The sequence below is a fragment of the Lampris incognitus genome, chromosome 17, assembly GCF_029633865.1.
Source record: "Lampris incognitus isolate fLamInc1 chromosome 17, fLamInc1.hap2, whole genome shotgun sequence".
NCBI classification, from domain to species: Eukaryota; Metazoa; Chordata; class Actinopteri; order Lampriformes; family Lampridae; genus Lampris; species Lampris incognitus.
In genome coordinates, this window is record NC_079227.1 from 15,722,250 (window position 1) to 15,854,933 (window position 132,684).

Below are 132,684 nucleotides of genomic sequence, written 5' to 3' on the forward strand. Positions count from 1 at the left end.
GCCGCCCAATGACTGCTGGGGTAGGCTCCAGCATCCCCGCGACCCTGAGAGCAGGGTAAGCGGTTCGGATAATGGATGGACGGATGGATGTATTGCTTGCTTTTGATTTGTTGCGGTAATTGATATCGATGAACGATTTGGATGGCTCGAGCAACACTTCAAATTACCACATATCACAGCGGATATCGATAAAAAAAATAAAGCAAAAACGACGATCTTCAGGATTATGGTTTTTAAAAAGGCCTCGTCACATTCCCAGCACTGTATGTCAGTGTCCTCTAGGTGTCGCCGTTGTTTGCCCGGTTAAAAAAAAGTCTCGAGACGAGAGAGTTTTGGGTGGTCGATCTCAGAACGACTCATCTGCCCTTGCGATTACACACACACAATCTGCTTTTTTCCTACCCCACCACTTACTGCCAATTTATTACTCATACACAGGACATCGTGCTACGACGATGCGGTACATCAGTGAGTTTTCACGCAGACGCCCCATTCAGACAACCATGTAATGCGTGTCCCATGCGACGTGTCTCCGTCAAAGCTTTAAAGCGTCTGACTTACAATGACTTAATGATTAAATGTTAGTCTGTGATCCGATCTGATGTTTGTGGCAAAGTCCTTGTGTAACAGATACACAGAACAGAACACCAGAGAGCCAATGGCACCATTCTATAACAAATCACAAAGCTCCGACGCGACTCCGGTTGTGGTTGTTAAAAGTGAAGTCGTCTCGTCTCGTCTCGTCTCGTCTCGTCGATATGTTTGCCCTTTCAGTAAATTAGTTTATGTGAGTGAGGTCGTCACCAGCACCCCGTGTACTAAAGCATATCTGTGGATCGGGCCCAAGCATCTGTAAACAGTGAGCAGCGCGCTGTAGTCTGCCACACTGCTCTGCACAACAACAGGCCAGGTTTTGGCGACTATAGGTAAAATGTTTTGAGTCTTTTCTCAAGCCTGATAGTTGTAAATTGCATGGTAGCCATAACAAACAATGGCGTGTTTGCGTGTGGGTGATTGAAAGAAATAACGAAAAGACAAAGAAAGACATGGCAGACAGAACGGCATTTTGTGAATGCGTAAAACGAAATTAAAAAAAAAACAAAACAGTCTAACCACAGAAATCATGCTAAGAGTGGGTCTGGGAAACACCTTGCAGAGAGCCGCTACTCAATTTGTAATCCGTACAATTTGTACCCAGTTGGCGTGGCATTAAGCCACTTACTTTCCGAGATATTGTTTTGATAAGGGGAATAGTGGACGGTAACCCTGTCATGATTGGATTAAGCCTTCTTTACACTGGCAACTGCTTAACCAGTGATGCGCTCGCTGTTACAGCGTGTACTGGACTGGTTCATCAGCGCTTGTTTCTCTCATGCAAACGCCTTTGGCACTTGGCCTGTTCATTAACTTCAGTATAGTTTAAATGTTGGTGGTGGCTGAAGTGTTACCCCCTTCAACGTGAAGCGCTTTGGGTGTCTAGAAAAGCGCTATATAAATGTTATTGTTATTATTATTATTATTATCACGAGTCTTGGATCGGCATACTTTCTTATCACAGTGTCTTCTTACAATTTAATTACGCATTTCTCAAATATTCTCCCACATAAAACGTGCTTAGCTCGCGCAAAAAAAAAACAATAACAACCCAGAACAGATACGTTGTTATAATAACGACACTATATTTGGACAATCGGCAAAATAATAAACGATGAGCAGAACTGCTGGTGAGCTTTCCAGAGAGCTCTCTCTCTCTCTCGCTCTCTCTCTCTCTCTCTCTCGCGCTCTCTCTCTCCTCTCTCCTCTCTCTCTCTCTCTCTCTCTCCTCTCCTCTCTCTCTCCGTCTCTCTCTCTCTCTCTCCTCTCTCTCGCTCTCTCTCCTCTCTCTCCCTCTCTCCTCTCTCTCTCTCTCTCTCTCACTCTCTCTCTCTCTCTCTCTCTCTCTCTCTCTCTCTCTCTCTCTCCTCTCTCTCGCTCTCTCTCTCTCTCTCCTCTCTCGCTCTCGCCCCCCCCACACACCAGTTGAGGAGCATTGTCAAACACGTGCGGGGTGGATTACCCAATCTAAACAACAACAGGCTGCCATGTGAGTGGCTCGTACACGTCAGTGATTGGCCCATGCTCGACCAATCAAAAAAATCTCAAACGGTCTTCAGATTAGTGGGCGTGACTAACTCCGCTGTGGGAGCCGGGGGCCTACTGGAAACCTACTATGGACAAAACTGCTTTTGCCCCCCCTTCCCCCCTTCCATTTCGCTTTCTCCTTCTCCAATCTGTCCATATATGCCAGACTGAACACGTCAAGTAAGACGAAGGTGTGTAACTCCTTCCTGCTGTGTAGTCATTTCAGTGTTGATTTAATAACTGTAAGGGAATGACTCACCGTGCTTATTCTCTCCTCTCTAAGGGGAAAAACAGCCATGGGGATTTGCAAATACTTTGACTATCCTGGATGCGTCCTACATAGAATAAAGGGGGAAGGGGGACACCCAGTTCCCTACATAGAGCTGCGAAAGCATTGCAGAGTAGCTCTGAATATGGCAATGGGTGGTATAAATAAAACTGTGAATACACCTATTTCCCATTTCTGATGTTACGGAGCCCGATCAGAGATATCATTTAATCTGCACCATTTGTAGTGTGGTATGTTATGACTTCTACACCATTTCAGCGTCCAGTTCCTAATAAAGTTGTAAAAGCCTGCACTTCTTCTGATACATTTCAGGCAAATTGCGTTTCGTAGTTGGAACGTAGAACAGTAACAATTTAGAATAGAAAACGCAACCAAACGTTAAATCTCTCTCTCTATCTCAGATTATGGTCCTTGCTGCCAGTATAAGGGAACATATTTCAAAGATTGCTTGCTGTATGTTGCATAATATGGTTATTTCTTTATTCTGGTGTACACTGTTGTGAAAATTCTCAGTCTTGTTTATTTTCGTTTTCCAGGTGTTAGAATGATTTGTTCACCACGTTTGCTTTAAACACAACAATCATGTTGTGAATGTCTTGTCGCATAGCCTTCTTTCAGATACAGATAATGGGGACTCGGACATTTTCCCCCCAATAATGCATTGTAGCAACTTAAATGAATGTCATTGCTCTACTTGTAATCTATACTGAGGCTAATTTTGGCATGAAATAAAACCACTTAACCTTTAATCGTCGTACGTTCAGTAAGAACATACTTGACAGTTGAAAAACTCATTCTGCATTTCTCCTTCCCTGAGTTGCCTTTAGTTGCTAGGGGAAGTGACGTCAGCAGCCGTATGACAGCTCTCGCAGTAGAGCGAAATCCTCTAGTCCGGTAGCTGAAGATTTCGTGGCTAAATCCACCAGCAAAATCCGTCTCAATCCTTCTTCGTTTTGGGAGTAATGACATCCAAGACAGCGAGAACATAAACTGCACACTCTAAGCTTTCGGATAATATCGATATTGTTGCCTTTCGCCGATCAGAAAGGTGTAAAAGGGATGGTGAAAACTGGATTATTACAGAAGGAGCTGAATCTGTTTGGATTCTGGGGGCAAGGGGGAGTGTGTGAATAAAGCGGTTGTAAACCATTGAGGAAGGTGAACTGTTCACTAAGGTAACGTTAGCGAAGACGATACAAGCGCGGCCATTGAACTTTTTGTAAAGACAGCATAGCGTTCACGAGAAGAAGTTAGACGCCAGTAAACAGCGAAATGGAGCTGAGAGTGGGAAACCGATACAGACTGGGCAGAAAAATCGGAAGTGGATCTTTTGGAGACATTTATTTGGGTGAGTAAAAACCTTTAACACACCACTGATTAACACAACACTGATTAATACACAAGTCGCCCCTTTCTGCCGTTCTCCAGTCGATTAGCCTGACAGCGAGAACACTTGAATCCCAGTTTGTTAATGTCATCTTTCATCTGTTAGCTACTCTGCTAACCGCTAGTTAGCAGGGTAAGCGAGTTACTGTAGCTGTCTCTTTGAAAGATGACTGAAGTAATTGTTTGACTGATGCTAAATAGTCGTTTTATTTCAGTATGCTGTGTAAAAAAAAAGATGTAGGTAAGTCACCAAATGTCATGTGGAATATGTTGAGGTGATTGGCCCTTCCATTTAAGGAGAAAGGCGACTTGAACTACCCCCACTGGGTTCTACCTTCACGGACCGAAAATGCAAATAAAGCTGTCATAATGTGAACCCTGTAGTTAACCTAGATGCCTAATCTGACGTTAACCAACCGTAAAGTCATTATTTAGAAGACGGTATTTTTTTTGTTGTTTTTTTTTTTTAATTTGTACTATCTCATTTATGGTGTGGGAGATCTAACTCCAGTCTATACGGGCTCTTGGCTGGCTGATCTGAATGCTCCAGAAATAGGCTTACTCTAGGCAGACTTAGTAACCCGAAATTGCAGTTGTTTGCCAGTGGCTAAGCTAGCTCGGTCCTTGCCATCTGTCAGCTAAATCCAGTACTGAAGGGCAGCCGATAACATTAGTCAGCCAGTAAGGCAGTTTCGTCCTGACCTCCTGGTTATTCTAGCCATCCATATTTTAGAATGAGACTCGATGAGCCGGTTGCCCCTAAATCTTGTAGCTCTTCTTCATCAGTTTACATTAGCTTTTTTTTTTAGCCTCCATCTTGGCCTTGGTGGGTCCCCTGTTGAGTGGCTGTGTTTCTAAACAAAGGCGAGACACACCAGTATTTCCAGTTTATTGAGTCATCTGTTTTAATATGCACTCACCTATTAGGCAAATCCTGGCGAACTCTTATTTCAATGGACCGTTTTCTTGTTATGTCAGTTATAACTAGGTGTTGGAAAAGGTCCAGACTTGATCCATACCCTGTTTTCTTATCAGCCTTGTCATTAAACCTATTATTTGGTGGCTGCTTGTTTACAATTTATCTCTCGTTGTCTTAAGTCTGTATTTGTACTGGATCTGTTCTGGATCTGCACTGTAACTAAGCCTGTAACTGAGTGTCTGCCACACAACCTACCAGGCTTGGCAGACCACATGCACACGATAGTTACAAGTGTATAAAACCAGAAAGAACATATTGTTTTCCTTGGATGACATCACTTGTGATACAAACATCTTGTTGCACTAGAAACTTTGTGTGTGTGTGTGTGTGTGTGTGTGTGTGTGTGTGTGTGTGTGTGTGTGTGTGTGTGTGAAAGTCAATGTGGAAAATGCAAAATGGATGTGTTTCACAAGGATAAAGTATTTTTAATTTTCTTTCCTTACACAATGCTTACCATATTGCACCTGCCTGTGTTTCGTAGTGTACTCTGTTGACCGAAATTGCTTGTTTTGAATGGCCATGGAAGGCTAAGTGGTTGTCATTTTGCACAATGTTGTGTCTGAACACAACTTTGGGTATTTATATAGACCAGCTGACACAACATATAAGGGTAGACCTACATTGGAAGACCCCCAGTTGACAAAGCAGCCCTGTGGATTTGTGTATGCCATTGGACAAGTCATTTTTCCTTATCTGTGAAATGTATTGCAATTCTAGAAATCCCATCCAAAGGGCAGACAAGTTTGGTGGAGACAAATTTTAAAGCCCTTCACCCCCAACCAACCCCAGCTGTATAGGGTATCTGGGGGGATGTTTCTGAGCACTTGTCAATAGCAGACACGTGGTTTTGATAAGGTCAGTCACCCCACCCTGATCCTTTGGGTTTCGTCCTTGTCCAGAAACGGTCCTCAAACAGGCAACACATTCTTAGCTTTGTAGAGATCCATGACTGAAATGCAACATGTTGCATAACTGGGCCTGAAACATGTCTGGAACATTGTTGGCCTATCCCTCTAAGGCTATGAAAAACTACCTTACTTTGGGTAGCTATTAGATCGGCTTCCTAAAGAAATTTTACTGGAGTAGAAGTCTCTGTACTCTCTCAACTGCAAAAGAGTAAAGGGGTTTTGTTCCCTTGCATTGTTTCCATGTTCTTTGGTAGCATTGGAGGCAAGAGCTGAAGTTGCACACAGGTGTTTTTTATGGGTGTTCATCATCCCACACACAGACCCAAAGCGGAAAGGAAGCTCCAGTGGGCCATAATTCCCCTGCTCTGCTTAAGTGTGGATTAATTCTGTTGGTTTTATGTAACCACACACACTCTTGTGAATCATCTGACACGTTAAATGTTTGCGTATGGAGGTGTTCTGTGCCTTTTCGGAATATAGAGGCATAGAAATTGCCCCCAGAAAGTCAACGTTCTTCTGCATAGCAGGTTGACCCTGTTTCCTTTAGCCAGTTTATCTGTTTTGTACTGGTCATTGAGTTAGCCTTTGTATTCTCCCTTTTTTATTCTGTTTAAATATTTTTTATATCATGTTACAAGATGTGCCCAAATCTAATCCTCATTTTTAGCAGCCACTAACAAATGTGAACCATGCGTTTACAAAGGTCTTGGTTAGTATTACACCCATTTCCTATTTTGTTTGTATTCTGTTTAGATTTGTCTGTTAATTTTGCAGGCTGTATCTGCCCAGCCCTAGCTCTATAGTAATGGACACAGATATGCCTGTTTACATATACTGAAGCTTCAAATTTGGTCTTATGTAACATCTTGGCCTGTTCCAAGGGTGTGAAACCTGGCTGTGTGGTTCCTTTCCGTTGTCCCTTTGTGATTGGTAGTCAGGATAGGGTTGGCTTCCTGCTCTGTTTTTAAAAATTTTTTTTATTGCTGTTTGGTAGGGATAGGCCTGGACTCGTACAGTCACTTCACATTGTTCCATCTCAGTTTCACAACAATTTAGAGGAGATTGGTCTTTATTTTTCTGCTCTCCTCCCTATGTTATTCATGTTAGCAGATTTCTTTTTAGAAACCAAATTAGAACATCATTGAATCAGTTTTGTTTTTCTTTATCTTAGCAAAGTCTTGATTGTTTGAATTAGGATCTGGTTTGGTTTTTAGGCCAGCAAACTCAAAAAATGTCATGAAAACCTATGACGCCTATATTAGAAAAGAAAAATTTGTCTTCTCAAATGACTGAATTAATAGTTTTGTTTCATTTGAAAATTTTGACTGGCTTTGGTTTTTGGTTCCAGTAATTATGAGTGTAACGGTACACAAAAATCACGGTTCGGTTGGTACCTCAGTTTTGAAGTCACAATTCGGTAAGTTTTCAATACAATACAATAATAGTGGTTTACTGAAAAAACTATGGCTCTGTCTTTCTTAAATAAATAATAAATAAAAAAAAGCTGCTGCAACCGGCCGCAACCTACTAATAAAGTAAAATTTACTTAAAGTAAATCAAAATAGATTTTCTCTCAATAAATAAAATATAATAAAATAAACATAATTAAGGTGCAGCATTTAGAAAATTAACTGTACTTGAATTGTACTGTACTTGTATTCATATTAGCAGCTTTCAGCTTCACATTAGAGGACTGCAACAGTCCCAGCTGGTACTGAGATTCATTGTATTTTCATGTTTTGTTTTGGGGTTTTTTCTGTTCCAGAAAAAATTGTCTACGTTGTTTGCAGAAAGGGCAGATCTGCTGGCACTAAGCTCCTGTTTATCTGCATTTGCCATAACTATGAGGCTGCGCTGTGCTAAATTACCGACATCTCTCTGTGACGTGCGCACGTGCTTAGTGGGTGGTTGAACATACAACATCCGGCCCTTTGGGAAAGTTCATAGGGGGGAGTTTTAAATTAAACTCTGTACACACAAAAGTTCCGCATGTTCAGTGGTAAAAACAACTCTGCATTCATTTGGTACACGTGTGCTGAAAAAAAAGACCCATACCAAAAATTTCAGTACGAATTCGTGTACCATTACACCCTAGCAAGTAACATGGTGGATTTATTTGTGGGTAGGACCCATTTGTTAAAAATGGCGGGAAATACCTTGACAGATTTTCTGTCCATTCAGATTTTTGTTGTTGTCTTCATTCCTTCTTATTTCTGTCTCCACCAGGCACGGATATTTCAGTCGGTGAAGAGGTGGCCATAAAGGTGGAATGTGTAAAGACCAAGCATCCTCAACTGCACATAGAGAGCAAGATCTACAAGATGATGCAAGGAGGAGGTGAGGCTTTGGATCACATTTTGGAATCCTTTTCCCTTGCATTTTATCTCCTACCTTTCTCTTCTGGGCCTTGAACTAGCTCGTATATCGCTGCTTTAAAATAGCCCTCAGCTTTTCATTTTCATGTCCTTTTTTGTCTCCATTCCCTCGCCTTCTTTCCACCACATTTATTTACTCCATGACAAGTTTGTTTGTTTTTTGTTTGTTGTTTTTTTTTTTTTTTTGCTGGCCATCACACTAGCCCCCTCATACCCATCAATTGCCCCATCCAAGTCTCCTTCCTCACTTTCACCCTTACCCCTATCCCTTCTCCATGTAAATGGGATATACAAATGGCTTTAGTAGCCAGTGATCCACATGAGTCATCCAGCAGGCTGAGAGATGCTGACTGGAACATTGAAGCAGCTCACAAGCCTGAGACTCACTAGGAGCCTGAGTCGAAACTCACGTGGGACAACCCACTCACTCAACTGGAAATCATGTTCTCTTGAAGAGACTAGGTCAAAATTGTTTCGCCTCAAATGATTTTGTTGGCCTTGATCGGAATGTAAATAGTTGGTTGTTTGTGAAAAGGCTGGAAAGGCTTGCTGTTAATGCATCACCTAATTATAGTGCGTAGTGCACATAACCCACTTCTGCACTTTACTGACTTGGTAAATTTTACTTAGTGAAGAGTGTTTATATCATTTGTGATGTGTTTCTATTTCAAGCTTTAGATGGCCAATTTACAGTGTTATCCCCATATGTCTTTGCAGTGGGCATTCCAACAATAAAATGGTGTGGAGCAGAGGGGGACTACAACGTGATGGTGATGGAGCTGCTGGGGCCCAGTCTGGAGGATCTGTTCAACTTCTGTTCCCGCAAGTTTAGTCTGAAGACTGTACTGCTGCTGGCTGACCAGATGGTGAGACTGACTGCAGGCACTGGATGACCACCACATTTTCCTTTTTTTATTTTTTTAAACTTCATCACACAGGCCTCATGCTAGAACATTCTCCTAAGTCTCTCTTACATTCATCTTAAATGTATTCTTTCAAGAAGAGCAAAAGAGGTATTGTTTTTGGATTTATGAAAAATTCTTTAAGCTGCATTAAGCAGTATTGTTGATATTAACAGTGAATCAAATGACCACCTGTAAAGTTAAAGGATTGCTGATGGCACTGAGAATCAACACACCATGGCTGCAGTTTTCCTTTACTTTCAGCTCTTTGTCTAGTTTTGCCAGTCCAGCAAAGAGCACTCCCCGCCCCTCCCATAAAACCGTGGATACTCAACTCACAATTTGAGAATGTGGTCTATGGTGAAGCTCGCAGAGGGGAGAGGAAGTAAGCGTGATAACGTAAATGTGTATCAAGTTAGCAAGGTCGTTAGCGTACATGTTAGCAAATATCCATCCATCCATTATCCAAACTGCTTATCCTGCTCTCAGGGTCGCGGGGATGCTGGAGCCTATCCCAGCAGTCATTGGGCGGCAGGTGGGGAGACATCCTGGACAGGCCGCCAGGCCATCACAGGGCATCTTAAAATATAAAAATATGTTAGCAAATAATTACTTACTTACACATCCAGGTGCAATAGAACAATGTTGGGATCATTTTTGAGGCTTCTGTGAACACTATGCAGCTGAATAATGAGCATGTTGCTTGTTATACTTGGGCTGCCATAGAGACAGAAAGGGAGTGGTGGGGAGCAGCTTAGCTGTGAGTGTCTGTTTTGGAATTTTGGTAGCACTACCATCTACCCGAGAGCAGTTAGAAATCACTTAATACAGCTTTAATTGTCCAAATTATTTTTTTTTTTATTATTTCTGATTTTTCCCCCTTTTCTCCCAATTTAGTGGCCAATCGATCCCTATTTTAGTTCAAACGCCCACCCTTGTACTGCATGCGTTCACCAACTGCATCTCTCCGGCCCGCAGTCTCGAAAGAGTCGCCTCCCCACTTCTGTGTCAAGGTGAATCCAGGCCGAATCACTGCTTTTCCCAACACACCCAGAGACGCATTCATCTGACAAACACAAGCCGACTCCGCCCCCCTCCCGAAGACAGCGTTGCCAATTATTGCTGCTTCATCGAGTCCGGCCGTAGTCGGATCTGACGAGACCGGTGCGCGAACCCCGGTCCCCAGTGGGCAACTGCATCGACACAAAGCCGATGCTTAGACCGCTACACCACCGCGGACCCTTCCAAATTTATTTTTACACATGAGCTTTGACTGTTGAATACCAGTTGTTCGTAAGTTCTAGATGATGCTGCTGCATGGGGAGCTTGTGCTTCTACATACAGTGCTGTCCCATTACACTTTTTTTTTCTTTAATTATTTTGCTGTCAATAAGTGCAGTCTTCAAGTGCTTTCATTTGCAATTAGTTTTATATAATGGGGGGTGTTAATGTCATTTACTGTATCTGTTCATTTCTGTGTGGGAATGTAAAGTCTTACAGAACTGTAAACTCTACTGTTGGCTTCATAAATGAACTTGGCTGTCTGATGTAGTCGCACTAGCTAGAATCAGCTAATTGTATCTTTCAAAGAATTTCCTGCTAGTACACCAGAGACAGGCATGTGGGAGTGTATTGGAAGATTTGGCCAGTTAGGTATACCATCAATTTTAATAGTAAATGGTGGCATCATTGTTTCTGTCAGCACATTGTATTGTTAATGTTAACTATGGTAGAAATGATACCATCATACCACCCACCACTAGGAGGGCTGTTATATTTGTTCTTTTTTACGCCCTAAATGTAGTTTTCAATGTTCTCCAATATTAAAACTGGTCTGTGCTAGACAAATGATTTATGGACTTTCATCCCTTGAAAGGTGAGGTTCACCAACATAACTGTTGTGTATAGGGGTGTCACAATTCTCCAAATCCACGATTCAATTTAACTTTTGATGTTAAAGTCATGATTTGATTTAATTTTTTTTTTTTTCACAGACAGCCTTGCCATTGTTAGACTATAAAGTCTTGAGTTGTAAAGATCAACATATCGTCGGTTTTATCCCCTGACGACTGTCATTTACATTTTCAAATTCTTCTTTGAAAAGATATGCTACATGGTATCAGGTGTTACACCCGTCAATTTTTTCTTCTTTTCTTTTTTTTTTGTGTGGATTTTTCCCCCCAATTGTTCTTGGCCAATTACCCCACTCTTCCGAGTCATCCCAGTCGCTGCTCCACCCCCTTTGCTGATCCGGGGAGGGCTGCAGACTACCACATGCCTCCTCTGATACATGAGGAGTCCCCAGCCGCTTCTTTTCACCTGACAGTGAGGAGTTTCGCCAGGGGGACGTAGCACATTGGAGGATCACGCTATTCCCCCCAATTCCCCCTCCCCCCTGAACAAGTGCCCTGACCGACCAGAAGAGGTGCTAGTGCAGCGACCAGGACACATAACCCACATCCGGCTTCCCACCCGCAGACATGGCCAATTGTGTCTGTAGGGACGCCTGACCAACTCGGAGGTAACACAGGGATTTTATCCGGTGAGCTCCGTGTTGGTGGGCAATGGAATAGACAGCTACGCTACCCGGATGCCCCTTTTTTTTTTAATTGCCACACTAAGATCATATGGTCAAATTCAAATAATTTATTTCCCCAGTCGACATATATTCTGTTGCCTGAGTTTGCTATGGTACCTGAATGTAGCATAGCCTTCAAACTAGTTTTTCCGTCAAGGCAAAATGTTGTCACACCAGTGACTTCAGGGAAGCAGGAGGATTTTCCAGGTCTGTTGTTTCTCCGTCATCTGAATCCGGCAGTGGCCATGGTGTCTCAAAGTGCAGCTGCAGGCTACCTATAAGCTGAAATGTGTTGTCTCTGAATATTTTTTTTTTCTTTCGTACATATTGGACGTGTGCTAGTAGGCAGGGGTAGAGAGAGAAAAAAAACTGAGCGCATCACCAATCCTGCTTTTGATTTCTAAGTGCGAAAGCTTATTTCAATCGAGCTTTGATTTAGAATTGAAATCATGACACCCCTAATTGTGTATTTGCTAAAAAAGTTAGTTACACTGCCAGCAGATGAATCCAAGTTGATCAATGCCACGGGATTTCTTAAATAGTTCTTTCACACTTTTTTAATAACATATCTGTGCTTACAAATGGGTTGCGTAAGGCTTGTTGACTTCTGCCCACTGCTCAGCCTCACCTGAATCCTCTCCCCCAACAAACCTGACACTTGTGTCAGATTCTTAAGAACACTTAATAGGATTCATGACTGTTTTGGTTATTGGAATCAGGATGGTTTTGCTAAGCGCCAACTGTTGTCTCAAATTCTTGAATCTTGTTTTTGATTGTTTAAATTTCTTTTCACTTCTGATTATATTTAATTAAGGATAATTGTGCTTCTCTGACTTCCGTCAGTACACAAGTGAGATGAGATGAACTTTTTACATTGAGGTATTCACAGAGACAATTATTCACTAGCTTTCAAATTAACTTCATTTAGAGACATTTTATCATCTTACTTTATTCTGTTCTGTTTCTCCATACCACAGATCAGCAGGATTGAGTACATCCACTCCAAGAACTTCATCCACAGAGATGTGAAGCCTGACAACTTCCTGATGGGGCTGGGCAAGAAGGGTAATCTGGTCTATATCATTGACTTTGGGCTGGCTAAGAAGTACCGTGATGCTCGCACACACCAGCACATTCCCTACCGCGAGAACAAGAATCTGACTGGCACCGCCCGCTATGCTTCAATCAACACACATCTTGGAATCGGTACGACAATGCTCACACATTCTTAGGACTTCTTTACATCCGTTGCCCTTTATGCCCACAAGTGATCAAGCTGATTTTGTTGTGGATTGGCCAGTGATGTTTTTTGTCATTTGCATTCTGCAATGTCCTCCTTTTCTTTCTCCCGGTAATGCCCACAGAGCAATCCAGACGGGATGATCTGGAGTCCCTGGGCTACGTGTTGATGTACTTTAACCTGGGTTCGCTGCCATGGCAGGGTCTCAAGGCTGCCACCAAGAGGCAGAAATATGAACGCATCAGTGAAAAGAAAATGTCTACCCCCATTGAGGTGCTCTGCAAGGGATACCCTTGTGAGTACTGATTTATGTGCTTGACAGTTTTTTTTTCTTCCAGACAAACAAGATTCATTGGTGCCTAAATTATCATTTTAAAAAATTCTCTCTCTTCTCATGCCTTTTCATAGCTGAGTTTGCCACCTACCTAAACTTTTGTCGCTCCCTACGGTTTGATGACAAGCCGGATTACTCGTATCTAAGACAACTGTTCAGGAATCTGTTCCACAGACAGGGCTTCTCTTACGACTACGTCTTTGACTGGAACATGCTCAAGTTTGTAAGTATAGATATAAATGTAATGATTATGAAATCCATGGTTTTTGTTGATGTGATTGTTTCAAATTCTGGGGAGATAAGCATTCATTGAATTGGATGTGGAGTCATGTAGCTTTCCAAGAATTTTGTCATTAGTTTCAAAGGAGGCTATATTTTTTTGTTTCTTCTTGTGCTAACTGCTTTTTCTCATGATCAGGGAGCCAATCGTGCAGCAGAGGAGGCTGAGAGGGAGCGCAGGGACAGAGAGGACAGGCTGAGACATGGAAGGAATCCCGGTGCAAGAGGAATCCCAGCTGCATCAGGAAGACCACGGGGAGCACAGGATGGAGCACCACCCACCCCCCTCACACCCACCTCACACACAGGTCAGTTCAGGCTTACATATAGTAGTGGGTTACATACATCAATAACTCTAGATTTTTCAGCCATGCATTGTGAATGGTTGTCAGCGCTATTCATCCACAGATTATATTTCTCTTTACATCATACCCCACGACAGTACTCACAACTAGATAAAACACATCTGTAACAAGGGTAAATCAACCAACCCTTTCCCTTTGAAAACACTTCAGACAGATGAATCTCCTTCATCCCGTAGACAAGCAATGCATCCAGAAGCTCTTTTTTTACCAATTGGCTAGTAAAGATAACAGTCTAATTGCTGAGTTGTTGACTTCTCTCTCTCTCTCTCTCTGTATCTCTGTGTCCCCTAGCAAACACATCCCCACGGCAAGTATCCGGTATGGAGCGGGAGCGAAAAGTCAGCATGAGGCTTCACCGGGGTGCTCCTGTTAACGTATCATCCTCAGATTTGACTGGACGGCAGGATACCTCCCGCATGTCCACCTCACAGGTACAAGCCTGTTCCTCATTCATAAGTCCTTGAACTTGAGCTTGAACTTGTCATTGTGTCGTAATGACACATCAGCTGGCCTTAGATATAGTGTCACAGCTCAGAGAACTTGGCATAAAGACATGAATAAACACTGGACCTAAAATAGTCAATTCTTACTCAGATCAAGCTATTTGAGTTTTCTGTACAATTTGTTTTGGTGACACCTATGCAAAAGCTGGGGTAATTGAGTGGAAACTTGAAGCTTTATGGTATTCCACATAGAGAAGATAGTGGTTCAAAAACTTGTTTCAGTCCTAGTTCTTCAGACTACCACTGTGTAGTGTGCTATCCAAAACTGACAAATGTACTTATAAGGAGAGGAAAATTGAGTATCTACATGCTTTTCAAAAGATTCTTGTAAAGCATGTTTGCATGCATGTCTTTAGGCTAGTGATTCACACAGGACTAAGATCCAAAAAATGGAAGAAATGGAGCTAATACACCAATTTGACAGCATGAGTGGTTTTTTTTTTTACATTAGGGAGTATGTCAGCATTTGAGCAGCATCCCTTTTCATTGCACCTAATTAAGAAATGGAACCTGGTCCCTTTTAGTATATGGAACTTGCTGTATGCCACAGTATTTTGGTGAAACCTCACCACAGCCAAAGAATACATCCATTATGTTGGTATGCTAGTGTTAAGCGTTCCATTCCTAAATTGGGTGTATTTTTGAAAAAGAAAAAAAAAGGACGTGTTTGAGCATGCATATACAGGTTGCCCTCTCCAGTTGTCTGGTTGGCGCAGGTGTGGGTTCTGACTTGACATATACAGCCTTCTTTCTCCCTCCCCCCAACCTCAGAATAGCATTCCATACGAGCATCATGCCAAGTAGACGCTCGCCACGTCCTTGTGTGACGTCGGCCACACCGGGTGAGTCCCGTCCCTGAAGCACATGGGATGCACTGCTTCAGGCTCCAGTTCTATACAGGGTTCATTGTCTCAGAGAGGCGGTAGTTAAAAGGCTCTCACTGCCTCAGAGTCACACGTTGCAGTGGTCAGTCTTCAGTCCTGGTTGCTGTGCATTTCTTTGCCAGATGAGTCAATTTTGTACAATGCACATCCCTTGAATGAAATCAGCTATTGTTACTCTGAGACCTCTTGCTTCTTGATCTAAAATAAAGTAATGGAGAAGGAGGTTAGAACAAGAATGGAATACAGGAAGTACTTGAGATTGGATCTAGCAGCAGTTGGAACAGGTTAGTATCATTTAGCATCGGAGTAGCATGGGAGGGTAATATACAGTACTTCTGTCCCCTCCCCTCTGGAATTAGGGATGATGGATACTCGAGGTTTAGTTGGTTGTTAAACTATTTCCTTTATATTTCTGAATGACTGGGCAGCTGTTGAGTCGTAGAGTTCTTTAAACCATCTCAAAGATCACTGATATTTATCTTGATGTCGGTTTGTAAAATACCATACTTCCTGGGATGTGTATGTCATCTCTTTTATCATATCCTGCTTTGTTTCACTGAGCCACTCTGACTTAGTGAGATGCTGACCATTTCTCAGCAGGAGTTTGGAACCCTTGAGAACTGGAGCGGGCAATGCATCGTAGTGTATCAAAGCCTAAGTTGTAACTCCTTCATTGTCACTCCCTCCCAGTGTGGAAGCAATGCCCCTTCAATCAATTCTGTGCCTGTGGCTTGTTGCTTGCACCATTGGTTTAATGCCTGCATGAGGCTACATCTCTCAGCATGCAGGCCTAGCCCTAAAGCAAAAAAAAGCACTCACCCCCAGCCTTGCCTCAGTGAGTGGACGTGCAATCAAGTGTTTTTATTCCCCCTGCAATTCTCCTCTGCCCTGGCTTTTTGCTCTCAACACTTGCATGACTTTAAGCTAATCTTTTTGAAGTCAGCATTCGGCTTTCTCAAGGCTGTGGCTGAAAGCATGACATGCAAAATCGTAAAGGAAACGTATGTATAAAAAAAAGTTTGTAAGTTTTGTCAACAATTTGAAATGAGTGTCTATGGCTCCCTTGTCACTTTCCCAAGCCTACTTTTTGCATAGTTTTTTATTTTATGGCTGTTTTACAATGTATTAGAATGGTATACTCGATTGTCACCTGTTGTTAGATTGCTACAACCACAGAACTGTGTTTCACTCCTGTTTGTGAAGTTTAGTTTGTTGATAGTGCAGCCTATGGGTGAAACGTCCACTGTGTACAAAACTGTACAGTGACCTTATGATATAGTGATATGAATACAGTGTATAGAAATATATGTAGAATAGTGTCATTAAGAAACAATTCAGGGACTAATATAGGGGAGAAGGCACGGAATGTGCCAGATGAACAGTTGAAGTAACATAAAACAGAATATTTTCCTGTCTTTGACCCTCCTTCTTCTGTGTGTTCCCTGTAGATGGTGTCTGGCGTGACCCCTGGTGGTCTCCACTCTGTAGCTCCACGATGAGCCCCACCCTGCACCTGGCAGATCAAGCCCTGCTCACTCAGCAGCAATCAGCTCTCTGACGACAATAATACTACCACTACTACTGCTACAGCTACCATTGGACGCCAGCTTTTGACTCTGCACAAAGTCTGTCTATGACTGGCTTTTGCTCTTCCTCTCAATATTGTTGCATCAGTCTTTTTTTTTTCTCTCTTTATCTCTTTCAGTGAGTCTCAGTCTCTCTACCCTCCCCAAACAATGTCAAACATTTTGATTAAAAAACAAAAACTAGGACCTTGAGACCCCCCCCCCCCCGTCCACTTTTATCAGGACACATTTGCATTACCATTCACACTACCCTACCCCAACATCCATTTCTAAACTTGAGAAATTATGAATGGACAGTAGTATGCAATCAGCAACAATGGCTACTCAGAGTTCTTCTGTAGGACAGTTTGCGACCAACTACACAACTGTTATGGCCATGGCGATGGCTCCTCCTCCCTCGGTGGAACACACTGTTTATACTCCCACCATATGCTACTACATAACTTGTTCAGTTTTCTTTTAAATAAGATGAATTAAGCAAAAGCCACAGCTCCTCATTTTATATATATATATATATATATTATATATATATATATATATATATATATATATATATATAGTTTGGGGGTCATTTGTATTTTTGCAGATCTTTTGACCACCAGCCGGTTTCCTGTTTTGCTGTTTTGTTTTTGGATTGATAACGACCGTTGATGTCTCTCTCTTCAATAACTCTGTAGCCATTTGTATGAAAAGGAACTACTTGTTTGCATGTTTTAGGACTCTGCCCCCTGGTTTGACCAGGGTCAGGTGTGAGCCTATCCTTAGCACACCAATTCTCGACATTGGTATCTTGGGTTCAGGAGGCTTCATAAGAACCCTTGTTTCCCTTCTTAGTGTTCTGCATAAAAGAAGTGCACTTTATACAGGGAGCAAGGGTGTCATTTGAGACCTTTATCAGATATGTCCATTCACTGTTGTACAGAACTACATTTTTCATTCCCTTGTTATTTGTATTATTTCTAAGCTGTGAAATACCTGTAATATAGATGTGTAAATGTTTTCACCCCCCTCTTTTTTTTTCTTTTTTTTTTTAAGTCTATTTGGATGGGGTCTAAAATTGTGACCTATTTTGGTCTTGGAATTGAACTCCAATTACTTGGTCAAAGTATGGGTTGCCATACATAGTGATTTCCCATATTCTTCACCATTGTCTGCTTTCAGACATGGCCACAATAGATGAATTGCAGGATTGTTGTAAGAAAGATATTTGCTCTAACAACAGACAGAAATTCAGGCTTAAAGCTTTTAAACAGTTTTTTGAGCAAAGCTGTACTGAATGTGAAAGACTGTGAAAGGTGGACAATTCCATGTTGTCCTAGCTACTAATGTCTTGTCTCTCTGTGGGAGATCGAATGGTCCTGCATGGATGTGGCTAACTGAGATGTGGGTACTGAATGAGCATTATTTGTGAATATTCAAATTAGTCTTGAAAGAAACTTTCACTGAGGGAATATTATGGGCTTGCTCAACTTAATCACTTCACAAGCTCTATTGGCAACAGTGTTTTGGCAAGGAGTTTTGATGTTTAACTTGACTCACATTTGTCATCAGCCAGTCCTCTGAAAATTTTTATGGCTGTAATGAGTAACAATGCCAGGTCTCTAATTATGAAATGTCTGTTTGTAATTCAGCCTTGCTACTACTCTCCTCTCTCATGGGTTTTATTTTGACCAGTGGCCTGTTTGGTCAGCCACTCAGTACCTATGTAATCTAAGCTACCAGCTCAGTAAGATTTACTTTCTTTCATTTGTATTTGCCTCTGTATTTGTGTACTTTAAAAACTGTAAATAAATGAGGTACTTGTACCTTCTGTCATTTTTTCCTAATAGATTTGAATACAACAGTAGTTGATTGGTCTTTCAACACATCATTGTCCTCTGGAGGGTGCTCTAGTAGAGCTTTAAATTAAAGTAAAGCAATACAAACCTTAGACCCCATTGTGTTACTTTTGTGTATATCTTGACAGCAGCTCTTTATCTTTGTAAGCAAAATGGACAAGTCTGGATTCTGAAATTCCTGTCAACTGAAATAATTGATATTAATAAATTAGGCAATATGACAGGGGAACTTAAGTGTGAACACTAGGTGTAACTAAAAGATGCTGCGTGCTTTCTTGATGTTGCTGAACTACAGATGTAAGAATAAAGCAGTTACACAAGGTATCTTTTTTAAACAATTACATTTTGCAGTGCAGTTAATATATGGGCTATCTAAGAGGCAGCTTAAACTGGTTGTATCAGCCTTAAAATAATTGTTATTACATAGCAGGATGGCCTGTATTTAAGTGTAATCGAAGGACCACAGTTTGATTCCCAATCAGGATACATAACCCTGCCTGATTCAGGGGCACTACCCAAATTTAGTATATACAAAAAAAAACGAAAAAAGAAGTGATATGTATTTCTAAATATTAATTTGGCCGGCAGATGTCGCTATTGGCTTTGCCATGTGATAAAATAGTATAAAATCGTAATCTAAATACTCTGAAATATCAAATCAAATCAAATCAATTTTATTTGTGTAGCCCAATATCACAAATTACAAATTTGCCTCAGCGGGCTTAACAGCAACACAACATCCTGTCCTTAGACCCTCTCATCGGATAAGGAACAACTCCCTAAAAAACCCCTTTAACAGGGAGAAAAAATAGGAAGAAACCTCAGGGAGAGCAACAGAGGAGGGATCTCTCTCCCAAGACGGACACCGTGCAATGGATGTTGTGTTCACGCAATTGACATAATATAACACTGAAAGAGGGTAACAGAATTATAATGGACATAAAATTTATGAAGAACATGATGCACAGGATGCCAAGCAGTGTCCACATGCCAACGGAGCAGTCCAGGACCCAAGCCACACGACCAGCATCATCATGTAATAAAATAAAAATTTATGTGAGGAGTGGAAGGGCAGGCAGCATTCAAATGGCGACCACCATCACCACGGAGACCTGGGAGGAGAACCTACTGCACATGCATGCAAGAGAGACTCACAGGACACCATTCAAACACAGAAAAAGAGAAAGGAGAAGACATCATTCAGAGAGAGAGAAAAGACATGTTAGAGAAGAGAACAGTTTGCAATAGTCATTAGCCATAATCAATTAAGTCATCAATTCGTCATAATCTATACTCTGTAATCTATGCTCGATAATCTCGTCGGCAGAAGAGTGGTTGGTAAATTCATTGAGACAGAAAACCAACCCGCCATCCAGTACAGGTTGTGAAGCATTCAACTTAAAGGCAACTAATTGTAAACTAAGGCAAAAAGATGAGTTTTAAGTTTGGATTTAAAGGACTCAACAGACTCTGATTGTCTGATGGCAGCAGACAGGTTATTCCACAACAATGGAGCCCGATAGGAAAAGGCCCTGCCACCAGCAGACTTCTTTTTAACGTTGGGTACACACAGGAGCCCTGTATTTTGAGAACGAAGTGCTCGAGATGGCATGTAAGGTTTAAGGAGATCAGACAGGTAGGATGGGGCAAGCCCATTTAGGATTTTATAAGTCAGCAGAAGCACCTTGTACTCTGATCTAACATGGATAGGAAGCCAATGAAGGGAGGCAAGAATTGGTGTAATATGGTCAAATTTCCTAGTTTTGGTTAGGGTTCTAGCAGCAGCATTCTGAACCATCTGAAGACTTTTAGTACTAGAATGTGGCAGACCTGAGAACAGAAAATTACAATAATCAAGTCTGGATGAAACAAATGCATGTATTAGAGTCTCTGCGTCAGCCATGGAGAGAAAAGACCAAATTTTAGCTATGTTACGTAAGTAAAAAAAGGCAGTCTTGGTGACTTCTTTAATGTGCTTATCAAAGGAAAGGCTGGGATCAAACGTAACACCAAGATCTTTGGCTGCCACACTTTGTGAAACCACAGAGTTGTCGATTGTTATCGTTACTTGATCAAATTGGTGTCTGTCTAGCAGGGCCAATGACCAGCATCTCGGTTTTATCTGAATTTAAAAGCAGAAAGTTAAGTGACATCCAGTTTTTCACAGTAGCCAAGCAGGCCTCTAAGTTAGTGATTTGAGTATGATCATCAGCCCTTATAGGCACATACAGCTGAGTATCATCAGCATAACAATGGAAATTTATTCCATAACTGCGTATAATTTGGCCAAGAGGTGTAATGTAAAGAGAGAAAAGTAGAGGGCCAAGTACTGAGCCCTGAGGCAAACCATATTTAATGTCAGAAAATTTTGATGTAATATTATTATAGCAGACACAATGTGTTCTTCCAGATAAGTACGACTTAAGCCAAGAGAGAGCTAAGCCAGAGACACCAAAATTATAATTTAATCTATCTAAAAGTATACAGTGATCAATGGTGTCAAAGGCTGCACTGAGGTCCAGTAGTAGAAGCACAGAAGTGGAATCAGAGTCGATAGCCAGTACAAGATCATTTACCACTCTGGTCAGAGCAGTTTCAGTGGAGTGACAGGGCCTGAAAGCCGACTGGAAAGGTTAATATAGATCGTTTTCTTTTATATGGGTCAAAAGTTGTTGATATACAACTCTCTCTAGTACTTTAGAGCAGAATGGAAGATTAGAGACTGGCCGATAGTTATTAATAGACCCTGGATCAAGGTGCGTTTTTTTTAAGTAGAGGTTTAACCACAGCTGTTTTAAAACTGCTCGGAACAATGCCAGTAGTAAGAGATAAATTGACGATGTCTAGCATTGCAGGTCCAAGAAAAGGCCAGAGGTCTTTAAAAAGTTTTGCTGGTAAGGGATCAAGTAGGCAAGCAGTTGGTTTAGAAGCTGACACGAACTTAGTCAAAGTATCAAGTGAGATAGTCTCAAAAGCTGTAATAACTGGAACTGTCAGTGACTCACTGTGTAGATATGAATTTAGTGTGACAGGATCTGCAGGAGTAGATGGAGTTGAAGAACTAATTTTGTTTAAGATCTGATCAACCTTATTGCAGAAAAAATCTAGAAATTCATGGGCTGTGAATGGTAAGCAGCTAATAGACGACTGCTTTTTAGTAAGTTTAGATACAGTGTCAAAGAGAAATCTGGGGTTATGTTTATTAATATTTATTAAGTGAGAGAGATACGATGTTTTTGCAGTAGATAAAGCACGCTTGTATTTCAATAAACACTCGTGCCACGATAGGTAAAAAGCTTCCAATTTTGATTTTCGCCATTTACATTCCAGTCTCCTGCAGGTCCGCTTAAGAGCACGTGTCTCATCATTAAACCAGGGTGTAGGCCTCTTTAGTCGCCTAGCTCTGGTAGTGAGAGGTGCAACTGAATTGAGGAGACTAGAGAGGGCCACATTTAAGTCACTAGTGAAATTTTCAACAGAGTCATTTACCACAGTGAAAGGAGCCAAGACTTCAGGCAGCTGCTGGCTAAATGCAGCTACAGTGGAGAGACCAATATGGCGAGTGGCAATTACATCTGTGCTGACATTAACTGGACAGGCCAATAATGCTTCAAATTTGGTGAGAAAATGATCCGACACAGCAGATGTGGTTGGTAAGACATTCAGATCAGAAACAGCTATTCCTTTAGATAAAACCAAATCAAGGGTGTTACCACTGCAATGAGTCGACTCTTGAACAAACTGAGTGAACCCAAAAGTATCAACTAGTGCCAGAAAGGCTTTACTTAGAGGATCAGCAGCCTTATTCAGATGAATATTGAAATCACCAAGAATTAGAATCTCATCAGAGAGAGTAACAAGGCCTGAGACAAATTCTCCAAATTCTTCAAGAAATAACGAGTAACAGCCAGGAGGCCAATAGAGTATCACAATTTGGACCGAGCCGAGTCTATTCATGGCTGAGGGAGATGGACCAAGAATAAGAGACTCAAAAGACTGGAATTTAGATTCAAGTCTAGAAGTCAGATTGAAAATAGATTTATATATTAAGGCAAAATCCCCGCCTTGTTTATTTGCCTGAGCTACATGGGTTTCATTTAAGGGAAGGAAAACATTTGGTTTCAGCCATGTTTCACATAACCCAATCATATCAAAACTATGTTCAAGAATCAGATCATTTATTAGTAAGGCTTTGGTAGACAGTGATCTGATATTTATGAAACCAAATTTAAGCGTCTGTGGAAGTGATCAGTAGTAGGCAGAGCTTTAGAGCTACCAATAGGTGAAAGATTAATTGGAATTAGACACCTTGTTGAGAGTTTTGGCCACCAACGCTTTGGACGATATGTGGTCACATTCTTGATAACATTAGCTGTTTGGTTTTGTAGATTATTAGGTACTTTGTCGCACATCTCACCACTACCAGTGGTAGGAATAATTACTAGATTATTGTGATTCACACATTTAGGAGAGGAGAGCTTGGGAGCAATACAGCAGGGTAGGGAGACAGTCTCAATGATGTAGACCAAGCTGTAAGGCTGATAATCTACACTATGAGAAATTCCCTGACTAACATTAATTAAACTACTTGACTCCACATCCGCACTAGATTTAAACCTATCAGGCTCTCTAATCACCTGCAACCTGCTGAATAAGTCCCTAGTGTCATACATGAAAGGTTGAATACAAGATTATACACTAAATACTATGACATTAGAAGAATAAATCCTCATACTCTCCCCCAAATCCCTGAACAATTTTAAAGCTGGAACAGAGTCATTAAACATTAGTTGAAGGTGTTCCGAATCACATATTCTATTAATGATAACAGTAATAATTATAAGCATGTAATGCAATGTGCGTTTGGGTTTAAACCTCGGTATGGAGATTAAATGTTCACCCCCCCTGACGTTTCCACTCTGACGTTACTTATTTCCGGTTTGTTTTACCACACATCCGACGCAGACCGGGTTGGACCGCTCGAGGTGCGGATGGCAGAATAACACGCATGCCGGTGTTCCCCTCACCGTGGGTCTGAGTTGACGACACTGCGCATGTCAGCGTGTGGTGCAACTTCCCGTATGAAACTAGCAAGAGAGGAGTAAGTACTCTGTCATGAAAAGTGCGGTGGGAAAGATGACAGCCCAAATTTACTACGTGTCCCTTCTTTTTTTGATTCTTTTAACCCATTAGGGGTCATTAGGCGTTCGAATACCCATTAGAATAGGCGTTAGAATGGACAACGCGTCACCACCTCTCCTCTGCCTGTTCTTTACATTGCGATGGTCGAATATCTGATGTTGTTGGCCACATAATTCTCCAGTGTGTGTATATTTCCTTGTGAAGTAAAATGTTACTTGTTTTTTTGTGTGTTTTACTGGAAGACCTCGTTATTTAGTTTTGTGTTTCATCGCGTGTTGTCACGTGATTTATTGCCCCCACCCCTTCTGTCTTTTAGTTTTATATCTATTTGAATACTGTTTGAGGATGTGGTTTGTGTGGGCGTATCCGAAGGTGTTTGCGCCACACCGTCCACTTTCAATTTCAACGTTCATTTCCTTTTGGTTGTATTTTTGCTTCGTTTTAAAATGTAATTTCCATCCATCCATCCATTACCCAAACCGCTTATCCTGCTCTCAGGGATGCTGGAGCCTATCCCAGCAGAGTGTGTGTATGTGTGTGTGTGTGTGTGTGTGTGTGTGTGTGTGTGTGTGTGTGTGTGTGTGTGTGTGTGTGTGTGTGTGTGTGTGTGTGTGTGTGTATATATATATATATATATATATTTGCATATTGTCTGTGTGGGTTTCTGCTTGGGTTTGCATATTGTCCCACGCAGACACAAGGAGAACATGCATATGCATTTGCATGTTCTCCCCGTGTCTGTGTGGGTTTCCTCCAGGTGCTCCGGTTTCCTCCCACAGTCCAAAGACATGCAGGTCAGGTGAATCGTCTGTACTAAATTGTCCCTAGGTGTGAATGTGTGCGTGTGTGTGTCTCAGCCCTGTGATGGCCTGGCGGCCTTTCCAGGGTGTCTCCCCGCCTGCCACCCAATGACTGCTGGGATAGGCTTCAGCATCCCTGTGACCCTGGCTAAGGATAAGCGGTTTGGATGAATAACGGATGAATGTATGTGTGTGTGTGTATATATATATATATATATATATATATATATATATATATATATATATATACAGTGCATCCGGAAAGTATTCACACCCCTTCACTTTCCCCACATTTTGTTATGTTACAGCCTTATTTCTAAATGGATTAAATTCCTTTTTTTTTCTCATCAATCTACACACAATACCCCATAATGACAAAGTGAAAAAGGTTTTGTAGAAATTTTTGCTAATTTATTAAAAATAAAAAACTGAAATATTGCATGTACATAAGTATTCACACCCTTTGCTATGACACTTAAAATTGATCTTAGGTTCATCCTGTTTCCACTGATCATCCTTGAGATGTTTCTATATCTTGATTGGAGTCCACCCGTAGTAAATTCAATTGATTGGACATGATTTGGAAAGGCACACACCTGTCTATATTAGGTCCCACTGTTGACAGTGCATGTCAGAGCAGAAACCAAGTCATGAAGTCAAAGGAATTGTCTTTGGACCTCCGAGATAGGATTGTATCGAGACACAGATCTGAGGAAGGGTGCAAAATAATTTCTATAGCTTTGAAGGTCCCGAAGAGCACAGTGGTCTCCATCATTCGTAAATGGAAGAAGTTTGGATCCACCAGGACTCTTCCTAGAGCTGGCTGCCCAGCCAAACTGAGCAATCGGGGGAGAAGGGCCTTGGTCAGGGAGGTGACCAAGAACCCGATGGTCACTCTGACAGAGCTCCAGCGTTCCTCTGTGGAGATGGGAGAACCTTCCAGAAGGACAACCATCTCTGCAGCACTTCACCAATCCGGCCTTTATGGTAGAGTGGCCAGACGGAAGCCTCTGCTCAGTAAAAGGCACATGACAGCCCGCTTGGAGTTTGCCAGAAAGCACCTAAAGGACTCTCAGACCATGAGAAACAAGATTCTCTGGTCTGATGAAACCAAGACTGAACTCTTTGGCATGATTGCCAAACGTCACGTCTGGAGGAAACCAGGCACCTCTCATCACCTTGCTATTACCATCCCTACAGTGAAGCATGGTGGTGGCAGCATCATGCTGTGGGGATGTTCTTCAGTGGCAGGAACTGGGAGACCAGTCAGGATCGGGGGAAAGATGAATGGAGCAAAGTACAGAGAGATCCTTGATGAAAACCTGCTCCAGAGCGCTCAGGACCTCAGACTGGGGCGAAGGTTCACCTTTCAACACGACAACGACCCTAAGCTCACAGCCAAGACAACGAAGGAGTGGCTTCGGGACAAGTCTGTGAATGTCCTTGAGTGGCCCAGTCATAGCCCAGACTTGAACCCCATTGAACATCTCTGGAAAGACCTGAAAATAGCTGTGCAGCGACGCTCTCCATCTAACCTTACAGAGCTCGAGAGGATCTGCAGAGAAGAATGGGAGAAATACCCCAAATATAGGTGTGCCAAGCTTGTAGTTTCATACCCAAGAAGACTTGAGGCTGTAATCGCTGCCAAGGGTGCCTCAACCAAGTACTGAGTAAAGGGTGTGAATACTTATGTACATGCAATATTTCAGTTTTTTTTACTTTTAATAAATTTGCAAAAATTTCTACAAAACCTTTTTCACTTTATCATTATGTTGTATTGTATGTAGATTGATGAGAAAAAAAGGAATTTAATTAAATTTTGAATAAGGCTGTAACATAACAAAATGTGGGGAAAGTGAAGGGGTGTGAATACTTTCCGGATGCACTGTATATATATATATATATATATATATATATATATATATATATATATATATATACGTATATACTGTTAAACACGCATAAAATGTGTTTGCTATTATAATCTTATAAAATGTGCCTAATTGACAACAGGAAGGCATCTGACTGGGAGTTTCACAAGGGTCAATAACAGCATTCTGTGCTGTCTGAGGGAGAATACAGGTCACATAAAGGTCACGTAATATAAACATGAAAGACAAAAGAATGGATCTAAAAAAAGAAAAAGAAAAAGAGAATTGTGAATCCGCCATCAAGACCTGCATTACAATCGTATAGGGATGAATGGGTGTGTGGATGATTGCGTCTTCCTGTCGAAGGTGTCCCCAAGCCCAGGCTCCCAGCGTCTCATGAACCTTTAAAAGAGTATAAGTGATAAGAAAGGATGGATAAATAAACAGACATGTTCTCTCAGCACTGAGCTGTGTTGGTGTGTCAAAAGCATGCCAGTGACTGAAGAAGAATCACTCACACGTAATACACAGAAAATATAATTATCTTAAAACGTAGACATCAAAAATACCTAATGAAGTGCAGCATGTGTGCATTGCACTTTTTTTTTCAAGAATACTACATTGCTGGCAGATATTGTTCTCTATTGCTTTTTAAACAAAATCAGACATCGATACAAAGAGGACAAAGAGCCCACATACCATACATATCACCACCTGACGTACTACCTGTACAATACAAACATGGACCAACACGGACTGACGAAAAAATAAAGATACCAAGCAGGCCTTTACAGGGCACAGACCAACAACAAGGTAAATCCAAGTTGAGCTGATTATGTAGCAAGTTTTGAAATACTAAGACAGACAAAGTCCAACTCAGGCTTACTCATACAATTACACTGGGTGCAAAATGGGTAATGCCACTCATAAAGTGGTCGCATGACAATCACATAACTTAATAAACAGTGTTTTTGAAATTGCAATGTCCAGAATACTGAATTTAAAAATCGAGAGCGGTATAAGTATACGGCTGTCTGGTTTCCAATAACAGGCCACAGATTTTCTATATTTATTACTCACACTAATTGTTATGTATAGATGCACAAAGTGTGCTTACATTAAAAAGTCAACAAAAATAAAAGCAATAAATAAAGTAAAAGAATGGATGAAACAAATAAATATATGTATATATATTTTTTTAATTTCACTGAACATTAAGAGGAAATGTGTGTAGACCGAAGACCCATGTGGAAGAGACAGGATGTGTCTGACAGTACAACACAAGGTGCTGCAAACACTACAACATGTACACGACAACAGCAATCCATCCCGCGCCTTCCAGTGACATTAAAATACAGCATTAAAGCACGCAGAGCCACAGCAACGGCAACAATGGATTTTTGGGTTTAGTTGATTTATATCGCGCTCTTCCTTCCTCCAGTGTTTGTTCGCTGAAACCATCTTGATGAGGTAACAATAGACTTGGGTTTGTCAGGCTACGGCGTGTGCATGTGTGTATTTTGTGTTGGTGTGATTTTGTGATTACGAGTTTGGTGCAGAGTGCAGATCAAGAAAAAAACCACCTGTGTTTGTGATGGCAGTCCCACTGTGATACAATAAAGTGTACAACAGCACATCATCTAATCGTCTCTCTCTCTCTCACTCTCTCTCTATTTTGCTCTACATTCTTCTCCATCCTTTGCAACAGAGTACTCTTGTGTGCATCCCTTCGGCAGGGCGCCCGGCTCGTTTCCAGTCTCTGTTGTGACACACCGCCGCTTGCTGTCTTCATAGAGATGTGTTGGGGCACTCCTCCTCAATCGCCTCCGCTGCGTCCTTTGCTGTGTTCGCCGGCTCTTCCAGCCTTTCTTTCAGGGCCCCATTCTCCGTGTGTTTTCCCTCGTCGTTTCCCTCTCCCTTTGGCTCCTCTTCACTTTCCAGGAGCTCCTCGCCCTGCTGTCCGCAGTTCAGCCCTTCCCTTTCAGCAGAGTTTATCGCCATCTCCAGACCGGCCTCAGGCTCATGCTGTTTCTTTTTCATGCATAGCAAGTTGCCAAGGGTGATGACAATGGCTGACAGCACGACTTCACTTCCTGCCAGCAGGAACACGTACATGTAGTTATGGGTGGCGTCCAACAGACGACCTGGTAGGGAAACAAACGCATTATTGCCGTGAGTCGGTGAACGTGAACGTTAGCGCAACTTTGCTGTAGAATATTTTACGACTTGTTTAAAATGTATCGACAAGGAACATATGGAACGAAATGAGTGATAAAAACAAAAGCCACTTATAGGCATTTTCAGTGTTCTGACCTGCTCCTGGAGGTCCCACTAGTACAGCCATGGCCTCCATCAGCAGTACAAGTCCAATGGCGCTGGAGAACTTCTCTGTTCCTACGATAGCCATTAGTACCTCAAACTGCAGCGCTCCCACCATGCCATAGGAGATACCAAAGAAGATACAGAACACTACTAACCCTGTGTAGTCGGTCGCCTGTAAGGAATAAAGGTGAAAGATTAATGAAAAATAGGTGTGATGCAGTATATCTATAAGCAAGGATATGTTATTAAATTCAGCAAGGAAGGGAAGGTTCTTGTTTGTTTGCTCACACTATTCAATTTATAAAATTAGGAAGTTTCCAATCTCCAGTTATCTGTTTCCCTCTATGAATAGAGATTTGTAATAGACAAGCTATAACATCAGGGTTACCTGGGAGCCTATGAGGTCAGTGCATCCATTGAAGAGCATGGAAAAGCTGAACAGATAGACGCAGTGAGGCCGCACCCACTTCAACCCTGCTATCAAACCACACGTGGGCCGAGCAAAGATGTCTATGAATCCCAGGATGGTCAGCAACAACGCTGACTTAGTGTCCTCATAACCCAGCTCCTTTGCATAGCTCACCACAAACACAGGTGGCACAAACAACCCCAGCACCATGATAGATGCTGCAATGGTGTAAACGAGAAACCCTCTGTCTCTGAATACGGTGAAATCCAGCAACTTCTTCTTGGGTTGGGGCTTTTTCTCCTCCACAGCTCTGACAGCGTTCACCTCTGGTTCCAGGAGCTTTTTGGGGGGCAACAGGGGCCTCATGAGGGCCCCGCAGACACAGCAGTTGAGCAGAATGCCCCCCAAGATGAGGAAGCCTCCCCTCCAGCCAAAGTGGTACTGGAGAACCTGGCCTAGTGGGGAGAGGCAACACAAGGCTACAGGGCTGCCTGCAGCTGCCAGGCCATTAGCCAGCGGACGCTTCTCACTGAAGTATCGGTTTAGCATTATTAGAGAGGGCTGGAAGTTCAGCGCCAGACCCAGACCTAAGGACAAACACAAGGGAAATGGTACAGATGGACAGACAGGCACACGATCATGCACAGAGACAGGAAGTTAAGAAGCCATTAGGAACAAAATTTAATATTGATTATTATACATCTCCACAAAAGAATTGGGTGCAGGTAAAATTTTGCGTATTTGATAGTGTTTGTGCATTTATGTTTATGTGTGTATTTTTGTAACTATACCTGTAATAACTCCAGTGGATAAGTAGATGTGTATAATACTGGTGGCAAAGGAAGCCAGAATCATTCCCAGGGAAGCAAACAGGCCTCCGACCATCATTACCGGCCGACAGCCAAACCTGTTCACCATCACGCTGCACAGGGGACCTGAGCACACACCAAATACCATATATATATATATGTACGCCATATCTCAATCCTGTGACATTTGTTGCCGTGTTGCATGTGTGGAGTGAACTATGAAATGTTTCTAGGTCGTGAGGCTTTGGCAGCATGTGTTGCATCCCTCTACCTGTGCCATACAGCATAGCGAGCAGTATTGATGAGATCCAGGCAGTGTCACTGTAGCCCACACCAAACTCTCTGATCAGCTCCTTAAAGAAGACGCTGACAGCCTTGGGAAAGGCGTAGGAGAAGCCTGTGATGACGAAACCGCCTGCCAACACCGCCCAGCCCCACCCTCCGTCCGGGGCTTTCACCCCAGTAGGCCCATCGTCCACAGCCACTCCTCCCATGATCTCTCTGGCTGCCCGGTTGAGTTCAGGGGTTGTCAACACTGTGGTACAGAGGGCAGAAAATAAATTTAAAAAAAAATGTTCCCCCCTTTTTCTCCCCAGTTCTATCTGGCCAATTACCCCACTTTTACAAGCCGCCCCAGTCACTGCTCCATCCCCTCTGCTGATCCAGGGAGGGCTGCGGACTACCACATGCCTCCTCCGAAACATGTGGAGTCGCCAGCCTCATCTTTTCACCTGAGAGTGAGGAGTTTCGCCAGGGGGATGAAGCGCATGGGAGGATCATGCTATTCCCCCCAGTTCCCGCTCCCCCCTCCCCGAACAGGCGCCCCAACCGACCAGAGGAGGCGCTAGTGCAGCAACCAGGACACATACCCACATCCGGCTTCCCACCCACAGACACGGCCAATTGTGTCTGAAGGGACACCCGACCAAGCCGGAGGTAACACGGGGATTCGAACAGGCGATCTCTGGATAGCCTGTACGCTACCCAGAGAAAAGTGTTTTTTTTTATAGTAATACCGGTATAATAACGTTTTGGTGGCAGACATTTAATGGCATGGAAATTACTTAATGAAATGTTGTTTGTGTTCATGCACACGTGCGTGTTCGCGTCAGTGTTTAAATCACGTGGTTTGTTGTAAAATATTGTTGGCCCTCTCTTAGCAGACAACCCGTCCTCAGAAAGAACACCAGGCTGTTCTCATTCCCTGGTCGTAGGAAAACGTACGAAAAGTAACGCACAAAAATTCGTATGTAACCACGTAGCTAACCCTCACCCCGGGGGGGGGGGTGGAGAGAACCGCCCCCCCTCCCGCAGAACAGCCTCACCGCCTCCCTGCCGGCTCCCCAGCCCCCACGGCGCCGGCTGGGGGCGCCTCCCGCCGGGGCGGCGACGCAACAGCCCCCCCCCCCCCCCAGAGGATTGCGCAGGCGCTCCGCCTGGCGCAGGCTGTTGCGCCGCCGCCTCGCGCAGGCGCACTGAATCGCGCCACGAAAAATTGTGCTTAACTTTTCGTACGATATCACACGAACCGTTCATGAGAATACGCTGAGCGAACACACAACCCGTGCACCAAAAAAAAGGAAAGCCTTCGCAAAGAAGTCTGCATGACATTTCTATAGCCTCTGTGTAATTTTGCCACTGTTTAGTACAGCACAGCCTCCCAACCGTTGTGCGTTGCATGTTTGTTGTGCCAAATGCGCAGGTAGTGACAAGTGCACCGAGGCCGCAAGCAAATACAAAGCTAACATTACGCTATTCGCTATGATCTGGATCTCTTCTAGCTGGGCTTTAATACTCACAAGGGATTGAATGCTACCGACCGTGAGCTGAGATTTCTCTTAATAACATATGACAGTCTTTAAATAAAACTACATCACAACCCATGACTCGACACAGATCTTGTTACAGTGAAACTCGACTGGGCGTCTTAGTTTCCTATTTCCTGTTTGAGAGCAACGTGCTGAGAAGAGTATATAGCTGCACAGAAGCACAAACGCAGACTCAAGCGCTGTAAATACGTTTGTTGGGCTGCATATTACCGTTCATGTGTTAAGGTTTAAGACATTTATTGATGTCCCAAGAGGTATTTCCTCATCCCTCCTTACTTGACCTTCTGTCTAAGGAAGACCACTGAGCCTTTCGATTTGACATACGTGCAAATGAGACAAATTCCGGGGAAGCTGTCAAATGGAGGACCAGGATTGCTGGTAGCTAAGACCAGACATAAGCATGGAAAATATTTCATAAAACAGAACAAATAATATTAAGTTTGGGATGGGGGGGGGTTCTAAAGTTATAATCATTACCTCAAACGAAATGAAATACAAAAAAAAACTTCTAGAAAAATTAAAAAGTTAAATCAGATTTGAGACAAGCTGACGTGCAGCAAAGGTGATTTCAAATAGTGATGGATGGATGGTTTGCATCGCTTCTTTGTTAATATGTCTATTAACAAGGAGTACTAGTTTAGAAAAAGTACGTATGAACCAAATAGTAGCTTGGCTTTAAGAGTGGCCTCTCACTGAAATGTGCCATCTAGAAATGATGCTCTTTTAAGTGTGTGTGTGTGTGCGTGTGTGCGTGCTTGTGTTGCCTTAGCCATTTGAGCGCACTGCTCAAAATAAGTTTCTCAAGTGTTGCATACCTCTGGACTTTAAACTAAAGCGCAAACTCACAGTGCATACGTGCATGTAAGCATACAAACACATTCTTATAGTCGAGTCTTCTGCCTCCTTCAACTTCCCCTTTCCATGACCCCTGTGTAACTCATGCAGCATTCAGCCAGGAGCCCCACAATAAGCAGCACTCCTAAAATAAGACCCCACCCCCCTCACATTCCCAATGCCTATGTAGCTGGACAGACTTGAGTTATGTTCGCCACCCACGCACGCGCACGCCGAAGTGGAACTGAGATCCTTTTCTCATCACTGATATGGAGATGAAAGGCATTTGGACGTCGTCCTATATTGTGTTTGTGGGGTTGTGCGCTCTTGCCTGTGTGTGTAAACACACACACACACACACAGTTACAGACGAAGCATAAAGTATAATCATATTACGGAGCACCTTCTATTTGTCTTCCTTCCTTTACTAACGCCATCATTTCAGTTCCGCGGAAATAACGAATTACGTCTGATTGCATCATGTCAGCCGAATGTGGCGTAGGGCTGCCAACTCCTTGAAATGGAAATAAAGAACAGGGGACGGGGGTTGGATGGAGGGGGCGGCGGCGCGGGCACAACAAATATAATGTGCCTTACACTACACACACACACACACACCTATATATATATATATATATATATATATAGCCTATATTCTATATAATAAGGAACGATTCCTTATTTTAAGGAACGGTTGGCAACCCTAAATGTGGGTCCACTGAACTACTGACCGCGGTCATTCTGTCCGAGCAGAATTCCTGAATTCAGATAGAGACTGTTGGGCTTTTTCTTATTTCAAGTCGACGGCAGACCAATTCGTGGAAGGGCAAGAAAGAAATGTATCGAACTCCTCTTTTGCGGCGGTATGAATGAGCATACGCAATTAACATTTCCAGGACCCATCCGAGAAGATGCTCGGCGCCGAGTCCGGTGGCCTACGTGAGGAACGTGGCGTAACACAGAGGCCGCGTGCACCGCTGCATCCCGCAGCCCACGTCAGCCCGACGACAAACCTGACGACCAACACGTCCATCAGGCGATGCCACGCCGAAATAATCCCCGTACCTTCCTCGTAAAACCTCTTTCCAGGCCGAGACCCGAGGTGGTCGTCAAATTGTGTTATGCCCCCCCCCCCCCCGTTCGCATGAATAGCAGCATCTCTGCCGCTCGTTCTTCTTCTTTTCTTATTTCGCGTCACGACGCCAACCTGTTACTCAAAACTAGATGCGCGCACACACACACACACACACACACACACACACACACACACACACACACACACACACACACAGCCCCATTTCCTACCGGGAAATGAGCTGTCCAGAAATAAATAAATAAATCTATAAATAAATTTTTTTTGTCCAGTGTGAGACAGTTTAAAGAATTTTTGTCTTTTCTCTTCCTGCTATCGAATGAGGAGGGAAAACAAGTCGACACGGTACCTGGCAGTAAAGCTTTGCTGTCTGTCTCAGTTAGATGTGGTCTCCGCAGGACCGCATGTGAGGGCTTCTTCCTCCAGCACGTCGCGGCTGTAGTGAAAGCGTGTCAAACGTCGCCCAGTGAAGAAACTCCAGGGGTGGGATCCTAATGGTTTGTCCTCCTACTCCCCATGGTGCAGCTGACTCACCTGTCGTATGACGGGGATGACGTGAGCTACAACAGGAACCTCATCGTGTCCCCGAATACTTCTTTTTCTTTCTTTGCCCCCTCCCCCCCTCTCTCTCCCTCTTCATTGTCTGGATTTGTTTGGGTCTGGATTGTCTGTTTGTTTATTCGTTTGGAGAAGGACCTTGGATTGGGCGGGGGGAGGCAAGAGTATGTCGGAATTAGTAGGGGAGAAATTAAAAAGCCAGAATTATTTGATTCCTTCCTCACCTCCTGAGGCCACGATTCTACTTTTTGGACAGCACGAGTTTAAGCCAACAGCCAACATCTCCCCCTCTCTGTCTCTCTCTGTCTCTCTCTCTGTCTCTCTCTGTCTCTCTCTCTGTCTCTCTCTCTCTCTCCCCCAGATACGCGCTCACACACAGACCCGTATATAGGCGTACTTTTTGACTCTTCTCATTTTTCATTCATTTTATAAAGCATGTTGTTTACAGTTCAGTTCATTTTATTTATTTATTTTTCACACAATAGTGATATATGAAATAGCCTGCTTTCTGACTCTTCTCGTTTTTAATTCATTTTATAAAACATACCGTAGACACGCGATTGTGCAGGGGAGCCCCGGTACCATTTTAGGTAAAAGGGTGAAAGACGGACAATTTATGTGGACGGACGATTTCCATGGCAATAGCTGCTCTCACGGAGCAGTGGTAGAAGAAGTATCAAACTTGAAACGAAACCGCATTTTTTTCACTGTTAAAAAGAAACGGCGGTATTTTAAAAGGCTGTGCTGGGAAGTTGATAAAGAAAAGTGGCGGATTTGTGACCATGCTCAATTAGCCAAAATACGTTGGAGACAAGGTAACGTCATTATAATTTGTCTAACTAACTAGGGCGAGCCCAATGACATGTCTGGAGACTCATTGTAACGTTTGTGTCTGTTCGGTGTGTGCTCGCTTGCGTCTTCGTGTCAGTGTTTATTAGTTTCGCTGCCTGACCGTCACAGTGCCAGTCAAACTTCTGTAAGCACATTACGCCTCTGCTTGTCTGCTGTTAAAGAAATCTAAGGAAACCTAGCTAGCTTACGTCAGTGTGTAAATTTAACGCAGGTGTATCCCAGCTCCATCATGCAACCAGTCGTGGACAACGTTCCAGGAGACCTGCAGACTCAGCTGGCCATCAAGGAGAGAGAATGGAAGGAGCTCCAATCGCTGAGAGTCCAGCAGCTGGAGAGCTCACTCAAAGAAGCCCAAGACCAGCTGTCCTCCCTCAGGTACCATATTTCTCATTCTTGATATATTAGCTATTATTCTAATACGCCGGCTACTTCCCATGTTGCACAAACTTGGCTGCATGTTGTGGGAAGTTGTGAATTTCCTACACCAAAGTGTTAATTGAGTAGAATGATGCTGTGCTCCTCAGGCAGCGCTTCTGGCAACTGAGGGAGGACTTCCAATTCAACTTGACTGTGCTAGAGGAGAGAGACAGAGAGCTAGAGAGATACGACACCATGGCTGCCAAGGCTCAGACTGAAGGGAGGGCCAGGTAGTTTAATTCATTCATTCCAGTGCCCTGCTCCTCCTTTTTTTTACTTCATTAACTTCTATTGCTTAAACATATCTTTGTTCTTGTATATTTTGAGCTAAAAGTTAGAGGCTATTATTTCAGTTGCCTTTTTTTTTCCTTATCATCAATTTTCTAGCTTTTTCTTGTCAAACACATGCATGTGGTTTGAAGAATTTCATTTGAGATGAGCAGGATGACTTTGTGGAGGCAAATGTCACCTTGTTATTGCAAACTATAACTCTAGTGTCCAGACACAGGCGAAAAAGCAAAGGCTGGCACTGTGACAGTCCTGTTCAAGTACCACAGAATTACCACCCGCATTTGCAGACAGGAGGAGCTGTGCCAGTTGCGTATCATGGTTGCAAAGTTGGAGGAGCAGAGGGACAGAGAGGCCAAGGAGAGAGAGGAGGAGTTAAGGTGCTGCCAGCAAAGAGCTGCTGAACACAGAATGCAATTGGAGACGCTGCAGAGGTGAGTGTAGAAAATTTTGAGAGTATAAAAATGAGGGTGCCTGGCAGGAATGCAGAAATAAATTAAAGGATGTGTAAGAACTTGGAGAGACCCACATAAGTGTGACAAGAAGTATCAACTGGCTGACTGATTCTGTTTAATTGACCGATTCATTTTGTGTAGACAATCAATGAATCTTTTGTGCTGTTTTTATTTATTTACACTTTTTGTATAGCAATAGATTTGCCACTCACCAGATGTGCTAGTGCTCGATTTTTGAACTCTCCTATCTGCCAAACCACTAAAATGGTAGATGGACTGCATTTTATATGGCACTTTTCTTGCAGCAAGAGCCACTCAAAGTGCTTTACAATCACTAGTGCCTCACATTCACCTACACACATGCCATTGGTGGTGTCAACTATGTAAGGTAACAACCAGCTTATTGGGAGCAGTTAGGTGTCTTGCTTAGGGAACCTCAACATTTTTGCACAAAGGAGCTGAGGCTTGAACTGGTAACCCTCCAGATACCAGATGACCTGCTCTACCTATAAGCCCCTGTCTCGCCCACTATCTCTGGATGAGTTTAATTTCCAGCCTTGGTTGTAACTCCTCCATCATTATCACATATATCATTGATTGATATAAAGCAGACACTATGAAACACCCAGATTGCCATGCTTGAGATAACCATAACCAGATATGTTATGGTTTTCAGTGGATATTAAAGAGGCTCTACTGTTGCCTGCATAACCCAAACTGCCCCAGGCTTCCAGTCTGGGCACTGTAGGCAGCAAAATAAATTTCCACTGTAATAAATGTACTAATATAGTTGAGCTAATTTAACATTTATGGATTTGAGTTGTGTGTGTACTTTTTGATGTGAATGAGGCTATAGTAAAGTAGAATCCAGGCCTAGCCATACTACCTTTTAATGGCTGACTGAACTTTCTTACTTAACTAATTTATCTTTTATTATCTTGATAACTCTATGGTGTGTGTGATGATGATATGTCTGTATACATGTGTGTATGCATTAGCTCTATGACTGGTGACATTCAGAAGCAAAGGGAGGAGTATGAGCAGATAAAACAGGATCTGCAGCGCCGGATACGAGAGGTCGAAGAAGAACTGGCCCTACAGAGACAGGTACACAAGCAACCCCACACTTAAAATCTCCTGACAGATTGGACCATTGCAGGTACAGAGGTCATTGTCTACAGCCCGTATAAATTATCTTATATGTACAAGTATGTGAGCATGAATGGCCCAGGTTTAACAGTTAAATGCTGTTCCAAATCCTCTGTCATACAATCTCTCTTATCTGAACAGTCAAATGCCATTCAGTCTTCTGGGACTGAAATAACTTGAAGACCGGTCAGACATTTTGGGGGGATCACCAGAAGACCTTTTAAAATGAAGTCAGACAAAAGGCCACTGAATCTGGCCTGGTTGAATGACCATTATTATGTTCAGTGTGGCCACAAGTATTTGTGCATACGTACATGTGTTTATGTGCATGAGCGAATATGTGTGTGTCCAGTCCCCAGATTCTTCTCTGAGGTAAGGGGAGAAGGTGCTAATGCCAAGTGATGATTGCCATGTTGTGAATAGGAGGGGATGAAGTTTCCCTGCTAGGGTTGCCTTGTAGACTAGAATCTGGTTTTTGTCCAAGAGAAAATGTGGTCACACAACCAAAACTAACTCTTGATCCTTTTTTTATCTTTCATGTACCCTCAAGTGCACAAGTGCCCCTTTAATTTTTAACACCTTCTTGCTGTTCGCTCCTTTTGGCTGGACTAGACTAGCAGACCAGTCCTACAAATGCGAATGTCCCTGACTGACTGACTGAGCGACTACGTTAGAGTGACTGACTGAGTGGTCAGTTTGACATGATTGGGCCGCTGGATCAGGTGACCAAACATGGAATGAGAGTTTCCCTATTGGCCATTGCTCTTTCAGAATGAATCGGTGCAGCACGCTAACAAATGGAATATTATATTGGTGCTCATAGGTACTACTGAAACGCTAAGAATGTACATTTTTTTTGCTCTTTCCACATCTGGTTACGCACTGTAACAGTCCAGCATAGAGCAGAGTTGAAGAGAAAATGGCTCTCAATGTGTTGAGAGGCATGAGGGAGAGTGCACAGTTAAAGCACCCCAAATAACAATCACTCTGACAAAACACTCACTGGCAAATTCTCGAATGGATTGCAGCCACTGATACCTCAATGAATTACACATCACTTGCAACTGCAACCTGCCCCGTCTCAAGGTCCGATCCCCAAAAAATATTGGTGCATATGATATTACAGCACAAACAGACCCATAAAGTTTTGCAACTGAGTGAAATTTACCCTTTTGCGTCTGATTGCAATTATCCATGTGGCAAAGTACAAATGGTGGCTTTGCACCAAAAACACAGTAGGCAGGTTTAATGTCATTCTTTATGTCACCAAGTATAGCAAGAATTGTTAGACCTGGGGGCACTCCAGTGGCTCACCTGGTAGAGCACGTACTGCATAAGGCTGAGTCCTTACTGCAGTGGTCTGGGTTTGAATCCAGCCTGGGCCCTTTGCTGCATGACATCCCCTCTCTCTCCCCTGCCTTTACTGTCTCTCTCTACTATTGCTATAAAAAAAAAGGCGGAAAAAGGCGAACAATGCCTTCACCTGACTACAATCACTGCTGCCATGATCACTGGAAAATCTGGGCATTAGTTACCACCAATCTCTGAAGACGCTAATAATTTTCACTCCATCTGCATGTGGCTGTTAGTGCTGGTGTTTGTGAATTTTACTTTGTTTTTGCAATGAGGCTCATTTGCATAGAAAAGGGCCAATTTACGCCAAATATATGCATATTACCTAATGTAAATACGTGCAAATAGCACGGGAGCACGGAGAGACGATTTGCTTGGCAGCACAGTTAGAGGTGCATTTCACCCTTTGCGGGTGCTTTAAGAATTACACGGTTTCTTTTTCTCTTATTTGTGCAGGTTTAGCAGCTGCAAAAGCTGTGCAATCCTTTTGTGAATTCGCCCGTCAATAGGGTGAGAGACATCTGCAGATAGAAAAAGATAGGGGGAATTAACAGATCATTAGAATAGTTATTATTACAATTAAATTAATTTATCTTTCAAATCAAACATCCCATCTCAAGATATGAGTGGAAAGTATTGTTCTTGCAACTGCATTAGTAGCCTTTTTATTATTATTATTATTATTTTTTTACCTGAACGTAGCTTAACTGTGTCATGTGATATGCTCCTTCAGTACACTTTAACAGCAAATATTACTGGGACCACTACAGAAAATTGCAGATGAACCAGAGATATCCAGGAATTCACACTAAAGATTCTACCACTGACTATCCCTGTAACAAATTGGCCACAATTTCGAACATTGACCAAATACAGTTCAGACATAAACTAGATTTTGACCTAGTCTCGTTTTATTACTGTGCAAATGACCATTAAAATGATTTTGAGGTTCATGGCTTGCACTCCTTGCTCAGATTGCTGGTTTAAGTACATTAACTACCTCAAATATTCATGCAGATATCAGGGAACGATACGTACATTAAGGTAAACAGCTTTGACAGCAGATGATGTGTGTCAGAATTGAAGCCCATCCTGTCATAGATAATGTGATTAAAAACGGGCAAACTCATTATATTCCTGAATGTGTTAGTTGGCAAATCTAATCTCAAATCCCCTTTCTCTCACTTTTGTCACCAGGAGATGACGGCAGATTTTGAAAATGAGCTCAGACTGAGAGAACATGAGTTTAACCTGAGAATGGATGAGATGCACACTGTGGTGCTGTCTCATGAATTGAAGGTGTGTGTGTGTTGTCTCCTGTGTCTGTGTGAGCATGCACACAACTGTTTGTGCCCATGTGTACCTGACTGCCATTAAGTGTCTGCTGTGTGTCTCAAATGGAATACGGTGTGTTGGGAAATATTGGAATTTTTGTCTTGTTCAATGTTATTGACAGTCAAAACAATCCTATAAACTCAATTACATGGATAGTCCAAAAATGTCAAAATAGTCGTAGTAATAATAATAGTAATAATAATAACAATGATATTACAGACACTTCAGCAACGATCTCTTTACTTAGCCATCCTGCCACAAGCTTACAAAATGTCAAGAGGACCAGAGTCATGGTTTAGATAAGCGATTACCAAAATAATCTACAATAGTTTATTTTTGTTTTGTTAAACTGTTTGACTTCTGACACCTCATGTCCCCATGGTCTTTCAAATGCCATTACCAGGTATGACTTGGGACCAGCTCTGGCACGTAACCGACGATGCGTGTTTGTGCATGTGAACGTGTGTATGTGCGTGTGCTGTCCTAGGTAAAGCTGCTATCTAAAGAGACAGAAGTCCACTCCCAGGTCCACCTCCAGGCTGTAGAGGCCCTTAAGGCTTCAGAGGACCTCTGTCAACAGGCCCAAACACAGCTACAGCACAAGGACTGGGAGGTCAAAGACATCACTGCTGTCAAGGACAACAGGTAGTCTTTCTGGATGTTTGATTGTGTGTGCATGTATAAATGTGTGTGAGCACATGTGTCTGCACATTTGCATGTTGAACTTTTCGGGACTACAGTACTCTTTATTTCTTAGGATAATGGAGCTTGAAGATGAGCTGAAAAGAATGGAGACCAAATTGAAGAAAGAGGAGGAAAATCACATTAAAAAGTGAGGGATTAAAAAAAAGCTTTTTCAAAACTCCCAGTAGTGGATCAGAAGCTTGATCGAACACAGGCTTGGCAGCCACCTGGCAGAATGGACTAAAAGTTAAAATCTTCTCTTCCATTGGTGGGCTTAATTTCCATGTCAGTTAGCAGCTGGCCTGCAACAAGTGTCCTTGAGCAAGCTGCTAAATCCTGTCAGCTCGGGGGTTGCTTTTTGCCATTGACCCTGAATTTTGACCTCTGTGAAAAAGGGGTCAAGCAAGTATTTCTGTCCTAATGTCAGTTAATGTTATTGAATGGTATTATTCATAGGCTCAGGATTCCCAAGGCAGCATCTTTAATTTTTTGTGATATTGTTGTCTAGACATGAGGACCTGGACCGGGCTCTGAGGCAGCGCGACGCTCAGCTGATGGCTCAACGACAGGCTAAAACCAAGCAGCTGCAGAAGGCAGAGAAAGACATGGCTAAACTGCAGGAATGTGCAGACTTAATGGCCGCACAGACACGCAAGATCCAGAAAGACCACCAAGAAGAACTGACACACAGAGATGAAAGGATAGAGAGGTGAGGACAGAAATACCTTTTGGGGGCGTTCGGGTAGCGTAGCGGTCTATTCCGTTGCCTACCAACACAGGGATCCTGGTTCGAATCCCCGTGTTGCCTTCGGCTTGGCCGGGCATCCCTACTGACAAAATTGGGCGTGTCTGCGGGTGAGAAGCCGGATGTGGGTATGTCCCCTGGTCGCTGCACTAGCGCCTCCTCTGGTCAGTCAGAGCGCCTGTTCAGGGGGGAGGGGGAACTGGGGGGAATAACTTAATCCTCCCACGCGCTACGTCCCCCTGGCAAAACTCCTCACTGTCAGGTGAAAAGAAGCGGCTGACAACTCCACATGTGTCGGAGGAGGCATGTGTTAGTCTGCAGCCCTCCCCGGATCGGTAGAGGGGATGGAGCAGCGAGTGAGGTAATTGGCTGGATACAATTGGGGAGAAAAGGGTGAGGAGGTCAAGAAAAAAGAAAAAGAAACACCTTTTGGACAAATAAGAGAGAGAAAAGTATATATCTATTTCAGTGAGTATGTGTATTTTTGCTGTGAATGATCAGGGCACTGCTCTAAGAAATTGTCTACGGTGCGCGTGTGTGTGTGTGTTTGTGTGTGAGAGAGAGAGAGAGAGAGAGAGAGAGAGAGAGAGAGAGAGAGAGAGAAAGAGAGAGAGAGAGGGAGAGAGAGAGAGAGAGAGAGATCACTGATTGATCAGCTGTACTGGCAGGCACCAGCAGCTGTGATTTTGTAAGCGAGTGAATGGAGAACCTGCAATTTGTGTGAATCTGATGTGTGTATACATCTGTGTGGGGTTATTTTGTTCTTGGTTTTTTTTTTTTTGAAAGACTTTGCAGAGAGGTGGAGACAACTCGCAGTGGCTGGGACAAGTACATCAATCAGACCTCCAAGGAGACTGTTGCCAAAGATACTGAACTGCTGGCCCTGCAGGAGAGAGAGGCCAAGCTCCGGACTGAGCTGGAGAAAAGCAGGGGTGAGACAGAGAGGTGAGGGTGGAGAGAAGTGTATGAAATAAATTGATCTATACAGTCTTAGAAAATGTTTGTGTAGTTGAGGTAATGAGAGTCTTAAAACTTTAACATTAGTTTTATTTGAAAATTATATGAAATGATATGATATTATATGCAGGCTTTTAATTGCAACAGACATGTCTTTGTGTGTGTGCGTGCATGTGTTGTGTGTGTACTTGGGGGGGGGGTGCAGACACAAGCAGCAGGTGTGTACAGGATTGGAGCGAGAGAAGGCCCTCGACCAAAGGTGTGTCCAAATAGCCCTGGAGTGGCAGAGGCGCTGTGAGGATGCCAAGGCTGAGCATTACCTAGCCAGTGAGAAGTTAATACAGGGCCTCACGCAGGCCAGGGACCAGGTCAGCCTTTAATAGACGACACATACAAAACACTGCCAATTGTACACTTAATCTGTATTGAAAGGGACATAATCATATGCATCTGTATTGCTATACTCTTTTAAAGGCTTGGCGTGACAGTACAGTTTTCACTCTTACAGTTTTCCTTTTCTCCCATAATATAAAGGGAGTAGTTTTCTTCTTTTATCCTTCCCTACATTTTTTAATCTACACTTTCATTTGATATGAATCACAGGGCATTGCATTTTAAATGAGCCATTTATGCTGTGTAGATAAAGTCTGATTGATATTGATTGATTGACTTGGAGGTCATTGTTGACTAGCAGATGTTAATGATAGTATACTGTTGCTCTCTGTTTTCAGGCTCAAGCAGAACTGAAGGAGCGAGACAGAGAGGTGAACGACTTGACTGTTTTACTGCGTACCATTACCCCAGAGAGGGACCAGGCATTGCAGGTGATATTGGATTTTAAGTTGACAATAACAATATCAGTAATCTACTACTACTACTACTTTTGGCTGCTCCTGTTAGGAGTCGCCACAGTGAATCATCCGTTTCCATCTCTTCCTGTCCTCTGCATCTTCCTCTGTCACACCAGCCACCTGCATGTCCTCCGTCCATAAACCTCCTCTTTGGCCTTCCTCTTGACTGTTGTTATTTGTAGTATAAACCACTTTTACAAAGTGCTTTCTCAAACACAACAAAACAGAATAAATTAAAATGAAAGAACAGGGACATAATTTTTTTTTTGTAAGGTTACAGACCACACTTCTTTTACCTCAAAGGTTTGAATTGATCTCACAAGACTTGTCTACACATGAGAGACAGTACATCGGTGAGTCCTTTTTTTTGTGTTTTTTTTTGGATTCTTCTGACTTTTTTCTCCCCAATTGTACTTGGCCAATTACCCTATTTTCCGAGCCGTCCCAGGGGAGGGCTGCAGACTACCACATGCCTCCTCTGATACATGTGGAGTTGTCAGCCGCTTCTTTTCACCTGACAGTGAGGAGTTTCGCCAAGGGGACGTAGCGCGTTGGAGGATTAAGTTATTCCCCCCAGTTCCCCCTCCCCCCTGAACAGGCGCTCCGACCGAACAGAGGAGGTGCTAGTGCTGCAACCAGGACACATACCCACATCCGGCTTCCCACCCGCAGACACGGCCAATTGTGTCTGTAGGGACGCCCGACCAAGCCGGAGGTAACACAGAGATTCAAACCGGCGATCCCCGTTTTTGGTAGGCAACGGAATAGATCGCCACGCTACCCAGACGCCTCTACATCAGTGAGTCTTGACAGTCTGTGAAACTGAATCACTAACAAACGAATAATTTCAGACCATCTGTTTACAAAGGGAAAAAGCATGGTGTGTCGCATGACGTCATTAAAGACCATCAGTTACACAGATGTGTTGACCTCATCAACCCTGCAACGACTGCTGTTAACTCTCAGAACCTGCTGGAACTCCCACCCATGGCAGTTGAGGGGTGAAGCAGAAAGTAAGGGTGCTATACTGATACTGAATCCCCTTCTTTGCTGGTCATTAATCCTCAACATTTGGAAGGTCTTTAAATAGAGACTCAGTGGAGCCTGTGGACCACTGTTAGACATGCATGCTGTTTCTCACACAAACTGTGTATGACCTTTTACTAACCCTGATCTGCGTAAGCAACCTTCCCACCACAGGATGACAGCGGGTTTGGGGGGGTGGGGGTGTCTGCATGTCTGTGTCTGTTTCTCGTTGATACTGGAGTTTTCTGTCTGGACTTCCTTCCTAATTACATTACTTCTCTGGTAATGGTTTGTCCAGCTTGGAAGAGAAAGCCAACCTTTGGCAAAGGGGTTGCTCTCAACTGTTGTCATTTTAATAGCGTATGCCTGTAAAATACACCCATACGACCTGTGTAGTGAAAAGAGGAGCACAGGTTCAACAATTCCAGTTTCAGTGGGCATTCTCGATTATCAGAGATCCCTTCCCTAAATGTGTCTTGTTAATGCACACACAGGCTGCTTGAGAAAAATGTGCAAGCCTATACTGTGTCACCCTGCAGTTCCTGCTCCACATAGTATGATGAGAGAGAGCGAGAGAGAACGCACTGTCATGGAAACATTGTGTGGGCATAATATAAATATTATCCATCATCCTCCTCCTCCTCCTCATCATCATCTTAAAGGGGTACAACAGTAAATCCAGGGCCCCTCTGCTTTTTGTTATGTAGATCACCTCCCCACAACTATACTCCCTCACTCCCTGGTACAGTTAGACCCAGTTTGCATAGTTGGTCAAGATAAAAGTTCATCTGATATCTTAGTTCATATTTTCAGCAAATAGCAGTTAGCTAACATTGCCACACATTGCCCATTATTTTGTTTTATCTTTGTGTCAACTATGTGTTGAATGGGCATACATTCACCCATGCACGCCAGAGTTTGTTATAGGTCTTTCTTTCATTACGATTTCGTAATGTTATGAGGTTTTCTTGACATAATAGGGTTTTATATATTAAAAAAAGTAAGGTACCGTGAAGATAATCATGTCTTAATCCATAATATTACAATTTAAATTAAACATCTTGTTCGTAAGGGGAAGTGGAAACAGACAGCGACATGGCTCAGGAGGTAGAGCGGGTCGTCTACTAATCGGAAGGTCGCTGGTTCAATCCCCGACTCCTCCAGAGAGAGTATCGAAGTGTCCTTGAGCAAGACACTGAAACCCTTAACTGCTTCTGATGGGCAGGTTGGCGCCTTGCATGACAGCCTCCACCATCAATGTATGAATGTGTGTGAATGGATGAATATGAGGCATACACTGTAAAGCACTTTGAGTGGTCAGTAGACTAGAAAAGCACTATATAAATGCAGTCAGTTTACCATTTAACAGTTTTCAAAGTCGAGAGAAGATTTTAGTCCAGTGAGAGAGCAGTGACCTGTATATGACACAGGGATGTTAATCTTATCAAGCCATTGTGACGTCTCTTTAGCAGATATGCCAGTTGTGCTTTCTGCGGTTCTTAGAAATTCACATTACACACGTTTTCATTTTCAAGACCCGTTCCCTGGACAGGTTTTCCACAGGGAATATTCATGAAAGGCACAGCACTGAAATTGATGGCAAGAACATCTGTTTAAATCTCAAAATTGACTTTATTCCCCTTCTCACCTCCCCATTTTACCCCATCCCAAGGTCTGGTTGTATGGTCCACAGAATATTTACACCAAAATAAAGCTTCAGACACCATAATTTGTTTTCCTTAAAAGTGGAAAATCCAACTTGAGATTGAATTCCCTTAGCTACCGCTTTGACACATTTGAGAGTAATGCACACATGTACACACACACACACACACACACACACACACACACACACACACACACACACACACACACACACACACACACACACACACACACACACACACATGTGCACACACGAGGCTCAAGACAAAAATACACATATCACATAACACCATGAGTTAATGCAAATACAAATATAGGATATGCAGACACTCTACCACATGAAAGTGTAACGTTTCCTCTACCAGCTGGTCCTCCTTAGGTCTTCCAGAGGGCATATGGTCCGATGCCGAGGCTCCCTTGGGTGTTAACATTTCCTTGAGCATCCACAGTGGTATGATGGCCTTTCTGTTTGGCCTTGGGCCCAGCTAATGTGTCTGCATCTGCCCCAAAGCACCAAGATGGGGATAGATGTACACTACCGTTCAAAAGTTTGGGATCACCCAAACAATTTCGTGTTTTCCATGAAAAGTCACACTTATTCACCACCATATGTTGTGAAATGAATAGAAAATAGAGTCAAGACATTGACAAGGTTAGAAGTAATGATTTGTATTTGAAATAAGATTTTTTTTACATCAAACTTTGCTTTCGTCAAAGAATCCTCCATTTGCAGCAATTACAGCATTGCAGACCTTTGGCATTCTAGCTGTTAATTTGTTGAGGTAATCTGGAGAAATTGCACCCCACGCTTCCAGAAGCAGCTCCCACAAGTTGGATTGGTTGGATGGGCACTTCTTTGAGCAGATTGAGTTTCTGGAGCATCACATTTGTGGGGTCAATTAAACGCTCAAAATGGCCAGAAAAAGAGAACTTTCATCTGAAACTCGACAGTCTATTCTTGTTCTTAGAAATGAAGGCTATTCCATGCGAGAAATTGCTAAGAAATTGAAGATTTCCTACACCGGTGTGTACTACTCCCTTCAGAGGACAGCACAAACAGGCTCTAACAGGTACTATTTAATGAAGATGCCAGTTGGGGACCTGTGAGGCGTCTGTTTCTCAAACTAGAGACTCTAATGTACTTATCTTCTTGCTCAGTTGTGCAACGCGGCCTCCCACTTCTTTTTCTACTCTGGTTAGAGCCTGTTTGTGCTGTCCTCTGAAGGGAGTAGTACACACCGGTGTAGGAAATCTTCAATTTCTTAGCAATTTCTCGCATGGAATAGCCTTCATTTCTAAGAACAAGAATAGACTGTCGAGTTTCAGATGAAAGTTCTCTTTTTCTGGCCATTTTGAGCGTTTAATTGACCCCACAAATGTGATGCTCCAGAAACTCAATCTGCTCAAAGAAGTGCCCATCCAACCAATCCAACTTGTGGGAGCTGCTTCTGGAAGCGTGGGGTGCAATTTCTCCAGATTACCTCAACAAATTAACAGCTAGAATGCCAAAGGTCTGCAATGCTGTAATTGCTGCAAATGGAGGATTCTTTGACGAAAGCAAAGTTTGATGTAAAAAAAAAATTATTTCAAATACAAATCATTATTTCTAACCTTGTCAATGTCTTGACTCTATTTTCTATTCATTTCACAACATATGGTGGTGAATAAGTATGACTTTTCATGGAAAACACAAAATTGTTTGGGTGATCCCAAACTTTTGAACGGTAGTGTACATGCCAAACCCTAAAAACTGTTTTCATCTGGTTACTTTCAAAAAGGGGGGATTGAACACAAAGTTAAAAACACTCCAAAGTTACTCTCGACTCCAATCACTCCTGAGTAGAATGTCATGGTCCTTTTGTACAATTTGACGCTGGTTCTCACCTTTAGCCTTTCTATGTGTGAGCATTAGAGGGTGTGTGTGTGTGTATAAGAGAGAGCGAGAGTGTGTGTGAGAGGCTTAGGCTGTTTTTATTTGGGAGGTGTGGCTGGATGAAGCCTTAATGAAAATGTTATTGACTACATGGGAGTCTTCATACAGGTACACTGTGTTTAATTGTAAATTTTTATGTGTGTGTATGCAAGCTTTAATATAGAGATCCATCCAACAGGTACACACCCCAGATATGACCAAGAAGACGGCTCCATTTTCTCAAACTGTGTTGAGTTTTCCTCAGCCCGTAAAATCTCTGCAGAGGATTTCTCACAGTAAACCATTTCCTCAAACTGTAAAAGAACAAAATAGAAATGGAAGTTTGTTAAGGGTTGGGCTAAGGGTCTCAAACCATACATCCCCCTGGTTTGTCAGAGGGTTAAACATCAAATGTTTACAACTTGCTTAAAAGGTTACGGTCTCCTATGCTGTTACTGTGGGAGGCTGAGAGACAAGAATATGTGTATACATTTTTTTTTCAGTCCACCAACAGATATTGAGATTTATGTGATCTTTAAAGCAATAGGGAAATGATTTATTCTCATCATTTTTTACTTACTACAACGGATGTGAACTCCTTAAGGGTCTATTTACAGCTTTGAAAATACACTGTACATGATGTTCTCATGTTAGTACACGTCAGACGCTGAACTCCACTCAGTGGTGAAAAGAGGAACTGCAACTACATGCACCATATCTTGAGTTTTTGCCCATGGTAATTTATGCGATTCTGTGTAGCTCAGCTGGTGGAGTACGGCACTAAAACTGCAAGAGATAGGGATTGGATCCTCACTGGGGGCATCCATGCTGAAAATATATGCAGTCATAGTTCTGCAAGAGACTTGTGGGTAAAACCGTCTACGTAATAGCTGCTGTCTCAATCAATCATCCATCCACAGGACCTCAGACCAAGCGCAAGTAATCTGGCATCTGAGGAGATAAGTCGCCTGCAGCAGCAGAACAGCAGTCTGAGGGCGGTCGTGTCCCAGATGAGAAAGAATATGGAGGACCTCAGCCAGCTCCAGAAGCAAGCCCAACCCCAGGTTTCATCTACCCAGCTTCTTCAGCCTTCAGCAACCCCTGCCGCTCGAACCCCCCTGCAGATGGCCACTGTGACTCCAGCCCAGCCCACTTATGATTTCTCCAAAACCAGCCCTGCAGGTGCCGACATCATTTCCTCAACACAAACAGTATTACTGCATCCTGTAGTGTAATATTTCTTTGTGTGGGCATGTTGTGAATTTAAACAAATGTGTGCTTATAGACAGACATTGGTACAGACTACCCCGAAACCATCACCCCAACCCCAATCCACAAAGACACACAAATATATTTTCCACAAATGCTTTGCTTTTTGATGGGCTCTCTTTAGTGATCATGTCAACAAATACAGATCCTGTACAGCTCAGCAGCTGATGGAGTTGTCTTTTAGTATTTTAGGATTTGTTTTCCGTCCATATTCCTGTCAGTGCAGGACTTGTTTTTGAGCATTATTCCTATCAATGCATTTATAGAGGGTAGTAGGTTGTCCTCCTGCACATGTTGTAGATAGATGTAGGAGTGTTTCTCTAGCACATGGCCAACCCCAGTAATAGCCTTGTAACCTTTCAGTGTAGCTTTACTTTTAAATGGTAAATGTCACACCACTGTCAGTTAAGTCCCTGTGGGGTTGACAGCTTGTTTGGAGAATGTGAACTCTGTAATGTGAAGAACTCTGACTGGGACACTACAGCGCTCACCTTTCACTGTTTTAGCTTCAGGTGGCTTGTAAACATGACAATAACTGCTTACGATGTTTGCTGTCAAAATTTTTTGCAAAACTGGCAATAACTAGAACTATTTCACCCGCACATTTCGTTGTGTTCAAGGTAAATTTCTAATTTCACATTAGCAGAAATAGCCTGATATTGTAATGACAGTTTTGCTGTTACTTGTTGGCTGTGTTTCTACAGGTACTCCAGAATATACCCAGGCCCTGGTGCAGGAAGTCTCTGAGCTTAAGGCTCAGTGCAGGCACCTGAACGAGCAGCTAGAGGGAGCAAGATCCCTCAACACAGCTACATCTACAGATAAAGTGGCGGTTGCACTGGCCCCTGTAGCGCCAGACAATGCATATCTGCAAAACCATATCCGCTCACTCAATGAGACCATTGGTAAGAAAGACTATATATATATATATATATATATATATACACACACACACACACACACACACACACAAGCGGCTGAAATTAGTTTCCTCTATAGGGTGTCTGGGCTCAGCCTTAGAGATAGGGTGAGGAGCTCGAACATCCAGAGGGAGCTCGGAGTAGAGTTGAGGTGGTTCGGGCATCTGATTAGGATGCCTCCTGGGCGCCTTCTTTGGAGGTTTTCTGGGAATGTCCAACTGGGGGGAGACCCTGGGGTATACCCAGAACTCGCTGGAGGGACTACATGTCCAATCTGACCTGGGAACGCCTTGGAATCCCCCAGGAGGAGCTGGAGGGTGTTGCTGGGGAGAGGGACGTCTGGAGTGCCCTACTTTTTTTTAAACAATGTCTTTATTGGTTTTTCATTGTACATATGTCAGCATTATTATACAACAAATTACACTGCAAATTTTAACTTTCACAAACAAACAAAACATGCACCCCCACCCCCACCCCAACACTCACTTGTTCTCTCTTAACATCTCTATTGTATTTAGAGCCAAAATTAATATAAAACATATGACAAAATCAATCATACAACTCAATAGTACCTATAACAAAATAAAGATATACATAGACAAAAAAATTACGTCATTGCAACAAAATTTCAAAACATGCCTCCATCACCTTCTGGAGTCTACCCTTTACCTTTGTACCCTACATTCTTTAAGAACCCTGTCCTATGGAGTGCCCTACTTAGCTTGCTGCCACTGCGACCCGATTCCGGAGAAGCAGCTGATGATGAGATTATATATATATATATATATATATATATATATATACACACACACATACACTTGCAAATACAGTGTTGGGTTTTGCTCTCATGGAGCACTTGGGACATGAATTCCTGTGTATATACAATTGGTGTAAATATTAACAAAAATCAAACAAGTCAGTGATCGATCAACAGTCAAAAATCAACAAAGTCTATTTGGTTAAAAAGATAGTATTATGAGTTTATTTATAGCAAAATAAAGTACTTTAGTGTGTATTAATTATTCAGTATTCACACTATACAGTGTTGAACTGAAAAATAATATTAACAAGAATATTAACATCTAAATGCTAGCTGTACTGCTGGTGTGAGGTTGAATAGATAAACCAATAGGCTTATAGTAGTGTGAATTGGTACTAGGTAAGAAGTAATGCCCGTATTATTACAATCAGGTGAGGGAGATCGAGAAAGTGGGAGAGTGTTTTGGATGTGTACAATGGGATAGGGGTCATATGGGGAGGGTGAGGTAGGTTTAGGGGAGCAGTTCAGTTTTTGATTAGGGCAAATAGGAGAAATATGTTTGTGTCTTGCTGTTTTAGTTTCTGTTGTCTGGTACCTAGTATTCCCAGAGGGGAGAGGTTGAAATTATGTGGTGGCTATGGTTAGCAGAGTTGATAAGGATCTTGGCTGCACTTTCCAGACCTGGAGTCATGAGGGTTCTGGAGGGTTGCTGTGTTGCAGCAGCTGACTAGATGACACATCATAGTCAAAGTATATGTATCATCCCTTGCAGGGAAATTAGTTTGCAGCCAGTATAAAAACTCTCACACAAAGACAAAACATACAACAGAACTGACAACAGAACATAGTGGGCAAGGAGAACCAAAGTGGGTCAAATATAAAATATAAAAAATATAAATATAAAATAAACAGACCAATGAAACAAGCGAACTGCAAACAACCGATGCATACTATCTACTATTTAACAATTGGCAGTGGGGACAAGGGAAGCCCTGTATCTCTTAGTCCTAATACAGGGCATCCTCAACCGACGACCAGAAGGTAACAGCTCAAACTCTGGCCGAAGGGGGTGACCTTGGCACTCCAGAAGGGAAGTAGCCTTCCTGAACACCCTCCTATTATAAAGGCCAGTAAGCTGGGCTTGGCTTCTCCCTGAAATCTTGCTAGCCCATTTGATAAGTCTATCAAGCCATTTTTTATTGGCCAGAGTCAAGTTACCAAACCAAGCCACAATACAGTACGTTAAAACTGTCAATAAAACTTGTACAAAAGAGAGTCACCATCTGGGAGGAGACATTAAATGTCCACTTTTTCCTCAGGAAAAAAAGTCTTTCATGGACCTTCTGTGATGTGGAAGCAACAGGAGTTTAAAAACAATTTTTTGTCGAGAACAACCCCCAGATATTTGTAGCTGTCCACAAGCTCAGTGTCAGCACCTTTAATGCTGGTTGGTACAGGACTAGGAGGAGTCTTTCTAAAACTGATTATCATGTCTTTAGTTTTATACATATTTAAGTGGAGAAAGGACTCATCACACCAAGACACAAAGTCATCGACGTCAGACGTTCTCCCGTTGGTTGTCACACGCAAGCCAGACAAACTGTTGAGGTACTTTAAATAAAGTTTAGACTCACGTTAAGCTTATCCTTATAGAACTGTTGTCTCTGTAGGCAAATAGCAGGAGGTTGAGCAGGGGGTCCGTTGTTTTGTGATGGGGCAGCACTGGTCTGTCAAAGGTCTTCATGACAACAAAGGTAATGGCAATGACTCTGTTGTCATTTTGCTCTGTAATACCAGGCTTTTTTTGGGAGGGGGGGTTTCCCCTCAATTGTACCCGGCCAATTACCCCGCTCTTCCAAGCTGTCCCGGTCGCTGCTCCACCCCTCTGCCAATTTGGGGAGGGCTGCAGACTACCACATGCCTCCTCTGATACATGTGGAGTCGCCCGCCGCTTCCTTTCACCTGACAGGAGTTTCACCAGGGGCACGTAACGCATGGGAGGATCACGCTATTCCCCCCAGTTCCCTCTCTCCCCGAACAGGCGCCCCGACCAACCAGAGGAGGTGCTAGTGCAGTGACCAGGACATATACCCACATCCGGCTTCCCACCCGCAGACACAGCCAGTTGTGTCTGTAGGGACACCTGACCAAGCCGGAGGTAACACGGGGATTCGAACTGGCGATCCCTGTGTTGGTAGGCAACGGAATAGACCACCACGCTACCCAGATGCCCCAATATCAGGCTTTTTGAGGACTGGTAACTGGTATTGCGGTGTAGTTTTGAAATCAGGCAGGGACAGCGCAGAGGTTCAGTGACTGATTGAGATAATATACATATGCAGCCATTTATTGTTTTTACCTCCTTTGTGCTCATGTCCTTTGGGCTTATTCTCATTTTTGCCTTGTCTGGTTTTATTTCTATTGTAAAGCGCTTTGTAACATTATTAAGAGAAGTGCTATATAAATAGTTTTTATTATTATTTTAGTTACTAAAAGATACTGAAAGATATGAACTGTGATTTTTTTAAAATATTCTTTTTCTTACTTCAATTCATTGTTATTCACTTCACTCCAGTCTAACTTCATTGTCATTGCACAACGCTCGAGTGCAAGTAAACCGAGGTGTATGTGTGTGTGTGTGCGTGCGTGTGTGCGAATATACATCAGGTGGTCTGCGTGTAGTGAAGGTGGCTAACACGGCTGCTCTAAAGAAGCAGGAGGTGAGAGTGGCACACCTCGAGTCTGCCGTCGCTGCCCTCACACAGCAGGTACGGCAAATGGCCAAGCTGGGCCATGTTAAAGGCCCTTTGAGTCTCACTGTAATCTCATATAGTAAGATATACTTGAATGATGTGTAGACATCAGTTTTAGTAAGGGATAAATGTCTCCTTTTGGAGGGAAACTCTTCAGTTACTTGCTCTGAATGTGCTCTCCATTCACTCTTGTATTGTTATTTCCTCTCTCACTCCACCTCTGCACACCTTATCTTACCATCCCACTCGACCGCCATCCCACCCAGTGCCATGCAAAGCAGGTTGAGGCAGAGGAGCTACGTTTGGAGCTGGCGAATCAGAAGAGGATGTGCACATCTGAGAAGGCAGGTCTTCGCCAGCGACTAACTGCAGTGGAGATGGAGCTGGAGGAAGTGAGGAGGGAAAAGGAGGAGTATCAGAAAGGAAACATTCTTAATAACTTGGAAACTGTTGCCCTGGGAAACCAGGTAATTAATTCCCTCTCCCCCTCTCATATAATCTTTCAAACACTGTTAAGGGCATGTCGTTCAAAACATGGCAGTTACTGTAGTGTAGTGGCCTCATTTTGCTAACATGGAGGAGCCATTTACATCCATCTCTGGCACAGTGCAGTCTTTGGCACCATCCATAACCACTTACAGTGCATCCGGAAAGTATTCACACCCCTTCACTTTCCCCACATTTTGTTATGTTACAGCCTTATTCCCAAATGGATTAAATTCCTTTTTTTTCTCATCAATATACACACAATACCCCATAGTGACAAAATGAGAAAGGTTTTGTAGAAATTTTTGCTAATTTATTAAAAATAAAAAACTGAAATATTGCATGTACATAAGTATTCACACCCTTTACTCAGTACTTGGTTGAGGCACCCTTGGCAGGGATTACAGCCTCAAGTCTTCTTGGGTATGAAGTTACAAGCTTGGCACACCTATATTTGGGGTATTTCTCCCATTCTTCTCTGCAGATCCTCTCGAGCTCTGTAAGGTTAGATGGGGAGTGTCGCTGCACAGCTATTTTCAGGTCTTTCCAGAGATGTTCAATGGGGTTCAAGTCTGGGCTCTGGCTGGGCCACTCAAGGACATTCACAGACTTGTCCTGGAGCCACTCCTTCGTTGTCTTGGCTGTGTGCTTAGGGTCGTTGTCATGTTGAAAGGTAAACCTTCGCCCCAGTCTGAGGTCCTGAGTGCTCTGGAGCAGGTTTTCATCAAGGATCTCTCTGTACTTTGCTCCATTCATCTTTCCCTCGATCCTGACTAGTCTCCCAGTTCCTGCCGCTGAAGAACATCCCCACAGCATGATGCTGCCACCACCATGCTTCACTGTAGGGATGGTATTAGCAAGGCGATGAGAGGTGCCTGGTTTCCTCCAGATGTGACGTTTGGCATTCAGGCCAAAGAGTTCAATCTTGGTTTCATCAGACCAGAGAATCTTGTTTCTCATGGTCTGAGAGTCCTTTAGGTGCTTTCTGGCAAACTCCAAGCAGGCTGTCATGTGCCTTTTACTGAGCAGAGGCTTCCGTCTGGCCACTCTACCATAAAGGCCTGATTGGTGGAGTGCTGCAGAGATGGTTGTCCTTCTGGAAGGCTCTCCCTCTGTCAGAGTGACCATCGGGCTCTTGGTCACCTCCCTGACCAAGGCCCTTCTCCCCCAATTGCGCAGTTTGGCTGGGCGGCCAGCTCTAGGAAGAGTCCTGGTGGATCAAACGTCTTCCATTTACGAATGATGGAGACCACTGTGCTCTTCAGGACCTTCAAAGCTGTAGAAATTAATTTGTACCCTTCCCCAGATCTGTGCCTCGATACAATCCTGTCTCGGAGGTCCACAGACAATTGCTTTGACATGGGGTGACATGGGCTTGGTTTCTGCTCTGACATGCACTGTCAACAGTGGGACCTTATATAGACAGGTGTGTGCCTTTCCAAATCATGTCCAATCAATTGAATTTACAACAGGTGGACTCCAATCAAGATGTAGAAATATCTCAAGGATGATCAGTGGAAACAGGATGAACCTGAGCTCAATTTTGAGTGTCATAGCAAAAGGTGTGAATACTTATGTACATGCAATATTTCAGTTTTTTATTTTTAATAAATTTGCAAAAATTTCTACAAAACCTTTTTCACTTTGTGATTATGGGGTATTGTGTGTAGATTGATGAGAAAAAAAGGAATTTAATCCATTTTGGAATAAGGCTGTAACATAACAAAATGTGGGGAAAGTGAAGGGGTGTGAATACTTTCCGGATGCACTGTATGTGTAAGTGAGCTGAAGAGACATGTTAGGTGACTGACAGTGAGTGACTTCTTCCTTATTCTCAGATCAGATCAGATAAGATCACATCAAATTAAACTCGTAATTATTTCTGTGGAGAAGTTGGCCCATGGCAACAGCAGAGATTTATAATCTCAATCAATGTTAAGACATATAGGGTACACGGAAGAAAATATCATAAGTAATTGCACCATCCCAATGTAAGGAAGCGAATACACCATGGTTACAAACAGAAACAGCATCTCCACTTACAATTTAAGTGTTAGTATTCAGTTATTTGTTATTACAGATGAAAGCAGATTATACACAGACATACACATATTGATATGTACCAGCTCATATGTAAAGATTTGTACAGGAAGGATTTGTTCAAGGCATGGGCATTGAAACTCTTCTGACCAAGCATTCCAGAGAATTAAAACAGTCCAGAGCAAATTGTAGATGCAATGCAATCATGCATCAACAAACTCCTTGCTGCCAGGAGCTGGGGCTATTGTGGCAGGGAGCATTATGCGGCTGGTTGGCCCATGGTACAAGTCAGTTGTTGAAACGCTCATTAGTACACCACAAAGAAATCAGCTGCAGGCATAAGGTACTTCGTAGCTGAGTCAGCTCATCAATGGAATGGGCGAAAATGTCTAAAATGGAGCTCAGATTTGATTTAACCCCACCCCTACCCCCTTTCCAGCTGCCACATTTCCTGTCTGTCCATGTTTAGGCCTACAACAGAATAGGCATTTTTGGGTCTTGACATTTGCTAATCCTGGAAACAACAGAAAAGAACAATGTGTTGGCCACTAGTAACTTTAAGATTATAGGGAATAGCGTGCTGCATACTTTTAATGACACAACAACATGTCCTGTCTTGGAGAGCATATGTGTAGAAGACCAGTACAATTTTTCTAGAGTTGTATCCGGCCAATTACCCCACTCTTCCGCGCTGTCCCAGTCGCTGCTCCACCCTATCTGCCGATCCGGGGAGGGCTGCAGACTACCACACGTCTCCTCTGATACATGTGGAGTCGCCAGCCGCTTCTTTTCACCTGACAGTGAGGAGTTTTGCCAGGGGGACATAGCACATGGGAGGATTACGTTATCCCCCTCCCCCCCGAACAGGTGCCCCAAGTGACCAGAGGAGGTGCTAGTGTAGCGACCAGGACACATACCCACATCTGGCTTGGGCTTCCCACCCGCAGACATGGCGAATTGTGTCTGTAGGGACACCTGACCAAGCCGGAGGTAACACGTGAATTTGAACTGGTGATCCCCGTGTTGGTAGGCAACGGAATAGACTGCTACACTACCTGGACGCCCCAGGCACGCAAACTTGTCACCTTTCAGCGAAATTTTCCCTTTTGAATCTAAAATCGGTCACCTACGTGACAGTAAAGCGTTTTGCTAGGACAAAGCGCGTGGGAGGATAACACTATTCTCCCTAGTTCCCCCTCTCCCCCCGAACAGGCGCCCCAACCAACCAGAGGAGGCGCTAATGCAGCGACAAGGATACATACGCACATCCGACTTCCCACCCACAGAAATGGCCAATTGTGTCTGTAGGGACACCTGACCAAGCTGGAGGTAACACGGGGATTTGATCCGGCGGTCCCCGTGTTGGTAGGCAATGGAATAGACCACCACACTACCTGGACGCCCGACCAGTACAGTTTTTTGTTCATGTACATCCCCGGAAGTTTTAAGAACACCCTCCCCCCATCATCACATCCTCACCTTGGACATTGACAGGTGGATTTCTTGGATTTTTCCTGCTTCAGAAGTCAACTAGAAGTTCTTTCGTATTACTGATTAAGGTGTCTCTCAGCTCATGTGGTGCAAGAGGAGCCATTTGAAAACAAAACATGCAAGACATGCTATGTACAATCATCAACATTATTAAAATTATGTCCCCAGGTGTCTGCACTGAAGCTGGACATTGCTAGCAGGCGGGAGCCCATTGTGTGTGAGCAGGTAACCTCTAAAACATTTCATTGGTGTCTCTGTTGATGTGAAGTTTGTGTTAATATCTTTTTCTTTTCATTAAACTGTTCATCCTCCGTGCAATACATATAAAAAGTGTGCACAGCCTGAAACATTGTTTTAGTTTGACTTCTCTTCACTTTCATTTGGATATAACACAGCACACACTTCACTTTGTTTAGTCCATTGCTCCAAATTTCTTGTCATGCTGAAAAATTAGATTCCTCTTTAACCTGATCTGAGATAAGGGTATTTATATTCCTGTCTATAAGATGGGCAGGGAGTAGCTCACTGGTTTACTCCTCTGGAAGAGTCTTTTCTCATTACAAAGACTCAATATTTGCAATAGATACATTTCTCAGGATTTATTGGTCCGTAAAGACTGACAGGAAAGACTGGTTGTGGAGGGGATGACATGTAAGACAGATCATGAGCCAGATTTTTTTCCCCCGTTTTTCCTCCCCAATTGTACTTGGCCAATTACCCCACTCTTTCGAGCCGTCCCAGTCGCTGCTCCATCCCTTCTGTTGATCCGGGGAGGGCTGCCGACTACCACAACTCCTCCCATACATGTAGAGTCGCCAGCCACTTCTTTTTACCTGACAGTGAGAAGTTTTACCAGGGAGACGTAGCACGTGGGAGGATCATGCTATTCCTCCCTGTCCCCCCCCCCCCCGCCCTGACCGACCAGAGGAGGCGCTAGTGCAGTGACCAGGACACATACCCACATCTAGCTTCCCAACCGCAGATACAGCCAATTGTGTCTGTAAGGACACCTGGCCAAGCCGGAGGTAACACGGGGATTCAAACCACAGATCCCCGTGTTGGTAGACAACGGAATAGACTGCTATGCTACCCGGATGCCATGAGCCAGATTTGAACTGAGAACAAATTAGCTCAATCTAGGAAACCATTTAGCAGCACACAGCATTTTAGCTGGTGATGCTGTATGGCTCCCAGTGGGACAGGAAAGTGAAAAGTCTGGTTCAATTCCTTTTCATTTCAGGCTTCTTGACAATAAAAACACGTTAATTTTATAAGATGGTGTAAACTATTGCTATCCACTGTAGATAAACCACACTCCTCCCCTCCACTTTGCCCATCTTGCTCTTGCCTCTGCCCTAGAGTGAGATGGTCCGACAGCTCCAGGAGGAGAACCTGTATCTACGGCAACAGCAGCTAGCCATGAACCTAAAGTCTGGCAGTTGGTCTGGGGGGGTTCAGGCTGGTAAATCCAGCACACCTCTCACTGCTCCTCTCCTACAAGCCAAGCTGAAGCTGGCTGCTCGCTGTATCACTCGTCTGACCAGGGACAAGCAGCAGCTGATAGAGCTGGGCAATCGCCTCCGTGCCCAGTTGGCTGCTACTGGACTAGACGGTACAATGACCAACACACTTGACACCAAACAAACTCGTATCAGACACTACTATTTACATATTTGTTCGTAAACGCTGAACCTTTTTGTTTGTTGTGAAATATACCTTTGTCATGTCATAACTCTTCTGGCTTCAAGATTGAGATTTTTATGGAAAAAAAGATGATTAAGCATATGTTAGCTGCTAAGCTGACAGTGTGTGGGTTTTGGAAGATGATTCCATGATCTGATTCTGATCATGCAACAAGACAGTTTTGCAGTCTATTTAAGTTATTCAGATCATTAGATTTTTGAGTGCTTGATTTCACAAAATAATTCAACATAATTGAAATAGAAATAGGGAGTAACTATCATAAAATAATGATGGGGTAAAAAAATAACTGCAAACATGTTATAAATAAAAACGTCTTTCCAGCTCCAAATATTCATCCAGCTATACCAATCCACAGCAGCTTTAAGATCCAGTATTTGTCCTAAACTTATGATGCGTCTGCAACAATTTCTGTCCCATTAGGGTTTGGCAGGAGCCTCTGTAGTGAAAGAAGAAATGTTAATCATACAGTTTATGCAATCATATTGCTGTCATATACCTTTTAAAATGGAAGAGTGAACAGTGGAAACAGGAAGCATAGCTGTATTGTGATTGGCTGAGCATTGTTGACAGAAAGGAAATATAAAATCCTCTCTTGTTTGTGTTAGTAGTCCACTCTGCTGCCCTGATGCTGAGCTTCACTATACTAGATGATTAAAAAAAAATAGTATTGCGTTTATACATTGCCCTAAGGAATTGCAGAAATGAGAAAATAAGAGTAACCTCACTTTATAAACTATTTTCCCCCCTTTAATCACGTATAAACCCACAGAAATATACAAAATAATGTGTGTGCATAAACAAACGTCCAACCTCTACATTTATCACCCTATAATAACTTGTGTTTTCCCCCAGTCCTCCAGCCCTCGGTTAAACCAGGCGAGTCATTGGAACCAGAGAAAGATAAAGCTGGGGACCAGCATGGCCATCTCTCTTTTCTTGAACAACTACAATACCAGCTCACTACTCAGGTTATGTCTCTTAAATAATTTTTTCCTATGTCCTCGAAATTCCTCCCCACTAAAGTCTTCCCTCCTAGATCAACAATAGTTCACACACCTGTGTCACTGAATCCTCGGACAAGCTACGGAAACATAATGTCCAAATGACCAAGGCGAAATCATTTGCGTGTTATTTCTTTGTCTACCCAACAGAGGGAGCAGTAGTTTGAGTAATGTCTGTCTGTCTGCCATTAGGAGCTGCAATTCGCTCAGAGGGAGCGGAGGCAGGGGGCTCCCAGCGAGGTGCGGACCTTCCCTTCCAAAACCAATGGCGGAGATAGGAACAAGGACAGGGCTGCCAACCCTTGGGCCCAGGCGCACAAAGACACTGCCAGACATGAAGTAAAAGCTTTGACCTAAATAATACATAATCTGAAAACATTTTCAATGCTGCTACGGCTAAACTTCCAAATGTACTCCTCATATTGAACAGAAAATCTTATAATGTATAAATGAAAATTATTGTTAGTCAATACATCCCACTGAACTGCAAGAGTAATACCAAATAAATCAATATTCCTGAGCTCTGTGTCAATAAAATGGGTTAAAAACGTTAATGAAATGAGTAGAGTACACAAAAGGGAATTTCTCCAACTCTCAGCCTGCTCTTGCTCTTTTCCTTCTCCTCAGCACTTAAGGATCAAAGAGAACATACCTCCTTTGCTTAGCAAATCACAGAGCTCTCTGCATTTGGACAAAGACTCACAACCACCACCAACTGCATCCGGCTCTTTACTATCATCCGTGGTAACGGATGGGTCGCTAAGGGAGGTGTGGCAGATTCTGGACCGAGGCCTTAGCCCCTCACTACTCACTGAAGGTGATGAAAGAATTGCCTTTACGGAGATAGTTACATTCTTTTTCTAACCAGAAGCATGTGAAAGAGTTTCAAGATTTACTTTGCTTGACTTTATTGTTTAGGGAATTTGAAAGTTATGTCATCTTAATTTTGAGAGATATCTCTGACATGTCTCGGTTCCAAAGCCTCGCTGATTTCGATATTTTTTTCCCCCTCAGTTGGTTCATTTCCAAGCTATATAGAAGAGAACCTGTCAGGTTGGCTCTCTCAACTTGTTAGCATAAATTTTAATCCTATTAAAACAAGGATTTTATGGTGATAGGTTGACAGACGAGATCAGGCAGGAGTCTCCGGGGACTATGACGTTCGCCGATGACATTGTGATCTGTAGTGAGAGTAGGGAGCAGGTCGAGGAGAGCCTGGAGAGGTGGAGGTATGCACTAGAGAGAAGAGGAATGAAAGTCAGTATGAGCAAGATGGAATACCTATGCGTGAACGAGAGGGAGGACAGCAAAATGGCGAGGATGCAAGGAGTAGAGGTGGCGAAGGTAGATGAGATTAAATACTCGGGGTCAACTGTTCAAAGTAACAGGGAGTGCAGAAGAGAGGTGAAGAAGAGAGTGCAGGCAGGGTGGAGTGGGTGGAGAAGAGTGTCAGGAGTGATTGCATCAGAAGGGTACCAGCAAGAGTTAAAGGGAAGGTTTACAAGATGTTTGTGTGACCAGCTATGTTGTATAGTTTGGAGACAGCGGCACTCATGAAAAGACGGGAGGTGGAGCTGGAGGCGGCAGAGTTGAAGATGCTAAGATTTGCTAGGACGCTAAGATAATTGGGAGTGATGAAGAAGGACAGGATTAGGAGCGAGTATATTAGAGGGACAGCTCAGGTTGGATGGTTTGAAGACAAAGCAAGAGAGGTGAGACTGAGATGGTTTGGACATGTGTGGAGGAGAGATGCTGGGTACATTGGGAGAAGGATGCTGAGGATGGAGCTGCCAGGCAAGAGGAAAAGAGGAAGGCCAAAGAGGAGTTTTATAGATGTAGTGAGAGAGGACATAGAGGTAGCTTGCATGACAGAGGATGACGCAGAGGACAGGAAGAGATGGAAACAGATGATCCAATGTGGCAACCCCTAACGGGAGCAGCCAACAGTAGTAGTAGTAATAAAACGAGGAATTTTGTCCCTCATTTCACCACATTAGCAGGGTGGTCACAATTAAACAATAATTTGGCAACAATATAAATGCCATATAAAATTTATAAACTGTTGGGGTTTTTTTTATTTCCTTTGGGAGCTTAAGTGAATGTGTCAGCAGTTTTTGGGTCATCATACTTTTGGACTCAGTCTGCCATATCAGGGATTTCCAGTGTCACCCTGTCATAATATAGCCCAACCTCAACTACACAATTGTAAATGGTAGACAGCCATAGTTTTTCAGTTAGTGATAAAAAGAACAGAGAGAGAGAGGGAGGTTACCCAACACATGGCCTTGCTCGTATGACAGACTGAAGTCTCTGTCAACTGTCAAGGCAACAGTTTCTCAACCATCCCAACCAGCTGCCAGATCAGGCATAGCATTAGTGATCACCATCATGTCACTTAATTGTGAAACCAAGCGGCCCTGGCACAAGACTTTACTTTGGCACACTTAAAATCATTCGATTCAGAAAATGTTTTTTAGCAGCTATTACAAAATTTGCCTGAGTAAATATAATTTTGCTAAGATGATTCTAAACAAGGAGCATTTATGCAGCCAAATTACAACACTAGTTGAGATATGTGGTTTGGTTTAATGGCAGATTGTCTGTGAAGCTCTAGTTTGGCAAGCAACAGAAATAGTAAATTCCCGACATCCTTCTTGTTGGGAGCATAAAGAAAGTACTGGCTATTTATCTGTGTTTTTATATATGCACATGCTTATGTGTGACTAGATGTCTTGCTGACTCATTAGTTATAGTGACCCTGTAGACAGGCAATGAGGTCATCAAGCACCGTCCCCGTTAATTTGATGAGGCTGACACAGACACCACTGCCAAGCATTCCCAAACGCTGGTCAGAATTAGTATAGAAAAGATCCACTTTATGATCTCATCTTGAATTTAAGATGTTATCGGGATGTTTAAACATGGCAGACACTTCATTGGCATATAATGTCCCAGTGATTAGGAGAGAAACATCATGAATATCAATTAAATTAAGAGCAAAAACTGAGTTACATTTCTGCAATAAGAGCGAACAATAATCCCAGAATCAACATGTCAGTAAAATTTTGATTGACTGGTATACATAGATTATTCATCATGCTTGTCTGCACCTGCAGGTGAAGTGGAGCTGAGCAGGCAGCATGTGGCTGAGCCTAGAGGACTGAGTGTCCAGAAAGGTGTGCAGGGTGTCAAGATCTGTATGCAGTCCAAGAGTCCGCTTCAGGAGAGGGGGAGATTGACTAACATCTGCCCACAACCTGCTAAGAGCCAAAAACCACAAGCACTCAGAAGGGTCAGCAAGATCAGAAACTACAACATCAAGGACTGAGGGAAGAATGGATGGACTGGTGGACTGATGGGATGTCAATGTGTGTGTGTGCTTTATATGTTTACTGAAGGGAAGATAAGGAAGGATCCAAAAGATGAAATGTTGTCCCTCCGTTGCATTTAGCCAGATTTTTTTTTTAGACTAGGGTAATTTTGCCATAGAAAAATTATAGCCTTGAACAGAGTCTTTCACACTGGCTAGGTGATGGTTTTTGTTAAGTATACTGCAAATTTGAGCGTACTATTGTCTATGTTCATACCGAAATGATTGGGCAAAAAAATCTCTTCAGTGTTTTAAAAATGCACAGAATCATAGGCTGTAAGAATGACCTCAATTAAACAAATGGTGGATTTTTACACTGTAGCACGTTTACTATACATGTTTTGTTGTGTGGGCCAAATAATAGGCAAGTCAAGAGCGCTTAGATTTAAAACTTGTTCTGTTACTTTCACTGTGCTTTGAATAGCTGGCGTTCTTCCAGGGCAAATTATTTCTGATTGCATTTCCAGGTCAAGGGAATAACCCAGAATCTTTTTTGTCGGTACATTTTGTTGTCTTTTCGTTGACCTGCAGTAAACCGGATCGTCAGACGAGCCTTCCTGATGACGTCACCAGCCCTCACCATCCTTCCAACAAGCCCCGCCTTTTAATCACCCTATCTCCTAGCAACACCCTCCTATGTGTTTCAATTCGAAAATCACGCACACCCCCGCTCTGTGATTGGCCACTTGTCACGTCAGTTAGAATATCCGGGCAAGCGTAGCCACGTGTGTGGACGCCGGCTGTACGTTCTCGCACAAACTTCCGAGTTACGCAGTATCTCTGGCGTTGGGCGAGCTAGTCTCGCCGCACAACTACAAAGTGGTTGTACAATGTAATTTGAATCTGAATATAAATGGAAAGGTATAAATCTGCAAGTTCACGATGTATAATGTCTCAATCATGTCTCCATGATTGAGACAGATATCAGTAGTATATGGGGACAATGTATTCAAATACGTATACACGATGGGTGAAAAAAAAGAAGAATGCATCAGTGTTGACTATTGTTTAGGGAAGGGAGGCATCGGAAATGTACCGGATACAGTGAAGTTTGCAATTAAATCTACCACTATACTCGGTTTATATTTAACAGTTTACCATACACGGTGGATAAGGAATTTTATTTTAAGAATTCCGAAAGTTCCAAAATTATTATTTATGACCTAAAAATCGAAACCATCGACTGGTTTACTCAGCCAGGCAAGACGGGTAAGTCAGATAAGACGGAGCGCCGTGCATCTCGCTGTTGCTAAAGCAGCACTGCCGTTTCCCGTACACTTTCGAAAGGCTAGCTCGACTTGAACGTTGCTCAGCTCTGTGATGCTGCACGACCTGAATTCGACCGCCTGACGTCTATTTTCTCTCTTTCTTTTTTTTCCCTTCTTCTTTCACGTTGTCTTTTTATTCACCCCCTCGTAGCAAAAAGGGGTAAGAATGAACTCCAGTAACCTCACCCTATGATTTTCAAGTTTCCCCTCTGCAGCCACAGGGGCGTTCAGCGAAATACCCCGTCACTGGCTGGATCCGGCAATGCTGCCTCTTCTCTCATTGGACTGAGCGGCCAAGCCAAGCTGTCAGCCCATGTGGCGTGGCCAGGGGAGAATGTGAGACATTTAAATTCATCAGAGGAAAAAAAAAGGGGGGGATTCAATCGAACCGAGAGGAATCGGAAGGGCCAGGGCGAGGGAGAGACTTGTAGGGATAGGAAACGGCAGCCGAACAAACCCGGTACTCGTTGCGAACTTCCGAGGATCAAGGGATTACCGAGAGAATAATAGATGTCATTCAGCTGCTGACGTGTATTCTCATCGATTCGTGATTCCGAGGAACGTCGAAACGTCGTCTTGAGCCAGGACAGGTAAGTTTGCTATCGGTCGTTGAGAGCCATAACGTTACCTCGCAAAAAAAATAAAATAAAAAAATCGTTACATATGAACGTTACGACTGAAAAAAGACCGTAATTGTAAGTTAAGTAAGCAAGTGTTTTTGGGACGGTTAACAATGAGCCACGTGCCTGCTAAAAAAAGCGAAAATATTGTTTCGCCTCTCTGGGAGCTCGCTGCCCTATAACGCCAGTCAACCAGCAAATCGTTAAGCTAGCCAACTCCTCGAGCGCACTTCCAAGTTCGTGTTATGATCGGCCCCATAGCAAGGCAAAATGGGATGCTTGCTGTACTAGGATTTAGCCGTATATCTAACGGCTGTTGATCTGAATGCCCCCCCCCCCTGTTGATAATTGAATGGTCGGTGAGTTGCTCCTTGGCCTTTTTGCTCGCTTGAATATGGATGCTGCGCTGCAAACCAAACTGCGCGGAGGAGAGCGTGCACACCAGGCCTCGTGCTAAGAGGTGCCGTTGTGTGCGTGATGCGGGTTTTAGTACAGCAACCAAATGGCACGAAGCTGCCGTGACAGTCGGCGGGTTATCCGCGATGCTCTGCAAAGTCCCGTTTTTGCTGAGTTTAATTTTCTTTCAGACATTCAGCATAGCGATGATGTTGAAAATCAAGACTCAGGTTTCTGTTGAAGGCTTACTCATCAAACAGGTCTGTGATGCCACCAGCCAGGCTCCTGATGCTTCACCCAGCCCGCCCTGAAAAATGCATATTAGTTACACAAGGGTGTGGTGGTTTTGTTACGGGCTTTTAAGATGCTTTGTAGTCACTGGCCCACACTATTATTGCACGGGTATCACACCTGAGCCTAACTAAGACATAAGAATAATATGTAGTGGGGATCAAGTCTTCTCTCGTAACTCCTTGGATCGCTACCCCTTGACATTAAAAGTGGAGAGTTAAAACAACGGGGAAATTATTAAATGACCACTGTTATATTGGAAACGCAATGCGTTGGTTGTGTAGGACTTGGGAGACAATTTGATGATGGAAGGCCTACAGTGTCGTCAGTGAGGGCCATCCCTTAGTTAAGGATTTAGATTGTGTTAAAGAGACAGAGACCAAGCCCACTTAAAGCATGGTCGAGGAATTTGCCATGCAACGAAGAGGAGAGTAAACCAGGCGGTACACACGTGACCTGTGTGGGCAAATCAAGACACCCTCGCGCCATCTTTACTGCCCAGCCAAGATGGTAAGAAGGGGGAGGGTTTAGGTGGCTTTCAAGGGGCCCTTTCAAACCCCTTTCAAAGAGAACTGCTGGCAGTCTGCCTCTCATTTATTTTCACCCTCTTTGCCAGTTTACCTATTTCTCGCTACGAAGCACATTTTCATCTTTTTAGTGATCTGACTTATTGCAATGAATAATATGAAAGGCATGGCAAGGTGGTGAAAAATTAAAGTGCCCACTTCTAACGTGTATATATAAAATTAGAGCTTTAGACTGGACTTGCATCTCTAAACTGAATTAAAGTAGACCAGTTGCACATTAGAGCACTGCTGCATTAAAGCTAATTCTATTTCAGTACAGTTTATGTGCTTGTATTCTGTACACTGTCATAATAAACATGTTGGTGTTTCTGAATGTACCTTTCTTAGGTCAGAAATACAGGAACAAGTTCTGGATCCCTCAGTCAAGATATGTGGAACATTTCATTGTAGGCTGCTGTAATAATGGAATATGCAATACATTGCAGATTCTGCCCACTATTTACCTGCGGGTGCTTTTCAGTAGAAAGCCAGATGTGACAAGTCAAGTCTTGTTCTGGAGTTTTCTTTGGAGAGCCAGATGAACTGATGTATGTAAGGTTTTAACTGTATGCAATTTCCTCAATAATCTTGCCAGATGCTGTCAAAGACAGTTCAGAAATTGTTGATCTTAATTTGGTATGATATCCCGTCATTCAGCAATCATTTTTCAACAGTGCTGCTTAAGGCCTAACACAGTAGGATTGAGAAAGAGATGCAAGGTTTAGAATAAACATTGGAAATGTCGTGCATGCGTGTGTGTATTCACACTGTCGAATGAGTTTCTTCCATGTCTGCAGTTGTCTTGTTATCCAGTCTCTTATCCCTCCAATCACGCAGAGGTTGTTAATGTGTGATCAGGGTCAAGTAAAGCTAGATACTGTACTGAAGATGGTACAACAAGACTAATCCCAAACAACAGCATCCTGGAGGCCAAATCCCTTTATACTTCTTTACACAGCCCCAAGCTACACAGATTTCCAGCACAACCCAACTATTGAGAGCTATGCTAGCCTTGCCTTCAGCTGGAGGTCACAGAAGACATTTTAAAGGCTAGGTGTTTTCCTCCTAAATGCGTCCTATCGCTAAGATGGGGTTTTTTTTCCTCATTGAGATGTATATACATATAGTTGTGGAGATGGCAGTGCTGGGATGCCTTTGGGAACTCTAAATTGCAGGGCTAAACTTCCCATATGCAATCACACTGATGATGTGAATCACATATTGAAATGTGAATTCCAGTGTTCTGCATATTATGCTACTTTTGATTTATATCTGTATCTTGATTTGGTTGTTTTTTGTGATGGCTCTATCACTGTTGCCAGCTTAGCTTATTCCCTTTGGTGAGTGAAATATATGTGCATGAAGAATGGAGGCTTCCTTTTATAGGTTGGAGCTTAGGCTTTGCAATGTCAGTTACCAACTGGCAGAGTGCATTATGGGATCTTGGCAGTAGACGCCGTTGACTCATTCTCTCACGCACTTCCTGGAATGATGGCAGTGGTATGTATGTGTGGCGTGATGCTTGTGTGTTTGGTGGTGTGACAGAAGGTGTGGATTTATTGTATTTTATTTACCCAGTGCCTGGGTCTGACATTGTAGCGACAACCACGTGCAGGGGCAGATGAATGAAGTAGAAACTGAGAATGCTTTACTTAGCCTTTTGCGGAAGTTTCCAAATTCTACCTGCATCTAGAATTGCTATAATCTTAACATATGCTTTTTTTTTGCGTTAACCTTCTCAGTAACCATTCATTCAAACTTCTTTTTGCATTATAGGAATCAAGCTGATTTATCAAATGCATGCATCACAGACCACATGCATCCTTTAGTTTTCTATCCTGCACACTCAACCACAGTTCTGTGGAGCAGTTTGGGACACAGTGACTTGGCAGTTCTGGCAGAGGTTCAGCATGGTGTCTCTCAGCCTGGGATTTTTGGTTTCAACTGATGTACTGTTTCACAGCCCACCCTGAGGATTTTAAACAAGATGAGATTTTTTTTAAAAACGACGATGTCTTTACAACAAAAAGTGGCATAATCTGGCCAATCTAAATCAGTACTCATCACCATGGTGATGTGTACACTTGCATTAGGTCAGAAACACACACACACTCATACACACACACACGGGTTGTTTTTTTTGATGCTGAGAACTGCAACAAGATTTAAAGCTACACCAACAACACTGTCTTAGTCTTGCAACACTGATGTCTCAAACTGGTATTACTCCTCTCAGGCTGTTTGACCTGCTCTGCTCTAATCTGCAAATAGGAATAATAATAATAATAATAATAATAATAAAAAAAGGCATTATGGAGACTTTAAAGTGTCGTTCATCGGTTTATTATAAAGCCACTTTTTGGTTCCGATGAGACAGGTTTACCTCATGCTATAGATTATGTTACGTTGCTTTGTGTGCCAAGGAGCCATAGGCTGATCACAGGACTACTGTGTGGCGTTGAGGCTGCAATATCTGTGGCTTCACTGCATCTAGTGTTCGCTAGCGCCGCCCCCTCTGCGTCGCTATTGGCTGATGGAGGTAGCCGGTTTACCAGACACGGAATGGCCTGGCCCAGAAACTGGAGACAAAGATTCAAGCTGGACACCAGCACCCCCCCCCCCAACGCAATACAACACAAACATGGATGTGTTCACTCATGTGTGCGCACAGACAGTAGCCTAAAACTAGACAACACTGTCTGCTTTTGGTGCTCTTCCATGCGTGTACAGTGGAACCTAAGTAATCTGACTCATCCCGAAACGCACCAGTTACCAGAATAGCGCAGGATAAAATGCATTGCTGAAATATATTTATTGAGGGTAATAGTTTGAATTTCTGCCTCCCAAGTAGATTCAATTTAAAGCATTTTAACTGCAAACAAGTCGAAGAAGTCATTGGAGGATTAACATCTAATATTTTGGGTGATATTTTAACACATTTCAGTGTTTATAAATGTTTAATTCCCTTGAATGTTTTCCATCCCTCGTGCATCCGTCATGTCTGCCGGAAATTATTCAATGTCTCGCGCTTCCACCAGCCATATGCAGACACAACCCACCCATGCCTGAAAACGTGGTCAGAGGCCATTGTTTTGAACGTGAGATGAGGCCATAGGGCTGGGGTTTGTCTCTTCTGTATGGGAGGTCGACGGCCCCAGCTTTGTTTGACTAGTCTTCCGCTTTTCTGCTCCCACTTTCTCTTTCTACTCTGCACCTCTCGTGTCTGAAGCAATAAAAGGCGTTTGTATCAGACAAAAAAAAGGAAAGATGAGCAGATAGTGGGTTTAGGTGAAATAAAAAAAAAACGTTTAAAATATAGCTTAGGTATTAAAATAGGTAAATTAGCTAAAGAACTGGGCCAAAACCTATAATAGATTTTGAATATTAACAACATTCAACAGCTTCTTCTTCTTCTATCCTCTGTTTTTATGTCTCTTTCTCGCTCATGGTTGCCCTTTCATTTTATGATTGTTTGAATGACTCTATTTGCAATGCTGTTCATCACACACCTTAAAAATGTTAAATCTTTTTTTTCCTCATGGGATTCTCATAGTATATCTTTGTTTTGGGTTTATTGGGCTACGACTCTCAATCCTAACTTACGTTCCTTCTTTTTCTCGCAATCAAATGAAAAGTAGCATGGATTTGCCCTTAGTCACGGTTACGATATCTACTTGTCTACCTTTTTTATTTTCAACATGCATGCTTTCTCTCCCTTTTGTGCCTGCAGTGATCCAACATGGATGAGATAGTCATAGCAGGGATATCCGGTCGTCTGCCTGAGTCAGACAACCTGGAGGAATTCTGGGACAACCTCTTCAATGGCGTCGATATGGTGACAGAGGATGACAGGCGGTGGAAGCCAGGTAAGGACCCGCATCAAACTTTATTCCAACAGTTCAGGGTTGAGTTTTCAGTTTGAAAACTGCTGTTAGGAAAGAGAGCTATAAGCTTTAGCCGGGGTCACATGAAGATAGTTAGAAGTTTAATTTGCCGTCGAGCTCAGTTCTACCATTAATATTTAGAGCTTGGGTTGACTTGCCTGAGGTGACACTTGTAAGACCCCCTGTTTTTCTGTGACTTTATAATAAACTAGAGGAGGTTATCTATGTCATTAGATAAAGTCTCAATGATCCTTTATCATTCACAAAGATTGGATAAAACAGAATACGATATAGCTAATTTGAAAATGATATAGCCAAGGCCTTTCACTGCCCAAGATACGTAGATACCCATCTCAACAAGTTATAAACATTTATTTCTATTGATTTGTTTTATTTCGAACATGTTAAAATTGCAAAATAAGATATATAGGCAGGAATACAAAACAAATGGAAATAACAGTGAACATATTTTGCAGACTCTCTGTAATAACACAAGTTAAAATAACAAAATAAGATATATAGGCAGGAATACAAAACAAATGGAAATAACAGTGAACATATTTTGCAGACTCTCTGTAATAACACAAGTAATAACTACTCCATGTTCGAAAAGGGCGTAGGATGAAGTAAAGAACTTACGGTGTGTGATTTTAACATCCTGGGGTTACGAGAGTGTAGTAGGTGTAAGAGATTAAAGAGACAGTCATGTTATTGCTAGTCCATAACATCTTTTCTGGGGTTAGTAGGCTTCATTTTGGGTGAGGACATTTCCATTTGCAGTAAATTGAGTTGTGAAATATGAAATTGTTTTCTATGAAACTGCAAACATGGCAAATTTAAGGGTGCTTTCACACCTGAGTTTTTTGGTCTGGTTTTTTTTTTTTTGGGAGGGGGGATGGTGGTTCCGCTTCGCCACCCAGACGCCCGTCTGTTTGGTCTGTTTTAATTGAACCCTGGAGTGTTTACCCCTTGGTGCGGTTCGTTTGGGCAGGTGTGAACACAGCAATCGCACTCGGGTGCGGACCAAAACAACCAGACTGAGACCTTGTTGAAGAGGTGGTATTGGTCCGGTTACAAACGAACTCTGGTGCGGTTTATTTGTGGTATGAACGTGACCCGACCCAACTGCAGGGAGCATTGTGCATTTTTTGGATTAAACCAGCTCCCGTCGCCAGCTGCGCTGTGCATTATGGGCTGAGGATGAGCTTTGTCAACACAGAATTGCTGACTGAAGGCAGCTCTTCTTCTTTGCGTAACGTGAAGCAACACATCATTCTCTAAATGTTACCTTGAAGTATGTTCAAATGTGCCATTCTGCTCACATATTTTGGCTTGGCATATGGCCCGAACGATGACCGCAATTATGAACAAATGCCAATTCTGCCGATGGTCCATTTTGGATAGCTGTCCCGGAAGAAAAACAAATTCTCCTTTCTTTGCCCGCCAACCCCACAAGATTTCTGACCAATGAAAGGTGTGATCGCTCGCACATGGCTTTTGTTGGTACATTTTGGTTCGCTTGTACTTTTGCCATATGAAACCAAACCAAACCAAAGGGAAAATGCAACAACGCAGCAACTCCATCCACTGATTCAAACCTAAGAAGATGGACTATAGGTGTGAAAACGCCCTAAAAGTTCAAAATAGTCTATTGTAATGTGGAGATCCACCGTCTACAAATTGTCTGTTGTGCAGATGTTCTACATTTATATTATTAACATTTGTATTGGTATGTTTTATTTTGCAGTCCTAGATATGCAGGTACTCCTAGATCCTTGGATTCTCCTGAAAAACACTCTTGGCACACATTTTAAGTGTGACATTATCCTTTGTTTTTAATGTTAACGTCAAACAAAGTCAGATTTCTTATACTTTCAAATTTAGTTGGCAAATGGTTAACTGCTAAGCGTTTCCTCTTTGTTTCTGATCCAAACCATAACAACAGTATTCCAGTCGGCTAGTCAGCCGTTCGATATTTCAAATAGATGGCACAGCTGTGACTGTACTTGAACCGTTGAAGCTTTTAGCTGTCTATAAGGCTGTTTGTTGAGCTAGCCAGTGTGAGAGCTGCTTGGTAGTCTGCTGAACATTTAGTCTGTTGCTTTTGAATTTGACCACCTGGCTGTGAAGGATTGGCACTGTTTTTTTCTGGCATTGCTCTATCTTTTTCACCAGTTACTCTCTTTCTCTTCCTCTTTCTCTTTCCCATTCACTCTGTCACTTTCTCCTTTTGCTCTGCATTTGCATTTTTACCCACTCACGATTACTTTGCATCTACTCCCCACATGCAGCTCTGCTGCCTTAGCCCTAACCAGTGCACTCTCTCCCCTTCATTCCCTGGCTCTCTGTCTCTGTCTCTCTGTCTCTCTCTCTGTCTCTCTCTCTCTCTCTCTCTCTCTCTCTCTCTCTGTCTCTCTCTCTCTCTCTCTCTCTCTCTCTCTCTCTCTCTCTCTCTCTCTCTCTCTCTCACTCTCTCACTATTGTTCCCTGTGAATAGTACCTCTCATAGTACATCTCATCGGCGCCTGGCATGCATCAAAATCTCACATTCATGAACTCAAAAGGGCTTGCTCGGCCAGGCCAGCCAACACCCTGAGACCACACACACCAGGCTAGTGGAGGCAGAGAGGGGGGTAGGAAAGGGGAGGCATCACAGCCTGGGACTGCCCTTGCATAATGATAGAGAACCCTCCTATTGCCTTGATACTGTCATATAATCACCTAAAAGTGATGTTAAGATGAGTTTTTAGTTAAGAATTTTGGATCCAGTGGCTTTCACTCATCATCTACACCTTCGGATCTTTTCTGTCAATCATTTCTAAACCCGTTCTCTATTTTCAGTGCCTGTACACAAGCAGTCAGTTCATTTCCAGGGCAAAATACTTTTAAATAACCCCCCCCCCCCCCCTCTGTTGTTCATTCCCAGGTTTGTATGGACTGCCCAAGAGGAACGGCAAGCTTAAGGACATCAGCCACTTTGATGCAGCATTCTTTGGGGTGCACCCCAAACAGGCCCACACCATGGACCCCCAGCTCCGGCTCATGCTGGAGATCTCCTATGAGGCCATTGTAGATGGAGGTAATAGGGAGTGGCTTTTTAAAAAAAAATGTTTTTAATACATTTATTTCTGATTTTTCCCTTTTTTCTCCCAATTTAGTGGCCAATCGATCCCTATTTTAGTTCAAACACCCACCCTCGTACTGCATGCGTTCTTCAACTGCATCTCTCCGGCCGGCAGTCTCGAAGGAGACGCCTCGCCATTTTTGTGACAAGGCAAATCCAGGCCGAACCACTGCTTTTTCCGACACACACAGAAACACATTCATGTGACGAACACACGCCGACTCCGCCCCCTCCCAAAGACAGCATTGCCAATTATTGCTGCTTCGTCGAGTCCGGCCTATTTGGATCTGACGAGACCGGGGCGCAAACCCCGGTCCCCAGTGGGCAACTGCATCGACACAAAGCCGATGCTTAGACCGCTACACCACCGCGGACCCTCAGGGAGTGGCTTTTGATGGGGTTGGGATAAAAAGTGTGAGGGTGAATGGAGGAGGGTAGGTGAGGAAATGGGTGAGGTACTAGATAAAATCACAATAGGAATTCAACTGAAGAAAAACTTGGTACAGGGGGAAAAAAAACCCTCAGTATGTAGCAAACATGTTGCTATTCTGATTGCAGTATTGGGTTATTTTCTGGCACAGGCCTGAACCCTGTGGCACTCCGTGGCAGTAAAACGGGGGTCTACATTGGTGTGAGTGGCTCCGAGGCTGGCGAGGCATTCAGCAGAGACCCTGAGGAGTTACTAGGGTACAGCATGACGGGATGCCAGCGAGCCATGTTTGCTAACCGACTCTCATATTTCTTTGACTTTAACGGTAAGCCCCCAACCTGTTTCAACCTTAAGTTTAGCTTGTTTGTCTTTTTTTTTTTTTTAGAAATATTAAAATGTACAATACTGGGGTGTAAAATTCTGACTTGGCGATTTGTCACACATTGCGCCACCTGCATCATTTTCATGAGCAAGTTTCCTTAATGTCATCTACTCCCCTTTTCCTCTCCAGGTCCTAGCACAGCCATTGACACAGCCTGCTCCTCCAGCCTATTGGCTCTGGAGAATGCTTTCCATGCCATTCGCCACGGCCACTGTGATGCGGCGCTGGTGGGAGGAGTCAACCTTCTGCTCAAGCCAAACACCTCCGTGCAGTTCATGAAACTGGGCATGCTCAGCCCAGAAGGCACCTGCAAGTCCTTTGACTCCTCAGGTGAAAAGAAAGAGACTGTAAATGTAGAGGGTTGATTTCAGTGACTACCACTGTATTGAGAATCTTTTTTTTTTGCAGTCAGCAAACATGAGATTAATAATGTTTTGTTTTTTTTGTTTTTGTTTTTTTTGGTCCATTTGCCTTTTCTTCTCCCCAGGAAATGGTTACTGTCGTTCTGAGGCTGCGGTAGCCGTGCTGCTGACTAAGCGTTCATTGGCTAAGAGGGTCTACGCTACAGTGCTGAATGCCGGCAACAACACAGATGGATATAAAGAGCAGGGTGAGAAGGGCACTCCTCCTTCTTGGCCTAGGGGGTCCTAGTGCAGTTAATCCTGCACTGATCAATGATAATTGATATTAATTTCAGCAACCATCTAGATATAAACCCTGTAGTCTCTTTACAGAAATCGCTCTGCAGGAGAAACGCCCCTTTTAAACTTCTTTGTATTTGTTATTAAAACAGTTCCGGTAAGCTTTATAAACCCATTATGACCTCCTATGTAGGAAATGGATACTTTTTTTTTCTTTTTTTTAAAGCTCCTTTTGATATTTGGGTTTAATTTCCTTGGCTAATAGCTACGCAACCTTCTGAAATTCATGTTAATATGGATTATTCAGAGGAAGGTAATAAAGTGTGTTGGCTTAAGCTGCAGTTTTCACACAGTCTCGCATAAGGGCTTGCACCCACACCAACCTTTCCTCTAGTCACTCTTGGCACACTTGGCCGCTGCTGCAGCACCTTTTTAATAGACATAGGCCGTCAGTGAGGGTCAGTTTCTGGAGTGTTTTATTGACAAGCGCACATATACACGAGCAACACATGCATTCCTACGGGACAGGTCTTTTAGATGATGGACGCGTAACAGACTGTCACATGGCTTGCTTTGCCAAGAGGGTTGTTGAGTTATTGAAGGCTACAAAAGTTGTTTGGCTTCATCATTCCAGAGTGTGTTACATTTAAATTGCACTCATGGTTTTGACATCTCACTCCCACAAGTATATTGCCAACTACAATTGCACCTGCCATGTGGCCACAACGCTATCTTTCTGTCAAGTTTGTCCTGGTTTGCACATGGCCCATATCCACTGACAGCATGGGGTTATAGGTTAGTGGGTGAAACGGTTAAAATTGTTTGCCAAAGCAGTCGACCCTTTCCTATGCGGGACATTGGCAGGTGCTATGAGGAGCTGTGTCAGTGTGCATTACCTCATAGTATAAATATCAGCTCTAACATTACTGACAGCCTCTTTCCCCCTGGTGTTGAAAGGTTATCAATGTTTTGCTGCTCTTTCGTGTCCTCATGTCAACAATCAAAATCTAGGGCCTCACATTAATTTCATGTATTGTGTCAAAATTACCTTACAGTGTACAGGCACGCAAACTTTTTTATTTTTTGGACCCGCCCCCCCTTTCTCCCCAATTGTATCTGGCCAATTACCCCACTCTTCCGAGCCGTCCGGGTGATTGCTCCACCCCCTCTGCCGATGCGGGGAGGGCTGCAGACTACCACATGCTTCCTCTGATACATGTGGAGTTGCCAGCCGCTTCTTTTCACCTGACAGTGAGGAGTTTTGCCAGGGGGACATAGCGCGTGGGAGGATTACGTTATTCCTCCCCCCCGAACAGGTGCCCCAAGTGACCAGAGGAGGTGCTAGTGTAGCAACCAGGACACATACCCACATCTGGCTTCCCACCTGCAGACACAGCCAATTGTGTCTGTAGGGACTCCTGACCAAGCCGGAGGTAACACAGGGATTCGAACTGGTGATCCCCGTGTTGGTAGGCAACGGAATAGACCGCTACACTACCTGGATGTCCCAAGCACGCAAACTTTTGTCACCTTTCAGCAAAATTTTCCCTTTGGAATCTAAAATCGGTCACCTACATGATTTGTGCAGATCCACCTACTCAAAGCGACTTCCATAGTAAGAGAAAGGAGGGCGAACATCTGATGCTGTGGATGCACGTTGGGATGCGCGTGCATCGACTGTCAACAAAAGGCAGCAGCCAGCAGTGCAAGCCCAGACCATTGGTCTGTGACCTGCTATGTGGAAAAAGCCGAAACGAAGTTGCCAGTTGCGCATGGCAGCCATGAAACTGCAGAGAAGGTGTCAGCTGAAAACCGAAAAACACCTGTCAGTTGGAAAGAGATCAGATTGGACGGAACAAGAATTGTTAGCAAGCTAGCTAACATTAAGGGAGGATGTCAGGTACGGGGAGGTGGACTACACACTCTGTGAGAACATCCGGTCAACAGGAACCACTGACAAACGCCAATGGCAACAGAGTCTACTAGAAAAGCAGCAGAGCAAGTAATGCTGCCAACCACCTGGCAGTGCTCAGGAGAGCAAAAAGCAGACAGCCGAAGAGGAGAAAGAGAGCAAGGCTGAAGCATATGGCAGAACAGCGAAAGTGGGCCCAAAAGTGGGCCTGGACCAGAAGATTTTTTTCCTCTTGGTCCAGGCCAAGAAGAAAAATTAAGGACAGAACCCTTTAGCGCCCCCCACCCCCACCCCCACCAACAGTCCTAAAGCATAGGATACTCATATTCATACTTGCAATTTTTCTTTTCACACTTAAACATGGTTTATGGAGAGTAATAATTTTGAAAATAATTGTAATTGTGTACCTGGTGGGGCTGCCCTTTGTTAATTTTCTTTGTAAATGGGAGCATGTCATGGCAATTATTTAATTCCACTATGACATTACACGAGGAACGAGACAAATATCTCTTACAGTATTGTGACATGATTTTAATATATATTCATGAACAGACACATCCAAACCCAGGTGCTTGAATGCACACCGATCAATACAGTACAGTCTCTTTTATAGGGCAGTTGTCTGTTCTTCCCCTCCTTATCTCATGTTTTCCAGCTCTCATCCATCAAGGCCACTTCTGAGATTAGGGTATACACACTTGCTACACTCAGTGAGTCTCCCATATAGCCAACAATTAACAATAGGCCTTTATGTGTGCACCTGGAGAAGACACTTTAGAAGATTACCTTTGTTCTATTACACATGGACTTCAAGCATCTATCTAAGCAATGTAAGGTCATGGTGAAAGATTAAAAGTAAGCAAACATCAAATATGAATTGCCCTCACAGAGCATATCATATGTAAAGGTACATTTTCGCTTAATAAATTAATACTTTTTACTTTTTTGCTCAATCTTGTAATTCTGTTAGCTTGTGACCAGCACAGAGTAATCCTACAACACTTAAGAAATTAGCATTTAAAAGCTTATTTTTCAAAAAAAGAAAAAAAATCTCAGAGGGAGCATACCCCCCTAGCGGGTCTATGTTTTTCTCTGCTCACGCATCCTCCTCACCTTTTTCACCCCTAGCCATTTTGCCCATCGTCCTGTCATTGCTGTTGCAGCCCAGTCTGGTGCAAATGCCTATCCACAGTGTGTCTCCCTCTGTCCGCTAATGTAAATCTGTCTCATGGACTCCTCTCCCCCTCCCCCAGGTGTGACATTCCCATCAGGTGAGATGCAGCAGAGGCTGGTGCGTGCTCTCTACCAGGAAGCCAACATCTCAACTGAGCAGGTGGAATACATTGAAGCCCACGGTACTGGAACTAAGGTAAGCAAACACATCAGTTTGGGTTTTTTCAACCTTATAATGATGTCACCTGAACATGCACCCAGTTCCATTAACACTCTACAATGTGTGTCACCCACTATGCTGCTTTTTCTACTTTCAGGTCGGTGACCCACAGGAAGTCAATGGCATTGTCAGTGTGTTCTGTCAGTCGAAGCGGGAGCCACTGCTCATTGGCTCCACCAAGTCCAACATGGGTCACCCTGAGCCCGCCTCTGGTCTGGCTGCTCTCGCCAAGGTAAGAAAGGAGAACAATCAATGTCTTCACCTCACTGTGATCCACTCTCTTTTGAGACTTGAGGTTTGTGGGTGCCCATTATTAGCTTCTAATTTCTCATTCATCTTTTATTTATCCTTCTGTCTATTTCTCCTCCAGGTGGTGCTTTCTCTGGAACGAGGTGTGTGGGCTCCCAACCTGCATTTCAAGAGCCCCAACCTGGATATCCCCGCCTTGACCGATGGGCGTGTTCGTGTTGTTGACCGTCCCATCCCAGTACACGGAGGCATCGTAGGCATTAACTCCTTCGGTTTTGGGGGATCCAATGTTCACGTGATCCTTCGCCCTGCTGGTGAATACGCGCAGAAATCCCCCGAGACGAATTCCACAGCCAAGACGGTTCCCAGAGTCCTCCAAGCCTGTGGCCGCACAGAGAATGCAGTTAATGCTGTGCTTAACAAAGGGAAGGAACTCTCTGGAGATGATAACTTTCTTTCCCTTCTGAATGAGGTTTCGGGTGTACCCGCGACTAGCATGCCCTACAGAGGTTACACTCTGATCGGCTCCCAGAGTGACGTCACAGAGGTGCAGCAGGTACAGCCCAATCCTAGGCCTCTCTGGTACATCTGCTCAGGTGAGAAGTTTTTTTTTTATTGTTCTCTATATTTTTATTTATCTATTAATTATTCAGTTTTAGACAAATTACTTTAACCCCTTTAGGTAATATAAATATATTTTGCTAGCTGTTTTCTCTGATCCTCACCTCCTCAGTGGATCGGAGAGACGGATATGTTGAAGTACTAAACTGATTGATCCTGAATTTCCGTAATTAATCAGGCATGGGTACACAGTGGGCTGGTATGGGCCGCAGCCTGATGCAGCTGCCTGAATTCAGAGAGTCCATCCTTCGTTCGGACACGGCCCTCAAGGACACAGGCCTATGCATATCCCGCATGCTCATGGAGGCTGATGAAACCACCTTTGAGGACACTGTCCACGCTTTCGTTGGTCTCGCTGCCATACAGGTAGAGTGGAGATAGAGATGTCATGCTTGATAAGGGAACTTTGACATTTTAAACAATGGCCGGCTTGGTCACTAATTTTAGCATGGACTTCAGTGGTCAGCCATTTAGGATGGATATTTTTGTGTTTTTTACATACAAAACACATTACTAGATTACAAGAAGGTTCACTTTTCCAAGACTCAAGATTTACAAACAACCTCCATAAGTCCCATGTCTTGCAAACCTAAATGGGTACAGTGTGCGCGCACACACTCACACCCCAACTAATTTTAGATGATAACTCAATGAAAAGTCACTTAAGCCATTTCCTGTGCGTCGCCATCCCAGATTGCCCAGATTGACCTGCTGACTAAGCTGGGCCTGCAGCCTGACGGTATTGTGGGCCACTCGGTAGGAGAGCTGGCTTGTGGTTATGCAGATGGCTCCCTCAGCCACAGCGAGGCTGTCCTGGCTGCTTACTGGAGAGGCCGCTGTATCAAGGAGGCCAACCTCCCTCCTGGAGGCATGGCTGCTGTCGGTAAGGGGTTTCAAGTGTGTAAGGAGAATATGTGTGTCTGTACATGTGATGCTGATTAACAGGGGCTAAATGCTATTCATATTAATATAACTGACATAGAATTTCTCTTTTTTTTCTATGTTCCTCCTGTCTCACAGGGCTGACGTGGGAGGAGTGTAAGGCCCAGTGTCCTGAGGGTGTGGTCCCAGCTTGTCATAATGCTGAAGACACTGTCACCATCTCTGGCCCTAAGGTAAACATTCACATTAAAGATTCCAATTGTCAAACTGCACAAAATTTGCATGGTTTGAAAGGTATTTTGTTGGTAAAGGTAAGCTGACAGGTAATTATGGTATTTTGCTTTACACACATTAATGTCGGAAATGTTTACATGTCGACAATTTTTTTTTTAACCGATCTGGGCCCACATAAAAAATGTTAACATGAGAGTATGTTCACTAGGATGCTTGATACAGTGGTACAGAAATGAGAAGTCTTTGGTGTGATTGCTGTGATACAGGACTATATGTTAAAGCAAACTGAGTTGGTACTGTCTTTCTTGCAGGACGCTGTGAGTACGTTTGTGGCCAAACTGAAAGAGAGTGGAGTGTTTGCCAAGGAAGTCCGTAGTGCTGGCGTGGCCTTTCATTCATACTACATGGCCTCCATTGCCCCGAACCTCCTGGCTGCTCTCAAAAGGGTACGTCAGAACTAGAGGATGGTGTAACATCTGTGGTTAGAGTGACCCCTACTGGTCTCTGGTAGGACCTCCTGTGTCTGAGCTAATGCAGGAAAACCTGTTTACTCTTCTATAACCTCTGAATTCCCGAACATATTTTGCGATTAAACATTTTAAGTTCATGTGGGGGTTTTTTTTTTAATCCATTTATCTGACTTATCTGTCTTTGTCTTTATTTTCTTATACATACATCTTGTAAAAGTAAATGTCCCCTCCCTCTCTGCAGGTGATCAAGGAGCCGCGTCAGCGCTCATCGCGGTGGATCAGCACCAGTATCCCCCAGGCTGACTGGGAGTCTCCCCTGGCTCTGCAGAGCTCGGCAGAATACCATGTCAACAACCTGGTCACCCCAGTGCTCTTTCAGGAGGGACTCAACCTGGTGCCTGACAATGCCGTGGTGGTAGAGATTGCACCGCATGCTCTGCTGCAGGTACACAGTACATCCTGGCACTTTGCTGTGTCTAATTACTACTGCATTGTCTTCAAATGGGACTTATTTGTGTTTTGGTGTTTGATTTTTCTGATTTCAGAATGTACAAAAGGTGCTCATTACTTTCCAGTGTGTATCTAATCCCGTTTTCTCTCACTTACACACACACACACACATACACACACACACACACACACACACACACACACACACACACACACACACACACACAGGCAATCCTGAAGCGTAGCTTGAAGCCCACATGTTCCATTCTGCCACTGATGAAGAGAGGCCATGCCAACAACCTAGAGTTCTTCCTCTCCCACGTTGGCAAAATCTACATGAATGGGTCAGTGTCTACGTCACTTAGTCTTGCATTCTTTTAATTGCATCAGTCTGCTTGAAGAGATTAAGACTTCTATGCGGAGTTTTGGATTTTTGTTGACGTTGCGCACACCTGTGGACAAAAGCAATACATTTGGCACAGAAGAACGGCTTCATGTCACATAAATATTGCCTCTTGTTGCAAAACTCTACATTCACCCTCTGCTAGCTTGTGCCATTTGTTTTGAAGAAAAGAGATCTGCTGTGTGCCATGAATTGTTTCATCAGATTTCATAGAGAATCCAACCTGGAGACAGACATTTAGAATCATAGCAATATCTTATCTTATGGCTGGTGGACTCATTTGCTTATTTTAGTCATATAGAGGCATCAAAAAACTCCTTGTAACATCATTCATTTGTGAATTGTAGTGAAGGTCGTAAGCAGTAAGTATAACATTGGCACCACATCCCTACCCTAGTCCAATCTCAGCAGCAGAAGTCCAGCTTTGAGGCAGTTGTTTCAGACTACTAATGGATCCTGTTTTTTTTATTTTATTTTTTTATCTTTGTCATGCAGCATCAACGTGGACAGTAACAGCCTGTGTCCATCTGTGAAATACCCAGTGCCAACAGGCACCCCTCTGATCTCTCCCATCATGCAGTGGGACCATGCCCAGACCTGGGATGTCCCCAAGACTGAGGACTTCCCTTCGGGCTCAGGAGGGTCCACATCAGCAGCTGTCTATAACATTGGTAAGAAATGCACATGCGGGTCTTTAAAGTTTTTTTTTTTAAGTGCCCTGTTGTTTAATCATTAGAACATATCCATACTGTACAAACTAATCTAACCCAGTTTTTACTGACCACATAGACATAAACCCGGAGTCACCAGACTACTACATGATTGGCCACTGCATTGACGGGCGTGTCCTTTACCCCGCAACTGGTTACTTGGTGCTGGCCTGGCGCACCCTGATGAGGAGCCTCGGTGTCGTCATGGAAACGGCCCCTGTGACCTTTGAGGATGTCACAATCCACAGGGCCACCATCCTGCCAAAGATCGGTGAGGCCCGCAGGAGGGAGTAATAAAAGGATGAGAACACATAAGAACATAGGCATCACGGAAGATAATTTTTGTAACTTATCCGTTTATGACTAGGTCAACTAACAAATCAGTGTGGATAACTTTTTGTCTCTTGCGCTTCTCTTTTCACCATCTCAGGCTCGGTTCAGTTAGAAGTACGTCTCATGCCTGCCACCAACAAGTTTGAAGTTTCAGAAAATGGCAATTTGGCCGTCAGTGGTAGGTGCCATGACATTATCCTTAATATTGATTATATCTATGGCTCAACTAAATCTTGAGTCCTAATCACCCTTTTAACCTTTCCTCATAATATTACAAAAACAATATATTTGAAAACAAGATATTTTTGTTTGTGTATAACACCAGGAGAACCAAGTAAAGATTTTTGTGGATTCAAACATTTCCTTTGTCCCTTCTGCTGCCATTCTTTGACCTGTTCATCTCTGCAATCTCTATATCCCAGGTAAGGTGAGCATTTTAGAGGACAAAGCCCTGGATTCATTCCACTCACAGATTGGTCAGTTGCAAACTGCTAAGGAAAGTGACCCTAAAATGAAGCTTACTACCCATGACATCTATAAGGAGCTGCGTCTCCGTGGTTATGACTATGGGAAGACCTTTCAGGGTATTCTGGAGTCCAATAACGAAGGTGTGTTTGTGTGTGTGTGTGTCTGTCTGTCTGTCTGTCTGTCTGTCTGTCTGTTTCCATACTGTGAACTTGAGATATGGGTGTTTCCAAGTTTAAGTTAAGCTTGGTGGTTAGACACCATCATACCACAGAGTTTGGCGACATGTAGCATTTATGTAGCAGTTTTGTAATCTTGATAGTAATAATATACTATCTGATTTGGCAAGGATTTTGTCACCAATTTGGCTATCCAATAAAAGCGCTTAATCTATGGCATGTCCACCACTAACAAAATTGTGGCTATTCAAGGCACTAAAGACGTGTTAAGAAACCCCATTTGTTTTTCTTGTTGTTTTGTTTTAATATTTTATGTCAAACTTAAATAATTTTTTTGCACGCCACCACTGTTGACATTGTCAGCTAACTAAGCACAAACTAATTATTCATATGTAAAACAGTTGTCTTGTTCACAGACCTAAAGGGATTTGGGTCGACGATCTTAATTTCTTCAACACTTGCAGACTTCTAAAATCTTACACATTCTATCTTAACTGTTCTGCTGTGTGTAAAATGGCGGTCCTAGGTGACAAAGGGAAGCTGCAGTGGACTGGGAACTGGGTGACCTTCCTGGACACCATGCTGCAGATGATTGTGGTCGGCCTGTCAGGTCGAAGCCTGCGTCTGCCTACCAGAATTCGCTCCGTCTGCGTAGACCCTGCTCTGCACCTGGAGAAGGTCTCGGAGTATGCTGACGGCAAGCAAGGTTTGTGTTAGATAAAGCATAAAAATATACCCATAGGGCCCAATTTAACTGTTTTCCCCCCTATATCCGGAATGTCAAAGGTGGGTCAATAGTTGTTTGAAGGACTTTTAAAAAGATTTAAAATAGGTGTAGATTTTTAAAGACTTTTCAGTTTTAAGTCAGCTTACAATGTAAATACAGTGCTTTACAATTTCTCTCCTGTGTCTGATTCACTGTCCCTCTGTCTTTTTGACTCATAACTTGACATCTAACTGTTCCCCTTCATTCCCTTTGCCTGTTCCACAGCTGTGGAAGTCCATGTCAACCGTTGCCTGGACAGCATTGTGGCAGGTGGAGTTCAGATCTGCGGTCTCCATGCCACAGTGGCGCCACGCCGCCAGCAGCAACAGAGCCCGCCCACACTGGAGGAGTTTGTATTTGTTCCCTACATGGAGACAGAGTGCCTGGCAACCAATGAAAAACTGGCTGAGCACCTCAGGCTCTGCAAAGGTATGTCTCAACTTCGGGTTCTGCAGGTAATTGCAAAATATCCGCTTTGAGAAACAACACACGAACAAGTGTTAGAGCTTTGTCCTGATTGAACACTTCTCTTCCAGATTTGATCCACAAACTTCAGTGTAAGTTAGCTCCTCACGGCGTCAAGCTCTCCATTCCTGGTCTGCAAGAGTTTTCTGACTGCCCACTGCCCAGCCCAGAGCCATCTGAGCCTGGCCTGGTGCGGTTGCTGGCCCTGCTCTGTGGCCTGGAGCTGAATGGGAACCTGCACTCGGAAGTGGAGCAAACTGTAGAGAAGGAGAGGGGATGCCTGCTTCGTGACCCCCTGCTGCAAGGCCTGCTGGACGCACCAGCCCTCAGACACTGCCTGGACACAGCCATGGAGAACACAACCCCGGGCAAGATTAAAGTCCTGGAGGTAAGAGCGAATAGTGTCTTTTTTGTTTGGAGTAATTGACTACCAGGTTTGAATTACTGGGGAATTTAGAAGGAAGATTAAGTAAGTGTTGTGTTTTTAAGCACTATTAAAATACTGAATCAAAATGCTTATACCCCTTTAAATTCATTTTATGATATACTTCCTTCTTTGTGGCACAATGGTTTAGTGGTTAGCTCCATAACCTCACAGCAAGTGGCTCCTGTACAACGCCAGCCTTTATATGTTGAGTTTGCACATTCTCACTGTCTTCATGTGGGTTTCCTCTCGGTATGCCAGCTTCCTCCCACAGTCCAAAAATATGCATGGTTTTGGGGTGTCCGGGTAGCGTAGCGGTCTATTCCGTTGCCTACCAACATGGGGATCGAATCCCTGTGTTACCTTCATCTTGGTCAGGCGTCTCTACAAACACAACTCTGGGAAGCCAGCTGTGGGTGTGTGTCCTGGTCATTGCACTTGCGCCTCCTCTGGTCGGTTGGGGCACCTGTTCGGGAGGAGGGGGAGAAATAGGGTGATCCTCCCACATGCTATGTCCCCCTGGCGAAACTCCTCACTGTCAGGTGAAAAGAGGCGGCTGGCGACTCCACGTGTCGGAGGAGACATGTGGTGGTCTGCAGCCCATCCCGGATTGGCAGAGGGGGTGGAGCAGCGACCGGGACGGCTCGGAAGTGTAGGATAAGTGGCCGGATACGATTGGGGAGAAACAGGGAAAAAAATAAAATCTGCGTGTTTTTGAATTGGAGTCTCTAAATTACGTGTGTGTGTGTGAGTGAGAGTGTGTGTGTGTGAGTGAGAGTGTGTGTGTGTGTGAGAGTGTGAGTGATGGACTGGCGACCTGTCCAGAGTTTTGCCCATTGAATACTTGGATAGGCTCCCTGTGACCCTTGAATTCAGTGAAGAGGATTTAGAGTATGAATGAATGAAATTCATCCCTCTCCTTGACAATAGTTCTTCCTCTCTTTCCAGGCTTTCTCCAATGACGGTCAGCTCTTTTCCCGCGCCGTGCCCCTCCTCAACGTCCAGCCTATGTTGCGTCTTGACTACACCGCCACAGCAACGACCCCCAGCCTTCTCGATGCCCACCAGGCCACCCTAGAAGAACTGGGGGTCACCTCAGCCCAGTGGGATCCTCTGACAGGCCCTGCTCCCGGAGGAGTAGGAGGAGCAGATCTGGTGGTGTGTAACCACGCCTGGGGCACTCTAGGAACAGAGGCCGGGGCATTAGTGGCCAACCTTGCCTCTGGAGCTAAGGAGGGAGGATTCCTTCTCCTCCACACCCTACTGAAGGGAGAGACCCTGGGGGAGACAGTGGCTTTCTTTTCCGCGACCTCACCAAGCAAGAACAGTCCACAGGGACTGCTTACACAGGTCAGTAGACAGAATGTCGCTTTTGTTGATCCCATAACAGGGGAAACACATCCGGGAATGAACCAGCACAACAGCAACAATACATCCCATAGTTTAAAATAAATGCAGCTAAAAGGTAGAGCTGTCTTTTATTAACCTGGAGGCTTGATGTTTAACACCTATAATGCTGGGAGCTAAGAGCAGTGTTTTCCTGATTTCACTTGAGTGAGCAATGATTAATGGAGGGGCTTGAACCGGAGAAAGCTACACATTATAGGTGTGAGTCATAGGTGTGATTTTCAGCGATATCCTCACCCTCTGCTCTCCAGGCTGAATGGGAGAAGATATTTTCTGAGGCCTCGCTGAACGTGGTGGCAGTGAGGAAGTCTTTCTATGGCTCGGTGCTTTTCCTTTGTCGCCGTAACTTCACCAGTAAACAACAACCCATCTTCCTTCCTGTGGATGGCACGGATTACCAATGGGTCAAGACTCTCAAGGTTAGGCTCAATGTTCTCGCGCACAAGTGTGTGTGCGTGTTCATGAAAGCATTTAAGACTATATGTTGCAGCCATCAAACTGTCCAAAAGTGGGGTGTCCGGGTAGCGTAGTGGTCGGGCATCCCTACAGACACAATTGGGCGGGTCTGCGGGTGGGATGCCAGATGTAGGTATGTATCCTGGTCGCTGCACTAGCGCCTCCTCTGGTCGGTCGAGGCGCCTGTTCGGGGGGGTACTGAAGGAGAATAGTGTGATCCTCCCACACACTACGTCCCCCTGGCAAAACTCCTCACTGTCAGGTGAAAAGAAGTGGCTGGCAACTCTACATGTATGGCAGGAGCCATGTGGTAGACTGCACCCCTCCCCGGATCAGGAGAAGGGGTGGAGTAGCGACCGGGATGGCTTGGAAGAGTAGGGTAATTGGCCGGGTACAATTGGGGAGAAAAAGGGGGAGAAATTAAAAAAAAAAAAAAAAAAGTCCAAAAGTGTCTTGAAGTTTCTCGTACCCTTAATTGTATACATAACGGTGTGTAACTCTACATGCGTGTGTATCTCTTCCAGGCAACACTGGCTGAGCCCTCAGACTCCCCTGTCTGGCTAACTGCCTCTCAGGGCCACTGTGGAGTTGTGGGAATGGTCAACTGTCTACGTCAGGAGCCTGGCGGCAACAGAGTCCGGTAGCACACCTTTTCATATGGACATGGTTCCGTACTTTGTGTTGGTGGATATTTATAATTTGGATAGATTTTATAATATAAGTAGTTAATTCACATATCATTAATGACAGGCATTTCATATATTGTAGTATCAGTGGTTTTATTGACTGGAATATTTAAAGGTCAGTTAATTGCTTGTTGTTTTAAGTCATATAGCACTCATTAAGTTGAAATAGATAACTGAGCTTGGTTATTGGTGCACTTTAGGTTTCACAGTTTAGAGTATGAGTTTGTGTGAGCGTTCAGGCAAGTTTTAAATGTTGACAAGTCAGTAATTTCAATATATGGAAATTATTCAAATATTTTGTTTTCCCAAATACCTTCCATCCCGGAGAGGTTTTGAATGATTTTTAATATTTAGCTATGTCACTCTATCGAACAATATAGTTTATCATTGTCTCAACATTGGACAGTTGTGATTGATGTGATTTTAATTTATCTTTATGTCCCTCTGTTCTGGTTATCCCAACTTCTCGCCAGTTGTGCATTTGTATCTAATCTTAACAAATCATCGGTGGTACCAACCCTGCAGCCCACCCATACCTCCATGCAGTCAGTGCTCAAGGGGGATCTGGTGATGAACGTGTTCCGAGACGGACGCTGGGGTGTCTTCAGACATCAGCTCATTACCCAGGGTATGAAAACATCCACATCCTAGTTTAGACCATTTTCACACGTCAGTTTCTTATCCTTCCTCTTTCTTCCGATCCATTATAGGGATGGGTACCAAAACCCGATATAAAACGGGTGCTAAATTAATAAAGACCCCATAGTATTGATAAGCTCCGACTTTAACGGTTCTGCTATTGGTATTGGAGAAATTAAGAAAATGTCCTATTTATTTAGGCTGCATAAGCCTTTTATCTGCACTCCCCCCCCCTTTTCTCCCCAATTGTACTTGGCCAACCACCCTATTTTCCAAGCCGTCCCGGTAGCTGCTCCATCCCCTCTGCCGATCTGGGGAGGGCTGCAGACTACCACATGCCTCCTCCGATACATGTGGAGTTGCCAACTGCTTCTTTTCACCTGGCAGTGAGGAGTTTCGCCAGGGGGATGTAGCGCATGAGAGGATCATGCTATCCCCCCCCCCGTTCCCTCTCCCCCGCCGAACAGGCGCCCTGACCAACCAGAGGAGGCGCGAGTGCGGTGACCAAGACACATACCCACATCCGACTTTCCACCCGCAGACACAGCCAATAGTATCTGTAGGGACGTCCGACCAAGCTGGAGGTAACATGGGGATTTGAACCGGTGATCCCCATGGTGGTAGGCAACGGAATAGACCGCTACGCTACCCAGACGCCCCGTTTATCTGCACCTTTTATCTCACCAACTCCGTTTATAATTTGCAGTAAGATTAAGACATTTGTCTATGATGCATTTTCGCTATATCCAGTCCAGAAGAGAGATCTCTTTATCAGACCCTGTCATGAACATCACATTCAGAACACTGGATTTTGTGGGTAAGGTGAGGGACATCATTATGGAGAGGGATGAAACAATGGTCTCTTATGATGTTGCATGTGTGAGCCAAGGGGCGGGGCCAGCTCTCTGACGCGCACACACACGCAAGCACACATACACAGACCCACGGAGCCTGCTCTTAGTGACAATGGCAGAGAGAACTAAATGGTCAAAAGACTGGTTATACTTCACTAGAGTCAATGCTGACAGTGCTCGTTGCCACAAGTGCAACAAGTGTTTTGCATGGAAGGGTGGAATTACAAGGAATCTTTCGAAACTTCCACTGAAAGTTGCATCAGATACAGGCAGAGAAATGCACAGTTTTCGACTGCCTAGCTTGTAGTTCATCTCTCGTTGCCCCATACACCTCAGTTATGTTATGCATGCTAGCAGCCTGGAGCCTACACAGAGTTGACTACATTATATGAACATGGGTTCATAATTAAAAGTAACGCTCTAGCCAGACATGAGAAAATAAAGCAATGTTAATTCTGTTATCAATTTTTTATTTTTTCTCTTAAAAAATAACAAAAAGAACCGATAAGAGTACCATTAAAGTACTTGATCGATAAGCAGTATTGGTAAGAGTAGTAGTACCGTTACAATCTTAACGATACCCATCCCTAGTCCAGTGACACTTGCAGTTGGCACTCCTCCCGTGATCGACTATTGACATGACTGTACTGATTGTCCTTCGCATTAAGCTTATATCGGTGTTTTGAGGAATATTATGGGGGTGTGTCCATGTTTGTTTGCTTATCTGAATGTTGTTGTTGTATTAGGTGGGTGTATTTGCTTGTTTGTTCTTGTTTCTGTATTTGAGTACTCTGCTGTGTTTAAGTTCTAGGTATATCTGCTGTTTTCTGTGTAATAAACACTGGCTGTGGAAAAGAATTTCCTCCCTGAGGACTGTAAACTATGTATCTCTGTCTTTATCTATGTCCACTTATTAAATATTCCTTATGTGCTTTTGCTCTTTTAGATATGAATGAGGAAATGACAGAGCAGGCCTATGTCAACGTGTTGACTCGTGGTGACCTGTCCTCACTGCGCTGGATCGCATCACCGCTCCGCCATTTTGTGGCCACCAACCCCAATGTGCAGCTGTGTCATGTCTACTACAGCTCACTGAACTTCAGGGACATCATGCTGGCCACTGGCAAACTGCCACCAGATGCCATTCCAGGTACTAAAACTGCAAAGAAATACTTACTCACACATGTAAAGTAGGGATGCACCGAAATGAAAATTCTTGGCCGAAACCGAAAACCAAAAATGAGGAAACAAGGCCAAAAACCGAAACACCGAAAGAAATGATTGTCAATTATTAGAACCATTGCATTTATGGCTATGACTGTGTACTACTAACCTCGTATGAAAATATTTATTTAGCACTGACATTACAACAATGCACAATATAAATTAAAATTCAAAACAAAATGTTTAACTTGACCCCACTCATGTATACATTAAATAATAATGTACAGGCCTATAACTGACTGGCCTGCTGAAAGATTGTAAAATTAAATATGTTCTCTCATAAAAACACAAAGTGCATTTAAGTCAAGTGCTTTTTAAATTTTTCTCTGTAGGACTACTACAACAAAGTGCATTCAGAACAAGTGCAACTGCTGAAAGATATAACAATATTTTCTCTGTAGGCCTACAACATAACAGTGTATCAAAACAAAGATTGCCATAGCCTGTAGGCATTTAACAACAACAAATGCACCAAGAATTGTGGATGTGCAAAGTGGAAAACAAATATTTTAACAATAGACACACGCCCATTCTACTTCTTGAGGTAAAGTGGCAGGTTTTTCTTGATGAAGAGTAGCTTCTCTGCTTTATCACAGTGAAGTCTGTTCCTCTTCTCATCGAGAACATGAGCTGCAGCACTGAACAGTCTCTCGCTGTCAGTGCTTGTGCACGGAGCAGACAAGTACTTGCGTGCCATCTTTGCCAGGTCAGGAAAGCGGCCATGGTTATTTCTCCAGTAGGCAAGAGGGTTATCACTTCTGGAGATGGGGACTTCAGACAGATAACCGTCCAACTGTTGAGCGGTTGAGCTTGTTGTCTACCTGATATTTGAAAAAGATAAAGGGCCAGTGCATAAACGTTTTTATCAAATAAAATAAAAACTGTCTAGCAGAAAAATAAAATCATCTGATAGTCACATATAGTAAGTCAGAATAGAATAGCCTACCTATTATTTGGGGCACTCTCTTGCAGGATCTCATTGAACTTATCAGACATGGAAGGTGCATGCCCCTCATCTGGTGCAGACAGACGAGTCCCTTTTTCTGCGCTTTGCTCTCCTGCTGCGCTCTGCTCTCCTCCCGCATTGTGCGCTGGTCCGTCTCCAAGCGGGTTGCCCGCATCCATCGCGGCCTGGATCATTTCACGTGCGCGCTGCTTTAATCCCACATCCAAGTAATGATCCTTATAACGCGGATCAAGTACAGTCGCAATGAAGTGTAGAGGATCCGAATAGATCTCAGTGAAACGTGTGTTGACAGACTCTTAAGAGTGTGCTTTTCATGGTTTTCACTCCGTGGTCTGTCTCAACCTCTTTGCTTAGAAGACGCTTTAGTGCCACAATTAACGGAATAACGTCTGCTACAGATACATCAGCGGAGCTGATCTCTTTAGTTAACTGCTCAAAGGGGGCAAGAAGAAAGAGAATGTTCTCTATTAAGACCCACTGGTGTGAAGTGAATGTCGCGGGGAGCTCGTGATCTGCGCTGTATGCAGCCAAGACTCGCTTTTGCGCAAAGAGGCTTTCCAGCATGTAAAAAGTGCTGTTCCAGCATGTACTCACGTCTTGTTGAAACCGTTTTATTGGTGTTCCAAACTGATCTTGCATAGACTGTAAGCGGGAATAGGCCAGCTGAGAATGTTTAAAGTGGCCAACAATTCTTCTGCCTATAGCCAATACGTCTTTTACGCTGCGCTGAGACAACACTCCCTCATTCACAGCCAGATGTAGTGTGTGGGCCATGCACCGTATTCCTTTCAGCTGGCTGTCTTCTATCGCTTTTGCCATATTTCTTGCATTGTCACTGACTATGGCATGCACTTTAGATCGGTCGATATGCCAGGTGTCGAACATATTGGCGAATGCAGCAGAAATGGCTGCTGCTGTATGTGACCCTCTAAACTCTTGAGAATGGAGCAGAATCTTTTGCAGCTTGAAATCTGTATCGATCCACTGTGCGGTTAGACTGAGCATACTGGTGAGGCTGACGTCTGAGCTCCATATGTTGGTCCTGAAACTGATAGCTGTAATATCTGATGCTATAAGCTCATGGACATGAGTTGCAACAACATTAAACAGCTCAGGTAAACACACGTCTGAGAAATGCCGTCTGCTTGGCATGGCATAACGGGGCTCAATGTGATCAATCAGCCTACGAAATCCCACATCTTCTATGACAGAGAACGGCTGATCATCTAAGGCAATAAACTCCATAATTTTTTGTGTTATGCCCTTTGCCTTAGCACCATCACTGGAAAACTTTCTTGCCTTTTCAAATAAGTCCGCTACAGATGGAGTGGGCGTACTCGGATTGACTTTTCTTTTCTGCGCCGTATTCTTCTCATATTCAGAATGGCTATCGGGATGTTTGGATTTCAGGTGATAAATTAAACCCGACGTGGAGAAACTCTTTGCAGACACACTCCCTCTTGAAATTTCAGCATTGCATGTTTTGCAAATCGCTATCCGTGGGTCTTTCTCCGAGATATTGAAATACGTCCACACCGCAGACATGTTGGCTCTTATCCAGATGACCGTGTGCTGGCTGCGCTTTTTACTTGCGTCATCACAATTCTGTTTCAGCCGTGTTGTTTCGGTGATTTAGGTCTTTCGGCCGAAAACCGAAAATACGCGTTTGGGCCATTTTCGGCCAAAAATTTTCGGTGGCCGAATTTTCGGTGCATCCCTAATGTAAAGTAGAAAAACTCACCTGTCATAACGTCAGCTGTTAATTGTTAAAATGAAGAAATAATGCTATTAACAGCAATGGAAATGGGTATTTTTTTAATGTCTAGCAAGTTGCTCTTGTCAACTGTTCTCCATGTTTTTTCTCTTGAATGTCTTGAATGATGGGATCCTACACACAGGCCGATTGTGTAATTGTGTCAAACCAGTTAATCGTAACATAACTGATTCCTATTTGATTTTTTTTTTCACCTTTTCAAAAGTCTGCTAAGAAGTTGGTGAACATTTGGGTTGAAACATGGCTAATTTTACACAGGCATATGCCTAAACCAAGTTGATTAAAAGGAAAAAGATTAATCTATGCTATCTCTCATACATGCCCACAAAAAGATTAGAGACATATCCCTCTTTCACCTCATAGGAGACATAGCTCTGCAGCAGTGCATGCTGGGTATGGAGTTCTCAGGTTGTGACCCTAGTGGTCGTCGTGTGATGGGTCTTTTGCCTGCCAAGGGCCTGGCCACCTGTGTGGATGCAGATAAGCGCTTCCTCTGGGATGTGCCCTCCGGCTGGTAAGTTATAGTAGTTGGGGGTGGCAGGAGCTAGCACATACACATTAACTATAATTGCACCTCCAGCTACATGTTCATTATTGTTGGGATAAACAATTATATTTCTCCTGACCTTGCCAGGACTCTGGAGCAGGCAGCCTCTGTGCCAGTGGTTTATGCCACAGCCTACTACTCCCTGGTGGTGCGTGGCAGGCTTCGCCCAGGAGAGAGTGTCCTCATCCATTCAGGGTCCGGTGGCGTCGGCCAGGCTGCCATTGCCATAGCACTCAGCAAGAAATGCAAGGTCTTCACTACAGTTGGTTAGTACTCACACTTTACTTCTTTTACACATGCCACTGTGGAGACCCATACAGCCTCTTGTTCCACATACCCATTGGTGTAACCTTTGTGGATGTGTCTCTTTGTGTCATGACCAGGCTCAGCAGAGAAGCGAGCCTATCTGCAGGAGAGGTTCCCTCAGCTCACAGCGGAGTCCTTTGCCAACTCCAGAGATGCTTCCTTCGAACAACACGTCTTGCTATATACACAAGGCAAAGGTAGGACACATACACACACACACACACACACAGAGGTACGTTTTGACTCTTCCACATCTCAACACTCATTCAAAATAAATGAGAAGAGCACAGTATATCTTTTAATACGTAGGATATGATTTCACAGTTTGTGTACCATTCCCCAGAGTGAGGTTTCACATGCAAACCGAATTTGGAACACGCTGATGTTCTAATTCTGTTATTAGGCAATTCTAACCATTTAGAAATTAGCTTGCAGAGTGTTTATGTCTTTGAGGACAAAATTAATGGTATTTTTGAAATATTGATGGTGAGTTTCACGTAGAAAATCTTCCTGAAGTGGTTGAATGCATCAAATAAAACCTTTCATTATCCCTTCCACATTGCAATATTGCACATCAATATTGAACTGTCTACTGTTTCATCTTCTGTGTGTGTGCGCGTGTGTCTCAGGTGTGGACCTGGTGCTGAACTCTCTGGCTGAGGAGAAGCTGCAGGCCAGTCTTCGCTGCCTGGCCAGACATGGACGATTCCTTGAGATCGGCAAATACGACCTGTCCAACAACTCACCATTGGGTGAGTAAGATACTGCTCCAAGTTCGTTCCAGCACAGAGTTAGTTTGGTATATAACACTCATCGCCTCGGCTTCATGAATTTTAAATGAATGAATTTGAATTAAACAAATTCCTTAATTCTGTCCTGTATCTTAGGATTTTTTGTGAGCACATCTTTGATAGCATTTGGCCTTATTTATCAATCTTTTGTACATACACATTTGTTCTTACACAACCATGGAATTTTTTTAGCCCTGAAGTTTCTCTCGGAGACCAGTCTAAACTCAGGGGTTACCTGGGTAACCCCTGCATTTAGACACCAATTGGCTAACACTGATGTGTTTGCAAGCCTGAGTGATTGCTTGTTGTAAGAGGTAGACAATAGATGTTAGGGGGAAGGAATCACAAATAACCATCAGGCTTTGCTTTTGACTGTTAGACAATCTTGACAGCTAAAAGATTCCATGGGTGTTGTAAGAACAAATTTGTATGTATGACCGATTGATGAATGAGGCCCATTGTATTTTGGAACTGATGAGCTTCAGAGCAGATCTCTGTTTTCACCAGGCATGGCCTTGTTCCTGAAGAACGTGGCGTTCCATGGCATCCTGCTGGACGCCCTGTTTGAGGAGGGCAACCGGGAGTGGGAAGAAGTGTCCCAGCTGCTGAAGGAGGGCATCAAGGGAGGTGTAGTCCAGCCCCTGAAAACCACAGTGTTTGAGAGAGGCCAAGTGGAGGATGCCTTCCGATATATGGCCCAGGGCAAACACATCGGCAAGGTCCTGCTGCAGGTCAGTTCACCTCTTAAATTTCATTTTTAGGTTGCCTCCAAGAAATCTGCTGACACTGTTTGAACTGCTGTTGCTTTGAATTCAGCTACTACAGCGTGGCTTTTCTCAGCACTGAAGTATTCTCAAGTAATCTCTTCCTTGTCCCTCTCGTCTTACAGGTTCGCTCTGAGGAGAAGGGAACAACATCCTCCATGTCTCTCCGGGCTATTTGTCGTACCTTCTGCCCCGCCTCCCACTCTTACATCATCACTGGGGGCCTGGGAGGCTTTGGTCTTGAACTTGCCAACTGGCTGACCGAGAGGGGAGCCCGCAAACTGGTGCTTACGTCCAGATCAGGCATCAGGAATGGTGAGGGATACTGACATGTCACAAAGCCTTTGGTGATTCTCAGTTTAGGGCTATATATCAATTGCAATTTAAGCTATTAAGGGCATGATTGTTCCATCCTAAATTGTTTGTGTTCTTTTCTCATAATGCTTTTTATTTTATTTTTTTGCTTGTTACCAGGTTACCAGACGAAGCGTGTACGTGAGTGGCAGAGTCAGGGTGTGCAGGTTCTGGTGTCCACCAGTGATGTCAGCACAATGGAGGGGGCAGAGCGACTCATCTGTGAGGCCAGCAGGCTGGGTCCTGTGGGCGGAGTCTTCCAGCTTGCCATGGTAACTCGGCACCTGTCACTTCAGTTCATCAATGTCATACACTTTAAGGCAACATATAGTTACAGCCAAGTAATCTGATTGGTCAAAGACTATTTCTAATTGTGCTAGATGTATGCATCTTTTATTGGTTGCTATGCCAACTTGTGCGGTGACAAGGGACCTAGTTAGCAACATATTTCTTCTGTTTTTCAGTATGCTGTTTTGTGGAATACTTTGAAGACAACATTTCAGATAATATGCATTTAGTTGTAAATATTTTATAGAAACCATAATACCCTTGAGGACTCATTTCAAAGTGATTATGGGGAATTTGAAGCTGCCAGCCTTATAATGCACCTTGTACATCTTGCATCTCAGAAGCTCATGCTCATAGTGAAGAACAGGCATTGGCTTACTGATGCTCCCTCAAACAACTCCTCTTGAGTCACGTCCAAATCTGTGCTTCAGCTTCCTGTTTTAATCTAGAACTTGTCCATCTGTTTTTTGCTCAGGTATTGAAAGACGGCATGCTAGAAAACCTGACTCCTCAGCTCTTCATCGAGGTCAACAAACCCAAATATGATGGCACCATACATCTGGACAAGTAAAGCACTTACACACACACACACACACACACACATCTAATGTTCTGATGTCTAATGTCAAGTCTAATGTTCAAAATAATACTTAAATACACTGGTTACTCTGTACATGTCAGTGGAGTAAGGTAGTTACGACAGGCCCTAGTGCGCACACGCACGCACACAAGTCTAATGTTCCTAGTTCATTTGTAATAAGTTTCAGCAATTATCTTTTTGTCTATCAGCTAAAACAGAGTGCTTGATGACTTTGTGATGAAAGATAGTTGATATATGGCTGGTTATCTGTTTCTACTGCAGTGCCCTACGTCACAATCAATGCTGTCTTCATGCATCCTGATTAAAAGACAGATAATCCCCAGTTTTGATTTGATTCACAATAATTAATTAATGGTGTGTGTGATCTTGGCTTTATCACATATTTATATTTAACTCCTGCTTTCTACAGAGTGACCAGGAAATTATGTCCAGACCTCAGCTACTTCGTGGCCTTCTCCTCCGTCAGCTGTGGCCGTGGTAATGCAGGCCAGAGCAACTATGGCTATGCCAACTCCACCATGGAGCGCATTTGTGAGAAACGCCGACATGATGGCCTGCCCGGCCTGGCCATCCAGTGGGGTGCGATCGGCGATGTGGGCGTGGTTCTGGAGACGATGGGAGGTAATGATGCAGTGATTGGTGGCACGCTGCCACAGCGCATCGCCTCCTGCCTAGAGGTGCTGGACCGCTTCCTCTGCCAGCGGTGCCCTGTGATGTCCAGCTTCGTGCTAGCAGAGAGAACTGTGGTGAAGAGCGAGGGTGGAGGACAGAGGGACCTGGTGGAAGCTGTAGCGCACATCTTGGGTGAGATTCTGTGCATGTTTACCCTTACTCTTTAAGCAGAGATTTTTACCCATAGTGACTTACAAGATACTCAGCAATTAGCAGGTAAATTTGAATGTAACCAACTGACATCGCAGAGCACTATACAGCAATACGGTAATCATATCTACCTGCTTAAACAGAACCACTCACTATTTATTGGACTTGTCATGGTGGTACCACTTGATTTATGAGGCTGATGTTACTACCTGTTAATAGCATCGTTAACTGGTATTACTGCCTTTCAACACTAGAGGGGGTAATTTGCCTTTGTTATTGTGCATCTCATGTTAAATAATGGCTCTCAAAGTTTTGAAACGCCTCTTTTACACTGGTGAATTAATTATCAGCATGTGGAGTGTGTTGCCACATACCCTTTTTTTTTGTTAACCTGGTTTCCAAATGTCAGCTCTGGTGCAATAATATGCACATTTATTTTACAATTACAAAATACTGGTATTGACAGTGAGATGATGCCATATACCAGTGAGAAAGACACGCTGTGTGAAAAGCCCACTACAAGTAAAACTACCTTAATGTTTCTGCTATTAGTGTGTGTGTGTGTGTGTGTGTGTGTGGTGTTGGGGGGGGGGGGGGGGGCTGTTCTGTTCAAATCGGCATTTATGGTTTATTCATTTGACATCTCTGTATTAATTTCCGTATTAGAGTTAATCAAAGTCATAAGCAAGCAGCTGAGCTTTTGTTGTGCTTTATACTGTATTTCATCCCACATCTCAGAGTAGATTCTGACTTGCCCACATCTTTATGTATTCATCAACCAATATAAAATCGGGCCAGGCTCATTAATGTTTCAACATATCACTCATTGTCAGGGGTGAGAGACGTGAGCAGCTTGAATGCTGACGCATCCCTCGCTGACCTGGGTCTGGACTCCCTGATGGGCGTGGAGGTGCGCCAGACACTTGAGCGTGACTATGACATTGTCATGGCAATGAGAGAGATCCGACAGCTCACCATCAATAAGCTCCGAGAGCTGTCCAACAGCAAGCCAGGAGGCTCAGAAGGTATCATATCACACGACTCTACAGACAATCTTAAATACACATACTTGGTGAGTACGAAGGGAGTTTTTAGCTATTGGTAAGTGTTTGTACAGTGCTCCTGCATCTGTGTGCTGTGGTAAAAACATATCACTCCCTCCACCCTTCCAGAGTCTGGTCAGTCATCACCGAAGAAGGGTGGGATCCGCTCACTGCTGGAATCTGATCTGAACCTGCTACTGGTCAACCCTGACAGCCCCACGGTGAGACGGCTCAATGAGGTACAGAGCCAAGAGAGGCCACTGTTCTTGGTCCACCCCATAGAGGGCTCCATTGCCGCATTCAAGACTCTCACCTCTAAGCTCAGTGTGCCCTGCTACGGTCTGCAGTGTACCAAAGGTATTCTGCATACACATTAACCAACAGAAGCGTAACACACCCAAATACACACACATACACAGGATTTTTCTATTTTCGTCAAAAATCATAAGAATAGCTCACCTAGTTTTATTTTCTCAAATATATGCCGTTTCACAATTCATAACTTTAGTGTATTAAATGGTTTTTTAAAAAAAAATCTTAAGCCAATTCTTTTTTTCTTTTTTTTTTATCTTCCTCTCCAACCCAGCTGCTCCCCTGGACAGCATCCACTCCTTGGCAGCCTACTACGTGGATTGTATAAGGCAGGTGCAGCCAGAGGGGCCATACCGGATTGCTGGCTACTCCTTTGGAGCCTGCGTGGCATTTGAGATGTGTTCCCAGCTACAGACCAAGAAGTGGCCGGTGGAGTATCTCTTCCTCTTTGATGGATCACATTCCTATGTTGCTGCCTACACACAGGTGATTTGACAGTATGACCGTGTGAATGTGTGCACATATTCTCACACACAAGGCTGTTAAGTAGCCATACACAAATACAATGACTTGTGAGTAGTTATATTGCAATTTATGCCCTCTTAAGGCCAGACTGTACATATTCCACTTTTATGTGATTTCAATGCGATATGTTATGTTTAAGCCACTGTCGGTTTAAGCTGTTTAAGCCACTGTATGGTGTGATGTCCCCTTTACAGAGTTACAGGGCCAAGCTGACCCCAGGTAAAGAGTCTGAGGCTGAGACTGAAGCTCTTTGTGCCTTCATCCAGCAGTTCACTGGGATTGAGTACAACAAGGTAAACATTTATACACACAAAAACACGTACTGGGAATATTAATTTTTCTACCTCTATGCCCCTCTTCACTTGATCATTTTCTCTCTCCCCCTCTGATCCCTCCCTTGCAACATCTCCCATTATCTGTTATCATCTCTTGGGTTGTTGACCTTCTGCTTCATTCGTCTGTGGTTCACCCCTCTCACCCTCTGTCCAATCCACTCCTTCCTTTCAGCTGATTGAGACCCTGCTGCCTCTCTCTGACTTGGAGGCTCGTGTCAATGTGGCTGTGGACCTTATCCTCTCTAGCCACAAGAACATCAGCCGGGACTTCTTGCGCTTTGCCGCCACCACCTTCTACTACAAGCTGAAGGCCGCCGATGGCTACCTCCCAGCAACCAAATACCATGGCAATGTGACACTGCTGCGTGCCAAAACAAGCAGTGACTATGGAGACAACCTGGGAGCCGACTACAAGCTCAGTGAGGTGAGATGCATGCACACTCTTACTCACTCCCAGAGAAAAATCACTCACTTTAGGTAGATTTGGCACATAGGCAGTACACAATGTATGTGGCTGTATGCACACTGAAGTACATTAGCCTCTTAACCAGATTGCCTATCTTCTTTGTGCAGGTGTGTGATGGCAAGGTGTCAGTCCACGTCATCGAGGGAGACCATCGCACCTTCCTAGAAGGAGAGGGAGTGGAGTCAATCAGTAGCATTATCCACAGCTCATTGGCCGAGCCACGTGTTACTGCCAGGGAGGGCTAGAAGTGTCCCACTCCCAAATTTAAACAGAGCCTTGAATCAGACTCAGCACGTCAGAATGTGCAGATAGGGATTGGTTGTGTAAAATGAGCACTGATTTTTGTGTTTTCCAATATAGCTTTTACACAACATATTTCTATCTGTTCTGTATTGTTACATCCCCTTACCTCCCAAATGCACCTTATTCATTAATGACCCACCTTCCCTGAACCCATTTGTCATATCATGCAATCAACAGATACACCCCAAACTATCCAAGCACTTAGATGGATTTCACATGATATGCTCCCATGGAAACTGTGCTGTATGCTTGTGCTCTACGATTATGATGTTCTAAATGACCTGTCATTATGTTACTGACGTTCTTTTTATTCTGTTTCTCTTATTTTTCTTAATTGTGGTACAATATTATTATAGACATTTATCACATATACCTGCAACTGCGAAACAACTGGAAATGAACCTGCTTCCCCAGTCTAGCATGAGGTTCTAGCTTGGTTGCCATGTCTGATGATTAGTGCCTAGACACAACCACTTGTAGCTGTTGTTATTATGATACAACCCAACCCTGCTCGTCTGCTAAAGAGCTCTTGGTAACTGTGGACACTGATGCATCTTTACATATTCATGCAGAGACCCATGGCTTCTGCATTTAATGCTTTTGCAGGCCTGTGTATGTGCATCGACTGTCCTGTCCCATGCCAAACCCCAAAGCAAGACTCTGATGATGCAGATGTATGGCTCCTCTCTATCTCTCTCTGCCTCTCTCTGTGTGTCTCTCTCTCTCTCTCTCTCTCTCTCTCTCTCTCTCACTTGTATATAGCTACTGTACACTCACATTTTACAGCTGTGTTAATACACTTAACCTATTAGCAGTGGGAAGTATTGATATCCACTCGTAATCGTCTTTGAATTGGACTCCTTTCTTTATTCTGGTGTCATAATTTGTTTACTATTTCATGATGAGGTATGATCGCGTTATCGCATTATCGTTTCTTGAAAACTTTTTTTTATTTGTATGGTATTTTGTGACCTTGTCTGCTGAGGCAGACTCACAGAGTGAGTTGAGAAAAAAATGAACTTTATCTTAAATGTGTCATACTGAATCGTAGAGGTTGAACTAAAAGTAGAAACCTGTCGAGTGTTTGGTTACTGATATGGCCAGAGTAAGACTTCAGCTTCTCTCTACAAAATGAAAGTCTATATCTGGGAATATTGTTATTATGGCTAATATTGTTTTTCGCTGTGTGAGACTTTTTGCATGACTGATTGAAGATCTACAGTTCATGTTGTTTACCCATAGATGTCTTCTGGGCAGTGGTAATGGCTCTTTATGGAAACAAAAGAATTGTTGACATTGCTGTTGGAGAGAAAAAAATGTATGTAATTGCAAAGGGTTTAGCTATTTAACAAATTAATATTGTCTTTTTCTTCATCAAAGTAAATATTTTCCAACATTCCTGAAATATTGATATGCTGTGAAACTAATGAATATAGTTCATAATATCTTTAATATGGCTGCCACCAACATGCAATGTTCCATAAGCTTCAGCCTTGAGTAATTTTGATTTGAGTTGAACACGATGGGAAGGTTACGGTATTATTATTGTGCCACATTTACATTTTCCCCGCTGGACCTGAAATGCATATCTCAGAAAATTACTGCTGTTCTCTGCTACCATGTAGAATGTGAATGAGTAGAAGGAGCCCCGTTTTGGTTGGACTTAAATTGATTTTTGAACTGGGTCTCCTGACTTAGTTGTAAAGAGATGTAATTTACAGCTCTCAATCTTGTGTCAGTTCCCATCCACCTGGTTGTAAAACTGCATAGATGTGACAGCGTTGCCATTCTGCGACCTGAGGTCTGTGTCAGGAGGCAGCAAATAACGAGTTGTTTTTGACCCCTGTGACCTTTCCTTACCCATGATGGTCACTTACAGCTGGGGGAGTTAGAACCCCAGAATGCAACAGCTGACAGACTTGACTCCTGAGACTTCTGATCAGGTCTATGAAGGGTCATGTGACTGTACACGTGCATGATGTTTGGTTACAGTGATACGGAGGAGGAAGTGACCGTATGCGCTCCTCTCTCAAACTGTATTTTTTTCCCAGTATTTATTGTTACTAGTCCAAAAATAAAAACCTATCACTAACATCTTATGACTTATCTGTTTTCTTTTAACCCAGTGTGGCAAAAGAAGTTATTATGATGATGATGTGAGTTTTATTGATGTATCCAGTGTGACAGGAGATGAATGCCTTTGTGCTTCCATATAACTAGAATTTCTACAGCAAAGGGTGCAAACATGTTTGAGGGGGGCGGAGGTGAGGCAGCATTGGAGGCCAGTTGGAAGAGGAGAACATGGTGGTGGGTGGTGTAAGCAGGGCAACAAAATCTTCAGGGGCACAGCTAGGAAATCTATCCCCCCCCCCGACAACCCACCCACCCAACCTATGTACTCATCTATATATATATGTATACAGTGCATCCAGAAAGTATTCACACCCCTTCACTTTCCCCACATTTTGTTATGTTACAGCCTTATTCCAAAATGGATTAAATTCCTTTTTTTCCCCTCATCAATCTACACACAATACCCCATAATGACAAAGCCAAAAACGTTTTGTAAAAATTTTGCAAATGTATTGAAAATAAAAAACTGAAATATTGCATGTACACATTCACACCCTTTACTCAGTACTTGTTTGAGGCACCCTTGGCAGCGATTACAGCCTCAAGTCTTCTTTGGTATGAAGCTACAAGCTTGGCACACCTCTATTTGGGGTATTTCTCCCATTCTTCTCTGCAGATCCTCTCGAGCTCTGTAAGGTTAGATGGGGAGCGTCGCTGCACAGCTATTTTCAGGTCTTTCCAGAGATGTTCAATGGGGTTCAAGTCTGGGCTCTGGCTGGGCCACTCAAGGACATTCACAGACTTGTCCTGAAGCCACTCCTTCATTGTCTTGGCTGTGTGCTTAGGGTCGTTGTTGTGTTGAAGGGTAAACCTTTGCCCCAGTCTGAGGTCCTGAGCGCTCTGGAGCAGGTTTTCATCAAGGATCTCTCTGTACTTTGCTCCATTCGTCTTTCCCTCGATCCTGACTAGTCTCCCAGTTCCTGCCACTGAAGAACATCCCCACAGCATGATGCTGCCGCCACCATGCTTCACTGTAGGGATGGTATTAGCAAGGTGATGAGAGGTGCCTGGTTTCCTCCAGACGTGACGTTTGGCATTCACGCCAAAGAGTTCAGTCTTGGTTTCATCAGACCAGAGAATCTTGTTTCTCATGGTCTGAGAGTCCTTTAGGTGCTTTCTGGCAAACTCCAAGCGGGCTTGTCATGTGCCTTTTACTGAGCAGAGGCTTCTGTCTGGCGACTACCATAAAGGCCTGATTGGTGGAGTGCTGCAGAGATGGTTGTCCTTCTGGAAGGTTCTCCCATCTCCACAGAGGAATGCTGGAGCTCTGTCAGAGTGACCATCGGGTTCTTGGTCACCTCCCTGACCAAGGCCCTTCTCCCCCGATTGCTCAGTTTGGCTGGGCGGCCAGCTCTAGGAAGAGTCCTGGTGGATCAAACGTCTTCCATTTACGAATGATGGAGACCACTGTGCTCTTCAGGACCTTCAAAGCTGTAGAAATTAATTTGTACCCTTCCCCAGATCTGTGCCTCGATACAATCCTGTCTCGGAGGTCCACAGACAATTGCTTTGACATGGGGTGACATGGGCTTGGTTTCTGCTCTGACATGCACTGTCAACAGTGGGACCTTATATAGACAGGTGTGTGCCTTTCCAAATCATGTCCAATCAATTGAATTTACAACAGGTGGACTCCAATCAAGATACAGAAACATCTCAAGGATGATCAGTAGAAACAGGATGAACCTGAGCTCAATTTTGAGTGTCATAGCAAAGGGTGTGAATACTCATGCACATGCAATATTTCAGTTTTTTATTTTTAATAAATTTGCAAAAATTTCTACAAAACCTTTTTCACTTTGTGATTATGGGGTATTGTGTGTAGATTGACGAGAAAGAAAAAAAAGGAATTTAATCCATTTTGCAATAAGGCTGTAACATAACAAAATGTGGGGAAAGTGAAGGGGTGTGAGTACTTTCCGGATGCACTGCAGCGAATTCGGGGGGGAAGCCGGGAGACCGTCGCCACAGCCTGGACGCGAACCCGTGTCTCCCGCTCCGCAAGCGACAACGTTAACCAGTCGACTAGAAGGTCCGACTCGTTAGTCAAGGACCAACGTGTCAACTTATCCATGCACGCTACACTACCCCCCTCCTTCGGGAAGCGCGTCCCCGCGCTTAAGCATATCAGCTTGTTCACGCCTCAGGGCGCCTACGCTTCCGATGGCCCCATCCCACTTCTGACACCAATGTAGCGACTTCGGGGGGCAGTCCGAGATACCGTCGCCACAACCGGGACGCGAACCCGTATCTCCTGCACCGCAAGCGACAACGTTAACCAGTCGACTAAAGGGTCTGACCCCTTAGTCAAGGACCAACGTGTCTACTTATCCATGCACGCTACAGTATAGTATATCCATCCATCCATTATCTAAATTGCTTATCCTGCTCTCAGGGTCGCGCGCGCACACGCACACGCGCGCACGCGCACACACACACACACACACACACACACACACACACACACACACACACACACACACACACACACACACACACACACACACACACACCAGCAGTGCCCGTGGTGAGTATGCAGCAGCTCATTCTTCCAGAGGGTGGCTTTATCAAACAGACGGCTGCCTGGGTGGATACAGGCTTTTTAATGGAGCTTAGCTTGTGTGTGCTGTCTTACAACCAGCGCCCCTATAGAGCCTCGCGCCGACTGTGAGCAACTGTTGAGCATTGGCCAGCAGAGTTCAAAGGTGTCCCTATCCAACTTTGATGTTCCATGTTGGGTGTCTGAGATAAGCCTCGTCAGAGGGAGGCGCTGGTTTAATGGGTTATCATCCCAGCAGACGGCAATGGAGCCAAATTGTGATTAATGATCGTGTTTGCTCGCAACGTGACCGCATCCCACCTGTAGCAGTCGGGCCTTGCAGAGGTAGATCAGCTTTGATGTTCAAAGACAAACGCGATAAAGAAACGGGTCGACGAAGCTGACTGATTATACCCAGAGAAGTCCATCCCATCCACAACAACAAGAATTCGCCTGCTACTCGTGTCCCGTAAGAATGCGCAGGAGAATAAATTTCACATTCAGAAAACATTTTGCATTTTGAAGAAAGGTCTAACAGAGAAAGAAAAAACAAAACAACAACACGGGCTTCAAATCAATAAATTCACTCTTGCTTGATGTGCTCCCATCGAGTCTTCTATCAACAGCCCCGCGGAGGTGAGCTAAGGTCAGCTCCGCAAAGCGAGCGCATTAGCATGAGGCCTGCCCGTCCCAGATGAATGTGGTGGTTAATGTGATTCTACCAGTATTCAATATTCATCAGAGTGGCTTGGTTGGGAGTAAGGCAATCATGTCGGATGGGAGATTATCAAAGTAAGCAACATCAGACCTAATAACACAATGCATCGCTCTCTCGCTCTGTCTCGCTTTCTCTCTGTACATGTTACAAAAATATCTGTAATACGTCTCCCTGCCTACGTCGTCTTCCGTTTCGTCCTGTTTAGCGCTCTGCCCCCCCCCCCTCTCTAATCTCCCAGACATAGCTCAATAAATCTCTGTTACCCAGTTTAGAGAGTTGGAGCACAGGTCACCGTTGAGAAAATTGCTCTGTCACCCTCCTGTTCTGCCCTTTAGCCATAGCTAACTGCCTCGGCCTCTACCTGCCCAGTATGTACCACTACCTGATTGATTTATCTGCTCTGTGCACGCTGATGTTATCCAAAGACAATATGCTGCTGGTGTTGGGGCTCTGCAGCAATCTGAGCTTTCACCACGTCTGCTGTGACTCGTTTATTTTGGTTATCGATTGGAGCTATGACTATGAGTGAGTGAGTGTGTGTGTGTGTTTGTGGAGGGAGAGGAGGGCAACAGCGGAGACTATATTTGATATTATGTTATGATGGTCCCACGCGTGCTTCATTAAAGGCCCTTTCATCTGCGCTTGCATGGCGCGTGGGGTTCTGTTGCCGAGGAAGGGAGAGGACTGGGGAGGCTCCCGCACGGTGACCTTTACCATACCCAAGCTCAACGTTTCACTTTATTGTTTACTGCTGTGTCCGCGATGACGAGACTGACTTCCTTTCCTCCGTTAGGTCTCTCATTCTCGGATAACCTTTGGCAACAAGGCTCCTGTGTGTTTGTCTGTGTGTGTGTGTGTGCGTGTGCACACGGCTCGTGAGTGCACGTTCAGTTGCGTGCGTCCAACCAGAAATGTGAGAAATGTGTGCATGCTGTAACATGACTTTCCATAAATCTGTGGATGTGTGGATTCAATTTAACTTCTTTGTCTGTATAGTACCACAGCTGTTACTCCAGGACTGGTAGAGCGTGGAACAGGGCCCGCCTCATGAGTCAAATACAGCTTTACCCATTAAACAGCTACATAAAGACGGCTGTTAAACATGCACAAGGAACAAATGAGCTGAATCTTGGAGGCTGGGTAGGAGGTACGAGTGTCTGTCTATGCATTGAATGGAATAATAGACTAAACAATTACCCATCAATATGGGCTTGCTGTATTGTGCGGCCAAGTCAATGCAACGTCTTCATAATATCTATGAAGCCGAAAGACTGAATGAGAAAGAAATGTGTGTGTGTGTGTGTCTGTGTGTGTGAGCAAATCTGTGCATATGTTTGCATGTCTGTGTGTGAATGTGCACGTGTATGCACATGTCTATGTGTGTTTGCATGTGTATGTGCAGTTGTGCAAGCATCTGTGGGTTTGCACATCTGTGCAAGCCCACAGACACAATCTGCATATGCATAGATTCTCTCGGGGCAGAGGAGAGTCAGTGTGAGACAAATACAGTGATTTGGAGGGGGGAGGCACAGAGAGATAGATGTAATTGGATTTCATCGTCCGTAGTTGGAGGTTTTCTGTTTGTGATTAGGCAGTGACTAGGCTGCTCTTGTGAAAGTGTGGAAGGCGCCAGAGAGAATAAAACAGGCCTTAAGTGATTACCTTCTCTTTCTGCTCTCGAAGCAAACGGATATAATTTTCATACCCGTTTCTCTTTATCCCTGACCGAGTGGGGAGCGAGTGGGGCGGTGTTTGAAATCCTTCGCCTTATGTGTCATTTTTTTCCACACTATCTGTCTTTCAACAGCTTTGACAAAAAAATAAGTGCTGCCCGTATGTGTGCATCGTATAAATGGTGCAGAGATAAAGGTTTTGTTCCCTTTCTCTCACTTCTCAACAGTTTTACACTTTTGCCTCTCCTTTTTTGAAGAATTAAAAATGCTTGTTTTCTCTTTTTCTAAATGGCCCTGCCACAGTTCTGTCTGCATAATACCAATGCATAAATCTTGATCGTGTAATGTGTAATGTGTAATATATATGTGTGTGTGTGTGTGCGTGCATGTTTCCTCTAATATGACTGGGTTCCTTAGTGGTTCCAGTGTGTGTTTGTGTAGGAAGTAGGTGAGAAAAGCAAGAGCTACGGCAGCATTCCTGCGTTCCACTTGTGCAAAGCAAGTGTTCACACGGTTTCATTGTTCTAGTTCAAGGACTCGTCTGGCCGTGGCCTTGGAACACTGTTTCTGCCTTTCAGAAACCGCTGGCAGCCCTGGCTATCACGCACGAAGACCAAAAAGTCCCAGCAACGGCCAACAATCAAAATCATAGTTGAAACTGTGGGTGGCACGGTGGCCCAGTGGTTAGCGCGGCCGCCTCACAGCAAGAAGGTCCTGGGTTCGAACCCCGGGGTAGTCCAACCTTGGGGGTCATCCCAGGTCGTCCTCTGTGTGGAGTTTGCATGTTTTCCCCATGTCTGTGAGGGTTTCCTCCGGGGGCTCCAGTTTCCTCCCGAAGTCCTAAGACATGCAGGTCAGATGAATCGGCCATATTAAATTGTCCCTAGGTGTGAATGTGTCGGCCCTAAGATGGCCTGGCGGCCTGTCCATGGTATCTCCCCGCCTTCCGCCCAATGACCGCTGGGATAGGCTCCAGCATCCCTGCGACCCTAATTAGGATAAGTGGCTTAGAAAATTAATGGATGAATAGTTGAAACTATATTTTAGCTGTTAAAGTTGTGGTTTGTGTCGGCGGAGGTCTTTCAGGAGCTTTGCTTGGTCTGCCACGTCTGCTGACTAAACACAAACCATGATTCTGGTTCGAACCTGCTGCCACCTGCCTCTGGCTGCTACTTTTTCTTTTTTCCGTGTAGAGTCCTACTGGACAGTGAATGAATACAAAACATTTGTGACTTGGATAAATGCAGATTAACCATTTTCTGAAATAAGAGTAACTTCACAAAGTCACGAAAGTAGGTCAGTTGGTAGGTTACTTTTCACATTCCAGTTTGCTGAAGACAGCAGGAGTAGAGACACTGAGTTTGAGTCACTCCCCTCAGGGCAACGCTACAAAAGACCCCTGGCAAACAAAAAGATCTATAAGGGCTCTTTTGTTCCTAGTGCAATAAATCTTATGAACAGACTGCATTAATCTTCTCTCTTCTGCACTGAATGTATGCTGTACAGTGTCTTCTTCTTCTTCTTCTTGCTGCTCCCGTTAGGGGTCGCCACAGCGGATCATCCACGCCAACCACCTGCATGTCCTCTCTCACCACAGCCATAAACTTCCTCTTTGGCCTTCCTCTTTTCCTCTTGCCTGGCAGCTCCATATTCAGCATCCTTCTCCCAATATACCCAGCATCTCTCCTCTGCACATGTCCAAACCATCTCAGTCTCACCTCTCTTGCTTTGTCTCTAAAATGTCCAACCTGAGCTGTCCCTCTAATATACTCGTTCCTAAACCTGTCCTTCTTCGTCACTCCCAATGAAAATCTTAGCATCTTCAACTCTGCCACCTCCAGCTCCGCCTCCTGTCTTTTCATCAGTGCCACTGTCTCCAAACCATATAACATAGCTGGTCTCACAACCATCTTGTAAACCTTCCCTTTAACTCTTGCTGGTACCCTTCCGTCACAAATCACTCATGACACTCTTCTCCACCCACTCCACCCTGCCTGCACTCTCTTCTTCACCTCTCTTCTGCACTCCCCGTTAATTTGAACAGTTGACCCCAAGTATTTAAACTCATCCACCTTCATCACCTCTACTCCTTGCATCCTCACCATTCTGTCTTGCTCCTACTGACTTTCATTCCTCTTCTCTCCAGTGCATACCTCCACCTCTCCAAGCTCTCCTCAACCTACACCCTACTCTCACTACAGATCACGGTCATTCGCGAACATCATCGTCCACAGAGACTCCTGCCTGATCTCGTCCGTCAACCTGTCCATCACCATGCTGTACACTGTGTGTATGCTGTATCAATTGTTGAACAATTGTGTGTGATGTGATGAGATTTGCTGTATGGATGTAATGTGATGTTTTTATTGTATCTGGTGAGACCAAAGGTGATTTTCTGGCCACCGCTGGACAATAAAGTTGTATTCAACTCCATCCTATTCTATTCCATTACATACAGCTAACAAAGTGATGAACTGCTCCAGGGTTGTACGGTCTCTGTGGATGAAGCATTTGCTGTTGAGTAGTTCTGATGGTTGGAGGGGAAATCAACAAATTATTCATGGCATGGTCAGGGGAGAGATGTCGTGTCACCTCTCCTCCCTGTGCCTCTCCATCATAATGATTTGAACAGCTCTGTGTGCCAGAGACACCAAAGTACACTCTCTCTCTCTCTCTCTCTCTCTCTCTCTCTCTCTCTCCTCTCTCTCTCTCTCTCTCTCTCTCTCTCTCTCTCTCTCTCTCTCTCTCTCTCTCTCTCTCTCTCTCTCATCCATACAGACAATATATCCATGTCTGCCATGTCCGTCTGTCCCTTTTTCTGCAACTCAGACCTACTCATTACGCTCAGCTCAATTGCTTCTCATTCCCATTTGTTTTCTGTCCCTCTTAATCCCTCTGTGAAATACCACTTCTGTGTATTTCTGCCCATCCCTGGAACATCTGTTGTTGACTCATTTCAATCAGAGGGTCTTCAGAGGAGTACAAGCCTGTGTTTGGGGAGCGGTGCATGAAAGTGTGCACCGTCATCAAAGGAGAAGGTCCATGAAATGTCAAGAGTTTCCCCTCATTTATGTTTGTCATAAACTTAATTCACCCCAGGAGGCTTTCATGGCGGCTGAAAGCTACAGTGAAGCATTACAGACGTTGTTGATGGATGTGAGGATGTTGGGGTGTGTAAGGACTCTAAACACGCGCGTGTTTTGTTTGTGCATACAGCAATGAAACCATTAAGTCTGTGATTGATATGGGCAGAAAGTCTAAAAACAGATGAAAAATATATCTGCAAAGGGGCCAACTTTACAGGAAGTGAAAAAACTGAGGATTTCACCATTTTGTAACCAAACATTATATTTTCACACACTTTGTAAAAGACTTTTAATTTGTATAGGGACATTGGTGCATTCCCGAGCCATATAAATTCATTCATTCATCATCCAAACCGTTTAATCTTGCTCAGGGCCGCGGGGATGCTGGAGCCTGTCCCAGTAGTCATTGAGCAGCAGGCGGGGAGACATCCTGGAAAGGCTGCCAGGCCATCACAGGGTGCCTGAGCAGCAGGCGGGGAGACATCCTGGAAAGGCTGCCAGGCCATCACAGGGCGCCTGGGCGCCCAAACCACCCACACACACACACATGCGCACACGCACACACACATTCACACCTAGGGACAATCTAGTACGGCCAATTCACCTGACCTACATGTCTTTGGACTGTGGGAGAGGAAACCGGAGCACCCAGAAGAAACCCACACAGATACTAGGAGAATATGCAAACTCCACACAGAGGACGACCCCCAAGGTTGGACTACCCTGGGATTCGAACCCAGGATCTTGTTACTGTGAGGCGACTGCACTAACCACCGCGCCACTGTGCCACCAGCCATATATATAAGACTCATATATAGGTTACATATTTACATATAACCAGGGCTGCCCATGGGGGGGAGTGGAAAGCTTTTTGGAGCTGAGCCGCTGGGGGGGGGGGGCATGGAGGCTAGCAATAATAGCCAAGTCAAACTTTATTTATGTAGCACATTTCATACACAGGGCAACACAATGTGCTTTACATAAAATGACAATACAATTGCAACTCAATCATAAAAGTGCAAATACAGAAAATAAATATGCATATCAGCAGGTGTTATTGCAGAATATAAAAATATCAAAATATACAAAACAAACACACGCACCAAAAACTTAGCTGTAGGATGTTTTAAAATGTAAGGTTTTTAACCTGTTTTTAAATGTGTCCAGTGTGGGGGCCTCTCTCAGGTCCTCGGGCAGGGCGTTCCATCTACTTGGGGCATAAATACAAAATGCAGCTTCCCCTGCTCTAGACCTAGCACTACTACTGCTACTACTACTACAACTACTACTACTTTCGGCCGCTCCCTTTAGGGGTCGTCAAAGCGGATCATCCGTTTCCATTTTTTCCTGTCTTCTGCATCTTCCTCTGTCACACCAGTCACCTGCATGTCTTCCCTCGCCACATCCATAAACCTCCTCTTTGGCCTTCCTCTTCTCCTCTTCCCTGGCAGCTCCATATTCAGCATCCTTCTCCCAATATACCCAGCATCTCTCCTTCACACATGTCCAAGCCATCTCAATCTTGCCTCTTTTGCTTTGTCTCCAAACCGTCCAACCTGAGCGGTCCCTCTAATATAATCATTCCTAATTCCGTCTTTCTTCGTTACTCCCAGTGAAAATCTTAGCATCTTCAACTCTGCCCCCTCCAGCGCCGCCTCCTGTCTTTTCATCAGTATCAGTGCCACTGTCTCCAAACCATATAACATAGCTGGTCTCACAACCATCTTGTAAACCTTCCCTTTAACTCTTGCTGGTACCCTTCTGTCACAAATCACTCCTGACACTCTTGTCCACCCACTCCACCCTGCCTGCACTCTCTTCTTCACCTCTCTCCTGCACTCCCCATTACTTTGCGCAGTTGACCCCAAGTATTTAAACTCATATACCTTCATCACCTCCACTCCTTGCATCCTGACCATTCCACTGTCCTCCCTCTCATTCACGCATAGGTACTCCGTCTTGCTCCGACTGACTTTCATTCCTCTTCTCTTCAGTGCATACCTCCACCTCTCCAGGCTTTCCTCAACCTGCACCCTACTCTCGCTACAGATCACAATGTCATCTGCGAACATCATCATCCACGGAGACTCCAGCCTGATCTTGTCCGTCAACCTGTCCATCACCATTGCAAACAAGAAAGGGCTCAGAGCCGATCCTTGGTGTAATCCCATCTCCACATTGAACCCATCTGTCATTCCAACCACACACCTCACCACTGTCACACTTCCCTCATACATATCCTGCACCACTCCTGCATACTTCTCTGCAATTCCCGACTTCCTCATACAATACCACACCTCCTCTCTCGGCTACCTGTCATATGGTTTCTCTAAATCCATAAAAGACACAATGTAACTCCTTCTGGCCTCCTCTATACTTCTTGAACAACATTCTCAAAGCAAACATCGCATCTGTGGTGCTCTTTCATGGCATGAACCCATACTGCTGCTCACTAATCATCACTTCTCCTCTTAACCTAGCTTCTATTACTCTTTCCCATATCTTCATGCTGTGGCTGATCAACTTTATACCTCTGTAGTTGCTACAGTTCTGCACATTGCCCTTGTTCTTGAAAATCGGTACCAGTATGCTTCTTCTCCACTCCTCAGGCATCCTCTCACTTTCCAGGATTGTGTTAAACAATCTAGTTAAAACCCCACTGCCATCTCTCTTAAACATCTCCATGCCTCCACAGTATGTCATCAGGACCAACTGCCTTTCCACTCTTCATCCTCTTCATAGCTGCCCTCACTTCCTCCTTGCTAATCCACTGCACTTCCTGATTCACTATCCCTACATCATCCAACCTTCTCTCTCTCTCATTTTCTTCATTAATCAGCCCCTTAAAATACTCCGTCCACCTTCTTAGCACACTCTCCTCGCTTGTCAGCACATTTCCGTCTCTATCCTTGATCGCCCTAACTTGCTGCACATCCTTTGCAGCTTGGTCCCTCTGTCTAGCCAATCGGTATAAGTCCTTTTCTCCTTCCTTAGTGTCTAATCTGTCATACAACTCACCATACGCCTTTTCCTTTGCCTTTGCCACCTCTCTCTTCACTTTACGCTGCGTCTCCTTGTACTCCTGTCTACTTTCTTCATCTCTCTGACTACCCCACTTCTTCTTTGCCAACCTCTTCCTCTGTATAATTTGCTGTACTTCCTCATTCCACCACCAAGTCTCCTTGTCTTCCTTCCTCTGTCCTGATGACACACCAAGTACCTTCCTAGCTGTCTCCCTCACTATTTCTGCAGTGCCTGCCCAGCCATCTGACAACTCTTCACTACCACCCAGTGCCAGTCTTAACTCCTGCTGCTCTAGACCTAGCACAAGGGATGGTTAAAGGACCACTGCCATCGAACTTGAGAGTTCTTGCTGGTTTGTATGTAATTAGCATGTCTTTTATAGAGTGTGGTGCAAGGCCATTTAGCGCTTTGTATACAATTAATAGAATTTCAAAATCAATTCTAGGTTTGACGGAGAGCCAATGCAGATATCTAAAAACAGGTGTAATGTGTTCATACTTTTTAGTTCCAGTGAGAACACGTGCTGCCGCATTTTGAATTAACAGTAGTTGATGGACAACTGATTTTGGGGGGCTGATGAATAGTCCATTTCAGTAGTCTAGTCTACTTGTTATAATTGCATGGATTAATTTCTCACAGTCTGATTTTGATAGAAAGCCCCTTAGTTTTGGAATGTTTTTAAGATAGTAGAAGGCTGACCTTATGAGGTGATTGATGTGGCTCTAAAGATTTAGATCACTCTCCATGATTATACCGAGATTTCTAGCTTCACTTTTGCACTCTAGAGACAGAGAGCTGAGATGAACTGCAATTCTCTGTCTCTGAGTCTCTGCACCAAAAATAAGTATTTCTGGCTTGTCTTTGTTCAGTTTTAAAAAGTTCTCTGACATCCACAGATTAATATTGTCAATACACTGGGTTAGGGAATGTATGGGATCTAGGTGATCCGGAGATAGGGATATGTACAGTTGTGAATCATCTGCATAATTATGGTAATTTATTTTGTGTTTCTGTATAACATGTGCAAGTGGGAGCATATAGAGATTGAATAGTAGTGGTCCAAGAATTTAACCTTGGGGTGTCCTACACATTATACCCATTTTGTTTGAGGAAAAGTCTCCAGTAGACACAAAGAACTGCCTGGCCTATAGGTATGTTCTAAACCAGTTGAGAACCGGGCCAGAAAGGCCGACCCATTTTTCTAATCTCTCTAGCAAAATATCATGAGCAACAGTGTCGAAGGCGGCACTGAGATCCAGGAGCATAAGAACAGATATTTTTTTTAGAATCCGTGTTCATATGCAGATCGTTCACAACTTTGATAAGTGCGGTTTCTGTGCTATTGTGAGAGCGAAAACCTGATTAATAAATTACTACAAGGTTGTTAGATATGAAATAGTTATTAACTTGAGAAAAAAACTGTTTTTTTAAGTATTTTGCTGAGGAATGTTAAGTTGGAGATGAGCCTGTAGTTGGCAATGGCTGTTGCATCAAGGTTGTTCTTCTTGAGAAGTGGTTTAATGACAGCTGTCTGAAGTGCTGCAGGAAATATACTTGCCTGAAGAGAGTAGTTAATAATTTCTAAGACATCATGTGCTAGGCAATTAAATTTTTTTTCAAAAAATAGGGTAAGGAGAGGATCCAAGCAGGAGGTGGAGGACCTGAGCTGCCCAACAATATTGTATAGACTTTTAAGATCTAGAGGGTCAAAGTGAGACATGGCACCAGTAATATTTCTGGAGAACCGGAGGGTAGGTTCATTACTGGATCTTGAGGCACTAATGTTCTGTCTAATGGCAATGATTTTGTTATTGAAGAATGCCGCGAATTGCTCACATTTTTCAGTGGACAGCATCTCTGATGGGTTTGGAGATGGTGGATTAACACGTCGATCAATATTAGAGAAAGCACTTTACTGTTGTTAATGATTTCAATAATGATTTTAGAGAAAAAAGACTGTCGGGCCCGTTTAACTTCTTTGCTGTACTTGTTCAGTCTATCTTTGTAAATTTCATGGTGAACCTGAAGTTCAGTCTTTCTCCACTGTTGTTCTGCCTGACGACACTCTCTCTTAAGCTGCCTAACAACCACTCCATTTCTCCAGGGGGCTTTTTGTTTTTCTATGTTTTTGGTTTTAACAGGTCAGGAATCAGGAACACTTTATTTGTTATTTCACCTCATGTGCTTGTGCAGATGAAATGAAACGAAATGCCATTTTCCCCAGCCCACAGCAGTGCAACATACAGACAAAAACACATTCATGAAGTACAAGAACACACATATTCAAACTAACGCATATATCAAAACCATTTTTTTTAAACTGTCCAAGGGAACAAACGCCAGCCAGGATGACCGTTGGAATCGCCGGTCTGCATGGGCTAGCAATTAGCTTAGCCTTCCCTGGTTACGCGCCCTGTCAGACAAATGGTCAGACAGAGGTGCAATGTTGTCAAAGATATTTCGTATTTTTGAGTTGCAGTTGTTCATAAGATCCTCAGTTTGTGATGCCATAATAATGATCATCCTAAATATAAGCAATGATAATTGCAAACTCTAACCCTGAACTGCTACTGAGTGTGAACTGGCTAAACAGGTGGACTTTAAAGACATTATAGAGGATTCTGCATCCAGCACGACAAGGAAGATTGATGTATAAGAGGCAAAGATGAAGCCACAAGATATGAGTGATGTACGTAAAGCAGATCTTTTTAACCTTGCCGTGTTTAAGTGTGTCAAAGAGTTATATTATGATATGTGTGTGTTGCCTATGCAGCCCCTGTTACTGGGTAAGTCTCTCTCAGTTTACATGTATGTGTTTAGTAGGAGAGAGAGAGAGAGAGAGAGAGAGAGAGAGAGAGAGAGAGAGAGAGAGAGAGAGAGAGAGAGAGAGAGAGAGAGAGAGAGCACACGCATGTGTTGATATGAGTAAAGCAGATTGGGGGGGGGGGTCCACTTCACTGGACATTTCTGTGGGCGGGCCTGCATATAACATACATATAGGTTATGTAATCGCAAAATTTGCGTGTTTTTTTCCCCTGACGGCAGTGACATGTATATGTTTAGATATAGCGAATAAGACACCACATGCTGTCCCCCGAAAGATTGAGGCAAAAAAAACAAAACACAATAGGGCCTGATGGGTACCTTTCCCTCCTAAAGTAAACTATTCATCTGTAGAGGGGAAAAAAGACCTGTTGTTCAACTTACCTTAGTCCAAAGCCAACACAACTGATTCCCCTGAAACTGACAACGCAAGAGTCAGTTCTTTTCATAGAGCATACAGGGAAATATATCGATAATTTATGGTACATTTCTCAGGGCCCTACTACTTCAGCATCCTTTGATTTGATGCAGGATCCACAAGAAGGTTTATGAATCTTTCATGATACCTACTGCAGCAATGGTCAAGAAAATATAGATTTTTTCCAAGTCAGTTTTAATCTCGGCTCACCAGAAGGGGGTGTGGCCCCCAAACCAGCTGGCCCATGTGAGGGCCAAAGAGACCGCGGTCGGGGGCTTGGATTATCACTTTGACATTTGTCTTTTCAGCTAAAGTATCAATACCAATAGCTCAGCTCCAGGCACTCCAGTCCTTATGGGATTTCTATCTTTCACACTCTCCAAATCCCCAGCTCAGTGGCGTGTGTGTTATTTTTATCTGCCTGCTTTTCAGTCCGTCTGTCCACCGTTTCTCTTCCAAACTTCTCTCATCTTTTCATTATTCCTGGAACCTTCTGCATTTTCCTTTCTTTCCATTTTCCCCCTGTCATCCACTCCATGCGTTTAACAAATCCCTGATATAATTTTTTGTATGCAGTAATATATATATATATATATATATATATATATTTATTTATTTATTTATTTTCCAGTTCCTGTTCTTTCCTTTATTGTCAATTCAAGTCAATTTTATTTGTATAGCCCAATATCAAAAATTTGCCTCAAGGGGCTTTACAGCAACACAACATCCTGTCCTTAGACCCTCGATTCGGATAAGGAACAACTCCCTGAAAAAAACCCTTTAACAGGGAGAAAAAATAGGAAGAAACCTATATATACACTACCGTTCAAAAGTTTGGGATCACATTGAAATGTCCATATTTTTGAAGGAAAAGCACTGTACTGTTCAATGAAGATAACTTTAAACTAGTCTTAACTTTAAAGAAATACACTCTATACATTGCTAATGTGGTAAATGACTATTCTAGCTGCAAATGTCTGGTTTTTGGTGCAATATCTACATAGGTGTATAGAGGCCCATTTCAAGCAACTATCACTCCAGTGTTCTAATGGTACAATGTGTTTGCTCATTGGCTCAGAAGGCTAATTGATGATTAGAAAACCCTTGTGCAATCATGTTCACACATCCGAAAACAGTTTAGCTCGGTACAGAAGCTACAAAACTGACCTTCCTTTGAGCAGATTGAGTTTCTGGAGCATCACATTTGTGGGGTCAATTAAACGCTCAAAATGGCCAGAAAAAGAGAACTTTCATCTGAAACTCGACAGTCTATTCTTGTTCTTAGAAATGAAGGCTATTCCATGCGAGAAATTGCTAAGAAATTGAAGATTTCCTACACCGGTGTGTACTACTCCCTTCAGAGGACAGCACAAACAGGCTCTAACCAGAGTAGAAAAAGAAGTGGGAGGCCGCGTTGCACAACTGAGCAAGAAGATAAGTACATTAGAGTCTCTAGTTTGAGAAACAGACGCTTCACAGGTCCCCAACTGGCATCTTCATTAAATAGTACCCGCAAAACACCAGTGTCAACATCTACAGTGAAGAGGCGGCTGCGGGATTCTGGGCTTCAGGGCAGAGTGGCAAAGAAAAAGCCATATCTGAGACTGACCAATAAAAGAAAAAGATTAAGATGGGCAAAAGAACACAGACATTGGACAGAGGAAGACTGGAAAAAAGTGTTGTGGACGGATGAATCCAAGTTTGGGGTGTCTGGATCACAAAGAAGAACGTTTGTGAGACGCAGAACAAATGAAAAGATGCTGGAAGAATGCCTGACGCCATCTGTTAAGCATGGTGGAGGTAATGTGATGGTCTGGGGTTGCTTTGGTGCTGGTAAGGTGGGAGATTTGTACAGGGTAAAAGGGATTCTGAATAAGGAAGGCTATCACTCCATTTTGCAACGCCATGCCATACCCAGTGGACAGCGCTTGATTGGAGCCAATTTCATCCTACAACAGGACAATGACCCTAAACACACCTCCAAATTGTGCAAGAACTATTTAGAGCAGAAGCAGGCAGCTGGTATTCTATCGGTAATGGAGTGGCCAGCGCAGTCACCAGATCTGAACCCCATTGAGCTGTTGTGGGAGCAGCTTGACCGTATGGTACGCAAGAAGTGCCCATCCAACCAATCCAACTTGTGGGAGCTGCTTCTGGAAGCGTGGGGTGCAATTTCTCCAGATTACCTCAACAAATTAACAGCTAGAATGCCAAAGGTCTGCAATGCTGTAATTGCTGCAAATGGAGGATTCTTTGACGAAAGCAAAGTTTGATGTAAAAAAAATCTTATTTCAAATACAAATCATTATTTCTAACCTTGTCAATGTCTTGACTCTATTTTCTATTCATTTCACAACATATGGTGGTGAATAAGTGTGACTTTTCATGGAAAACACAAAATTGTTTGGGTGATCCCAAACTTTTGAACGGCAGTGTATATTTAAAAAATAGAAATAAAATATTGTCCAGATAAGTGGAAATTTGCCGATACACAATAGGCAGCATGATTTATAGCAACATAGACAAGCCCATCCATCCATTATCCAAACTGCTTATCCTGCTGTCAGGATCGCAGGGATGCTGGAGCCTATCCCAGCAGTCATTGGGCGGCAGGCAGGGAGACATCACACACACACACACACACACACACGAACACACACACACGAACACACACACACACACACACACACACACACACACATATTAAGAAAATTCAGTCGAATTTGAAAATAAATCAGTGTGAAGAATTCACTAAAGGGATGAAATAAGATATAGACAACGGTTTTTACAAGTTCTTGGTGGTGGTTCTGGGGACTCTGTAGTGCCCCCTAAGGGCAGCATGCATAAAGCTCATTGTGTCAGAGGACTGCAGATATGCAGCGCAAGTCAGGTACGGAGCATCACTAACCTCTCCCAGCCCCGTCCTTCCCCTCACATCTGCCCTCCCCTCTTCTCTCCCTGGTATCTCTCCTGGCCCTGTCGGACCCGCATTCATTTCATGCGAGTTGGATTACTTCTCAAAAGCGTCTTCACAGAACTGATGGAAAATGAATTACGGGCCCCATCCAAGACTGATCTTAAGCCATCTGAGGCTGTCAAACATGAAGGGTGTGAGTGGGGTTTGGGGCCCTGGACCAGATGGGGGCAACATGCTGGCGTCATCGGTGGTGGCGCTCAAATTTTGAGGTTTGAGAAAGAGCCTCGCTCATTCATTACTCTGTGTGTGTGTGTGTGTGTTTGTTTTTCTATCCTAATGGGGACATTTGGCCCCATTAGGATAGAAAAAACTAGAAACCACCTACCTTGTGGGGACATTTTACGGGACCTCATAGAATAGACCCTCAAAAGGGTCTATTTTAGAGTTAGCCTTCGGGTCTAGGCTAGAGTTAGTATTGTGTTAAGGTTAGGGTAAGGGTTAAGGTTAGGCATGTAGTTATGATGGTTAAGGTTAGGGTTAAGGACTAGGGAATGAATGCAGTCAACGAGGGGTCCCCACAAGTATAGAGTAATAAACACGTGTTGGTATGTGTGTGTCTGTGTGAGTGTGTGTGCATGCATGTGTACGTGTGTGTGTTCCTGCTGGACGGTCTGCCAGCTGTGTGTCTCTGAGAGAAAACTTTTTCTTCTTTGCGGGTAATGGGGATACCACACTTGGGTTCTCAAGTAATCTACTGTCTGCTAGTTGACAGCTAATAACACCCTGTGAAGCTCCTCCTGTGTGCAATGCCAGCCTCGCTTTAAACCCTGCTACACTCCCTGTAACTGAGATCAGATCCTGTGGGTGAGACAGCTAATGCAGCAGTATTCATTTAACCCTTAGCGGATATTAACAGACTCCATGGCAATCAGCAAGGCCTGCGAGAACTGCCGATTCTTGTGATCTGTGCAATCCGGTGGCCATAGATGTGAGGTGAGGGGTCGGCGTTCCAGCTCATTGGTAGAGCCGACATGTAAACAGGCTCTCTCGCCCACTTCCAAGGTGATTGTAAGGTGCATGGATTGGAACCATATGCAAAATGAGAAGATCAATAAACTAAGAGGCTCACTGGCAGGTTTTTCTGGCCAGGTCTCAAAGTGCTATAGGAGAATTCAAAATGGATCCGTTCTTCATCGTTTTTGTATAGACTTTTTTAACTTTCTTGCTTGGCTCGTGGTTTATTTCCTGCCTGTCCTGTCAGCAAAATTGATTGCCTCCTTATGAAGCACCCATTACCTGCAGGAATCCTCACCGTATCTTTCACAAACACACACACACACACACTTCCTCCTCCTGCAGTTATAGACCATTTACTCTGTTTCTTATACGAACATACACAAATGTCCCATCTGCTGGATGAATGCACATAATAGCTCCATTGTTCCTATTTCTCCACATTGTCCCCTAGGACATCTCACACACACACACACATCCTTAAACATTCATTGGACATTTACTCCGACTTTATCATCACACCAATATGAGGTCCCACTTACTGTGTCGATGAACAAGACTGCCGTCAATCTTCATGTGAGACAGAACCTTTTCAGCTCGTGCCCGTTCCTCATTTGAGCCATGAGCGCATTTTGTTTCTTGAAGCTAAAGATGGAAAAGACCGCTGGCTGTTTACTCAGCTTCCCTAAATCCTATTTATCCTCCAGATCGGAGGAGGAGACAAATGGTGGAGACGGAGGAGACCCAGGTGGGCGATGTGTGCCTGGCTCTGATTGCTTTCACGATTTAGGGATCAGAAATCATTCACAGTCTGATAAGTACCCAGCTATTTAATCTTGCGTCTTTGGCGCTTGCGGTTTGACGGTACACTTAACTTCAAAACAGAGTCCCCCAGGTGCACTGTCATGCTGCATTTGCTCGGTCTGTCTTACACACAACCGATGGACTTATTTTTCCAGGCAAAGTTAGCAGAAGTGACCCGCATGTGTTTGGATGGGGTTTTTTTCGGGGGGGGGGTTCCCCCTTTTTCTCCACAGTTGTACCCGGTCAATTACCCTATTTTCCGAGCCGTCCCGGTCACTGCTCCATGCCCTGTGCCGATCCGGGGAGGGCTGCAGACTGCCACATGCCTCCTCCGACACACGAGGAGGTACCAGTCGCTTCTTTTCACCGGACAGTGAGGAGTTTCGCCAGGGGGACGTAGCGCATGGGAGGATCACGCTATTCCCCCCTGCCCCCCCCCCCGAACAGGCACCCCGACCAACCAGAGGAGGCGCTAGTGCAGCGACCAGGACACATACCCACATCCGGCTTCCCACCCGCAGACACAGCCAACTGTGTCTGTAGGGACACCTGACCAAGCCGGAGGTAACACGGGGATTCGAACCGGCGATCCCGTGTTGGTAGGCAATGGAATAGACCGCTACGCTGCCCAGACACCGGGTTGGGATGTTTAAAACGAACATCAAGGTGAAGAAATTCATAGAGGTACAGCACAACCAGATACAAGTTATTTATCTTTGTAATTCAATTAGTTGAACAGAAAATGAAAACCTCCAGGAAACCATGACCTTGAACAGATAAGCCCGATGGTTCGCCATGCTGCACAATGCATCCGTACGCTCGGCAACAGACCAGAGTCTTCCTCGCCCACGCACTCAAACGTATCATGAACTCCTGGACGTTATCATATAGAGCACACTTTCCCCACAGGAATAATCAGAAGAGCCTCCCGTATGCCTCAGCAGTGTTTGCTGATGCTCAAGTAACAGTGTGACAGCCAGGAATCGAACCCTGGTTCCCTGCGCCACAGGCAACTGCGCTAACCAGTCAACTAACGGGTCCGACCCATTAGCCAAGGGCTAGCAAGTCTACACATCCGTGGTCATTACACTCATCTGCATGCATCACATTTTATTTCCAGGAAACTGAGATTGATGGCATTCCCTGGCAGTCTTGAGCAGGGGTCAAACTGCCCTGTTTACAGCATAGGGGGGGGCAACAGTGCAAATTCTGCAACCTCTTTTGAATTTCAAACATTAAACTGAGCAAAATGTGACTAGGAAAGAAAAGAAAAAAAGATTAATATCCTGCCTATGGGTTACATGGCTGGAATGTAAATGCGTTATGTATTAATTCACCACTCACGGTTACCATGCTGAACTTACAGGGCCACGCGGGATGCAAACCGCAGCCTCGTCTTCTTTATGTATCAGATGCCACGAGTTGTGACAGCTTCTCTTGTCAGGCCACTTCAGCCACAAGGTTGATGTGTACATTCTCCCCATTTCTTTCTCATGTTTTCATGCTCTCTCTCCCTCCATTATGCTGTCGGTCTGCTTTCTTACACGGTGTTCCTTTCAGCTCTCAATAGGTCCGTCCCCCCCGTGTCAAGCTTGCCCCCTCCTGTTCCCTGTCTTTCTTTCTCTGTCGCTGCACAGCCTCGGCGGCTGGTCTGCGTGTATATTTGGCGTGTTCCTGGCCTGCTGTCTTCTGCCCGTCCTCTCGCGCAGAAGGAAAGAAAGGGGAGAGGGTCAGCAGAGGAGGGAGAAAGGCTCGTGAAGTGCGTTCTCAGGCGTGCACGATGACCCCATCTGGCGTGTCAAGATTTCATGTTTTGTTTTTTTTTTCCACACAAGTGCGTCTCATATGTGTGTGTAAAAGTGCATGTGTGTACACTATATATATATATATATATATATGTGTGTGTGTGTGTGTGTGTGTGTGCATGTATGTGCTAGCGTGTGTGTGTGTGTGTGTTTGATGACAGTTTTTTCCCCCCGTCCACAGCAGCATGTGCCCTTCTTTGCGTCACATCTCTTGCAGCTTAGCATTGTGCGGCAACCTCGAGGAACGTCTCCGTCATGTACACCGACGTTGAAACCATGGCAGTTTTAAACCACTGAGGTTTGTCCTCCATGCATGAACACTTCCCGCACGTGAACATACTGAATATTACACACTACTGAATAATAGATCTCATCCACGAAATCTTTTAGCTGAGGGTTTATTAAAATGCTGTCAGTGTGTGGTAGTGTGTGTGTGTGTGTGTGTGTGTGTGTGTGTGCGATAGAAGTAATGTCTGCAGACAGCAGATAGTGTTGCTGCTACATTACTTTAAGCTGTGTCAAGGGCATTCATGGGTTCACACACACACACACACACACACACACACACACACACACACACACACACACACACACACACACACACACACACACACACACACACACACACACACACACACACACACACATACTATATATATCAGCTTTTTCACCAAACGTATAAAATTCCATTTCAAATCTCTTTTTTGTTTTCTTATTTTTCCTTTGGAAAACGTGCACACAGATAAGCAGACACTAGCAGTGGGTTGTGATGTGCCTATCACCACAGGAGTCCAGGAATAAAGCGATACCGTGCACAAAGCAAGCAACAAAAAAAAAAAAATTTAAAGTTTATGTTAGCATCATCCTGACCAAAGAAAAAAATGGAGATAAAGATAACCACAAGGTGCTCTCTCTTCCCTTCCCTCCCCCTCTGTCTCTCTCTCAGCCTTAATCCTCCAGTAGGGTTTTTCCGTTGGCACTTCTTTTTAATAGAGCTCTTTATTGATTTTTCCAAGACAAAGTTAAAAATACAATGTAATGAACACCAGAATTTACTTCCCCCATCCCACCCATCCCCATGCCCCTACCTCAACCTCTGGCTCCTAAACTTAAAAAAAGTAAAAAAGTTAGCAAACAACATGTGGAGGGGGAAAACCCCCCACAAAGTTCAAGTATAAATATAAAAAAGAGGCACAAAAGCACTTATATATACACATCCATCCATCCATTATCCAAACCACTTATCCTGCTCAGGGTCGCGGGGATGCTGGAGCCTATCCCAACAATAAGCGATAAATACAATGAATATGAGATTGTAATAAATGACAAAAAATGGATGCAAAGGTAAAGAAAAAGTGCAGGTAAAGAAAATAATTGGGGTAAAAGAAAGAAAAAAACCACCATAAGGTTATCTCAAACCTGACATATTTTTGAGAAAACAATTTAAACAATACAGTCTTGCGTTAGAGCATGCATAAAGACTTTAGAGAGGAGAACTCACCAGGTCTCAAAGACATAAAGCGAGACCAGAAAGGTTCCCACATTTTTCCAAACTTTTCTACATCATTCCTCCTTGTGTATCTAATTTTCTCCAGGTGCAAAAAGCTCATCAGGTCTCTCATCCATGGAATAAAGGCGGGGGGTTTCTGTTGTTTCCAGTCCCCCCTTTTTTTTCCTCCCCAATTGTACTTGGCCAATTACCCTATTTTCCGAGCCATCCCGGTTGCTGCTCCACCCCCTCTGCCAATCCAGGGAGGGCTGTTTCCTCTTCCCGCTTTTTTTCACCTGACAGTGAGGAGTTTCACCAGGGGGACATAGCATGTGGGAGGATCACGCTATTCTCCCCAGTTCCCTCTCCCCCCAAAAGACCAGAGGAGGCACTAGTGCAGCAACCAGGACACATACCCACATCCGGCTTCCCACCTGCAGCCATGGCCAATTGTGTCTGTAGGGACGCCTTACCAAGCTAGAGGGTACACATGGATTCGAACCGGTGATCCCCGTGTTGGTAGGCAACGGAATAGACTTCTATGCTACCCGGACACCCGCCAGCCGCTTCTTTTCACCTGACAGTGAGAAGTTTCGTCAGGGGGACGTAGCGCGTGGGAGAATCAAGCTATTCCCACAAGTTCCCCCTTCGCCTGAACAATCGACCAGAGGAGGGGCTAGTGCAGCCATTACGACACATACACACATCTGACTTCCCACCCGCAGACACTGCCAACTGTGTCTGTAAACTATGGGGATTCGAACCGATGCTGCCCGGACGCCCCTGTTGTTTCCAGTTCTGAAGAATGAGATGCCTAGCCAGTAGTATTGAAAAGGCAACAGCATTACTTAGTGTGGGGGTAGTGCAGACCCCTCAGGCACAATCCAAAAAGTGCTACTACAGGGCAAGGGTCATTTTGTTTATTTGAAACAGAGGAATAGGTTGTGAAGATAGATTGTCAAAACTGTGTCACAGAAGGACAGGGCCAGAGCACATGAATAAGCATTGCATTGGCCTGATGGCATCTGTCAAAGAGAGGGCTTATGTCAGGTTTTGTTTTAGTGAGTCTTATCTTAGTCCAGAAAACTCTGTAAATAAAATTTAATTGAACAAGACAAGCACAAATAGAAGTATAGCTTTTTAGAAACAACTTCATTCCATTCCAGATCTGAAAATGTATAGTCAAGATCACCTTCCCAATATTGTTTAGAAGACAGAGTGGGAATGGGTGTAATAGCGTGAATCAAACTATACAGGCCAGAAATAGAATGCCTATTACTAATATTGACCTCTAGGATGTTATCCACGTCAGATTTTTGGGGAAGTGGGGGAATTGCGGATAGGTGTTTCTCACAAAGTGGCGAACTTGAAAATATCTAAAAAGATGCAAATGGTGGAAGACTATATTTTTGAGAGTTGTGAAAAGGATCCAAATACACTGTCAATATATAGGTCCTTGATTGTTTTTAGCCTTTTTCTATCTATACCAGTAGAATATATCTATGTCATCCATTAAGGAGGGAGGGCATATGGGATTTTTGACTAAAGGTGAGAGGATTGAGGCTGGTTGTATACCAAAATGTCTCCTAAACTGATCCCATATCTGAAGGGCCTCTCCAGTGCCATGGTAGGGGCTTGGAGGTCTCGCTGTTCTGCTGGGGCTAGGTCGAGGAGCACCTTTAAAGCCTTTCGCTCCAACGCCAGAGCCAGGTGGGCGGCAGTCTCTTCATTGTTCCATCCGCTGTGCCATGCCACTAATTGGACTTGCGAGAGGTACGGCTCTAGCTGCGTCATCCCACTGTACTTGGGCAGCTTGGCTGGTGTTCTATGCGCAGCATCCCTCCCGGTCGCTAGGGGCTAGTCGGTGGCAGTATTTCTCCAACGTTGGTTGCATCACCTCTTTGACGAAGTGGGTTACCGCTGCCGGCGTTGGAGCTCATGCTGTGCTCCCTGGAAGGAAATGACAAGCCTAGCGAAACTTCACTACTGCTTTGTAAATTTGCAATTTGATACTTCCGAACCCCCCACGTTGACGGGTTAAATTAGCAGACAGGTCCTTGTATATGCAAATTGGAGAGCCCTTGTAACACAGCTGGCTATGGGAGTGGAAGCAACGAAGGAGTTCCTCTTTCACTGGATAATGGGGAAAGCAGACAATCATAGGCCAGGGTCACTGGTTGGGCTGCGGCTTCGGGGCCAGAGAACAGTGCATTCTCTCTATTACAGGACGGTGGGATAGCTTTCCCTTTCCCAAAAATAGCTGTGAAGAAGGAAGACATGAACTCTGAGGGGCGTCCCTCCTCCAGTCCCTCCAGGATACCTATAATTCTCAAATTTTCAGGATCATCCAGTTGGTCATCTTCTGCAGGGAGCATTTCTGCTTAAATACTTGAAGCCTCTTTTCAGTTTCAGTAAGTGAAGTTTCAATATCAGCAATCTGGGTTGTGTGAGTCACAACAAAAGATTTCAACTTGGTAACTGAAGCTCAGAAACAAGTTCGTTTTTCAGAGCTGAGATCTTTCCACAAATGGTGGTAATTAGCATCTTCTCTAACACCATCTGGGTGAGCTCAGAAGGCATGATAGTAGAGCTCATGGTAGCCATGTTATCCTTGCAATCTAAGCTGTGTAAGACTTTTCTGCCCGTCATTCATGACTTGTGTTTTCTTGCAGTGTGAAGCATTCCTGGTTTCCAAGCACAATACTGTAGTGACCAGGTTTTGATATGTAATGAGTACAAGACATGGTGTCAGAAGTCGTCGTCCTCGCCTCTGAGATGAATACAATCACCCGACGCAAGTGACCGGAATGTTCCATGTAGTTTGACTACATGAGAAAATAACTTTTGAATTCGCCGACTGAGCTAGCAGAGCTAACGCTAACGTGGAGCTGCCTTGATACAACGTTTGAGAGGAGCATTCGGAAGGTAAAACAGAATGGATTCTCCATTTTCAATAAGTCCACCTGAAACATTTGACTTCGGAGACTTTGGTAGTTGGCCTAATTGGATCCAACGTTTTGAAAGATTCCGCATTGCGGCAGGACTAAATACAAAGAGTCAAGAGTATCAAGTTAATTCGCTAGTTTACACTATGGGAGACATGGCGGGTGACGTTCTGAACACGTTAGCACTGACGGATGAGGACAAGAAAAAGTACGAAAAAGTAGAGCAAGCGTTCGATAAACATTTCATATGCAAGCATAATGTGATCTACGAAAGAGCTAAATTCAACAAAAGTAGCCAGGAGCCCAGTGAGATGGTTGAAGCGTTTATTACTGTTGTGCATAAACTGGCTGAGCATTGTCAGTATGGAATTATCCAAGATGAGATGATCAGAGACCGCCTTGTCATAGGTATCAGAGACCATGGACTTTCAGAGAAGTTACAGCTAGATTCTGAGTTGACTCTCCTGAAAGCTATCACAAAAATCCACCAAAGTGAGGAAATTAAAAAGCAACAGCCTGCATTGAGACAGACTAGCACAGATGGCACAGATACAAACATGGCTGCAGTTAGATTCAAGTTCAAACAGAAATACTCTCCACATGGAAAAAGGTGTTTTATACCAAAGGAAGGAGTGCAAAAATAATGCAAATACTAAATGTGGCAGATGTAGGAAGACACATGAAAATTCATTCAATACATGTCCCGCGTGCACTGCTGAGTTCAAGAAATGTAAGAAAAGGGGGCATTTTCCCACTGTTTGTAAAACGAAAATGAGAGTGGAAGAAATTAAGGAAAATGACTTGGATGAAAGCGTAGAGATATTGTTCCTGGGCACAGTGAATTGTACAAAATCCAACACATTCTGGCAGAAATTGGTCGCAGTGAATGGTCAGCAGACGACGTTCAAGATGTTCAAGTTGGACACGGGTGGTGCAGTGACAGCTATCCCGGCACATTTGTATTCACAAAAGCGACATGGAAAGCTGTTACTGACAACCAAAAGACTGTGTGGTCCAAGTAACACTCCCATAGAGGTGAAGGGACATTTTGCTGCGGATATTAGTCACAATGGAATTGTAGCGAAGCAGCAGGTGTATGTTTTGCCAGGGTTAGTGACTCCTTTGCTTGGCTTACCAGCGATACAAGACCTCTGCCTGCTCAGCCCTGTGCAAGCTATCACAGCAGCTGAGGTAAACTACAAAGAACAATATCGCAGAGTTTTCACAGGCTTAGGTAAGCTAGAGGGTGAATACAAAATTAAATTAAAAGAACATGCCACTCCCTTTGCCCTCGCTGTGCCACGCCGTGTGCCATTGCCCTTAAGAGGAAAAGTTCAAGAAGAGTTAAAAAGGATGGAGGAAATGGGCGTTATTTCTCCCATAGAGGAAGCTACAGAGTGGTGCTCAGGAATGGTCGTAGTACCAAAACCTAATGGAAAAATTAGAATATGTGTCGAGCTAACCCGCCTGAACGAAAATGTGTGCAGGGAGCGACATATTCTTCCAGCTGTTGATGAGACACTAGCTAAGCTAGCTGGAGCTAGGATTTTTTCCAAACTGGATGCCACTGCCGGTTTTTGGCAGGTGCCTTTGCACAAAGATTCAGTGCCACTCACCACCTTCATCACATCATTTGGCTGTTATTGTTTTAATCGGCTTCCCTTTGGAATATCATCCGCGCCAGAACACTTTCAAAAGCGTTTAACGCAGATGCTTGATGGCCTAGAAGGAACTTTGTGTCATGCGGATGACATCCTGGTGTTCGGTGCCATGCCCAAATAGCATGACGACAGGGTGCATCAAGTGTTGCAAAGACTGCAGCAGCGAGGCCTAACTCTGAATGACAAATGTCAGTTCGCAGTGAAGCAGATCAAATTTCTCGGACACGTTTTAAGTTCAGAGGGCATACAAGCAGATCCTGAGAAGATTAAGGCAATTAGAGAGATGCCACCACCCAAAGATGTGGCCGACGTAAAACGCTTCATGGGGATGGTCAACTATGAGGGGAAATTCTCTCTTAACATCGCAGAGCTCAATCAGAGAACTCCTGAAAGCAGAAAACATGTGGATGTGGGAACCAGTGCAGCAGTGTGCCTTTGAAAAGGTGAAAAAGAGCTCAGCTCATCTACTGTTCTTGCCCAGTACAGTCAAGAGAAACCGACCAGGGTGTCAGCAGACGCATCGTCTTACGGATTACAGGGGGTCTTATCTCAGCTTCAAGAATCTGCAGACTGGAGGCCAGTGGCTTTCATATCTCGCATGACTAAAACAGAGCGCAGATATGCCCAAATTGAAAATGAGGCCCTTGCTGTCACCTGGGCTTGCGAAAGATTTCAGACCTACCTCCTGGGCCTACACTTTGTGATGCGAACCGACCACAAACCGTTAATCAGTCCTCTCAGCTCAAGGCCGCTGGATGACGTCCCGCCTTGTATAATGTGCTTCAGATTGAGACTTCTGCGTTTTTCCAACTCAATCGTACATGTACCAGGGAAAAATCTTATTGCAGCCCACGCTCTATCAAGAGCTCCACTCCAGCGTACTGCAACAGAGGAAGACCTTGCGCTTCAGAACGATGTGACAGCTCAAATCAGTGAGGTCATTCAGCAACTCCTGGCCTCACCTGAGAAGATGCTACAAATAAGAAGAGCACAAGAAGAAGATCCAGTGTGTAAGCAGCTGTCCTCCCTGAGCCACACAGGGTGGGAAAGAAGCAGTTCTGCGCCACAGTTAAAGCCTTTCTGGCAATACAGAAATGACCTGTTGATGGCCTGTTGATGAAAGGAAAGAGAATACTGATTCCAGCAAGCATGCAACAGGACATCTTAGACAAAATTCACCAGGGTCACCAGGGAATGGTGAAATGCATGGCCAGGGCCCATGAAGCAGTGTGGTGGCCAGGGCTGACAAAACATATCAGAGAGAAGGTACGTCAGTGTAAAATTTGTGCTAAAGAGAGTCAAAATGCCACAGAACCTCTGATGACCACACCCTTGCCATCACGCCCATGGGAATGGCTAGTAGCTGACTTATTTGAGTGGAAGAAAGGTCAATATTTAGTAGTCATTGATTACTATTCAAGATACATTGAGGTTGCCAAATTAACAAGCACTTCAGCAACAGCTGTGATTGTGAAAATAAAAGCCATCTTTAGCTACCACGGGGTGCCGGATGCACTTGTCACAGACAACGGACCGCAGTTTGCTGCTGCAGAGTTCGCAGATTTTGCTAAAGATTACAACTTTCAACATGTTACCAGTACCCCCCTCCCATTACCCACAAAGCAATGGGGAAGCTGAACGTGCGGTAAAGACTGTGAAATCTTTGTTGCAGAAGAGTGAGGACCCTCACAAAGCGCTTATGGCGTACAATGCAACTCCTTTTGCCCATGGAGTATCACCGGCGCAGCTCCTGATGGGGCGCAACATCCAAACACCCCTTCCGGTGCGTCCAAGCACTCTCAAACCAGCATGGCCAGACTTGAGAGCTTTTGAGTTGAAAGACCAGGAACTTAAAAGACAACAGGCTGAAGGATACAACAGACGACATAGAGCACGGGAGACACCACCACTCCAGCCAGGTCAGAGAGTTTGGATACGGAATGTTCCACACACAGGAGTCATCTCTGGATCAGCAGGGACACCACGTTCATACGTGCTCCAAACCTCAACAGGCAGTCTCTGAAGAAAACGTTCTCATTTGAGAGTAGTGCCTTCACCTTCTGGAAGCTAGCCGGACTCTGGACTACACACCAGAGGTGGCAGGGCAGTTAAGCCTTTTAAAAGACTGAATTTGTAGTTTGGTGTTTTGAGTATACACGGAGCAGAATAACCTCCATACCACAACAATAAGTACTATAAAGTACAAGACAAATATTTCAGTCAATAGAACACTTCTTGTGTTGGTAAGCTACCTCTTGAAAGGTTTAAAAAGTGAAAATAGCACAGAGAGGCTCCAGCAACTGTCTTCACCGTATGGGGATCATACCGGAAGTCTCTCCATTCGCACTTTTGGCCACGCCAAGTCAAACCATGCCGCATGGACTTGTGTTTCCATTACCAGTTTAAACGCACCAAGTTGTGCCAAACCGCGCCCGAGATGGAACACCTCCGGAATTGGGCCAAAGCGCGCCAGACCCACCTCCAAGAGGGCTGCGATGACGTCAGATGGGCTTCTCCTCTTCTAGATCCATTTCGTTATCCTGTCTCCGTTTTTCAAGCAATAAGTGGTAGATGCCAAGCAAAATTGTAACATCAGCCTGAAAATCCATGATTAAGTAGCTGGCTACTAACAACTGTTGCACAGTGCAATAGTAGGCAGCGTCAGTTAACACAGTTCGTCGCTACGTCTACAAGTGCAAGTTAAATCTCTCCCATGCAAAGCGAAAGCCATATATCAACAACACCCAGAAACGCCGCTGGCTTCTCTGGCCCGAGCTCATCTGAGATGGACTGACGCAAAGTGGAAAAGTGTGCTGTGGTCTGACGAGTCCACATTTCACATTGTTTTTGGAAATCATGGACGTTGTGTCCTCCGGGCTAAAGAGGAAAAGGACCA

At 44.0% G+C, this 132,684-nt stretch overlaps 4 protein-coding genes across 5 annotated transcripts; 3 read left to right on the top strand and 1 right to left on the bottom strand.

Annotated features, from left to right (window-relative positions):
- Positions 1–3,277: 3,277 nt before the first annotated feature.
- csnk1db (casein kinase 1, delta b) lies at positions 3,278–17,244 on the top strand. Of its 2 annotated transcripts, XM_056296647.1 has the most exons (10): positions 3,278–3,758; positions 7,910–8,020; positions 8,776–8,924; positions 12,516–12,744; positions 12,903–13,073; positions 13,187–13,335; positions 13,531–13,699; positions 14,048–14,187; positions 15,031–15,101; positions 16,592–17,244. In XM_056296647.1, exons 1-9 carry the CDS (start codon positions 3,683–3,685, stop codon positions 15,061–15,063), a joined length of 1,227 nt encoding a protein of 408 aa, XP_056152622.1. In that variant the 5' UTR covers positions 3,278–3,682; the 3' UTR covers positions 15,064–15,101; positions 16,592–17,244. The 2 variants fall into 2 exon arrangements, with proteins under 2 accessions (XP_056152622.1, XP_056152620.1); XM_056296645.1 differs by lacking the exon at positions 15,031–15,101.
- A 10,317-nt stretch (positions 17,245–27,561) lies between these two features.
- Positions 27,562–34,191, bottom strand: slc16a3b (solute carrier family 16 member 3b). Its single transcript, XM_056297160.1, has 6 exons — positions 34,026–34,191; positions 30,192–30,455; positions 29,903–30,046; positions 29,091–29,698; positions 28,694–28,874; positions 27,562–28,524 (listed from the first exon to the last, which is right to left on the bottom strand). Exons 2-6 carry the CDS (start codon positions 30,412–30,414, stop codon positions 28,169–28,171), a joined length of 1,512 nt encoding a protein of 503 aa, XP_056153135.1. The 5' UTR covers positions 30,415–30,455; positions 34,026–34,191; the 3' UTR covers positions 27,562–28,168.
- Positions 34,192–34,733: 542 nt separating this feature from the next.
- ccdc57 (coiled-coil domain containing 57) lies at positions 34,734–64,133 on the top strand. Its single transcript, XM_056297508.1, has 22 exons — positions 34,734–35,049; positions 35,298–35,461; positions 35,611–35,733; positions 36,082–36,225; positions 37,245–37,353; positions 39,946–40,047; positions 40,571–40,728; positions 40,841–40,915; positions 41,276–41,476; positions 42,299–42,457; positions 42,675–42,837; positions 43,201–43,293; positions 48,844–49,105; positions 49,897–50,097; positions 53,540–53,640; positions 53,892–54,092; positions 57,811–57,867; positions 59,002–59,254; positions 60,199–60,314; positions 60,540–60,686; positions 60,975–61,164; positions 63,464–64,133. Exons 2-22 carry the CDS (start codon positions 35,316–35,318, stop codon positions 63,673–63,675), a joined length of 3,213 nt encoding a protein of 1,070 aa, XP_056153483.1. The 5' UTR covers positions 34,734–35,049; positions 35,298–35,315; the 3' UTR covers positions 63,676–64,133.
- A 1,203-nt stretch (positions 64,134–65,336) lies between these two features.
- On the top strand, positions 65,337–102,826 carry fasn (fatty acid synthase). Its single transcript, XM_056296937.1, has 42 exons — positions 65,337–65,575; positions 70,589–70,724; positions 73,669–73,821; positions 74,448–74,621; positions 74,808–75,008; positions 75,166–75,288; positions 78,485–78,600; positions 78,722–78,856; positions 78,995–79,469; positions 79,673–79,860; positions 80,188–80,377; positions 80,515–80,609; positions 80,922–81,056; positions 81,322–81,525; positions 81,759–81,874; positions 82,429–82,604; positions 82,723–82,914; positions 83,074–83,154; positions 83,399–83,584; positions 84,147–84,326; positions 84,612–84,815; positions 84,923–85,239; positions 86,224–86,625; positions 86,934–87,101; positions 87,663–87,778; positions 88,298–88,452; positions 90,264–90,467; positions 93,646–93,796; positions 93,917–94,095; positions 94,213–94,332; positions 94,765–94,887; positions 95,434–95,657; positions 95,816–96,005; positions 96,165–96,316; positions 96,808–96,899; positions 97,343–97,737; positions 98,589–98,780; positions 98,928–99,155; positions 99,385–99,596; positions 99,830–99,928; positions 100,143–100,394; positions 100,544–102,826. Exons 2-42 carry the CDS (start codon positions 70,598–70,600, stop codon positions 100,679–100,681), a joined length of 7,560 nt encoding a protein of 2,519 aa, XP_056152912.1. The 5' UTR covers positions 65,337–65,575; positions 70,589–70,597; the 3' UTR covers positions 100,682–102,826.
- Positions 102,827–132,684: the final 29,858 nt, after the last annotated feature.

Excerpts from the sequence above, each read along its gene's own strand:
- fasn (XM_056296937.1), top strand. The coding sequence starts at position 70,598 with ATGGATGAGATAGTCATAGCAGGGATATCCGGTCGTCTGCCTGAGTCA. Across the intron at positions 84,327-84,611 it reads GTATGCTGACGGCAAGCAAG|CTGTGGAAGTCCATGTCAAC; the intron begins GTTTGTGTTAGA and ends CCTGTTCCACAG. Across the intron at positions 93,797-93,916 it reads TGGGATGTGCCCTCCGGCTG|GACTCTGGAGCAGGCAGCCT; the intron begins GTAAGTTATAGT and ends TGACCTTGCCAG.
- csnk1db (XM_056296645.1), top strand. The coding sequence starts at position 3,683 with ATGGAGCTGAGAGTGGGAAACCGATACAGACTGGGCAGAAAAATCGGA. Across the intron at positions 12,745-12,902 it reads CAACACACATCTTGGAATCG|AGCAATCCAGACGGGATGAT; the intron begins GTACGACAATGC and ends TAATGCCCACAG. Across the intron at positions 13,336-13,530 it reads ACTGGAACATGCTCAAGTTT|GGAGCCAATCGTGCAGCAGA; the intron begins GTAAGTATAGAT and ends TCTCATGATCAG.
- slc16a3b (XM_056297160.1), bottom strand. The coding sequence starts at position 30,414 with ATGGGAGGAGTGGCTGTGGACGATGGGCCTACTGGGGTGAAAGCCCCG. Across the intron at positions 29,699-29,902 it reads ATCCACTGGAGTTATTACAG|GTCTGGGTCTGGCGCTGAAC; the intron begins GTATAGTTACAA and ends GTTTGTCCTTAG. Across the intron at positions 28,875-29,090 it reads CTGACCTCATAGGCTCCCAG|GCGACCGACTACACAGGGTT; the intron begins GTAACCCTGATG and ends TATTCCTTACAG.
- ccdc57 (XM_056297508.1), top strand. The coding sequence starts at position 35,316 with ATGCAACCAGTCGTGGACAACGTTCCAGGAGACCTGCAGACTCAGCTG. Across the intron at positions 35,734-36,081 it reads CAGACTGAAGGGAGGGCCAG|ACAGGAGGAGCTGTGCCAGT; the intron begins GTAGTTTAATTC and ends CCGCATTTGCAG. Across the intron at positions 40,916-41,275 it reads GAGGAAAATCACATTAAAAA|ACATGAGGACCTGGACCGGG; the intron begins GTGAGGGATTAA and ends ATTGTTGTCTAG.